At 43.5% G+C, this 144,179-nt stretch overlaps 2 protein-coding genes across 8 annotated transcripts; one reads left to right on the top strand and one right to left on the bottom strand.

Annotated features, from left to right (window-relative positions):
* Positions 1–11,489: 11,489 nt before the first annotated feature.
* LOC147606855 (putative receptor-like protein kinase At1g49730) lies at positions 11,490–14,967 on the bottom strand. Of its 2 annotated transcripts, XM_086791447.1 has the most exons (8): positions 14,793–14,967; positions 14,075–14,494; positions 13,699–13,957; positions 13,489–13,541; positions 13,303–13,370; positions 13,131–13,220; positions 12,556–12,640; positions 11,490–12,452 (listed from the first exon to the last, which is right to left on the bottom strand). In XM_086791447.1, exons 1-8 carry the CDS (start codon positions 14,842–14,844, stop codon positions 11,929–11,931), a joined length of 1,551 nt encoding a protein of 516 aa, XP_086647573.1. In that variant the 5' UTR covers positions 14,845–14,967; the 3' UTR covers positions 11,490–11,928. The 2 variants fall into 2 exon arrangements, with proteins under 2 accessions (XP_086647573.1, XP_086647572.1); XM_086791446.1 differs by lacking the exon at positions 14,793–14,967 and having other exon boundaries at positions 11,491–12,452; positions 14,075–14,621.
* An 18,880-nt stretch (positions 14,968–33,847) lies between these two features.
* LOC147606854 (uncharacterized) lies at positions 33,848–97,588 on the top strand. 6 transcript variants are annotated; one of them, XM_086791315.1, is made up of 17 exons: positions 33,848–34,000; positions 34,071–34,392; positions 60,964–61,405; positions 61,501–61,563; positions 61,741–61,953; positions 62,063–62,644; positions 69,667–70,413; positions 70,547–70,837; positions 70,919–71,071; positions 71,960–72,381; positions 72,472–73,372; positions 73,513–74,305; positions 74,836–74,903; positions 75,459–75,615; positions 75,724–75,863; positions 90,153–90,191; positions 97,248–97,588. In XM_086791315.1, the coding sequence occupies exons 1-17, from the start codon at positions 33,946–33,948 to the stop codon at positions 97,425–97,427; spliced, it is 5,568 nt and encodes a 1,855-aa protein (XP_086647441.1). In that variant the 5' UTR covers positions 33,848–33,945; the 3' UTR covers positions 97,428–97,588. The 6 variants fall into 6 exon arrangements, with proteins under 6 accessions (XP_086647441.1, XP_086647440.1, XP_086647442.1 ...); XM_086791314.1 differs by having other exon boundaries at positions 97,214–97,588; XM_086791316.1 differs by lacking the exon at positions 90,153–90,191 and having other exon boundaries at positions 97,214–97,588.
* The last annotated feature ends 46,591 nt before the right edge of the window (positions 97,589–144,179 follow it).

Genomic DNA, 144,179 nt, shown 5'->3' with positions numbered 1-144,179 from the left:
TATACAAAAACTCTATTAGATACTTGGTCCATATCAGAACTGCTAGACTGTTGCTGCTGAGTGTCAGCTAGATGCTGACTTCTATGAAGTTCGAAGAAGTTACTGTGGAGAGCCCTTGTTGAGGTCAACTTATGGAGGACTTGCCAATTTATTATTTATTTCCATGGCTAACCTCAACATTTTGGGTGTCAATCCTGTGTAGCCAAAGCTAGTGTGCAGGTGGAGTTTTGATAGGTGGGAAAGCGAAAATTGGAAGGTAATATCCCATTTGTGGATCATGCCTCAATGGTGGGCCAGTGTGCACTCCAAGGGATCCGTAAGGTATTCGGAATACACCCCTCAAACTTGACCTTTGAGTTAGTTGTTCCTTCTTTTTTCCCTTATTACTATGCTTTAAGTAACATCGTCTTTTGCTTTGTCAACCAAGTTAAGGGGTCTACATCATATTGATGAGCTTGACTTCTACCCAGGTTTAATAATGAGGTTTTGATGGTTTTAGGTCTTCTTATGTTGGGAAAATCTTGATAATGTGCTCATTAAAGGTTTCAACAGATAGGGATTCTAGGATTTCATGCAGAGCTGAAGAATAGGATAGTCCTTGGATTTGCTTCGAAGCTACTCCTGCTCTTCAAAAATCCATGTGTGCTCTATCTTAGCTTTCCCTCTATCTCACTTCTTAGGCATCCACACCTATTTTTGTGCAATTTGTCAATGAATGGTCCTTGAGCATGATGATGATTTTGTTAATCTATCTTTCCTTGCTCTAGGAGGGTTGCATCTTTGTGTGGATTTTATCTTTGGCACCCAAATGTGGCTTCTTCCTTGGTAGTATCCTTGGTCTATTAGTGTCCTTTATGTGGTGATCTATCCTTATGTTACTAGAGATCACTGTTTAGCTTTTAGCTTCTTGTTGGCTTATGGATCCACACCAGCTTGTTGTCAACTTTCGTTCTCCTTTAGAATCCACACATGTTTAGGCTCTTTATTTTTGGGCTTTGTCTATTTTGCTAGGCTCACGAGTAGGCTTACTTAATGTCTTTGGCCTCATTTGTTTCTTTTGGGTTTTCTAAAAATTGAGGTAGCAGGATTGGAAGTATTGGTTGCTAGCCTTTAGTTTCTCTTTGCAGTGCCTCCTCCTTGCAACGCTATGTTTCCTCCTTTGATTGGGCTTTTGAATCCTTGATTAGTTTTACGGTATGTGGTGGGGTTGATTAGATGAGGCCACAGCTTTCTTAGCCATTTCAAGAAGCTCAACCTTTCGGTCCATTATGATTAATCCAACTTCACTTTCCTTGCTTCATTCTTTGACACTGATTTGAACTAGCATTTTAGGGATAGTTTCTATTTTTACATAGCTCAGATCAACAATTAGGTTTAACCTCGGAGTGGTTCATTATTCTCTATGAGCTTGTGAGACTCTACTTGCTTTCTCTTAGAGTTCTGGGGGTTTCTCTTTGTTAAGGCTAGTCCATTGGGTAATCCCTTCTCTTCGTCCAAGGTTATTTGGCTTACTAAATCCAAAATATCCTCAATCTCAACATAACCTAGATGGCCTTTTGGTCCCTCTCTCCCTTGTCTCATCAACACTAGGACTTTTTGAGGTCCTTGGGGTCAGGAGGAGCCAGATTTCCTCCAAAGGTCTTCAGCATCTTCCTCCAAGCAGCTTCAAACCTGTCTACAAAAATTTGACACTTCCTCATCCTGTCCTTGGCTCAACCTAGTCATCTTTCTCCACAAGTCCTCTGGGGTATCCACCTTTCCATATCTTCTCTTCAGGGCTTCTCTCAACCCATCCTAACTTTCTCTCAGCCTTTGTGGCTTCATATTCAAACCATTCCCTAGTTGCATCTTCTAATAACAAATCTGCCATCATCCTTAGCTTATAGTTTAGGCATCATCATTCCTGTTATTGCCTAAAGCCGACAACTCAATCTTCCTTAGAAACTGGGTGACATCCTCACCCTTCTCACCTCTGAACACATCATATCAAAAATCAGCCACCATTGGTCCTGAGTTGTTAAAAAAATGGACTCCAACTTGCTGACCACATCCCTTAACAAGAACCTTCTAATTCTCCTTAGTGGGGGCACCAGAACAATGTGTGTGGTACTTCCCTTGAAACCAAAATGATTAAATCAACCCTTTTACCTCTCTAGTTGATCCCATAGACGCACAGCTGACTATAGCCAACACCCTTCTAACCCTATCTAAATGTATCCTCTCAACTGAAGATGATTGATTCAGCTATTGGTCAGATCTGACCCTCATAACATTAGACATACATTCATAGATATTTTATCTCAAAAAAATCAATAAAAATAACTCAAACCAAGCTCCATATCACAAATTCTCATCAATCACTACACAAATTCAAGCTTTGAACTCAACTCTCTTCACAAAAACAAAGACAGACTTTGTCTCGACACCTCTGACAGGTTCAAACATGGCAGAAGAAAACACACTAAAAAAACTTGAGGATCCTCCACAGGCAAACCCAACAACTACTCTCCCAAAGCATCAACTTCACCCACAAATTCTCACTGCAATGAATTAACACCAACAAACTATAGGTCTTCCCAAATAGACGCAAATCAGTGCTCACCTGACTAACAGTAACTACAATCAAACAAAATTGAATTAAGTCATGTCTCTAATAGAATCGCCACACAAAAATCATAAGGAAGCCACCTCCTATCTGATTCTCTGGTCCACATCACAACCTGTGCTCTGGCTTATCCAATTTCACCTATGTTGCACTGAATTTCACTTTTGCAACCCTTGAAAACTATAAGACCTTCTGTCTACAGGTAGTCTCTTCACTGTAGTCACTTTAGACACTCTTCACTCACTTTTAACTTTGTTTCTTCTCTCTTCTGTGCACTCTCTATTGTCCCCCAAAAATCTTCTTAATTCCCCTCAATAGGCCCATCACTGCCTTGCCTCTTCTAGAATGTAGTGTTACCCGGTTCCCTTGTACTCCCATACACTTTCTATTTTCATTTTTTTTGCATATGCACTTATCCACTTTGGTCACCATGTTATCTCTGCCACCTAGGATTCACTACTCACCTTCATATATACCTTATATGCTCCCATACATCATGTTTGATTTTAGTTCTAGACTTCTCTAACATATTTTCCCAACCTCTTAGTGAAACACTTTCAAATGGTGTGTTTCCTACTTCACATGATTCGGATATGATACGGTCCAACCTCTGGCCATTAACTCTGCTAGCATGCATCTGACCTCCCAGGTCTTGTAAAACTGATAAGTTCCATTAGGAAAAACTTCATGTACAATAAAACGTCCTTCCCATCTGACTCTGAATTTGGTCTGAAATGTAGTATCAAGAGCATTATTGTACCTCAGAACCAACATTCCCCTCTTCATATCCTTGTTTCCTAACTTATCATTAAATGTCTCAATCCTCTTTTGACTAATCTTTTCATACCATCTGCTGATGTCTTCCTCTCTGTCCAATAGTAAAGAAAATAAACTGGTCAATCTCTCTCTTTCTTGTTCCTCTTGGGTCATATGATGCTACAACAAAAAATCAAGTGAAGGAATCATCACATTCATTGCCAAATTACATTCCTCGCCATACACCAAATGATATGGGGTAACCTTGTTGCATTCTTCTTAGACACTATAAAAGCCCATACAGCTCTATCCAAGTACATGTCCCAATCATTGGGGTGGTCTTCTACTAGTTTGAACAACAATTTTTGTAAAATCCCATTAAAGCTTTTAACCAACCCATTGCATTGGGGATGATATGGTGTGGTAAACCTATGTTTAATACCCAATTTCTTGGTCAAATTCTTGACCAAATCAACTCTGAACTCCAAAAATAGGTCTCATATATGATTGCTTTGTTCCTTTCTGCATTAGCACTACTCCCACTGCATGTTTCCCAACACTGAGGCTCTAATAGAAGGGTTGACTCCAATCTAGGGGAATCATTGTTGGCAAGGTAGATAGCTTATCTTTAAGACTCTCAAAAGTATCCTCCTCTACTTGACTTCACTTAAATGGATCTTGATGACTAGCTTTTTGTAAAGGGTAAACATACTCAGCCAGCATACAGAAAGATCTAGATAGATACTTGAGCTTTTGAAAAAAGCTCATTAACTCTTTGGTTGTCCTTGAACTTTCCATTTGCAGACAGACTCTATACCTTTGAGAAGGGTCTTGGACTATGCCATTCTAGCTCACCTCATTTCCCAAGAGCACTACCCTAGCCCTTGCTATCTTACACTTTGTTGGGTTGAGCTAAGCGCCATTATCATCAAGATGTTTAAAGATAATGTCAAGTCTCTCTACATGTAACAACATGTCATTGTATACACAGAAATCATCCATGAATATTAAGACAGGTTCCCAGGTATGGGGCAAGGATCTTATCCACCCAACTCTAAAAACTGGCATAGGCATTAGGCAATCCAAATAACATCACTTTCTAGCAAAACACTCCCCATGGAGTAATAAAACTTGTCTTCTTCTGATCCTCAAAAGTTATTCTAATCTGATAATATCCACTAAAATCATCACAAACTGAACACCTCTCATGTCCTACCACCCACCTGATCCAAAATTTCATCTTGAAAGGGAAGAGAGTCGTGATGTCTCTTTGTAGTAGCATTCAATGGTTTATAATCCACACAAACTCTCCACTTGTTCCCTTTCTTAGGTATAATAACTATAGGAGACACCCACTCAGCATCATCAACTGGATATATGAATCCAGCTTATAGCAACTTAGTGACCTTTGTCTCCAAAATCTACCTCTGTATTATCCCTAATCTCCTTAATTTCTAGGCTATTGGCTTAGCCCCCTCCTTCAACTTGATCTCATGAACAACACTAGATGTACCCCTCATTTGAGTATAGTCCTTAGTAAATAGCTTGGGATACCTGTCAAGCAATTCTCCATATTATTATTTTTCCTTATTGGTCAAATCATCTGCTAGCATGTGCATTGTTGAAATTAGAGCAATGTGATGAGCTATGGTGGATCAAATACTAGAATCAACATCATTAACAAAGTGATTAGTAAATAATTAAGACGTAATTAGTAAATAATTAAGATGTAATTAGCAAATAATTAAGACGTAATTAGTGAGTAATTAGCAAATAGCTTAATGTAGGCATGGATAATCAAAAACCAGCAAATTCTCATTAGACCAATGCCTCAATTTATAGAGTTTACATCCAAGTATCTAATCCCACTGATTTCTCCTTGATTCACTCCACCTCTCCCAGAATATCTCCACCTCTTTTGCTTGATTCTCTCCACCTCTTCACTTTTCCCATAATATCTCCACACTTCCTAAATCTCCTCATGCTATCCTTTATTCTCTCCCAGTAGATTCTTCTCATCTTTTCACAGGTTCTCTCACATTTACACATTCTCTTTTATAGCCTCTAACCAAGGGCTTGTTCCCGCACACACCCTATTCACTTGTATATTTCAACACCTCCCCTCAAGTGAATACTCTCTAGCACACCTGGACCTTATACCAAGTTTCCCTCTTACTTGTTGATAGTCTGCGACCAGTGTCTAGCACTCCTCCCCTCAAGTTAACTTAGCACACCTGGACCCTGTACCAAGTTTCTCTCTTACTTGATAGTCTGCGACCAGTGCCTCAAAACTCATAGTCCTTGACACTCTCTCTATGTGTCCAAGGCTTACTATAGTTACCCGCGACCTTGACTAAAGTGCTCACACATACATCTATCTACCATGTGGCCTACATCATCGGTGGCTCATGGGTGGTTTTACTTTATTGGGACAGGTTACATTGGGTTGTGGGGTCTCTCTCTCAGAGATTTTCACATAGCTCCTCTCTTTGGAGCCTCACATATTCTCTTGTCTTCAGTCTTCTTGTCGTGGGTGGCAGCTTCTCTCCACATGTCCGTCTCTTCTTTCAGTCTTCTTGGGGCATCTTCTCTTCTCATGTCCATGTCTTCCTTCAGCTTTTCTTCTTGGTGTGGATCTTCCTCTTGGAAGGAGATGTTTGTCTTCTTTCATGGCTGGGGCCATGAGCTTGTCCGTCAGGTCTTTTTGCTCCATGTGACCAACATGTTTAAACATTTTGCTGACAATTCTTTTAGACTTTTGATGTTTATCTTGTATCATTATGCAATGCAAACCCAAATTTATGCGGGAGGTCTTACCTCTTGCCTTATTCTGGACAAGGGCAATGTCTGATCTCATTTTTTACACTGATGTAATGTGCCCAATACATAATGCGTATAGCATTCATTCTTATACACATTCCTAAATGCAACTCTGGCTGTGAATAATCTTGAATTTGAGTGAGATTTATAGGCATTAACCAAGGATTAAATGCAAAATGATGATTATCACAAATTTATTAGCACAATTTTACCAAAAATTACATTAAATCAAGGGTAACCAATTTGTACGGAATGATTAGAGTATCAAACTAACTCTAAATTGCAATCTAAAGTTATAGAAATTTGTATTAGATACCTAATTGTTAATTTGAACCCTCAATGATACCAAAATACAATGATTAACATTGATTAATCACTTATTAGCAAATTAATCCACTATTTTGTGTGTAAAAAACAAAGTATGCAGGGAGTCCAGATCTGATGCCTTAGACTTCAAATGCTTTCAAAGCCATCAATAACAATGAGTCTAGTAGAGAATTAAGCCAAGAAACACAAGATTTGACCAAATATTGAAAGCTTAATCTCTATTTTACCAAAGTCACCTATAGATTTGATGAAGAGCTTGGATCTCACTATAAACTTGATCAAATTGAATTCTGTTTTCACCAGCTTGTAGAGCATGCTTGAAAACCCTCGAGATTAAGAGAAATTAGAGCAATTTGATTGGATGAAGTAGCAATGTCAAAATCTCCTCAAAAAAATGACACCCATAATCAACATGTACATCAATTACTACCTTTTTTTCAAGTTATTCATCTGCATACCCTCAATCACACCCAAACATTTAACTTTTAAACTGTTGGCCATCTTAACACTGAATATGGATTAACCTGTCACTTCTAAACCCAAATCAACTCCACCATCTATATACATCTTGCTTACTTTCCTGCCCTAAATCCAAACATCAACTATAAGTAAAATGTCAGACACTTTACACAGTTGAACCACATTAGCCTCGGGTGTTTTAACCTTGACTTGTCTAACACTTACTTTCTTGCCCTAAATCCAAACATCAATTATAACTAAAATGTCACACTTTACTCAGTTAAACCACATTAGCCTCGAGTGTTTTAACCTTGGTTTGTCTGACACTTGCAAGCTTATGCCATTGTCTTCTTATGCTAGAGTTCAGCTACAAAAGTTGGCCATATGTAATATCTCCCTTCTTATGCTTCATATCTTACAGGAGGCTATAATGGGATTCCCCCTCACACCCAGTATATTCCATACCAGTTTTCCTCCTTATGGCTCTAGCTCTCCCTTACTTACTAGACTCTAACTTCTCCATGGTTGTCTTTCCTTTCTCTCTTTTCTTCTTAGCCCTTGTTCACCCTCTGACTCCCAACCTCTACAGCTTAGTTCTTTTATTAGCTAACATGTCAACCTCCTCTTCCTCCTCTTCTTCAATGGTCTCAAGCATGTGTACATTCCTCAAAGGACCTTGAGGTGGTATCCGCCCTTATACCAACCCTTGGTTTCCATTATTCACTTCCCTGTTGTTTGCCGACTCCCAAGACCTCTGATCTTCAGCCTAAATGCCTCAGCTGACTTCCTCTGACAAACAAGCAGATGACCTGAAACCCTCCCAACCAACTCACAACTGATCAAATTTTAACTATAGTCTAGAATAGATGCCTATAGCTAATCCCAATCAGAAACATGTCCGTCTAACTCCCAAAATATCTTCTAGCATCAATAAGCTTCAAATACTTGTCTCGAAACTTCACATAGCCTATCAACTCTCCTTAGATGACTTCCTACTAACACTAGTTTGACCTAACTATCTATAAACTAACCCGAAAGACTGACACAAAATTCAATCCGATATGAGTCTTCCTAGCTCTCTTATTGTCCTCCAAGTTTAGCTAACCTCAATCCTTCAACCCTAGAACCTCAATGATCACTTTTCTTATACTCCACACACCTTCTACTGACACCAATCCGAGGGATCTTGACAAATATTGATTCAACTGATTGAGACAGACCCAGACGAATCTGTTATCTTAACTGAATCAAGAACTCTCTCACTTGTTTGTCGACTCTCTCTAACCATCAGGCTACACAAATTTCATAGAGATATAACACCAAAGACTCCTTGTTGTCTACAACTTGACTCACAACAAACAAGTCTGATTGAACTGATTTCTGATAGTTGATGACAACTAACTCAATCGGATCAAACTTCCGTAGTTGACTTTATGTAACACCTCTAGACCCTCTAAACACTCAAACCACACAAGATTTCAACCCTAAAAGCTTTCAACTGATTACAATTAACTTGTAGTTCACTCAAAATGATCAATCAACCCACAAACCCGACTGCCTGGTTGCTGACAACTGATCGCTGACTGCTAACAACTGTCAATCTTTTGACTATCAGACTCAACTCAAAAATACTTCCCTTGAACCCAAAATGATTAAATCAACTCTCCTACCTCTCTAGCTGATCCCCTAGATGCACAATTGACTATAACTAACACCTTTTAACCCTATCTGATTGTATCCTCTCAATTGAAGATGGCTAATTTAGGTATTGGTCAACTCTAACCCTCCTAACATTAAACAAACATTCATAGATATTTTATCACAACAAAATCAATCAAAATAACTCAAACCAACCTCCATATCAAAAATTCTCGTCAATCACTACACAGATTCAAGCTTTGAACTCAACTCTCTTCACAAAAACAAAGACAAACTTTGTCTCAACATCCCTGAGACGAGTTCAAACACGACAAAAGAAAACACACTAAAAAAACTTGAAGATCCTCCACAAGCAGACCCAACAACTACTCTCCCAAAGCATCAACTTCACCCACAAATTCTCACTGTAATGAATTAACACCAACAAACCATAGGCCTTCCCAAAATATACTCAAATCAACATTGAGCTAACTAACAGTAGCTACAATTGAACAAAATTAAACTAAGTCACATCTCTAATAGAGTTGCCACACAGAGATCATAAGAAAACCACCTCCTAATTGCTCGTCCATGACACAACCTCTGCTCTGGCTTATCCAGTTTCAGCTATGCTGCACTAAATTTCACTTCTGCAATCCTCAAAAACTGTAAGACCTTTTTGCAAGTAGTCTCTTCACTGTAGCCACTTCACACACTCTTCACTCACTCTTAACTTTCTTGCTTCTCTTTTCTGTGCACTCTCTATTGTCCCCCAAAAATCTTCTCAATTCTCCTCAATAGACTCGTCTCACCGCCTTGCCCCTTTTGGAATATAATGTTGCTCAATTCCCTTGTTCTTCCATACACCTTCTATTTTTCATTTTTTTGCACTTACGCTTATCCACTTTGCTCGCCACACTATCTTTGTCAGCTAGGATTAACCACTCTTCATATATACATTGTATGCTCCCATATGTCATGTTTCATTTTAGTTGTAGACTTCTCTCACATCTATATTCATCCCCCTCAAGAGATGATTACGAACTCTTCGAAGCCTCTAATTATGTGATGTATATCATTGAGTCTAACAATCTGGCCAATGAGAGTGGTGGACAAGGAAGCACATCTACATTGATCCTCCTCAACCTAGTGAAAAAGTGTCCACAACACAAGTGCATACCTGACAATGTAGTACTACCAAATATCTAATAAACCCTCGTTAGTATAAATGTGACATTTACAAATATTGCACATTAATCTTTGAAAGAGAAGACCCAAAACTTCACAAAAGGTCTCAAACTTTTCAAGAAATAAGACTTTAATAAAAAGATCTATCACATTATCATGTGTACTTCAATGGATCATATTAATCTCTCTAACATGAAATCTCTTCAATATAGTGAGAATGCACTTTAATGTACTCTATCCTAGCATAAAAAATAAGATTCTTTACAATCACCATTGCACTCTATGAATGAGAATAAGAGTAGGGATGTCTAAAGAGACACAAAGATCCTTTATCAATCTTCTCAATCATACATCTTCAACTATCACAATGAATGTTGCTCGATATTTAGCTTCACAAGGCAATATTACCATGGTTGGTTATTTCTTGTTTAGCCAAGATATACACAAATTTCTTTAGTTGTGGATGTGTGATAATCACCTATCTAATCAAAATCCTAGAAGACTTGTAATTCTTAATCTCCTCTTATTATAAACCAATCCAAAATCTTGAGTACATCAAGGAATTCCTCCAGCTTCCTAGCAATGCTTAATGTTTGGACAATGTATGGACTTTAAAAGTTGTCACAATATATTAGATGTATGGTTATGAGTTGCACATATAATTTAAACATCCACAATAGCTTGATCATAAGTGGTTATGTCGATGATTATGTTAAATAATTTATCGATATCTTGCAAACTAAGTTTTACACAGTATTCCATTGATATTCAATAAATAGTTTACAATTTTCCATGTTAAACCTCTTGAGCAATGCTTTGATAGAGCTAACTAAGTGAGATTAGCCATTCTAAAAAACAATTGACTTTTTTGCTACAAAAAGCATGGAAGATAAACCAAAGTGATGAACCTAATCTCTAAAAACAACCCTACTTTCTTCATTGCTACATGTTGGTGATCAAGTCAAAGGTGTTTCCTATAAGTTAAGTCATTTCTAAGTTCTTCACAACTTACCAAAGATCTTTAGCTAGAACCCTACCTAGAATACATAAGTAATTACAACTTATGCCATAATACTAATAGCAAGTCCTACATTGAGAACAATATCCAACAAGATAGACATTTTAAAATCTTTCATTACAATTAATAGCAATTTCCTTGCACCCATACCCTCTTGTGAGAAAGCTTGGTCTAAAGTGACATTGAGATGAAGACTATATATACTATGAAATAACACATTGTCAGCAATGAAGATAATCTCAAAATTGATTATCCAAATATGATGAAAGCTATCAAACACATCTATATATGTTACCACTATACAGTAAGTCTAGTTAAACCCAAACTATATAACCCACCTAGAGTAAAGTGTTATACTACTTTAACGACTGCTAAGGAAACCGTAGAACGTAGAGCTAAACATACCCACAAAGATGAAAGTCGTCCGCCGCCCATGTGTGTGTACCCACTTTAAGGTAATGTGTTTCTCAAACTTTAGGACCTCGTTTTCGTTTTTAAATGCAATCAAAGTAAGGCAAACGAAAAAAAAAAAGCGTGGAACCAAACAAGAAAACACGTTAATTTTGAATTTTCTAGACGTGTGAAGAAAGCCAGACTTTTGAAACTTGTGAAATAATTACCAATCGCAGACCTTCAAGCAAAGATTAGCATCAACCAAATGCTTTAGCTTACTGGTAAAGGGATGAGCGTGCAATCTGCCCTTCTCATCTTGTTGAGTACGTGAAATCAATAACCTTAGCAGCCAATCTCTAAGATAATCAAACCTCATACATAGGTATAATCTAATGTGGGTGGTGGCAACGTTGACGATTACAAAATCAAGCACTGGACTCTGTACACTAGGCCTACTCATGCAGAAAGATGCAAGAAGGCTACAATTTGCCAAGCTTGGACTTTGTGGGCTGGAATTCCAAGTAAATCCTGGTTTTTTTTTTTGAGTTCGCGTGTCTTGGTCCCTCGTTCAAAGCTCACCTAGTGTGTGTGTGTGTGTGTGTGTGTGTGTGTGAGAGAGAGAGAGAGAGAGAGAGAGAGAGAGAGAGAGAACCGTGTAGTATGTACATATGACACTCCTGTGGCAACGTTGCGGTGATCAAAACCCAAGTTGCTCAACGCAAGACTAATTAAGATTCAGTAGATTTTGAGCAGAAGAGTTGGAATTGAATCTGTACGACTTAGATGATAACCCTGTGCCAGACCTGGAGGCATCACTGATTAGTTGGGCGTTTTCGGTGGCGCTGCCTGTGTGGTGGCGGAGGGGGGCAGCAGACGCGGACGCGGCGGCGCCCCCGCCGCTGCTTCTTTTAGCGGTAGCTGATGCAGCCGTGTCAAGGCGGTCGTAGAGGAAGGCGAGGACCTGGCGGATGGTGGGGCGGGACTTGGCTTCCTTGTGGGTGCACATTCGGACGAGGCGCGCCAGGCTGCGCAGCTCTTCGGGTTCGTAGTTCTCCTCGAGGGCGGGGTCAACCATGAGCGCCACCTTGGCGTCGGAGGCCAGGTAGGGCTGGGACCACGCCACTAGGTTGCGGTTATCCTGCACAGCGCCTCTCGCCGTCAGCAGCTCCAACAGCAGCACGCCGTAGCTGTAGATGTCGCTCTTCACCGTCAGCTGCCTCGTGACCACGTACTCGGGGTCCAGGTAGCCTTTATTTATTTTAAAAAAATATTATTTTAATATCTCCCCCAAGAAAAACATGCATTTTCAATTTTATCCCATTTTCAATTCATGTGCATATGGGCTTTTTACCTGGCGTTCCTCGCACGTCCGTGCTCACTTGATCATAATTACAAGGTGCAGTTGGTGTAGCGTGGGCAAGACCAAAATCCGCTACCTGATTTTCTAAAAGGGAAAAATAATTATTATTTGACATTAAAATTCATAAACTTGATCTAATTTTTAGGTAGTTTGATCAAATTCTGAAAGTAACTCAACTTTTTCACCTCTTTTTTTTTTGGAATGATTAACGCACACCTAGCTAATTAATTGATGGCCTTGGATGCGTAATCTAATTATAGAGATTAATTAATTATATATAGGAGCTAGGGTTGGACTCTAGGCCTAGGCCTAGGCCAAGACCAAGACGTGGTCATATATTTCAATGAATATGGGAAGTATAATCTAATTCATATAATTAAATGAATATGGGAAGTATAATCTAATTTTAAGGCTTAATTACATGTGGCTTACCTGGAATCTCTAATTAAGGTTAATGAAGAGGAATGATTAACGTTCCTTGGAGTAATTTTAAAGCTTAATTACATGCGGATTACTTGGAATCTCTAATTAAGAGAAAATGATTAACGTTCCTTCAAAGTTCTCACCTTGGCTGCAAAGTGCTGGTCTAGCAAGATGTTGCTTGACTTTATATCTCGATGGCAAAGCGGTGGGTCACAAAAGAAGTGCAAATACTCCTTTTTAAAAAAACAGAAAAAAATAAGAGCGCGCGCGCACACAGTTTGATATTAACAAAATTTATCAAAAGCCATCGCTCACCAAGGCAGCAGCTACGTCTATGGCGATTTGAATCCTTGTCCGCCAATCCAAAGGGGTTTTATTGTGACCTGCAAGCGATGACATAACCGCTTTAACAAACACATAATTGTATTAAAACCTGCACCAAAGGTACATAAAAATGCACTCAAACCAAAGTTACCAAACCACTAAAAATACAACGCAGACCTTGTAAATGCTCGTTAAGGCTACCGTTCTCCATAAATTCATAGACCAAGAACCTGCAACACGATTGTAAATGCCTTTGATAGCGGCGCCACAACGTGACATAAAGCTTGAAGAGAGTATATAAAGAGAGCACTCAGAGCAGTGCAGCAGCTGTGTGTGTGTGTGTGTGTGTGAGAGAGAGAGAGAGAGAGAGAGAGAGAGAGAGAGCACCTCTCGGCTTTGGTGATGCAGAAGCCCCTGAGAGTAACTAGGTGGCGGTGGTGCAGCCGCCCCAGGAACTCCATCTCTTTGCAAAACTCCTTCTCGCGCTGCCTCGACACCCTGCTCATCCTCTTCACCGCCGCCACCAGCCCATCATCAAACCTCGCCTTGTACACCGTGCCGAAACCCCCCTTCCCTATCACGCTGCTGAAATCATCCGTCGCCTTCTGAATCTCCGAGTATGTGAACCTCCTGAACGTGGTCGAGTCTGCAGATGGACCAAGCATACCAGCTTACTCACATGATTAACTAACGATTAATCACTCTAATCAACATGATTAGAACGAATGCTAGTTTTAACACTCTTTGTCTGTATTGCCCCTACCTTTCAACCACCTTCTTAGAGGATTCTTGGGGCTCTGTAGAATGTCCTTGCTCCACACAGGCAATCCAGAAGCGTCGGTTGGGGGTTTCCCCAGCTGATCAATCTGCTGCTTCTGTCTTTTAATGAGGTAAACAAGGAGCCAAAGAAGGCTCAATGCGGTCACTGTGACAAAAACAGCAAGGACTGCGATGAGGGTCAAGTGGGATGCTGGGCCAACCGTTGAAGTACTGTAACTGGATGCAGTGGTGGCGGTGGTGTTGGTGTTCTTGGGCTGTAATCCAGATGAAGTGCTTGGGGGAAGAACTGGGAGCGTGACAGAGGGGTTTGGTGGAAGGGCCGGCAGAGTAATGGAGGGATTGCTACTGTTGTTGGAGGACGGCAGAGAAGGCAATGGAGCAGGGGCTCTACCCATGGCAGCAGCTGCAAAAGAAAGAGACAGAGAAGGCGATTGCACATTAGAAATCAAGCAAAATACAACAAAAGATCTCCCTAATCCCTCATTGGAGAAGTAATAGCTCATTGGCGCCTTCTCCCCCCCGCCCCCACCAAAATATAGCAATACTGCGAGCATGTGGATAGAAGGGTAGAGATAGACAGTATCTGTGAGACTCTGAGAGAGTCTTGACAGAATCTGTAACGTAAAGGCAGACGAGCTCCCACTAAAACCTGCCGCACTGTGCCGACATATCAGCAGCACATGATAAAAGAAGGCCGTTACCTGCAGCGACCAGCTTCGCCTTTAAACAGCAAGCATGCTGCTCACTGTCCATATCCTACGAGCACGTTCACGCGCTCGAGCCTTGCAGAGCTCAAGAACACCATAGCTCTAAGCTGAGCAGGAGGAGGAGCGTCTTGGGGGGGACAAGGAGAAGGCAAACGTTTGGAAGGATGTGTGTGTGTGTGTGCTGCAGCAGCAATAAAAAATATTGTACCTCGAGGCAGGGTGTGCAAATCGATTTTATTTTTTTTTAAGAATGTGGCATTAATGCAAGGAAAAATACAACACATGACCTAGCCGCCAGAAGCCCTCATTTGAATCTCAATCTCAGAGGGGGGCAATTGGGAGATGTGCAGATCTCTCTCTCTCTCTCTCACACACACACACACACACACAGGCTGACTTGTCCCCTCTCAACGCCCCGCTCCCCTTCTCGAACAGATCTCACACACACACACACTGGCTGACTTGTCCCCTCTCAACGCCCCGCTCCCCTTCTCGAACACCCCCCACATGCCTGCTGCATACGGTCAATGCATTGTTTTTCATGCTCCCTTTGAATTCTCGGGGTCTCCCCCAAAGATTTCCCTCCACTTTCCTACCCCTCCTTGGCTCCACTCTAAGGTCTAGACTCTACATGAGTGGAAAACAACTCTTATTTCCACCCCCAAGGTCTATCCTCTAGATGGGTGGAACACAACTCTTATTCTAAGCCAAATCACTAACTCTTATTCTAAGCCAAATCACTATAATCTGCACATCCATAGATGTCACCCAAGGGTAGAGAGGCCTATTTCCAAGGACCTTAAATTCCTTTTACCATTGCCCAATTTTTAGGCAACAAAAAGTAATCACTTATATGTGTACTAACACGCTGACCCATGCTTTGCATGCATATATAACTCCCGAGCTTGATATTTTTCAAATTCCTAGAGTAATAGGAGCCTACCTCTCCTTGAACCTCCAAATTGCCTCTCGAACCTCGAAATTCTTCCACATGGCAGTCTCATGAAACTCTTCCTTTCCATAATATATATATATATATATATATATATATATAGAGAGAGAGAGAGAGAGAGAGAGAGATAGAAATAGTTTCATCATACTAAACACAACCTTAGCTTGGCTTACAATCAGGCTTAATTTTTGCACTCAATTTTATTTTTTGGCATTTTGGCCATCAAAAAACATGGAAAAATCACATGCAAAATTGTAATAGCGTGTGGATTTTCCTCAAGTCCCCTTGCTTCAGGCCATCGAACCCCATGCCATATGCCATGTTCATAACACCATCTAAACGCGAGCATCTCCGTCAAAAGGCAACCCTGCATTCACCAATCATCAATTTGTAGTTCAAATATCGTAGTTTTCTTTCTTAGGTGCAATTCATTGCCCGTTCATCAAGCAAATATTCATGAGTGCAGCAACCTACCCCCCTCTACTAGAGTAAATCATTTCATTGCACATTCCTAATGGAAAGTTGATACTCAATGCATTAAAACAAAAGTTAGTCTTACTTGCCTAGGTAAAAACCAACTACCTACTCCTACCACTTACAAATGCATTTTTAGAGCTAAGTCAATAAGAGCTTGAGAAAGAAAGTGTGATACACTTATAGAAACAATGTCATACTACACTTACCTCAATGGTTCAAAAAATAAAACTTTACTAAACGGCTCAATATAACTTATTAAGTTAATGGCATGAATGCTTACACATTTACTCATGCACATGCATTGGGTTGTATTACAATACACATGCTCATGCAAATGGCTCAATATAACTTGTTAAGTTGATGACATGAATGCTTACACATATACTCGTGCACATGAATGGGTTGTATTACAATACAGATGCTCATACAAATGGCTCAATATAACTTGTTAAGTTGATGGCATGAATTCTTACAAGTATACGCATGCACATGTAATGGGTTGTATTACAATACACGTGCTCATTGGCTCAATATAACTTGTTAAATTGATGACATGAATGCTTACACATATACTCAAGCACATGCATTAGGTTGTATTACAATACACATGCTCGTGCACATGGCTCAATATAACTTGTTACTTTGATGACATGAATGCTTACACATATACGCATGCACATGCATTGGATTGTATTACAATACACATACTTATGCACATGGGAAGAAACAAAGCATAATTTATGTGCCTTTCGAGGAAAGGAATCTGGTAATTGTGAAACACGAACTCACACCTTCTGATGAGTTAAGAAGTAGGAAGAGTATAAATAAAGCAAAGTTTTGTGGCCAAAAGAATAAAAAATTGAGTTATATGCAGTTATTAGTTCTAACACCTATAGATTTTTCCTTGCTAATAGGGAAAATGTCATTTAAAACCTCACTGCTGTAAACTGATTTTATCATTAGATCGTTCAAGGGTCCTACCTTTATTTTGCAACTATTTCACTTTGAATAAATAAACAAGACATCGACATATATGGAAATCTTGCTTTTATATGAGGGATGCATCGGGATTTTCTTGATATTGTACAAAAGCATTATTCATTATATTGGTTGAATATTTATATGTTTGTCTCATGATGATAAAAGAAGTCTTGTATGAAAACAAGTTTATCTCATATATTCACACAAACTTATGTAGTTTTGCAAGTTGTTTATAGCAAACAGATAGACATTTAAATTCAAACTTTATATCTTTTGATAATATCATTTTTGGCATAAATTTATATAAATGTAGTAAGCTCAAGATTTTATTAATTAAACTACTTTACTTTAAATTATTGACCAACTTAGAAATGAGATTATAATTAATGTAAACACGAAGTAACTCAACTTCGTTTTGCAAAATTGTCAACTAATTCAAAAATACAAAACTAGATATTAGTTAGCCTAGTTATGTAACACTAATGTAGTAATGTGCACACAATGGTAGTTTCAATGTATGCTACATCTCCTTCTACACATTTGTGTCTTGTGTTTCCTAAGGCCTATACTTTTCTCTCCACTTGTAACAACCTTCCTAGCTCACACAAGCACATTATAAATTGGAGGAAGGGGTCCAAAAATGTACCTGCAATCCTCTCAATACTCTCCATATTTTTGCACCCACCTCTTAGTCTGTATCATGTAGTGTCATCACAACATCAAGATTAAAAGGCATATGCAATTGTATTATAGGGTCACTAGAGAATAAATCAAAGACCTAATTTTTTTCCATAGAGAATTTTTTGATACAGATGCATAACTCGTTTGATTGGATCTATAAATCATAACTTTCTAATATTTGTTGAAAAGTGTATAAGATTTGAATTCCCAAATCCATTAACATGTACACTCACTTTCCTTACTTATATTTAATCAAAATAGCTAGCTATCATCATCTTAAAACTATTATTCAAGCACATGCTCTATAGGTATCATGTTAACTATATGTGAATAAAATTACACAAAATAGTAACCAAATAAAGGTTTCATGACCATGAGTTTTCAAATAAAATCCCCCACCATAGAGCTCAAAACTTTTTAATCATCCTAAGAACTCTCTACATATGTCTAGGGTTTCTTATTATTAATTGATCCACTCATTAGCATTATATACAATAGTAAATGTGATATGAATTTTTATATCACGTCAAGCATATTATTTATGTTTGTATTGTGTATGAATGTATCTTCATTGTGTCGTTGTATGTGAACAAAATTTCAATAAATTATCTCCTTACCTTAAACGTCATGCCACTTGACTCCCTAAAGATGTGCTTTGAAATAATGAGACAAAACGTGTACCTAAAGTGAAATATTTTTCTTTTTTGGTTACTACATAACATAAATTTTAAATAACATATGAAAACACATCTACTCTAACAAAAGGAAGATAATGATATGGATTATGAAAAGTGGTTTGGAAAAAAGGATTTACATCATACTTATAAAAGCTTGAAAGAGTTTCATGTGCAATAATTGTCACTAAATGCTTCCCACAATAATCTAGTCATATCCCATGAATCCTTACAAATGCTTTACTTTAAATCGACATAAAATAGTGGAGAATTCTATAATGTCAATAAAGTACGTTAAGATTAATCCACGAAATATGTTTTTTGGATGGCTTAATAGATATATGTGTATTTATATTATTTAAGCCACATGAATTTAGTATATTTGCTACAATCAATGGGACCATGGGGTTGGCTATTTGTGGTAGATTAAGTAGCTTTTTGGAGGATCTTATTACCTATTTATTAGCAATGAGAGTAAGGAAACTTCATTCCTTCATGCCTGGTTAGAATCCTATGTTGTTTGGGCTCTAACTTTTATGTTTGTCCCTTTAAAAGATCTCCCAACAATGAGATTAAGGGCTCTTTATTCCTTCATGCCTAGTTGGAATCCTATGTTGTGATTGGGCCCTTATTTTATGTTAATCCCTTTGAAGGATGTTCTTTTTCCAAGTTTCCCTTTTGTAACACCTTGTGTGGAGTTGTAAGACCCCTACCCCCATCGTTCTCTACTAAATTTATAGAGCATACGGCTTATTCTAAAGGTTGATCAAATTACTCGGGGCATTTCCTATAATTATCCCTTGTTAGGCTATCTCAGTGTCTCCTCGAAGCTCAATTACAAAAATCCTTCCATATCGAGATATGCAAGCGATTCCTCCAAAGTTTCTCCAAGTTCTAACTTAAACGTAATTCTTTCTCAATGGGCCTTTTCCTTTCCTAATGTTCCTAGAGCCATTGGTGGTTAAGCATAGCCCCATCCAATCACCATGGGTCTAATGGATAGCCCAACCACTCAAGCTATGGAGCCGATGTCAAATTCTCACCCACCTATCACTTTTGCTTTGACACACACGTATCTCTAGAAAACAAGAACACCCACCCACACACACACACTTCTTTAAAATAATATATTTCTTTAAATTAATTTAATTTAATTTAAAATTCTATGACATAATCTTAATATTAAATTCATCATTATGATCATCATCACATTATTATCCTTGATTCCAACATCATATGCACGATGAATTTCTCAAGACTAGTTCCTTTTAGGTCCACACATTAGGTCAGATACTTTAGAACTCTCTTTTCACAGCCCAATACTCTAGGCCTCTCCACAATATTAGCCCTGTCCAGTTTTAAATTTATAACATATAGATCAATAAGGAATCATCTCATCGCACAACACTCCCTAGGAATGGGTCCTCGAACATAGTCACACGTGTTGTCTCTCCCTCTAAACACACAACTGGGCTCACGGGATTACATGGAGACTACCCACCTATCCACTTCTTCTAGCCATGCCTTAGCATAGGTATCACAGTTCACTCAAGAGGCTGCTTCAATGCTCCTTGTCTAGCCATGCCAAGGGCACACACTTATCGCTTTTCTCGAGGAGGGTCACAACCTCGGAAGACGGCCCCACGGTGGCACAACATATGGGTGACACATGGCATCATCATCAAGACACGAGTAACTTATCATGTAGCTCCCTAAGGCTCAACATGTATGATTCCACTAGGATCTCCCCTTCATCATTCTCACAAGAAAGCCTCATCGTGTAGCTCCCTAAGGCTCAATATGACATCTCGACTTCTCGATTATGAAGGTACTTCTCTATCATTTTTAAATCGTTTCCTTACCTAGCTTTTCTACCCCAAGTTTTTCTTTCTAGAATACAATTTGGTCTTGGCTTGGAAAGTACTTGCAACTTTGGTCCACCCCGCCACCCACTTTCCAGTTGTTTGATCCTTTTTAAACTTAGACCAGATCTATAGGCTTAGCCTAGCCCCATCCAATACCACGTATCTAGCCTTCCATCATCTTCCACTGGGCCTATGAACTCACACACCCATAATTGAAATTCCCTTTTTCATTACACTCACACACGTAATATAAAAGTAGGGTTCACATACATGCACTCCATGGTAAATAATCTATTTCAAAGTACAAACCATAATGGAACTATTGAAAAATCAATACATAATATGTCTCCATGTATCAACATATAATTACTGTAACACTGCATAATCTATCAATATCTCCACACACCACAATCATGATCCTCAGATCGAAAATGTGTTAAAATACACGGATCAATAACAAGATGACTGCCTGATCAAACATTAATCCTCCTCTAATGATAATGTACTAATCTAAATTAATTTAACGTCATTAATCTAAGGTGGGTAGAAATGAATGTATGTGTGTGTGTGTGTGTTATTTTGAAATAAACTCAAGTTATTTAGGTTACAAGATTGAGACTTGTACTCAAAAAGAAAACTTGAAATGTGCTTTATTGCTCATTGCTTGAAATAAACCCCTTGTATATGAGGTGAGTACAACTTGGCTTTGCTTACTCATGTGGTAGTATGCTAGGTGCTTGACTCTCACTCCCTTTCTACCAAGACTTGTGCTCCATGGCACCATATTTCTTACCACCCCCCCCCCCTTGGTGACGTATTCTTATGCTACTGTAAGGTGGTTGGATGTGAGGTATACACTCCAGTACCCCCCTAGGTGCTTGTGTTGGTGGCTAACCAGCCTGTCCAGCCTTCGCCCAAACTTCTTCCCATTTGTAACAAACTATTATGTGTTAAGCTTTCTTGTTGTAACAACTTTTGTAACGGCTTCTTGCAAACGGGTAGTGCCTGGATTGATGTAAGCAGCAGTGAAGGGAATTATTCCTAGATAGAGGAATAGACAAATGTATGGATAGTTAATCTCAGGAGTTCGTGAGTTGATTAATTGCTAGTGTATTGTACGCTTGAGAGATCAAGCTAATATTCAAGGATGTTTTGTGGGTTAGTCTCTGTCTTGTCCCTATTCTACACTGTATAGCTCTATCTATTCCACGTTTATTATGTGTTAATTGTATGCTTGTCTTCTAGACATTAACTCCTATTTGGAATCATGAAGGTTCTAGGTTCTACCGTGTGCATAGTCATCATGATTAACTTCCCAAGCTTAGGTTGACCAGCAGCTCAACACGCCAACATTGGCCTATTGCATTGGGTATAGCTATATTAGTCTCGCTGCTCTTCAAGAACCGACTAGGTGGTCCTGAACCACCACACAACTCTTGGGTCTTGACCAAAAACTGACACTTTTGGTGATCCTGCTGGGGAATGGTACACCATGAAGGGGAGAAGGAAGGTAGAGGTTAGTTCTACACAGGAAGCCTGAATTGAGTTGTACATGACATGCATATTCACCTGGAAACTTCCGACATAGAGAAGCTAGTTGGGGTAGATCACGAGAGGAAGTGAGCACTTCATGGTGTCGGGTTCATAGAAGTGCAATGGAAAGTACATGGAGAATGAAGAAAGTACAAGTAGGGCAATGTGGTACCGCTTTGCAGCAGCATGCAGTCGGAGGCCTCAGGAAGTGAAGGGTGGCCGCATCATCAAAGAAGATTTTTGGAAGGGATTTTGCATTAGCAAAATCAAGAATGTCAAAATTATGAACCTCTGATAAATCAAGTGGTAGAGAAAGAACACCAGGAGAACGGTGAAACAAGAGGTAGGAAAATCAAGAAGAAGAAGAACCAGTGGCCTTTGGCGGGCAAGATGTCTTTTAAATACCCAAAGTTCAAGGGCAAGAGTGAGGAGGATCTAGACGCTCATATCTTTGCCTCCTCTGAGACCACCTTCTTGGCCCACTAGACCCCCATTGCCACAGAAGATAAAGTACTTTATAATAGCCCTAGGTGGAAAGGCCACCATCTGGTATGCTCAGTATGGTCTGGAGCACTTCCAGATGTTTGAAGAACCTAAAAAAGCTTTCTTGAAAAGATTCTTGAAAGACAAGACCACCACTGAGATACTAGAAAAGCTTCAAAGATTGACTTAGAAGAAGAGATTAACAGACTATAAAGTAGAATTTAGAGCATCATTAATGCGTCTCCAAACAAACCTATAGTAGGCACACCGAGTCAATGGTTTGTGAGAGGATTGAGAGAGAAACTCTAGACAGTAGTAGCCTCTTATGATTTGGAGACCCTCACCTTTGAGCAAGAGGTATAGCAGGAGGAACCAGAGCTGAAGGTATCTTGAAGCAAAGACTCCAAGAAGAAAAAGAAAGGAGATGACAAAAGGAAAAAGAAAGAAGAAGAAAATTCCAATCAAGATTCGGATGCCGAAGAGTGAAAGCCTCGGAAGAAGAGAGTTAGGAAGCAGGTAGTGGATGTTCAGGAAGAATTGAAGACCACCCTATCCAAGCTTGTCGGAGGACACACAGGATCCGGATTGAGGCTGGATGTCTGGTGCGCACGAAGTGTAATAACCAGGGTCACAACACTAAAGAGGAGTGTGAGATGAAACCCACACAGTAGCCATGTGCTATCTACAACAAGATCAACCACACCACTCACATATGCTTTTACAACACTCAGAATAGGAATCTGAGAGCGGTGACACTAAATATCCCAAAACTTGTTGGAGGTGGCTGCATTGTGATGGTATATAGATTGGGAGTGGTGGGTTTGCATGAGCAACCAATCCACTGATTAAGTGATCTATGGCACACTTTTGACACACCATCCAATGAAGGCGGATTTGCCATGCCCGCCTCTGAATTTGCATTTTGCATTCATGGGGCATTCATCCACTCTATGGGGGCCTTGATATCTAAAAAAAGTAAGAGGGGTTCTCCTCAAGCCATTAATGTTCCATGGTCCGATGTTTGCATTAAGGTAGTTAACTATTATGTATCCCACATCATTGGTTCTTGGTATTCACTTCTGGGTGGGCACGAGATAAAGTCTGGATAGTCAATGTAGAATTTTGATGTACTAGAGTGTTCCTTTGAAATGTGTTCCATATCTACTAGCCTCATCTACATGGTTCCTAAAGTGGTATTGGTTGTGGTGTGGTAATATTGGATGTGGAACATCCAATGTTCTATATAGATTTCTTGCCAATGTAGGGTTCATTGCTACACGAGTAGCATTTGATCCAATTATAGGTGGTTCTGGTAAAGCTAATGGTGGTGGCTACTGAGGAGCTTCCGATAATGTAGGCACTCCTATCATTCTAGCCATTCATTGTGCATGGTAGTAGTTAGGTGTATCATGATTTCCATACCTCTTGTAATACCTACACCATTGATTTCCACTTGCTCTTAAGACTGGGCACTCATGCACCGTAAACTGCACACAAAGTCATTTCCCATCTTGGAGATAAATGTGGATGGCATCTCCCTACGAGAGGCTTTCCATAGTTCTTCTAGGCCTTTGATCACATAGCCTTAGCAATGTCTGTGCTCTTGGGCTTTTCATTTTCATAGTGTCCTAGCTTTTGACACTAGGTTCCATTTTGACCAATGAGTCTGGTCTTCTACTTCCCATGAAAAGGATGCCTAAGTTATCATCAAAAGCGATCGTATCTAAGCAACATTCCACTAGCTTTTTGTGCTTGGCATGAAATGCATCGTGCAATGTTTACTTCTGAAACCCTCTAAGAACAATGAGATTAGCCTAGTCTAGCCTTGTTTTCCTCATTAAGGCATCTATTATTCAGGTTCTTAAGGTGGTTGATATAATCCCTCATCGATTCAGGTTCAAGAAGTTGCTTGAATTAACACAATTGTGTAATGGAGCTACTATGAAGCCTATGGTAAATGCTAGCTTGAGATTCTCCATGGTCCCTTTTTGTGAGTCTTATAGCATTTGAAACAATAATAGAGCATTACCTTATAAAGTTAATCCAAAAGCATCGAGCCTAGTTCTGGGATCGGTTACTCTCTCAATCCGTGTAGATTTGTCTAAATATAACGAGGTGGCCATAGGGATCCCCTGATCCTTTAAAACTTGACATTAGCTGGGATATATGTGAGGCTCTAATGCTACTCAAATGGTCATGGTCATATTCATCTCTAGGTGGTCTAACCACTATAAGAAGAACATCTAGCACTCTCCTTGTTTCATTAGGAACATGAGCTCATGCTCTTGGTTCTATAGGCTCAACCATTAGTTCTAGAGCCATTGGGGCTATATATCTAGGTTTAGTTTTGGAATGTACTGGTGTGTAGGATGGTCCTGTGCGTACCTATAGGCTAGTACTCCAATAGATGTTTTAATAATGGTTCTAGAAGTGCATGCCATATTAATATGCATCATTTGGTATCCCTCTATCGATATCCCACTAGCTTACAGCTTTGCATTTGTGACTATATAGTCTTTTAGTTTCCCATGCTTCTAAAGCTAGTATTCTTGGTTCTAAGGGAGTGGCTACCCTTGCTCTTTCAAGAGGTATTGCCTCTCTTCGGACGGTATTGTTTTCCATCATCCTTTCTTCCGTGATTAGATCCAGTGAGGAAGGAATCCGAAAGATAAGTTCTTGCTTCTTTGCTGGACTGCCTTCTCTTGAAGTGACTTCCCGCTGAGAGGTCCTCCCTTCTCTTCCTCCTACTGTCCTTTCACCTTGGTAGGCTACAGGAGTTGTGACACCCCCTGCCTAGACCTCTCTATATTCCTTCCTCCTCGGAAAGTCTTGGGGTATAGCTTGCACCCACCATGGTCCCCCCATCTAGATATATACCTAGAGGTTTGGTATTGACGAGGGTAGTTGTGGGGGTACATGACTTTGTGTTTGCCCTGAGATGTGAGAAGTGAAAAAATTGTGATGCCAAAAGTGAAATATGTAGGTGATGTATATGAGCAATGGGGACGGAAGGTGTGCCATGTGTGAATACTTCTCCAAACAAGGACTTCTCTAACTCAGCTGCTTTCTTTGACTCTCTTTGTTACTTTCTTTGACATTTACTTGACATCCCCTTTTGTGGGGATTCAAGATCATTAGAGTGCTTGAGGCATGGCAGTGGATTTACACATGGCTGTGTGCCCACAACTGTAAGGGAGCTAGTTGGCTTATGTGGCTAGATAGATTTGGCATTTCACATGAGATAGAGGTAGTGGTGGGATCACTAGGTAGGTGGGGTGGTCGAAGACGAGGTGGTAGAAAGTTAAGGTGACAAAAGGTTCCTACTAATTTGGGAAAGTCCAAAGGATAGGTCAAATTTGTGCTTGACCTAATAACCCCCCCACTCATAAATGTACCTAGACGATTATCGATGATGAGACTCCATGCAGGTCTATGAAGGAATAATGTATGTGTGTCTATTACATGTAGAGCCAGTGTATATAGTAGTGTGGGTTGCATGTATGGGAATTGGGCAAAAGGTGGGCTCATGTAGAAGCTTCTTCTGGTGGAAACTTCGACACTTTGCTTGCTTCCACACTTCTCATTCTACCTTTTGCCTCTTGTTACACATGGTTTGAGATAGGGAACTAGTTATTAATGTGCAACAAGGTGGGTTGATAAGGTAAGTGTGACTGAGGTTGGGGTGACCATGAGAATGTAAGTATTGAGACCGCCCTCTTTAGCTTGGACATTGGGAAGTCACGAACTATGCATGGCTTATTAGACATGGCCACGTGGATTTAGATGCTTCTTGAGCTGTTTTTCAAATGTTGGTAGGCTAATCAGCTTGCTTTCTTAAAGCATGGCAATGTCGATGGGAAGAATGGAAGCATTACAAGAGCGATTTTGCAACTCAAGGGTGAAATGTCGGGCAATGTTGACTTGGAGTATGTGGTGTTGATTTAACCTTTTGGGCATCTTGACCTTGCTTGATTAGCACAAATGTAGGATAATTTTATGCCTTAGAGGGAGATGCAGAGCGTGGTGGAATGAATCACTATTGAGTGTGTGAAGATTATTGTTTGGGTGCATGGATTCAACGACTCCATAGACTGCGATAGAGATGCCCATGTGATTGGACAAAATGGAGGATTCTTTAGTGGCATCTTCATGAGGTCCTAGCATGCCATGCATAGACAGAAGGCAAGTAGTCCTTGAAAGTGTGCATATGTTAGAATTGTGCTACATGCATGGATGAAAAGTGGATTGGACCAAGTAAGAACGAGACTCAATAAAGAAGATGAAACAAGACAATTGGACTGAAAGCAAGCATACAAGTGTGGACATGGGACATGGATGCTGTATCATCAATAATAAGATCCGATGTCAGAGTGCCTTGATAAGGTGTGTTTGAGACCATTGGGAGCAACTAATGGAAAGTGAAAGTGTGTGGATCGGTGTCGGGTAGACCAAAAGGTAGGTAGGATTGTCTGAGCTTATGTGCTTAAGTGTGGTGATGGAAAAATCATGTGGCATCATTTGTTATGAGGTGTACACAAAGATTCCTTGTACACAATGGATTAAGGCCTTAGGTTTTGGGTAAGTGCACAATCATGATGTGGTGAGTGTGTGTTCAGAAGATGTTTTGGACTATCTGGGTAATGCGTTTAGACTTTCTAGGAGAGTACGTACAAACAACCAGTTGTATCAACTTTGTCCCCCATGGGAAATACTCTACCCACTCAATGGGGAGACAAAATAAGTAGTAAAAGGAGGGTGAATAGTTTACCTACACTTACCCATTTGTCAAGAAGAATGTGAACATTGGTGATGTATTGATCATCGCTGCTTAGATTATCGGTAGTAGCTAGATTAGTCTTTTTCTCACCCTAGTGGCTTTGATGAAGCCGGTTGTTGGTGTTGAAGTTGTCAATGGGGTTGTTGCCATGTGTAACTTATAGACAAAAAAGGGGTTTGTAGTAGGGCGTGTCCACTAAAGACAAGCTTCCCTGAGCACTTGCATGTTTCCTTGTCATTAGTATGCTTCTAATAGCATCATGTTTCATTATTTGCTAGCTATATGCATGAAGTAAGTGTAGCAATCTTCTAGCACAAGAGACCAAATCCTCTGAAGATATCTAACTATTTGGAAGATTGAATTAATATCCAGTTATAAGACCTTAAATGCAACTAAGATGATCTTGTGAGGTTATGATGGTTTGTTCCCAACAAGGCTTGAATTAATATCCAGTTATAAGACCTTAAATGCAACTAAGATGATCTTGTGAGGTTATGATGGTTTGTTCCCAACAAGGCTTGAAAGTATATTAATCTATAACTTCTCAATGTCACCCTTACTTCTCTAGATCGCATGTCCAAAAGGATGAAGAACAGAGGCATAAAAACAGTGGTGCATGGGCTTCCCAACCATATGGAAAAAGTTCCATGTGTAGTCCATCATGATCTCTAGCTTTCCCATTGTGAAAAACTTTTTGATGGCATCCCTTACATTAGCTACCATAAACAAAGAGGGGTTCAAAGGCATTTAGAAGTTTGAAGGATCAGATGACAGCTGATTGGGAACATCAAGCAATGCTTGTGCATATATACTCTAAATCTTTGGGTCTATGATAGTTGTTTGAGAGACAATCTATAACATGAAATTTTCCAACACTCAGAGTCCTGAGTCATATCATGCATTCTGTCTCCATCTTGACTCTTTAAGAAAGTCTTCTTCCACAAATGAATGCTCTTTTGTATGCTAATCTTTGTTTCACAAGGGAAAATTTGCAAGGCTAATTTTTACTGAATAAAAGGTATTAGATGCCAGACTCTACTCTCTAGAGTAGGTTGATAATAGATGGTATAAAGGGCATCAGTCAAAGTGTGTGAAAGAAGTAGCCTGAAGCACCACTATGATTTGTTTTGGGGCTGTATATGAAGGCATAGAAATATCTCCATGCACTAGTGCATCTCTCAAATGCAACACTAGTTGGTAATGCTTACGTCTGTCAAGCCAAAAGCAACTGCTAAGGGTGGATTTGCTAGGTGGAAGGTGGAAAACCGTGGGTAGAAAATAGGAGTGGTAAGTTGTCTTTCAAAAGTGGGATATCGTGTATATCTTTTTTAGTTAACTTTACTACATGGAGGCTCATGCAATTGTTCACAATCAAACTAATACAGCCACCATTTTAACTAGTTGAAAACCACCCAAAATTAACCCCGTGAGAGGATCTAGCCTAGCTAATATTAACCAGCCACTTGGTAGAAAGCTAGTTGGGCATATATATGGGCTAGCTAGCCTATAAAAAGCCTCCCTCCTCTCGAGTGAAATTTGTGTTTTCTTAAATAGGAGATGAGAATTATCATTAAACACCTTTAATCTAGGATTTACACATGCTTAGTTCATATCTTATCTTGGGGGAAGCAATTAGTTATCACTTTTAATAAGATTAAGGTGTCATTTAGTGCACTTAGGTGCTAGATCCCATCATTGTTAGGGTATTTGATTGGGACAAGGCTACAATCACAATTTACTAGGTGGAGCAATGGACGAGTGGTCTATAGCAAGTGCACAGTGGCCTTCATTAATTCAAGCTTGACCTTGTGGAAAATATGAGTGGAGAAGAGTCAAAGAAGGACATCAACCCCTACACAGAAACTCACCTACTCTTGGAGCTCCCAACCATCAAAAAATCATTTAATTTGCATATCTTGAACTTATATTTCATATATTTATGCGTTGAATTATTTAAAAAATGCATAGTTTAGCTCATAAATTGTCATTATCAATTCTATTCTTAGATTTGAATAATTTTTATAGAGACTAATCATTTCCCTTGAGTATTTAGTTCTCGGTATAAAAGATAAATTGCAAAGAATCAAATAAATGAGGCCCTTGTACATGTGAACCTTAGGATTTATATTCTAATGGGAAATTAATAGGTATGAGAATGGAAATTTATTCTTTATGCTAGTAAAAATGACTTTAGGGTAGAATTTTAAAACTTATCCTAAGCTAAAACCTTAATCCAAAATTAATTTATCAATGGGGTGTACATATTGTGTAAATTGTGTACCCCCTTGACACTCCAGTCTGAATGTTATTAACCTTAGAGTGGCCCTAGCTAGATGGTAATCTAGACCTTGAATTATAGACGATACCAGTGAATCATCTCATTGTTTGCATAGGTAGCTAACCTAGTGAAGCTAGAGAAAGAAGATGGGAGATTAGTAATTTAAGTTACTCATATGGTCAATCAATGCACAAATAGAAAGAGAATTAACCAAAAGGAGTGGGAGTTATATGTAAAATCAAAATCAATGCAAGTAAAGCCTAGATTAATATCTCATGAAAGAAGATAACATGTTCATTTATGTGCACAAATGTGCATAAGTGTGCACACTAAATTCATATAATTAAGCCTAAGGGTAGATATTTTAGTGAACCAAGATGATGAATTGAGCCTTGAAATTAGAAGAGAATTACCCTCTAAATTTTCAATAAGTCTATAAGTAATTGAATGGGCTAAAATCTAGTGAGAGAAAAGCTTGATCTAGAGAGATAGAGGATATTAAATATGTACAAGGCAATGTCTAGCCTTAACAAATTCAAGGCTAAATTGATAGCATAGAGATGGATGACACCTATTTGGGAAGTGCTTAGATAGAGAGCCCTTTGAATTATCGAGATAAATGGTTAATTAATTCTAGAAAAAGAACGACTTAGATTCGGTCCATAAAGTAAGATTTCTAGGAGGGATATGGGATTTTATGTTTTTAAGTCAAATAACAAGACCCTTAGACCAAATTCGTAAGTGGAATTTTCTCTCCTTAGTGTGGAGATTAGACCTTGAAGATAAATACTTACTATAGATAAATACTTACTATAGATAAGTTTTATAGGAGAGCAAGAGAGATAATTAGACCCAAGCATCTAGTTAATCTAGCTAGGTATTAAGGTCTAAAGTTTTTGGCCATTAGAATGATAAGTTTTATAGGAGAGCAAGAGAGATAATTAGACCCAAGCATCTAGCTAGGTATTAAGTTCTAAAGTTTTTGGCCATTAGAATGATAAGTTTTATAGGAGAGCAAGAGAGATAATTAGACCCAAGCATCTAGTTAATCTAGCTAGGTATTAAGGTCTAAAGTTTTTGGCCATTAGAATGAACCTATGAATTGAGTTGAGACTTTTATAAGTTCTTAAAAGACCTATAAGTATTTTAAACTATGTATATTGATAGAAGTAGAAATTAATTGTTCTCTAAATAAGACTTTTGAACGAAGGTCTTAAAGGCCTAATGAACTAAGTCATAGGATATGTTGAAAATTTTACAATCCTCTATGGAGATCTAAGAATGGTTGTGACTTTATAAATAAGGGACATAAAGCCACTATAAGGTTTAATCCAGTCTTGTTCTTAATCTTAACCTTTAGTAACTCTAGAAAAAGCTATAAGGACTCTCTATAAATTCAAGTAATCTTGAAGAACTAGATATTGTCTGTGGAATGGCGAAGAGCTAACCTGGACTTTATGTGGCTAAAGGATTTGCAATCGGAGTTGTGACTTAAGGATTGTGGAAGTCTCGTCGGACTTGCAACGATGGTTTACAAGTTTGTGGATGCATGAGTGATGCATTACCAGTATCAAGGTCCCCATCTTTAGTTGGTAGAATCTTTAACAAAATTAAGCTAGAACCATTCCCTTCATAATCAAGGAATAAGATGGTGTGTTGAGCTCAGGGGAGCCATCGATGCCTCTTATTTGTGAGAATTATGAAGTGGACATTTTACTTAGAGGAATAATACTCTCAATTCCTACTGTAAGGTCTATAGAGGCCCAAAGTGAGTTCCCTCTACCCTTAGACTAGTCTTCTGCTATGGTTTCTCTTTTAGTAGGGGGTAGAAATCTCACAAGGTTATCTTTAAATGAATTCCTTATAAGAGAATTCATGCAAAATAAATATAGGGGTATAAATCTCACAAGGTTATCTTTGAATGAATTCCTTGTAAGAGAATTCATTCACAAGGTTGTCTTTGAATGAATTCCTTACAAGAGAGTGATTTGAATGAATTCCTTATAAGAGAATTCATGCAAAATAAATATTATGAAGAAAGGGGCTGTGCACTTGGGACAACCTTACCCCCGCATTAAAAAATGGCCATAACTCTTGACTCACTTATCCATTTTTAAAACGGTTTATATGGATGCATAGCTCTTTTCAAGCTTTATGCAATTGTATGTTTTAAATTTTTGTGCAACCATAAGGGTGGAAAGTTATAGTGCTTTGTGTTTCTTTGTTTTTATCACCAACCATGCTATATGTGATAGTTTTATCCTCGGACATTAAATTTACCATATTTTTTTTGCTCAGTGGTCCGATCTTTCTACATGAATTTTTTTTATTGGTATAAATTACTTCTCCTATCGTTGATTCAATAAAAAGCTATCATTCTTTGTGTTTTGTTGTTTTCTTGGCCCTTTTGTAGTGAATCTAATTTTTAGCTAAATCGACTTATTCGGTTTGATGAACCTTAGAGATTTTCATGTCATCTTAGATAGGAAAATATTATTTATGCAAAGTATAGAATGTCTTCATTTTTATTCTTAATTAACTCGCCTTGGGAAAGATTGTGAGCTTTACCATATATGGTTATCCATTTGTTGCGTATTGGAAACACAAAGTCGATAATGCCAATTTCGATAGTGGATATTAGCCATAGGTGGTAGATGGTTAGGAGATAGCTAATGGAGTGCCCAACAATGCCCAATTTAATATTAGGCATAAATGGTCGAATGGTTAGGTAGGTGGTCGAATGGTTACGAGATAGCTTGTATAGACTTGGCACAATGCCGACTAGGATTCATGCAAGTGCGGTTTGGTAGACCACACTTTAGGGTAGAAGGAGGTCTTTGGGGTGGAGTGTTGGATAAAAATAGAAGATTTCTAATTGAGAGCTTTTTAACCTTAGGCAAGGCCAACCTTAACTACCATGTGAGCCTAGCTAACATTATATTAATTAATTGTTTGATTAATTAAATAATGTAATATGATAGTTTCATAATTATAAATTTTTGAAGGTGTTTTTCAATATATTCAGGCTACTCCCATATTCACGTTACGCCCATATTTAGGATACTCCCATATTCATTAATTCATGCCCGCAAATGACAAGTGGGTGCTAATTAATGAATACATTAAGGTTTAAACCTTATACACTAAAAATTTAATTTATCCAAAAATTAATATATTTTCTCTCCTACGTTGTTTTTAGTCTCGTGACCATCTCTCTCTCTCTCTCTCTCTCTCTCTCTCTCTCTCTCTCTCTCTCTCTCTCTCTCTCTCTCGGAAACACAGAGCTATAATACTGAGTATGAAATCCCCAAAGTGCTAGTGGTGGCCTACGGAGGGGGCATACAAACTGTGCAGTGAGAGGCGTGAAGCCTGTGAGCGGTCAGTGCTACATCACAGTGGATGATGTGATGTGTGCAATATGAACCACTGTGGGGGAGTGTACTCCCATCTAGCATGTCCTCCAACAATCCTGAAGAAGAGACCCGTGCGCCCCCAACGACGAATGAAGGCCTGGAGTCTGTCCTGAGCTGTCTGTGAAGGCCGACAGGAATCATCATACATGGAACGCAGTGCACGGATAAGATCGAGCCAAATCAGGACTCTCTCTCTCTCTCTCTCTCTCGTGAGGGTTTGTGTGGATTGCAACAAAAAAAAACAACACAAGGCGGAGGTGACATCGTTCAGCTCCTCTCTCTCTCTCTCTCTCTCTCTCTCTCTCTCTGTTCCATAGTTCATTTCCATCAACAGCAGACATCGACCTCTCTCTCTCTCTCTCTCTCTCTCTCTCTCTCTCTCTCTCTCTCTCTCTCTTTCGTGCGCATGGGGCTATTGCCAAGCCTGAAAATAGGTTTTTATAGCTTGTATCCGAAGTCTCTAGAATACAATCAGTACATGCTTCTAGACAAATTTCCTTCTAGACAGATCCATCCCTTCTCTATATTATCTTAAGGAAGAGTTTCACAAAGCTGTCACGTGGCAAGAATTTTCAGGCTATTGCCAAGCCTGAAAATAGGTTTTTATAGCTTGTATCGGAAGTCTCTAGAATACAATCAGTACATGCTTCTAGACAAATCGCCTTCTAGACAGATCCATCCCTTCTCTATATTATCTTAAGGAAGAGTTTCACAAAGCTGTTACGTGGCAAGAATTTGGAGGTTCGGGAAGGGGGGAGGAGGTTTGAGTAGAATTTGATTTTGGAAGCCTCAAAAGACTTGCGAAACGCGGGTTCATAACTAATTTTTTTAATAAAAAATAACCTCGCCTCACCGCCTTTAGCTTTCACTTAGACATTAGAGGAAAAAACCTTAGCTTCTAATGCTACCCTTCCTTTGACATTAATTAATTAATGGCCCAAAAACGTTTGGCACCCATATGTATTATTATTATTATTGAGATGAAATCAACAAAGTAACTCTGATTGGCGATGCGTTTTTCGAGCTCGACGCCATGGACGCTCTAGTCTCCGTGGCCTTGCAAGAAGTGGCAGCAGAAGGCGCACAAGGTAAGCTCTCTCTGGCCACCTGCTCAGTTCATCGAAACAAAAATATAAAACAAAAACCCTAATGCTGCAGGATGCTCCTTGCCCGCCCTATGGGGCTGGCTCCAAAGCCCTTCCTCAGCCGCTGGATTGCGTTTGGATCCAACAGTGAAGCAAGCTATCTGGAAACTTCTCCTGTCAACCAGTTGCCTGACCTTTGAAGGGGCAGGCTGTGGCCCTTTGGCATGTACGGCGCCGTCCATACAGGGCTTCGAGGATGCAGAGAGGCTGGATATCCATGTCATAGCATCAGAGGATTTAAGGGTGAGCTTTCTTGGTGCTTATGACATACGGCATTGCGATGCCAAGCTATCCGGTGAGCAAAGGATGATCCTTGAACACCTCGGAAAAGCCAGGTATTAAAAAAAACTTGCAACCTTAATCACAGAAATATATGGCTACTTCAGATTACCTTCCTGCATGCTTTTTTTTGACAAGGAATCACTGTCTGGGAGGAAGGTGGCAGTTCCATGTTGACCAATAGCATGGTGGGTCCGGACAGGACTTTCCGTCGCGATGTGGCCTGGGTGAGGGCAGTAGGCTAAACTTGCAAACTTTAATTGACTCAGGAAAGACAGGGATGCTTATCCTTGAGGTTCAACAAAATTTAAGGTGCTATTTAAGAGCAGAATTGAAGGGAGTGAAGGATAGAGCAGCAAAGGGAGCAGAGCTTAGGTCTTGCTTCAGTTAGGCTTCCGTCCAAAAATTCATTTGCTTTCCTCAGCGTTTTACTTCACAGAGCATTTCTCTATAGGCGAAGTGCTAGGGCTGTGATTTGATGTCTTTATTCTCAGCCACATCTTGTACTTGTATTACTTCTTTCTTGTACATAATACAAAGCAGTAGTTTAGGACTTGTGTGTGTTGTATATGTGATTCCGCCTGCGGCCGCACTCTTCCTTCCATCTCTGGAAAACCCTAGCACATAGGTGCAAGTGTTCTACAGTTGGTATCAGAACTTAGGGAACCTGCAAATTTCTTTTCTTTTCTTGCACCTGTGTGCGTTAGGAGGTACATCACAAGAAATGGCCCACGCTTCACCATGCTTTCTGTAGCACATGCCAGAGTGACACGGGGATATGCAACTGTGAACTTACTTGAGTGGCAGTGCTTCCAGGCACATTTCCAGGAGCCTAGGACGAAGGGTTGGCTTTTTGACAACCTCGTCACACTAGCCTTGATGTATGGAGCAGCCTTTCGGGGCCAAATTTATCCGATGAGGATTGGCGGCGAGTTGAGAGGCCCCAGGTCATGATGTTCTCCCGTATGATCCACACAGCAAACCATCAGTCCCACACTAGATTATCCAGGCAGAGACTGCTGCAGCTCCAATGGTATTGGATGCACTCTTCAAGACAGTCAAATACCTCCATCGCATTAGTCACATGGATCCCCACAAGTACCCGAGGCTTGCCGTGGAGTCCTCGAGACAGCTAGCACTTGAGGGCCACTTTGTAGCATGGTATGCCTTAGTTTCCACTTGGTTCTTAGTATATGGGCCCGGCACCGCCTACAACCCCATTCAGTATGGTTTGGACTCCCCTTTTCTCCAGCTCTCTCGTGAGAATACCAACCGGGTTATCCGGTTAGATCTTCTCAGCCTCTACACCTATTGCACATGGATCGCACCTTCGGAGCTCTCGATGAAGATGCACTTCTACAGAGATCACTTCGTCACGCTCACTAAGGATGGATTCATCCAGTAGCTTGGCTACGTGAGTGTCCACATGTCCCATGCCATGCGGATTGTGATTGGCCAGATATCGGTTTCATCCCACCGCCTTAGACAGGAGAGCCGGGGAGCTCATACGGAGACCCAAAGAGGAGAGGATGTGTTGATTATGCCACACAGAGGTTGAGACAAAGGAGCATTACATATGCCGCTACCCAGTATACTATGAGATCCGTGGGAGGTTTCATTGTGAGGGATTTGGTCCACTCTCCAGGATCATTGACTTCCTGGACCAGCGTTGCGTAGGGCTCTTCTTGCTTGAGCTCTGCAGATACAGGGAAACATTCTTGAGAGAGCTTCGGCCCCAACCATCCCGATCTCTGCCTTGCCAGCCAACCATCACCAGTTTTTTCCGGACCCAGGAGGTGGAGGACATGCATACAATGCCCACCCTAGGCTGCATTGGATCTACCTCGCCCCAGAGGAGCTACCTCGGATTGGCCCTCCGGATTCTAGCGTGCCCGATGCCCTGGCCCCTTGGACACTACACTGGCCACGATCTCCTCATCAGCTCTAGATCCAGGACATGCTCCACCACTATCGAGCTACCTTTCCACGTGACGTAGCTGAGGGAGACCTCTTGGCCATACTCATTAGCCCCATGCTTGATATTTTGGAGAGTGGTATACCATCTACTGGGGGCTGATGCTCCTCTCATGTTTCTATGTTCTTGGTATTCCATGATGAGTTTCCATGGACAATTTTGTATCACCCTAGTGAGATAGCTATGTTTTTGTTTCTATTTTATTTTCCATTTCATGATGAGGTATGCCATGGACATTATCGTAGCATATGCCAAGCTAGCGCCGTGTGAAACAATGAGGCCTTCTGTAAAACTAAGTTAAGTGAGTCTTTAGCAATCCTTTAAACAACATACATGAATCTGAAAGATGTAGTCGAGATGACACCAGATGGGGTCCCAAATTACCCACTGAAAGCGCCCCCCTCCCCGGGCGCAAGCAGGAGTATTTGCTTTATTTCTTCTGGAGAACTGAATACAAGCTAAATTGTGTCCGTAGGACTGAGCGGGCGGGTTGACTGGCTGACTGCCAAACGCAAGGACAAAGTGACCAAACGCCGGGCAGAATTGTGCATAAGTTGTAGGCGACCATGAAGATATTTTCGAGAGAATACACCGGCCCGAGACTGAGGGTTGGTGTGCTGAAAACTCTTGAAGAGGCTGAGCTTCGTTTGCCTTGGGCTGAAAGCACAAGATTGTTATAAGTATGCAAGGGCTGAGGCCTAAGCACACATGCTTGAAGAGGCTGAGCTTCGTTTGCCTTGGGCTGAAAGCACAAGATTGCTATAAGTATGCAAAGGCTGAGGCCTAAGCACATATGCTTGACTGTTTTGCTTGATAACTTGATTTGATTTCTGAAGACTTATGGATTGAGGCTAGCTTGCCTTTTTATATGTCCATGTGCTGGTGGTCGGCTGTGTCGGAAGGGGCTGCCGGCCTGTAGATTATTTGCCACGACTTGTTTAATTAGCATTAATGTGGGTTTATTCATGGGCTTGGCGCAGCATACGACAAAATATCCTAAAAAAGGTACTACTTCTTTACATGATTCTTGCACTGTTGATGAGCCAGTTTGTCACTGTGTACCACAGTGCATGGGTGCACATGACATTCCCTCCTGCGTAGCTCGGCGGCAAGTTCATGGCTTCGAGGTAGTCCACCAATAGCTTGACAAAGTGCCAAACAATGAAAGAGAACTGAAGCTCACAAATTCAAGATCCACAGGAAGTGAAGGAAGACCATATACACAAAAAGGTGGTCACAAAGCTGGCGCAGGCAGCATGAGGCACATTGTAGGTGCATCCAATATGCCAAAATATGCGAAAAAATGACATAATACAATTGAGACAATGCTAGAAAAATCCAAAAAAATCTAGAAAAATATGTAGATGTCCAGTAAAGGTGCAGATGGTCCAAGAGAGGTCTAGAAGGTGGAGATGACCCCTCCAACACCTCCTTTTCAGCTCCACTGAAGAGGACCGATACCGGCGCATGAAAGTAAGTGATCCAAAGTTGGTTTGGAAAGCATCTTGGTGAAGATGTCCGCTACATTGTCCCTATTAGGACAATACTCTGGTGTTAAGGTACCGAGCGCCAAGTAGTCATGAACCATATGATAATGAATGGCAATGTGCTTGGACTTCGAATGGAAGATTAGGTTCTGTGCAAGAGCCATGGCACTTTGATTGTCGGAGTAGACAATGGTAGGCATCGAAGGAGGGACATGACGATGATCAAGCAGTTGATGAAGCCATAAAAGCTCTTTGATTGCTTCAAAGTAAGTACGATACTTTGCTTCTCCTGTTGAAGAACCGCCAACTGTAGGCTGCTTCTTCGTTTGCCAAGAAATAAGTCCGGTACCAAGTAAGTAACAATAGCCCATAGTAGACCTCCGGGTATTTGGATCACGTGCCTAGTCCGGATCACTTGCCTAGTCCGAATGTGAATATCCAACCAAATCAAGACTAGAGCCATATGAAATCCCATGTGTCAAGGTGTCCTGTATATATCTGAGAACAGGAACAACAGCCTGCCAATGAGAAGTATGTGGTGCTGAAAGAAACTGACTTAGGATACTAATGCTGCGAGCAAGATCAGGCCTAGTAATGGTGAGATGAATAAGCGAGCCGACAAGCTCTCTATACTGAGTAGGATCATGATAGGGTGGAGAGTCATCGTTTTTACTCAACTTCTGATTCGGGTCCATAGGGCAAGATAATGAGTGACAGTCCTTTATACCAAACCTCTCGTAAATCTGAGAAGTGTACTTTTGTTGAGAGAAATGTCCCCTGTGGTGGCACTGCCAGACCTCCATGCCAAGAAAACATTGAAGTAGACCAAGATTGGTCATCTCAAAGGTGTGACTCAGAATATTACCCATAATCGTTGTATCAACAGGTTGATTGTTACAAAGTTGGACCTGCATAGGGACAGAGTGAGAGTCCTCTAAGATATCCTTGTTGTGAGCCTCTCTGTAGATTTGCCCTTTTCTTTTCCCTTATCTTTATCCTTGGAGCTTGTAGTAGACTACTCCTTGCATTTGCCGCCGTTTTTATTACCTCCTTTGGGTTGCCACTTGGGCTTTGCTTTGGCTGAAAAAGCTAACTTAGTAGGAGAAGAGTCATAGATCTTCATGAGATCTAGCCTGTCCTGAAGCATGCCAATCACAATCCACTGGGGGAAGAATAGGGCGAAAGGCAATGGTATCCTTAAAGGATTGATAAGATGGAGGAAGTTTGCCTCTAGTAACTCAATGACAAAGTCATCATCGGGCATTTGGACTCCCAAGGTGGCTTGTTGTTGATGGATCTTCTTGAGTTCTTACACTTTGGCCATGACATCATCCGTCTCGGCAATCTTCAGCTCATTGACTTGGGCTTTCAAATGAAGTTTGCGGCTGTAGGTGTTCCTTTGAAAACGGGCTGCAAGTGTGTCCCATAGTTCCTGAGAGGTTTGGGCAGCTTTATCCATATTGGAAAATTCTGAGAGATATGGCTGGTTCAAGTTGTAGGAGATGACTGTGTGAGCTCGAAGATCCATGTTGGTCTCCAGGAATTCACAGTCTGTGGTGAGTTAGCTGTGGGGTCGGGCTTTGGAGTAGAAGCATCGACGAACCGCCAAAGATCAAGACCCACCAGAAGGTTAAAGATGACATCCTTCCACTAGGGATAATTGGAGCCATTAAATTTGGAATCTTTCCCCAACTCGGGAATGGTGAAAGTATTTGAAGCAAACCTCGGCGTGAAAACTCCTCCTCTAAAGCGTAAGAAAACGTAGCATGCAGATTTTAGATAGGAGGAAAGAGAGAGGGAGGGTTCAGAAGCAAGAGGTAGGGAATGGGTGGGAAAAAGGTAGAAGAGGCTGTTAATTCAGCAAAAATATGCCTGTAGATGAGAACACAGCCAAAAACCGACCACCACTAGTGTCATGTGCATGAAAGATGCCATGGACATACTCAGGTGCTAGGTGCTGATCCAGAAGAGGCAGCCAGATAAAGAGTATGAACCAGATAGAATCAGAAATTGGAGCACAGAGTGCTATGGGCAGTATGGACTGGAGCAAGGCTTGGAGAGCAAGAGGAAAAACCTGTCGGCTGCACTCAGATGACATAGGCTGAAGACCAAAGCCTGTCGGCTGTACTAGAAGAGGTCGGTTGCAAGAAGGCGGTCCAGTACATGGTGTGGCGCAGCCCGACCAGCAAAAGAGGAGTCCAAGCATCAGTCGGCTGGTCCGACAGCAGTCGGCCAGTTCCTGCAATGTTCCAGAAGAACTATAAATAGCAAGCGTAGCTCCTCATTCTTTTCATTCACTCTTTTAGGGATTGAGTCCCTTAGGGTCCAAATTGGGACCATAATTTTGGTGTTTATCACCCTTTTTATGAAGACAGCCTAGGGCTGTAGCAGAGTACCCTTTTTGTACTATATGAATATATTGAATTTCCAGCATCTCTCTCTCTCTCTCTCTCTCTCTCTCTCTCTCCATATCTGTGTTTTGCATTAGCATGTTTCCCGGAGTGTTTAGGGCTGAAAGAAGACTCCCAGAGCTTCCGCGTGTTACATTGGTATCAGAGCATCAGGCTCAGCAAAGCTAAACGCTGATTCAGCCCCATATGATGGTGTGCAGGTCCAAGGTACAGGAAAGTACACGGATACGAAGCCGAGGCCAGGAGCACAGGATCAGGAAGAGTTCCCAGGAGGTTTGTTGGTGGTGTTCCACAAAGCCAGAAGGGATGGCAGTCCTGTGAGCCAGATAGGTTCTCGGGCAACGTTCCCAAGGGAGGATTATCCTCCAAGGGGTGATGTGAGAGTGCTAAGACTCATTTCTCAGGAATGAAGACCAGGACAGTGTTTAGAGTCAGGGAAGGAATGGATTGTGGACTAGATGGAAACAGATGCATGAAAGAATGGCTGTAAATCAGAAAAACAGCAAATAGGTCTTACAAAGAAACACACGTGCAAAAGAACCGAAGTAGAAAACTTGTTATCTGCTGAAGTGGAGCACGAGGGCTGCCCGTAGGTGCATACAACCAACAGCAATAGCTGAATAATGATGTGCTAATGATGCAAATCCAAGCCACCTATTTATAGGTTGGACAAGAGCTAGTCGGCCAGTATAAAAACAGTGGGCTTGCCGACTATGCAAAAAATACTAGAATAATGTCAAAAAAATAGACAAAAATAGCAGAAAAAATATCTAAAATAAGATGAATGCATGGCCTCATAAATCTGGCCAGATAGAGCATGAAATATGCACATATATGCCCAATCTGGAGATGATAATGCCAACGCCTCCTCTTCAGCGCCAGATGGGTGGACCAACTCCAGTATGCTGAGGAAAGACCTCCAAAGAGTCTGAAGGAACAACCTCCTCATAAAAGGCACAAAGCTCGCGAAGATATGGTACATCTGAATACCGAGGTCGTCTTCAGAAGAAGCCACGAGAAGATCGAGAAGATATCGAAGACGAAACAATAGGGTCAATTTGAAGAGAGAAGCCCTCAGGAGATGGAACCATAGATGGTACCTCCTCTGCATTTGCAACAAGTATCGGGACCGAAGTAGACTACTCCTTTGAAGAAGAAGGAAATGAAACAACCACTAGAACAAACCGATCATCAGTGATAGTAGAAGTTGCCAGGGACAGGCTCCAAGATAGTGGAAGATGCCTCCTCTGAAACATAGGAAGGAGAAGCAATTGCCAAAGTAGGAAGCTCGAGAATATGTGAGGATATCTCGGAAAATCATCCACCTGCCTAGTAGAAGAACCACTATCCTCCTTTAAAAGAGACGAGAGAAAATCTGCAATAATAGCATCAGCATGAAACAACACAAGGGAAGGGAGATACTCATCCAAAGGAATTAGAGGAATTGATAAGGTCTCTATCAAAAACTCCTGTAAATAATCCTTTGTTGCGGATAGGGCACTGACTTCTGAATTAGAAGTCTCCTCTGTGACCACCAGGATGAACTCATCTTGCTCCTGTGAAGATGAAAGAATAGGGGGATCATAAACAGCAAGAAAAGCCATCTTAGCATGAGACTTTGTACTCTCCTTTGTCGTTGGCGAAGTATCTGAACCATCTGTCGTGGGTGAAGTGTCTGAGCCATCGGAGGAGGACTCCTGTTTTGCTTTAGCTTTGCGGGAAGCAGCCTGTCTGGCAAAACATTTGGCCTCAGAATGACCAAGTCGGCCACAAAACTCACAAGATTCCTTCATCCTGGAACCCTTGTTGCTGTCAGAATCGTCGTCGTTAGAAGATGACTTTGTGGTGACAGAGGGCCACACACCTGCTCCTTCAAGAAGCAATTGCGTATAAAACGACCAAGTATGGTAGTTGGTAGCAGTTAGCTTCATGGAATCACTCACTTGAGGGGGTGAATAGGATGGCACATGGGAAGGGGTTGGGATGAGGGTTTGTGGGAGGGGAGAAACAAGAGAAGTGGTGGTGGTGGGGAATATGGAAGGAAAAGAAGCAGGAATTTGGGAATAAGAAACCTGTGAAGTTGGGGCTTGGGATCGGGGATAAGAAAAGAGAATCCCCGAGTGAGAAGAATGACTATGACCAGAAGCCATATCTCCGATAACGCAGCAGAATCCTCCTCTTCAACAAAGCTGATCAGAAAATCAGCAAACTACTCCTCGAAAGCTGAGTGCAGCCAAGAGAAAGGAAGGAGAAGAGAGGATGGGAGGGTGGGAAACCAAAAGGAGAGGTAAGAAATGACTCCCCTGGGTTAAAACCCTGTTGTAGCACCAAAGTACGGGGCTGAGATCTGAAAACGCAGATCTCAGGCTGAAAATGCAGCACCTCTGTGGAAAACGCAGCTCCTCAACAGAAAACGCAGCTCCTCAATGGAAAACGTAGGTCCACAGCAGAAAACGCAGCTCCTTTGTATATGTAGATGTGGTGGATCTTTGCCTACAACAGTAGATGTAGAAAACGCAGGTCCCTTTGTAACACTGGGCTTAGATACCATGAAAGAATGGCTGTAAATCAGAAAAACAGCAAATAGATCTTACAAAGAAACACACTTGCAAAAGAACTGAAGTAGAAAACTTGTTATCTGCTGAAGTAGAGCACGAGGGCCGCCTGTAGGTTCATACAACCAACAGCAATAGCTGAATAATGATGTGCTAATGATGCAAACCCAAGCCACCTATTTATAGGTTGGACAAGAGCTGGTCGGCCAGTATGAAAACAGTGGGCTGGCCGACTATGCAAAAAATACTAGAATAATGTCAAAAAAATAGACAAAAATAGCAGAAAAAATATCTAAAATAAGATGAATGCATGGCCTCATAAATCTGGCAAGATACAGCATGAAATATGCACATATATGCCCAATTTGGAGATGATAATGCCAACAATGTATAGATCTTAGTCTGTGACAGAGTAGTTTGGAGACCGGGCCGGGCTTTCAGAGAAAAGGGTTGCCAGGGATGGATGGATGACAGAGGGACTTTGGGAAAAGATTGGGATGATGACAGTCATCCACGAACAGGTTGGAATCCCGTCATCAAGTTTAGTAGAGGGGGATGTCATGTGCATGAAAGATGCCATGGACATACTCAGGTGTGCTGATCCAGAAGAGGCAGCCAGATAAAGAGTATGAACCAGATAGAATCAGAAATTGGAGCATAGAGTGCTATGGGCAGTATGGACTTGAGCAAGGCTTGGAGTGTCATGTGCATCCCGCACTTGGATGCCATGTAGACATATCTGTACAGAAGGTGCAGGACCTGGGATGGTGAACTGGTCCCATGTGAGCCTAGTCCGGGACGAGTCAGCCAGGGATCCATCTCAGTTGTCTGAGGTCAGGTGTGCATTGTCTTGCACAAGAGTCTAAGGTCAGGTGTGCACTGTCCTACACATGAAACAGTGCCAGTCCGCGCTGTGAGTCTCCCTCTGGAATGATGTCAGTGATTCTGTGTATCTGGTATGGTACCGGATGCCAGATCACTGAGTATTTAGTTAGGGTTTGCGTTTAGAACAAGGGGCTACCCCGGGTCTTTGTGTGGGCATGGGGATAGTGTGGAACCACCCCCATGAGGGCTAGGAAGGCCCTGGCTGAACCCACCAGCCATGGAGGGGCTGTAGGACAGCCCTAGGGGCAAGCTAAAGGCAGATTTCAGGAGATACAGCCTTTGTGTGGCTGTAGGGCAGGTATGGGGCAGCCCATACAGGCTGCCCAGCCCTCAAGAGGTTTGCAAAAGCACTGTCCAGCCATCCAGAAGCAGGCGCATGATGCCCAGCCAGTTAGGAAAAAAACGCAGCATTTTATGTGATTTATTTCAGCATTAAATGCTGAAAACCCAGTCGTGGGAGTATTTTATGCTGGCCGCCTGAGTTAGAACTGGCCGACTACTCTAGATGGAGTAGTATAAATAGGAGAGTCCATAATCCCAATTGTTCATCTCATTTCTCACCAAGAGCTCAAGCATAAAGAGGCTAGACAAGCCAAGAAGGTGCTAAGCAAAGGGGTGAAGGACTGCTGGTCAAGGGCAGGGAATTTCTAGCCAAGAAAGGTCAAGGATTTCTGTATTTTCTTTCAGATTTACATCATTCTAATAAAGCAAATACACCATCCGTGGTGGGGGCCCTACAGAGGGTATTTGGGACCCAATATTGTGTCCTCTCCATCTCTCTCTCTCTCTCTCTGTCTCTCTCTGTCTCTGTCTCTCTCTCTCTCTCTATTTTCTGCACATCTTCATTTAGTTTGTGCGTTAATTCCGTCGCGAAAAGAGTGCTGATTTCTGAGCATTGAAGTTACCGATTCTTCTTCGAAGCTTCCGCATGTTACATGGAGAGCAAGAGGAAAAACCTGTCAGCTGCACAGATGACATAGGCTGAAGACCAGAGCTTGTCGGCTGTACCAGAAGAGGTCGGCTGCAAGAAGGCGGTCCAGTACATGGTGTGGCGCAGCCCAACCAGCAAAAGAGGAGTCCAGCATCAGTCGGCTGGTCCGGCAGCAGTCGGCCAGTTCCTGCAATGTTCCAGAAGGACTATAAATAGCAAGCGTAGCTCCTCATTCTTTTCATTCAGTCTTTTAGGGATTGAGTCCCTTAGGGTCCAAGTAGGGACCATAATTTTGTTGTTTATCACCCTTTTTATGAAGACAACCTAGGGCTGTAGCAGAGTACCCTTTTTGCACTATATGAATATACTGAATTTCCAGCATATCTCTCTCTCTCTCTACTCTCTCTCCATATCTGCATTTTGCATCAGCATGTTTCCAGGAGTGTTTAGGGCTGAAAGAAGACTCCCAGAGCTTCCGCGTGTTACAACTAGCCAAAGCATAAGCTGAGGTGAAAGGAGAGGGGTGAAGACAAGAGTCCCTCCCGATGCGCGATGAAGGTTGGGTGGGTGTGGCAACTAGAACTTGAAGTTCTAGTTAGTCCGGGGTAAAGACTTTCTGCAACTAGAGGGGTATCCAGAAGAAAACGCAGCTCTTTGTAGGTTGCCCAGGCTGAAAACGCAGCAATCTGTACAAAAACGCAGCCTGTAGATGAGTCCACAGTCCACCTCCTTTGAGAAGTAAAAAAGTATAGGTGCTGTCCAGCAAATCCTCAGTCCTTAACCCACACTGATACCATGACAAAGTGCCAAACAATGAAAGAGAACTAAAGTTCACAAATATAAGATGCACAGGAACTGAAGGAAGATCATATACACCAAAAGGTGGGTACAAAGCTGGAGTAGGTAGCACAAGGCACACTGTCCGAATGACAACTTTGGACAGCGCTTGCCTACTTGCGTGAGTCTTTGCTTCATGATTCTTAAGTATACCCATTCACCTTCTTTGAAGTTGACGTCTTTCCTTGACTTATTTTCTTGTCTAGTGTAAGCCTCCTAAGCTTTGGTAAGATGCTCTTTGACTGACTCAATGATAGCATAAAAAGTTTCTGTCGTCTTGTTGGCTTCCAAGGAAGGAGATATCATCCACGTGAAGGGATGAAAATCTTCGACCAAAGGCTGCCTGGGAACCGGGATGGGGGACGGCATGGGACGACATACAAAATATGCAATTTTAAGTAAGCAATCATTTAAGAAACTTAACAATACTAAAACAAAGTCACTTTACACTTCCAAAGCATCAATATTAAGTCATACTAGCAAAAAAATGGGTGTTACAAAAAAGGAGATCGGGCATCCAGGACCCAGTTGCCAAAGGCTAAAGCAAAAGACAAGGGCAAAGGCCTAGGCCCTAACCACGTAAGTGGCATACAAAAAAGAGACTATCAGTAGAGTAGTACATATGTCAAAAAGCCTCAAGGGGCATGTGAAGTGCAGGCCTCACGATCATGGGTCCCTGCAATGCCTGCAGGCTCCATAGAGATGTCCTCCACTTGCTCCTCCAACTCCTCATCCACTCGGTAAATGCATCAGCCTTTGCAGTTGCACTCTTGCAAAGCATTCGCAAGTTTGCACTCACAAAGACTAGATCATTTGCCCGTTCCACCCCAAGACGGTTGGTTCCTCTTCTTCGATGCAATGTGACTGTATGAGCTCCAAAGTTGCTCTAGGCAAGAGGAACTCACTGCCTGGTTGAGAATGCGGATGGCTAGATGCTGAAGCTCAGGTCCATCCGAGCCAAAATCTTCCCACCACAAAGCAGCCCCAACTTTGAAGCGATCATCCTGTGCATCCATGTCTCCATAAGAGCCCTAAAAGCTCCTGTTCCGCCTAACATTTGGGTCAGGCACAAGTCGAGTCAAGACAAGTCTCCATAGCTTGCTCACCTCTGCGTCACTTTCTTGCCCTTTACCCTGAAACTCAGGGTCCACCACATAGGTTGCTGCATGCAAAGGAGAGGAGTAGGAGTTCCACCTACGCACACATAGTGCACGGATCTCCTCGTACCTGTCCTCATCTGGCTCCAAATCCCTCAGCTTCTCTATCATGCTGTCCATAGCCTCATATACCTTGCCGATGCATGGCTTCATACCATCCACAAGCCTCATCAAGTGGACAATAGGTTGAACCATAGCATTAATGCACTTCACTTTTTCCCAAAAAATCAGGGCTCTTTGCTTTTTCCTTGCATAGAGCTCCTATCTCAGTGGAAGCCAATGGTGAAGAAGTGAACTCGTCACTAATGAACAACTGTCTCAATGCACCACTACACTCTTTCAATCGGTGGAGCATCAAGAAGTTGTAGGCAAACCTCGTATCTGAGTATTTGAGGAGCTGACGGCTAGATTTTTTGGAGAATTCATGGCGTAGGAACAAATAGTTTGTGTCAAATGTCACTATTTGGTTGCCCACTTGGATGATAGGTCGGATCCATGGCAAGTCCCCAATATCCTTCAAGAGATTATTTAAGCAATGTGCCATGCAAAATGACACGGTGATGTTGGGGTACATGCTCTCAATGATCGCTCCAGCTGCCCTGTTTGAAGCCTCCCCATCAGCAACAAAGCCCACAACTAGGTCTGGCCCAATGATCTCTATGCCACTAGCCCACTCTGCTGCTAGCACATCAGCGCTCTTCCCGGTCCCAGAAGCATCATGTGAGGCGATGAAGTACATCTCACCGCGGGAATATGCGACGAGGCCATGGATGGACCTCTTCAGCGTATCACTCCATCCATCGGCTATCAGGGACACTCCATTCCTTGCCCATTGTCGCTTCGTGTTTTTTGTTGCTTGCTCCACAAGCCTCTTCTCCTTCTCTAGCAATGTGGTGCGCAAGGACTCTGATGATGGGGGCGTATAGTTTGGACCATACTCCCCTATCTTCTTCACCATGATCTTGAAGTAGTCCGATCTATCCACAAAAAATGAATAATTTAATAACCGATTAACTTCAAAGTTCAAAGTTCAAGTAACTTGTAAGAGGAACATTGTAAAATGATAGATCTTAAGCTAGACATCTTAATTCTTGATTACCTGGCAGCATAGAAAGCAATGTGGTCATGAAAGAAGAAGCGGGCTATGGCCGTATCCACCTCGTCCTTCTTCTTGGGGTCCCAACTACCCTCAAGGGTCTTTAGTTTGCCGGCATGAGTGTGTGGATGCGGTTGGCATGGAGAAGGATGGTGTTGGGGCCCGTTCTTGTGGGGCGGGTGATGCGCCCGTGGGTGTCGATGAAGTGGATGCACATGGGGATGCCGAACCTTGGGATGGCCTCACTAGTGTTGCGGGATCCACGGCCACATGCGGCACTCTCCTCCTTGAAAGCAAGGCCTCATGTGCGGCAACACATTCAAGAAGCCTCCTTCTCGTCTCCGGTGTGACCTGATCACAAAATCGGACTTCATGACCAGGCTCATGCAAGAGGTGAGCTCTCACTTTATCCGCCCCACCCGTTCGCCTATATGGACATAGCTTGCAGGACCATGGGTGAGAGCCTCCTCCACTTCCGGGATGATAGGAGTTGACCTCTTCCCACCAAGACCAACCTTCGGTCCTCCTTCCTCTATTCGTATTGGCGCTGCCGGAACGAGGTGCGGGGGATGGTCGCGATGAAGATGCCATGGAGGCTTGAGCAATGGAGGTGAGTGTAGGAGAGAGATGTAGGAGAGGCTAAAGCAAGAGGAGGTGACACCGTGAGTGTAGGAGAGAGATGTAGGAGAGGCTTGAGCCTTGAGCTGTCTGGTTCCGTTTCCGCCCGTTATGGGACGGCGTTCCCCCGTCTCAGGGGTCCGTCCCCCACGTCCCTTGTGACTATGGTCTGCTCACTTTTTCTATTGTATCCCATGGTAGACTAAAGAGATCTGAGCTCCCCTTAGAGGATTTCAGTGGCTGCACCTTGCAGAGGGTGAGGGTGATTGGTTTTCGGGCACGAGAGTGGCACAGACCTAGCGCCGGCCAAGGTGGCCAGGGAGAGATTCTGGCAGCTATGGATATGGGAGTGTCGACCTCTCACGTGCCTACAGTGGGACCTGGGAGAGTGAACCTGGCATGACCTTGCGGATCGGACCCTCCATAGGGCGGAGGTTCCGAGGCCTTGACTGGCCAACGATCGAAAGGCTGTAACAACAACAAGGGCAAAGGGAAGTCTTCATTGGAGAAGTCTTCTGAGAAGAAGCCCGATTCAGACCGTGAGAAACTGAAGGCCGAGTGGACCTGTAACGATTGTGGCGATAAAGGCCACTATTGGAGGAAGTGTCCCAAGCGGAATACCGCGAAGAGTGCTGATTCTTCAGCTTCAGCTTCAAAGACTCCAACTTTTGTGCACTTGGAGATCTTGGACACAGATGCTTCATCTTCTTTGAGCGGCTTCACTGCCAGGTGAAGGGAGATTAGAGTTAGGGTTTCATGTGGGAGACATACACAGAGAAGAAGAAGGGAGAGAGAGAGAGAGAGAGAGAGAGAGAGAGAGAGAGATGTGGGGATAAGTCAACTCATGATATGAGTGTGTGACTCCCCTATCACAATGTATATTTGCTCTAGTACACATAGTGCACTTAGTACATTAAAAGTACTAAGTGTACTATGTACTATAACTTATGGGCTTGTACACACTACAAGGGTGGGCATAATGCCTTTACCCCAACAACCTCCCACTTAAAGGCAAGGTGCCCTTAAATGAAGGAAAAGAAAAAAAACAGCATGTACATGATAATATACAAGGCCATATCAAGGCTGAAACTGGCCTCATCCCCCAATGCCCATCAAGTGTTTGCAATGAGCAAACCGCTCTGGAGGCAAACTCTTTGTCAACAGATCAGCCGGGTTGTCATCCGTATGAATCTTAACAAGCTGAATTTGCTTGTTCTCTATCACCTCTCTGATGAAGTGATACTTCACATCCACATGCTTCGTCTTTGCATGAAAGACAGGGTTCTTTGCCAACTGGATGGCACTCTGACTGTCACAATGCAACAATGGAATATCCCCTGTATAACCCAAATCAACCACTAACTGAGATAGCCATAATGCCTCCTTGCAAGCCTCTGTGGCTGCAATATACTCGGCCTCTGTAGTAGATAAGGCAGTGCACTTCTGCATCCTGGATATCCATGACACAGCACCTCCTGTGAATGTAAACACATAACTGGTAGTAGACTTCCGGTTATCTGGATGACCGGCATAATCCGAATCCGTGTAACCATGCACTAATGCATCCTGTTTGCCAAAGCATATGCACATATCGTGTGTGCCTTTCAGGTATCTCATGACACCTTTCACTGCTTCCCAATGCTTCTTGCTAGGGTTGGCCATGTATCTAGAAACCACTCCCACTGCAAATGCAATGTCTGGCCTAGTAGCAACCATGGCATACATGAGACTGCCACAAGCTGAAGCATACGGAATCTTGGCCATATCAGCCTTGTCACTATCCGACTGTGGGCTGTCCATAGCACTGAGTTTCACATATGGAGGCAAAGGAGTACTAGTCTTCTTCCCCCCATCCATATTGAACCTCTGCAAAACTTTGCCAATGTATTCCTTCTGAGACAAATACAACACATGCTGATTTCTGTCCCGAAGTATCCGCATACCCAAAATGTGATTTGCATCACCCAAATCCTTCATATCAAAGGTCTGATGCAGCCTCTTCTTCAAGGCGTCCATCTCCTTACGAGATTTCCTGGCAATCAACATATCGTCAACATTCCCGGAAATCAACATATCGTCAACATACAAGATGAGGATCAATAGACTGCCATCCAAAGCTTTCTTGGTGTATAAGTAGTGATCTATGTCACTTCTCCTGAAATCCTGGGATTTCATGAATGTATCAAATTTATGATACCATTCCCTTGGTGCCTGTTTGAGCCCATAAAGACTCTTTTTCAGCTTGTATACAAGCTTCTCCTTTCCATTCACTGCATAACCCTCTGGCTGTTGCATATATATCTCCTCATGGAGATCACCGTGAAGAAAAGCAGTCTTCACATCCATCTGAATCAAATCCAGATCATCATGAGCAACCAAAGCTAATACAGCTCTAAGTGTGGTCATTTTGACCACTGGAGAGAAGATCTCATCAAAGTCCACACCATATTCTTGCTTGAAGCCTTTAGCCACTAACCTGGCTTTGTATCTTGGCTTTGCATCAGGTGCAACTTTGAGCTTGTAAACCCACTTGCAAGGCAAAACCTTCTTGCCTGTAGGCAAATGCACCAACTTCCATGTTTCATTTTTGTGCAGAGAATCCATCTCTGACTTCATAGCACACTCCCAAAGAGCCTTGTCTGCCCTCTGTAAAGCCTCCTTATAACATGAGGGCTCCCCACAGTCCGTGAGCATCAAGTAGTCAACCCGTGGAACAAACCTGTCAGGGGCTCTGGAGGGTCTTGTGGACCTCCGTACCCAATGACCATCATTTGCAGGTTGCTGTCCAGCCTGCATATCACCTATTGGTGGCTCCTGTTCCATGCCATAAGGTTGAAAAATCATGCCCGGTATCTCCTCTAACTGTGGGATATCCATAGGGATATCTTCTGCCATCTCTGGCTGTCCATTTGGACCATTTTCAGCACCATTTAAGGGCTGGTTTTGTTGCTCTAAAGTCTGATTTACAGCCCTTGGTTGTTGTCCATGATGTTCTTCATCATCAAAGATGACTCTGCCAGGCTCCTGTTGCCTTGCAGGCTCCTTATACATGCATGTTTCATAAAAAATGACATCATTGCTGCGTATAATCTTTCTATTCACTGGATCCCAAAGTCTATACCCCATTTCACCTCTGTCACCATATCCTAGGAATATGCATTTGTGAGACTTAGGATCAAGTTTGGTGCGTATTTCCCTGCGTATGTGCACGTACGCAACACAACCAAACACTCTCAAGTGCTTGTAGGATGGAGGCTTCCCTGTCCATACTTCCTTTGGCACTTTCCCACCAAGCCTCGTGTTAGGTGACCTGTTTATAAGATGAACGGCTGTCATAACAGCTTCAGCCCAAAAACCATGAGGTAACGCAGCATGTGACAACATAGAACGGACCTTCTCCTGAATGGTCCTGTTCATCCTCTCTGCTGTCCCGTTTTGTGGAGGATCATAAGGAGTAGAGAGCTCCCTCTTGATGCCTTTAGCATCACAAAAGTCCTGAAACTGTTTGGACATATACTCTCCACCATTGTCGGAACGCAAAGCCTTCAGTGTTTTGCCAGTTTGATTCTCAACATGAGCAACAAACTTCTCAAACACTGAGAATGTATCACTCTTCAAACGAAGAGGATAAACCCACACCTTGCATGTGGCATCATCAATAAAGGACACAAAATATTTTGCCCCTCCCAAAGAAAGCTGAGGCATCTCACATACATCTGTATGCACAAGCTCTAACTGAGTATCTTTCTGTCTAAGAGCTTTCTTGTGGGGGCACTGGAGTTGCCTGTCATATATACAATGCTCACAAAACTGAAAACTTGAGAACTTTAGAGAAGGCAAGTAACCAAAACGAGACAATTGCTCCATTCCTTTGACACTCATGTGTCCCAACCGGCTATGCCACATAGAGATTTCCGGCAGCTCGGTTGCATTTACATTAGCGTGGTGACAAACACCAACATGCATTTAGTAAAGAGTGTCCACCTTAGAGCCTCTGGCAACAACCAGTGAGTCCTTACTAATCTTCCACTTTCCACGACCAAATGTGGTAACATAATCAGCATCATCAAGCTGTCCAGTAGAAAGCAGGTTCTTCTTGATCTCAGGCACATGCCTGACATCATGGAGCATAAGCTGTGAGCCATCTGAAAACACAAGCCTCACATCACCTCTGCCAAGAATCTTGCATGCATGGTTGTCACCCAAATAAACTACTCCTTCATTGCCAGCAGTATACCTGACAAACAAGTCTCTGCAACCTGTGACATGAAAGGAGGCACCTGAATCAATGATCCATGAGTGCATACCATGACCTTCTCCTGCAAGAAGTGAATGGGCATCAAGTGAAGACGTGAATAGGACTTCATCCTCACTGTCACCTGCATGTGACACATTGAGTTCTTCAATCTTGACTCCACTTTTGCCCTTTGGCTTTGCATCTTTGGCTTCATCTTTGTCTTTGTCAATGAGAATATGGAAAATAAATGAGACTTAAAAGTTGAAACTTGAGTAAAAGGCAAAGGCTAAAGCTTCAAACTCACCTCGATTATGGCTTGTTGAATGTGGTGATAGATGAAATCGCCCGAGGTTTTCTTCCTTGCCTTTCTGGCATCCACAGCCCGCAAGAAGTGCGTGCCAAGAGGGCAAGATACTAGAATGTTGAGGATGCCTCTCTTCTTTCTATCAGACCATCCGTCGGAGAGGATGGAACACCCATACTTCACCCATCCCGCTTGGATGGGCTCGAGGGTATTGTCGATTCTCTCCTTTTCTTCATCAAGTGTCTTGTGCGCATATCGTTGTAGGTGATACCATGCCAAGGGCCATGGTCCTACTTCGGCAATGGCCCTCACCATCCTTTGCCATTGAGGAGTTTTAAGGACACAAAATGCAAGATTGCACTCAATGATCGTGCATGCAATCTCCACATTTGCCTCTTGTTGGTTTGCTTGGACCCAAGAGAGAGAGGTCACATTCGCTTCTATGGTGCCCCCAAGAGTGGCTTGCCTCATGTGTGGAACCTCAAACTCACTTGGTCTCTTTGATGAGGGGTTGGAGTTGGTCTAGGGGGTGAAGGATGCGGAGAAGGATGATGAGGATGTATCTTTTGCCGGTGGGACGACTTCGTCTTAAGCGGTGGCTAGGGAGACTCTTCCACTATCACTTGCTTTGCCAAGCAAGGAGTACTTCTTCACAATGCCATAGGAAATATCTTGAGGGATCATCTTCCAAGGTGCAATTTGCCCTCCCCCCCCATCTTGGAGAGATGTGCAAGAAGTCTAGTGGCACTATTAGTGTAGACCTTGCCACAATACTTGCAAGTCCACTTCATGCCCCCGACTTCCCCTCGTTCTTCTCATGGGTAATGGCATGCAATGTAAAGGCTTCATGCTTTTCTCTCATGGGGGAAAGAGGAGAGAGGGGTCCTGGGAGAAGGAAAGGGAGAGGGAGGGGGAGGCTTGAGGAAGAGGGAGAGGCTTGAGCCTTGTGTGGGATGCTTGAGCCTTGAGGAAGAGGGAGATGATTGAGAGAGCCTAGAGGGGAGAGAGTCTTGAGCCTTGAAGGAGAGCTCAAGGGAGAGGATAGACTTGAGCAATGAGCACTTGTTAGGGGAGGGTTGAACAATGAGCACTTGTGAGGATGGGGTTGGGGGAGGGGATATTATATAGATAATAGAATGAGGCTCAAGCAAAGGCAAAGAAAGGCTAAAGCCTAAAACAGTTCCAAAAAACGCCCAAGAAACGATTCTCTAAACGGTCCAAAAACGGTCAAGAAAAAAAAAAACGGGCAAAAAAACATTCAAATCCCACTCGATTGTACCGCCACCATATGGAATCGCACCGTACGTATGTACCTCCTGGGCGGTGCACGAACCGGGTGCCACTATGCTCACTGAGAACGGTTTCATTGTGCTCACCTAGTCAAACAAAGTGATCCCATTAGCTCAACAGTTGGGGAAATCTGAGGAGGAGAAGCTCAAGCAGTTCATTCGGGGATTGGATTCAAACATTCGGTTTCCCGTTCGATATTTTGAACCCCAGACTTATGACAGGGCTTTGACTCTTGCGCAGAATCATAAGATGATGCTCAATAGAGGCAAGCCCAAGACCACTCCAGTCACCTCCAAACCTCTGCGGCACCAAATGGAGACTACCCAACAGAACTAGGCGTCTAACTAGCAGAAGTAGGTGTCTAACCAGCAGGCAGGTAAGGGGACTCCCAATAGCAAGGATCAAAAGAAGAAGGGCCGGAATAGCTCTTTTCCTGGGAAGGAGTGACAAGATGGACCTAAGAAGATCCTTGAAGAAAAGATCAAGGAGAGCCTTATCGGAGGATTCTTACAGTCAGATGAGAAGGTGCGGTACTTCAAAGAGAACCATTGTTTTTTTTGCCACCACATGGAACATGCCAAGAAGGATTGTACCAAATGGCAAGCGGAAAAAGGCAAACAACCAGCCTCTACATTGGCTACCGCCACAACTCTATCACCCTCTCCACCCCCGCCCTCAACCACCAATGCTGTTCAGCTTTTACCCGCTTTGAATGCAATACCTGTAGTGGTATTCAATGATAAGCAGGAGGGCGGAGTTGAGGAGTGTCAGAAAGGTTTTATTCGAGCTTATGGCACAGCAAAGGGGCAACGATTTGTTCTCTTCGACATGGGCAGTTCCGAAGATGCCATCTCCTCACAGTTGGCGACCAAGATGAAATGTGCCCTTGCGCCGTATCATTTGGATGTGGACGGGTTCACTCCCGGCCTACGTATCCAGATTTCCTAGAAAGCTCAACAATTTGACTTCACAGTCTAGAAGGATCTGTTTTAGAGAGATTTCATCGTCTTGCTCCTTCTCAGGTGCAACATGGTCCTTGGGATTCAATGGTTTCGCTAGTTACTGATTGGAGGTAGGTCACCTTCAAGGTTTGCCTGAGCCTACTATCATTTAGGGATCTGAGCATTCAAGGTATTCCGCTTATTTCCCACCTTCAAGCTAGTAGAGCTATTAGAAAGGCAGCTGAGTGTGTGATGATCTATGTTGGCCCATGGCAGATAGCGACGTCCACCGCGACTTGAACGACTCAACAGTGCTAAGTACTTCACCAAGATCAACCTCAAAGGTGGCTATCATCAAGTCATAATTTTCGAGGCCGATATCCTAATGACGGCCTTTCGAACAGAACGAGGTTGTTATGAGTTTGTGGTCATGCCTTTTGGTTAGACCAATGCATCGACGACATTCAACAAGATGTTGTCTCAAGTCTTTGCTGTACTCATCGGTATATGTCTATTCATTTTTTTGGATGATATTCTTATTTTTTCTTCCACTGTAGAACAACACGTGAAAGATGTGCAGAATGTCTTGCAGCTTTTGCGAGACAATGAACTCTACATTAATGCAAAGAAGAGCATATTTGGAGTTCAAGAAGTCCTATGTGATCAATTCTGATGGAATTCGCCTTGGCCTTAAGAAGATTAAGGCAATTCTCGATTGGGACGTTTTGAAGACAACCCAAGAGATACGTTCCTTCGTGGGCTTGTGCCAAGCATATAGCTCACATATGGATCGATTTTCTAACCTTGCAGTACCATTGACAGATTTGCGCAAGGGAGTGAAGACTAGAAGACATAAAGTTTTAGTCACACATGTAAGTAAGGTGAAGATGTGGTCCAGTGTTGGCTAGTTTCTCTTGAACTGGGCCTGACCCCTAGCTCTCTATCTTTGTTTGTTTGTCTAGAAGCTAAACTTTTCCTCCAAAACTGTCCCATAGATCTTGGCCAATTTATGGCCAATCATGACGGTTTGATAGTTATTACGGTCCATGGGGTCTCGCGTTTTATTGATGGCGATGTCAGAATATGCAGCGGAGATGAAGACAAAATCTGAGAACACAAGAGCAAGTGCACTACAGAAAAATACAGCAATAGAGAAGGAGAGAGAGAGGCGTGTAACTCTGCTGTATATACACAAGAAAATCCTGGTAACTGAATACATGGGGCCATTTTATATGGCCCCATCAGCCAGTCGGCCAGCACAAAAGGCAGCCGACAGCAGCCATAAAGACACCTGACTGCTACATCTCCAGTCGGCCATCATAAGTGTGAAGTCGGCCAGCAGCAGGAGAAGCAGGGAGTAGTCGGCCAGTGTCAGAGCACACAGTCCTGCAGAGTCGGGCAGCATACAGAGGTAGCCGACATGCACAGGACAGCCTCCCACAGCAGAAAAAATAGGGAAAATAATGGAGAGTAGGGAAAAATGAGAAAACACCTAAATCGGGCGGGCACACCCTCAGCAGAGGCCTTGGTGTAAATATACAGACAGGAGATAATTGCTAACATCCCCTCTCAGCTCCTGGATGTGGAACCAACCCCAATGAGCTGGAGTGCCGCCAGAGCATAGCATGAGGTAGAGACTTCGTGAAGAGGTCCGTTGCATTGTCCTCCGTCGAACAATAAAGAAGCAAGATGTCACCAGCCAAGATCTTCTCACGTACAAAGTGATATTGTATCTCTGTGTGCTTGGTCCGGGCATGGAAGACTGGGTTCCGAGCAATAGCTATACAGCTCTGGTTATCGCACCGGATGACTGTGGGCTCCTTCTGCGGAAACCCAATCTTGCCAAGCAACTTCCGTCGCAGCCACACAACCTTGCAAGCAGCACCATAAGCAGCCCGGTACTCTGCCTCTGCCACAATGATAAGGCAATAGTTGGCTGCCTCTTAGTGCTCCATGAAACGGCTCTTGAGCCGAGGGAAAAACTGTAGCCTGATGTGGATCGCCTCCCCAATTTGAGTCACTCCATCCTTGGAGTCCGACTCCATCCATCAATCCCCATCTGTGTAGAAGAGCCCAAGATCCTTCATACCCTGCAGATACCGCAAGATCCGCAATCCTGCGTCCCAATGAGACTTCAACGACGTCTGCATGAATGAGCTCAACAGCCCCACGGAATAGCTCAAGTCCAATCTGGTGTTCAGCACCCAGATCGATGAACCAACCAGCTTCCGATACAAAGAGGCATCAACTGGCTCACAAGGATCATTCACTGTCAGCTTTGTGTTTGGGTCCATCGGCGACGTAATAGACTTGCAGTTCTCCATCCCAAAGGCCTCAAGCAACTCATGAACATACTGCTGCTGAGAAACAAAAAACCCCCTCTGGGTCTGCCAGATTTCCAATCCCAAAAAGAAGTGGAGTAAGCCTAAGTCGGTCATCTCAAATTCCTTTGACAAGGCAGCCTTCGTCACTCCAATGTGCTCCACATGACCGTCAGTGAGAATGAGATTATCCACATGAAGGATGATTAACATAACCATGCCGCGTTCCCGAAAGAGATATAGGTTGGGATCGACAACCGCAATCCAGACTCTTTCTCCACCATCACATGCCATTCCTTGAACCGAGCAAAGGCTTGGTCCTTCTGAGAAAGGAAATAGACCCATGTGAATTTGGAACAATCATCAAGCAGCATGAAGTATAGAGATCCTCCCAAGGATGGTGTCAGCATAGGTTCACACAAGTCAGTGTGTACCAACTCCAATGGTTTCGAAGTCGGCGTGGAAGCCTGCTTCGGAAAGGATTCCTTGTGCTGCTTACCACGTATGCAGGAACTGCAACGTCCTTGCCTACCGGCAACATCTGGCAAGCCAACCACCATCTGGTCCCGGAAAGCTCGCCGCAACGCATCCACATTTAAGTGGCCAAACCGAAAGTGCCACAAGTCACCAACGTGAGAACTTGTCAATGAGGAGAGTGCGGAGAGTTTGTAGATACCATTCTCCACGCCACCTTCCCAAACAACCTGGCGAGTCTCGCGGTCCCGTACAGCAATTGAATGCTTCTCAAACTCCACCAAGAAGCCAGTCTTGCATACCTCATGCACTGACAATAGATGAAAACCAAGTGCTGGGACATAAAGAACATGAGAGGAGTGCTTACCCCCCTTGCCGTCGGGAATGATCTCCATCCGGCCCTCACTGTGTATCGGAATTGTGGAATTGTCGCCAATGAAAATGCGACCTGACTGCCGTTTCAGATCCAAAAAGAAGTCACGGGAAGGAGTCATGCCACAATCATTGCAGGTCCTCTCGGCCTTCAGTTTCTCTCGGTCTACGTCAGGCTTCTTCTCAGAAGACTTCTCCGATGAAGCCTTCCCTTTGCCCTTGTTGTTATTATTCTGGCCTTTCGACCGTTGGCCAGTTAAGGCCTTCGAACCTCCGCCGTGTGGAGGGTTCGTGAATCGATTGTGCTGAGCTTGCCATTGGTAATCAAAGAAGAGCAGAATGCTGAGTACTGAGAGGGCAAATGCTTCAGCAACGTGATGGCCATATCCTCCGATGATATCTCTTTCCCAGCCTGAAGAACTTCCTGCTGAAGAGCTTGCAGCTTGTTGATGTGCTCCCGCACCGTCGATGACTTTGCAAGATTCATCACCTGCATCTATACTTCCAAGGAAATCCTCTTCATGGGCGATACCCTGTTATAGAGAGAAGCCAAATGCTGCCATATACCTCTGGCCAGCGTCATATGCTTGATATGATTGATTACCTGCGGTGTGCAGTTGAGGAAAATGAAAGAACAGACCCTGGCGTTGACATGATCCCACAATTGTGCCTGTGCCTTGCGTTCCTTTTGAATTGAGGGTAACTCCCCTTCCTCTAACTCCGGCCATGGAACCCCAACAACAATGAATCAGCAAGGTCGTAAGACTCCAAAACAAATTCCATCGTTACCTTCCATATTCCGTAGTTGTTCCCGTCCAACTGACGGTCCACTGGGAACGTGGGGAGTGTCGGGATCTTCACATGCTTCTCAGCCAACTCAAGTAGATATGCCATTGTGGGAGTGTAACTGAAAATGGTGGGTGCATGGGAAAAAAGAAGAACTTAAACCTGCAAGTGGCTGTCCAACAAATCAGCCCGCCTTCCTCTTGCTTCTCCTCTTCCTGAACGGTCCAGAACAGTCCACCAATCAGCAACAAAACAGCCCCCCTCTTGCTCACATAGTTCCCAAGATTTATCAAGAGCCTAGAGCTCTGATACCATGTCAGAATATGCAGCGGAGATGAAGACAAAATCTGAGAACACAAGAGCAAGTGCACTGCAGAAAAATACAGCAATAGAGAAGGAGAGAGAGAGGCATGTAACTCTGCTATATATACACAAGAAAATCCCGTTAACTGAATACATGGGGCCATTTTATATGGCCCCATCAGCCAGTCGGCCAGCACAAAAGGCAGCCGACAGCAGCCATAAAGACACCCGACTGCTACATCTCCAGTCGGCCAGCTTCAGACAGTCGGCCATCACACGTGTGAAGTCGGCCAGCAGCAGAGAGAAGTAGGGAGTAGTCGGCCAGTGTTAAGAGCACACAGTCCTGCAGTCGGCCAGCATACAGAGGTAGCCGACATGCACAGGACAGCCTCCCACACAGCAGAAAAAATAGGGAAAAATATAGAGAGTGGGGAAAAATGAGAAAACACCTAAATCGGGCGGGCACACCCACAACAGAGGCCCTGGTGTAGATATACAGACAGGAAATGACTGCTAACAGGTGATTGGTATTGCTGGTCCAAGAAGGGGGAAAGCCTTGTATCCATGGGTGGAACGATCCATTAGAGCCCAAGCCAAGTGGAAGCAGCACATTAATGGTATTCTCGTAAAACAAGTAGCCTGCCATCTCATTTGAACTTGTATCTTCACAGATGATTTGTCCACATGAAGCTTAGAAGTATTAGAGGAGAAGCCATAAAACGCTCCTAATTAGGCTCAAGCTGCATGATTGGTGTGCTGGTCAATAGGGAATGGTGGTACCATAGTTAGAACGCCCGTTTGGTACCAAGGCTTTGGGCCAAGTGGAAATGCTTCCTATTTGGAGCCGCCTCGTGGGCAAAGTGCGTGGCAGAGTATGGCGTGTCTGGGGCTATTTTGGAAGTCTAATAGGTGCCTGGGGCCTAGGACATGGACCAATAGTTGGGACACAAGTTGTGCACAATATGAACACAATAAATGATCTTTTCGATGGCCTTTTGGGGTCATAAAAGGGCTGGCCGACTTGAATCCAACCAGCAGCATAAAAGGGCAGTTTAGAGTTGCTTTTATTCATCTCATCTCATCTCATGCTTGCACACAGGTGTTGACACCACTGGCTAGAATGTAGTCCCCAACTCCCAAACGCAAGCATCTTCAGATCTCTACAAAGCTGTGAATCAGCAAGTCAACTATGCAGTAGTAGATAGGTATGCATAAGTAGCATTTAAGCCAAGATTGAAGTTTGTCATAGTAAATATTAATGTTTTGCAATATACAATAGATTAGGTCTCTCTCTCCTTCTCTATTATGTCTTGCTTAGTTTTGATTAGTGTTAATCTCTCATGTGCTTAGTGTTGATCTATGTTTAAGTCTTTCTGCTGCCTCACTCATGTGACAAAAAGGCCACATTTCGCAAGACATGATTATTCGCTCAAGTATTGAAGTTCAAGCTTACACTTCCATGCGTGCACAAACATGCATCTGCATAATAGGGGGTGTAGGCAACAAAGTTTTTTTTGCTTAATTTTGCAGATAATAATGTCACTTTGTTATCTGAAAAGATTGAACAGCACTTCCCTAAGTTGCAGACTTGCCTTTGTTCTAATCTTTGTTTCTTTTAGGATTTAAAGCATATTGACATGTGTGCAGAGCCAATGGAATTACTCAATATCAGATTGGCAAAGAATTTGGCATGACTGGGAAAAAGCTGTTCTACATAATCAAGAACTTGGAGTCACGAGGCTTGGTGGTCAGACAATCCTCTATATATAGGGGTGAACGCCCCGTAGCTACCAATCTCATTCATTTGAAACGCTTTGCCAAAGATGTGAAGCTCGGATTTCAACAAAGGTTTGAGATCCAAAAACCTGGAGTTGCCAGCTTGGAGCATGAAGGCAAAAGCACTAATACAGTTGCAGAAGGAGCAAGTCCAAAGAATGGCGTGAAAGATATCCTTGTCAATGATGACCTTCCTGCATTGAAAGCCATCTGCAAGAGGCTGGAAGAAGCAGATAATAAGGTGTTAGTGATTTCGGACCTAAAAGTGAGCTTGGGTTACCGGTTCACACGTGGGCATCGTGCATGGCGCAGGGTAGGGGGAATCTCCTTGCATTTTTATCATGTAATTCTTTGTTTGCAAGACACGAAAAGGCTTACATTAGTTTTAACAAGACCAGTAGTTTGCAGGTACTCAGCAGGCTGGTGGGAGCTGGTATAGTCGAGGCCTTTGAGGCAAAAGTTGAGAAAAAGGTGATGCAGGGGGTTTGTTTGTCTAATGGGGGTTGTTTGCTTTGTTGCATGCTTCACTATCTGCTTAGCTCGTGCATGGATAGTTTGGCGGTTTGCAGAGTCTAGTGCCCCATTACCATCACAATTACCCCTATTGTTCCACATTGTAATACAGGAGAGTCTGTGGACATCATGCAGGTGCTCCCGTGTATTCGTCTTCTAAAATCTTTTGACTTGAAAGCCTTTAGTGGCAAATCTAACAGTGTGAATACTGATGAAATGGGCTTTGAGCAAAACTTCAAAGCTGCAAAACGTGGGCAAATCACAGAGCAGGTGGCTGAGCTTTCTATAAACCGCCAAATCTATGACCATATCAAGCAAGGAGCCTCAGATGGGGTGGCAGTTACTGAGGTGAATTCAGGCTGTACTGAGCACAGACTTTCTAATAATTACACTGCGAAATACAAGGCATTGCTGGTGTCTAATGGATTGCATTTTCCTTGTGTTTTCCTCATTTCAGATCTTTACGTGCCTTGGCATCAACAACAGGAAAAACTATTTTCGGCTGACTGAGATGATTCCTAAACACGGCTTACGTTTGAAAGTGGAGAATCACAAACGGTCCACACAGTACCGAGTATGGGCGCCTGAAAACCTGCTTAGTGCTCAAGCAGATGGTGGTGATACTGAAGAAAGCAAGGCTGTTCATAAGGCAAGCAAACACAAGCAAGGGCCTCTAGTGCAATTTAGAGATACACCTGTGGTGGAGAAAGGAGGCTCTTGTGTATCAGACTCTCCACAGCAGTTAGCAGAAAACGTTTTGCCCAGTGAAGATGTCACTTGTGCAGAATCTGACAAACCAGCTGAAGATAGACTACCAATGGCTGGGTTGGAGTTGGTGCCTTATACAGAAGGGGAGAAGTCAGAAGCAAGTGAGCAGGGTATAATGCCCACCAACACTGTTGACATTGCAGCCCTTGCAGGCCAGCCATCTGTATCCAATGAATCCTTGCCTATTGCGTTTTCGATATCTAGCCAACGCACTGTGGCTTTATCTTCAGCACACACTCGGCGGGAAATATGGATTATGGAAAGATTGGAGGTGCGTAACGGTGGCGACTCTTTGCTTCATATTCAAGATTCCAATGTAATCACAGTTTGGATGTTTAATAGATGGTGTAAGTCAACTGGGCTTGCCTTAAAAAAAAACTTAATTGTAGGCACAAATTTTTGTCTTGGCATACAAATCAAATGGTGCTTCATTGGAAAGTGGGGTTGCAAAGAAGTAAGAATGAGCTGTTCTTCTTACGATAAAGGTGATAAGCTTAAGAAATGCTATAATTGGAGCAGCCAGATGTCCGAACTTCATATCCGAGTCTTTTGACTGCTCTTAAAGGCAAACCTGCTAATAACAGTTGGGCTTAGTTGCATAATCATGCTTAATCCATGTCAGGTGGACTATAGAGCATTCTCTCTTCAAATTCCTTGTGTACTAAGCACATGCCCTTGTCTCCCTTCAAATTATAAAATGTAGATGACCTTTGTTGTCGCAGAAAGTTTCAGTTGTAAGTGGTGGGCTGAAAGTGGAGGAAAGTTGAGAGCTGAGAACGAGACACCAGAACTTGCAGTAATATAACAAAGAGATAAAGAGAAAGAATGAAAGGTTTACATGTGGTTAAGGTCAAAGTGGCCCATGAGGCCAAAATAGTACAATATGTAACAACCTGTGATAGGAGATGTAACTGGTGCTCGGATCTCAGAGTCTTATTCGTGAACTTGATTAAACACAGTTAACCAGTAATGAAATGTGGCAAATTACCAAGAGCATCAACACCACATTGGGGCCCGAAGCTGGGGCAAATCCATTACCAAAAGGGATTGTACAATGAAATGTACAAGCTTGTGGGTGGTTTCCAAATCATGAGTGTTTCAATACAATAACGTGATGAAAACAAGATCAAACAAGAGAAATGATGCTGTGATTCACAAGCGTATCCATAAACTGAAGGAACCCTTGCATGGAGTGCCCTGGGTCTCCAAAGTTTTGAAAAACGGGTCCACTCACACAGCCCCGGCACTCATGAGTCGTCCAAATGTAAATGAGTCAGTCTTTAAGGGTCTTCACGACTCATCCATAAGCCCATATGGTTGTCCATCCAATGGTTACCCAATGTGCCGAATGGCTAATCTTGATGCTTAATGGCCGAGTTACATGTTCAATGGTTGATACATGTGTTTAATGGGTTTCTGCACCACCACCTTAGAAGAGGTGTGTGAAAAGCACCAAAAACTGAGAAGCCCTCCACTTGCCCCAACAAGAACCATGGAGAATTTTCTGCCTGTGTGCTGAAAATAATAGCTGCTATGTTGTAGAATAGCCTCTTGACAAGAGCCCCCTGCTGTGTCCAAATTTGTAGTTCACATGTGGTTGACTACCCACACTCACTTAAATTGTAACACCCAGTTGATAAATTGTCCGCCTTCATTTAAGTGTCATGTGAACCTGCCACTTACACACACAGTGGTTATAAAACCTCAAATAATAAAGTGGGCCTACGGGCAATACTTACCACCTACAAAACGTGTAAAATTCATGTGTTTGGCTTTGAACAAGTTCATGCACATGCGCCCATGGGGTTCCTAGGTGTCCCCACTACCATGGACATTCACATGCAATAAATCTAGGCAATGTTTACACTGTTAAAGGGTGTTGGATCACTGTAAGAAGTTCCCTATCATACACTAAGTAGTTTTTTTGCAGCCGAATTTAGCGCACGACATGCAGCTACTAGGTGTCCGTTCTGCTATGAAAGAGCTCTGATTGTGATGCTACTGGCGTTGGTGATAATGAATGACATAGACGGCTGGCCAACATTTGTGCTAGTGTTTTTTCTAGAGCCGCTAGCACCCTTGGAGGTACACACATCTACATGGGCCTGCGGAGGCTTTGGCATGCTAAGACAGGTCCGCACTTTGCATAACTAGTCCTCCAATCTTCTACAAAAGACAAGCTTGGGGGAGTTGAAGATAGGAGGGGTCCCTTTGGACTATATATACGGTTTCATCTTCCACATTGCCTTTCCTTGGGATTACTTGTCATCCCTTTTCCCATCTTGCAATCCTCACTACCCATGCGAGATTTGCACCTCCAACGGGGAGGATATGTGAATTGGTGTCTTCATAGGGCACATTTCTTGGAGATTGTATTGACAACAGGCATAGTTTTTGGTTCGGTGTTTGAGAGGAAGTGTTACTTGGAGCATATTCCATAGGGAGATGGTGGTCTAGACATATAGGTGCCAAACAACATTTATCAAAATATAGGTTGTTGATATGCATTACGAAGAGCTAGAGGAAGTTCTTCAACCAGAGCAGATTGTCTTTCATAAGGAAAGAAGGGGATCACATGGCAAGGTTACTAGAAAGTACCTTGTCAAGTTCAAGAATTATTCGGCTATGGATGCCAAGTGGGTGGATGAGAACTTCTTTGCGGAGTATCCACAGGTTTTACAGGTATATCGGGAAGCTTTTCAATTGAGGACAGCCACTGGCCTTTGTATTTTGACATCTAAGGAACTCGGAACAAAGGAGAATGCTCAAGGTTTATATTCCATAGTCCATTGTAGGGAATTGAGTATTCTAGAACTCGAGGGTTGTTGCCCAATGTCACATAGTAGGGGAAACCCGCACAATAATAGACCAACACTTCAAATACCAAACATTGAGCATGAAAATACAGCGGAAGAACCATAAATAATACAATAACACCGCACTGAGCCGGAACGGCCGGGCCCCCCTAGGAACTTCTTTATTTAGGTAGAAGCTTTTACAAGATACCAAGGTGTGGGTGCATACAACACCGGATTTTCCACAGCATCGGCACAAATCTTGCCTAGATAACTATCCAGTGGTGCCAAGATACAAACACAGCATCAAAAGCCAACGGAAAAATTGTCTCAAAACAGTCCCATAATCAGCCCATAAACTGTCCATAAAACAGCCCAAAACAGCCCCAACTTCCATGCCAAATCAGCCCCAAAACAGAGCCATAAACAGTCCAAGAAGAGCTCCCAATTCCGCCCAAAGACAGCTCCATAAACAGTCCATAAATCAGCCCCAAAAGAAGTTGACCAACCTTGTTAGGTTCTGGAGAAAGCGAGCAGCCATCTGGCTGCCCTAGAAGAAGTTGACCAGCTGAAAACGGCCCAGAAACTGCTGTACGACCAGTGTAAGAGAGAGGAGAGAGAACAAACTGCAGTCGCCCAACAGAGGAGAGAGAGAGAGAAGGCTCCAAGGGATGCGCATGCCAAAAAGAAGAAGCCCAACCTCTTTTTAATGAAGTCGACTAGCTATATTTGCAGCACTTTGCCCTTTTTGCCCAAAAATATCAACTTTATGCTTTTTCTTGGCTTGTACTCCAAGTTTGAGCCCAAAATATCAACTTTATGCTTTTCTTGGCTTGTACTCCAAGTTTTAGCCCAAAATATAAACTTTTGTGCTTTTCCCAAGCTTGTTGGCCAAGTTTCAAGTAGGTGCCTCCTTTTGTCCACCTGTAGATGCCGAAAATAATAATATGTCCAGCCCGTCTTTAATGATATGTGAACACACCAACTTATAAACATTATAAGTCACTTTGATGAATAAAATCCCATGCTACTCATGTTGTGTGGCCATATTTCAAGCCAAACTTTGTCAATAGATGCTTCAGCTTTCTTCTGTGGAAAATCCCCGTTCACACCTTGGTTCTGCTTAGTGTGTGAAACAATGGTCAAGACTGGTGAAGGGACCAAATGGTGACACCCACGTTGTATCCAAAATGAGCAACTCTGAGATTGAACAATACTAAATCTTTTGTATGAGAGTCATGGGACTAGCCATCTCATGCAAGCATTGTTTATTAGTGAAAGAAATCAGAACTGAATACATGGATATGAATACTATTATTCTACCATAGTTAGACATTGACATGGGTAGTTGGACTACAATAGGAACTGGTGTAAAAACCAAGAAATTGATGTCAAAACCAAGAAACTGTTTGTGCATTCATTTGTTCATTTGATTTATGCTTGTGAGCATATCTGTGTATGTGTGCCAAGGGGTCGGGGACGCCCGGTTAAAGCCAAGGACGAGAATGTGTGCACATGTTTGTGTCTTCTAACATATAACGGGGGTGTGTTGATCTTGACAAGAAGAGAATCATGTTGCCTAAGGGCAACTCTAGAGGTGCAAGGGGTGGGGTATTTGCCAGTGAGGTCAAACCCAAGCTCATTTTATATGAAGGTGAAAACTCTGAGGGCAAGATGGTCCCCAAAGCCAAGCACAAGAGAAGAGGAGGACATTCCACATAAAGAACCATGTCTCAAAAGCCCACAACAAGAAAAAAGTAGAGAAAAGCAAGACCTAAGTGTTGAGGACAACTATTTAATAAGTTTGGGGGATGCCATCGAAGCATCAAAATACAGGTTGTTGATATGCAAAATGCAATGCCAATACAAAAAGAAAAAAAAAAGTTAGTGATTTCTTGAGTGGATATACGGAAGTGTTGGATCAGGTAGGTTTTTGTGGAGGTCTTTGTGCTAGCGTGGCGAGGGCAGTATGTGAGCCTTCACATTGGATGCAAAGTGGTCTCGTAGTGTTCGGGATCTTGCGTACCTTGAATGATCTTTGCTTGGATCTTTTCCTTTTATAAATGGGCATGCTATGTGGACATTGTGCAACTCAGTGACAGTTGCAGTAGGTGCATACATATTGGGAAATCATAGGAGGGGTCTCTTTGGACTATATATACCCTCTCATCTTCCACATTGCCTTTGCATGTGGGACTACTTGGCATCCCTCTTCTTGGAGAAGAGGTACGTGTACCTCGGAGTGACCTTTACGGGTCTCCGCTTTTGCATGACCACAACCGCTACTGATCGACTAGCCACAGGCCATGCTCCCCTAGCTTGTCTAGAGAGGCATTGTTTTTTTTTCTTTAAGAAAAGAGGAGATTCAAACCAAACAAGGGAGAAATCTCAACCAATCAGGTGCCTTGTGCTGCCAACAAGGTCCCATAAGAGTGGCAGTGAAAAAGATTCCATGCTTCCACTCTCATAAATTGGCTGTGCTTTCTCTCCACAACCCTCGAAGATCCGTGGATTCTAGCTCAAGTGGCCATGAGGGTGTTGATGATATTAATCCTACAAATGTAGTGTGTATCATACACCAAAGTGCCCTCAATGGCCTTAGTGCATCTAGCCTTCCAAATGTGCTAGGCTGCAATGCTAGCTATAATCTCCCATGCACTACCCAACGTTTGTGTAGGTGGGACGTACCTTGACTCTGGCAAGTTGTGAAGACGGCACCACCAAGCAACTCCTTGATTGACTAGAATGACTAGATTCTTGTTGTTCTCATATCTGAGTTGTAGGCGCACCAAAAGAAATTTCGGCATCCCTCCTCACCCTTCCAAGGAGATGTGCCATCGTAGTCCAAATTCTTGGTTGTTTGAGCATTGCCATGTCACTCGAAGGGTGACAAGTTTTATGATTCATCACACTCTCTCATGATGACCAAATGATATCGATGGATGAGGCAGCCTCATAATTGTACATGAGAGAGATGAGAAGTTTGGAACTTCTTGGTCTTAGACTGAATGTCTAGACTAGTTCACGGTTGGACCGTTTGATACTCCAGGGTGGACGCAGTTCCACATGGTTATTTTGATTCCGAGTCATGTGGATTTTCCACCGGTGTAAGCCATGGACATGTTAGAGGTGGAATATGTTATAACCACTGTTCTTCAAGATCTCTGCTAATGGGATAGTGTCGACCTCTGGTTCATCCCAACTTGGTGGGGTTAAAGTGGCTATCAGGCAGCCGTATGTTGTCTTGAAGTTGTTTCGGGACCTGAGAGATACACATAAGTTGATGGGGAGTTTTATGCTTGCCCTAAAGTAGACGTGAGTATCACTCACTAGTTATGTGTGCAACCACAATCTTCATTTAGTCTTAGATGAGGATTAGACTTGGGACATCTTGTACTGGAAGTACATGACACTAGGACTTGGTTGTGCATTCAGTGGACTAGTGTTTGGCTAAGAAGGTTACTTGCAAAACTTCGTGAGTGTCCGCCGCAGATACCCACCACCATACTCACTGACAGTCAGAGTGCTATGGCTGTGGCATAGAATCCAGTTTTCCATGCTCGTACCAAGCACATAGAGATACATTATCACTATGTCAAGGAGAGGCTTCATGCATGGGAGATCACTTTGACCTATTGCTCTACACAGGACTGTTTACCAAGGCGTTGCCTCGAGAGAAGTTTGAAGCTTTCCACAAAGCTTTAGGCTTATTCTTCTACATGGAGTGATCTGCTACCTTGTACAGGTTCACAACATCACTAAAGGGGGGATTTGAAGGCGTCTTACAGATCTTACAGATTAGTAGTGCTATGTGTGAACATGGGCTTACCAAGGGGACTTTTTCCCATTGCGGTTTTCTCCCTGGACATTGAGTGTGAAAGGATACTACACTTTATATCTTGTACTTGTACTTCATTTTCTTATCACTTAATATACGTGCAAGTACTTCTCCCACACCTGCACCCAGTCGTGTTGCTTCTTGTGAGTGTGTTTGCTATCCATACCCTAACTCTAGCATCCAAGAGGGCCAACATCACTTTGGTCTCATAGGCCCATTGGGTCTTTAGTAGACGCTTAATATATCGTGCTTTCTTTCTTTCTCTAAACCCTAGCACATAGGCATGTGCCATGAGTGTTCTACAGGGGGCTCCCTCTTTTCCTTTCTTCTATGACCTTGCATGAGGGTTCTTCTTGTAGATTGTTCCTCTTTTGTGGGTTTTCTTTTATGACTAATAGGAGCTTTTCTTGGGAAAAAAAGATAACCCTGTAGACCAAACAGTTGTTTGAGCTACTCTTTCTACTATACTGCAAAGTCATACATTAGTCAATAGCAAAGGCATGTTCTTTTGTTAGTTTTTGGACTTACTAATGAATGAATGGTGCTGTGATGCATAGTTTTTTTTTTCTTTTTTTTTTTGTCGGGTTCCCGTTAGTATATGAGAGCTCCTAATGCTGTTCATTTGTTTGATCTGACTTCCTTATTTTGATGGTTTTACAGAGAGAGAAGTTTATCCTTCGAAGTGAGCTACATAAGTGGTTGGAAGACCTTGAAGGCAGAAAAGACACTATTCTAGACAGAAAGACAGTAGTTCGCAATTTACAAAAGTTGCAAAAGGAAGGCCGCTGCAAATGTATGTTACTGAGCCTTCCCGGTGTGTCGAACTATGGGCAGATTCGTACTGTGGACGTGGTTCTATTGCCATCTCTTGAGGTTTGTCCGGATCTCTTAACTGAAATCTATGAGCGTCAACGGGCTTTTGATATGCTGGTCCGCACCCAAAGCTCAAGCCGTTGGAGAAAATCAAAGAATCGTGCAACTATCCCTACTCTGAGTGGGCTAAAGAGGATGCCTAAAACAGAAATTGTGGATAAAGGAGGGACCTTGCAAGATAATGGCTTCATCTCTGCTAAGCTAGTCCGGTGCCGTATGCTTCACCAGTTTCTATGGCTTTATGTCTCCGGATTAACAGACGGTAATACTCATCTGGAGGATTGTAATACAGTTTATGAGCACCCAAATGCAAGGGGTGGTGGTATTTTTTCTTTACTTGTTGCAGTACAGTCAATGCCTTTGGAGCTGTTCCTGCAAGTGATTGGTTCAACCAAGCATATCAAGGGTCTTGCTGAACGCTGCAGGCGTGGGATGAGGCTGTCTGACCTGCCCACGAGAGAGTCTGAAGCATTGCTAGACATAAATGCTAGCGGTCGTCTCTCTTGGCTCGTAGATATACTGCGACGACTGAAGGTATATTAATGTAGGTGCCTGCTTGTTAGTAACTTGTCTGTCCATATTGTGTGTTCTGTAATGTATACCGTATCATGTGATTGGTTGTTTTACCTTTCTCTTGAGGCTAACATTTGTAGAATTGGGTTTCAAGTTACTCAGGATTGTCATGATACCTGCTGCTATTGAAGGTTCCTTGCATAAGCTTCCACAAGCTGGGGTGGCCTATGCCCTGGAGATAAAGCCATACATTGAAGAACCAGCTCTTGAGCCACCTTCTTCCATATCTGCACATGTTTTAAACCTTGGTCCTTCTCCAAGGCATTATTTTGAGCTCTCATCAAAGGAAAGCTTGGACGAATACTGGAAGAGTCTAGAGTATTTTTTCCGTGGATCATACTCTTATGTTGCGAGGCGTATTTTTCCGGGGTCAACTGTACCAGAGGTATGCCACTTTATTGGGAGTGGTGATGAGCCTGCACTTGGCTGCTTGAAATATGTAATGATTTTGTGGTTTGTTTGGAAGCTTTTCGGGCCTCGATCATGGTCATCTTTACGGGTCATGACCATGGACCAGCGAACAGAACTTCAGAAACGGATAGGTTTACAAGATAACAGGCGGCTTCCGTATGAAGAATGTGTACAAATCGCCCGAGAATTGAACCTCTCACTCGATCAGGTCTACTCTGCTGGCAGTTTCTATTGAGTGTTCTAAGTAAAATATATACATAAATGTTCCTTGATCTTTATGATAGGATTGTCTCTCATAGTGGGAGCCCATGTGAGGGACTAATTTGATAAAAACAGTAAGTCCAATATGGTCTGTGTGTGGAGTTTATTTGAGTCCAGTTTGAGTCCAGACACAAGATCTCTGTGCAGTGTGGGAGTATTTGTGGGAAGGATTTAACCTGAGTCTGTCTCCACCTGTGCCAGCTATCTTGTTCAAAATAGCTTAGTGTGTCATGATCTCTTTTGAGGTCTTCTTCCAGCCATATAAGTCAGGCTTTCGGGTGTTGCAACCGACGGGCTTCCTCAGCAACTGGTCTTTGATGTGTATTCCTGTTGATTGTTTCCTGTACTGTAGAGACGCTTATTGAAATTACTGTTGGACACATTACAAAGCAAAATGTAAAGTGAAAACAGGTGGTGGAGGGAGTGTTAGGAGGAGGTAGAAGTGCGCCACTCCTGCCATTAGAAGAGGGGAAGTGAAAGATAAATGTTGCCAATATAAGAGACTCAATATTGTAACAATTAGTGTTATATCCTTGCCATGTCCAACAATGTGGGCGCTAGGTGCAGTCCCCACCCAAGCAGTCACTCCATTTAAACTCAGGAATTGGGTTGCATTCACTAAAAGAACAAGGATAGGTGTCTATCTTGTCTAGGCTCATGTCTGGTGGCATAAGGCATCCTCATGGAAGTCTGGCAGCTTCATGTACACTCTGCTGTCTTGGCTCTGAAGAGGTACTGATAAGGGATAATGGGATTAGTGATGACTATTGTAATAGTTTCCAACGGTGAATTATTCACGCATGAAGTATTCACGGACTGTGGGTGTGTCTTGCAGGTTTTGGGAGCTTCATACGAGAAGAACCAGAAACTTCGACTACAAGAGATGTATACTTCTACGGAAGATCCTTCAAACTCCTCACAGATAAAGATAGCATTGGGACCTAGGAGCTCCAAAGGCTTATCAACAAAGAAGCGTGCAGCCTCATCTGATGGCGTCCTAGGATCTGCTAGTCTGGAGATCACAAAGAAACAACATCAATCTCATCATAATTGTACGGGTAACCAAGGCCTTACCCAGGATTCTATCAGAGAAAGGCGGGGATCCTCAGAGAAATCTAAGAAGAAGATGGAAAAACATGCAGAAATGGATGATCCTAAGGATGACGCAGATCCAAGCTTTGTGCCTCAGATTAGTGTGGTTAGAAAGTTTCGCCCTTTTAGGAAAAAGAAGTATCCTTGGAAAGATGCGGCAGACAGGTGAGCTGCAAAACATATATTCAACAACCAATCAGTTTTAAAATACATCATAATTCGCATGCTTATGGTGCTCTTGTTTGTTTGTTGCAGGGTCCTTATTGCATGTTATACAAGACAAAGAGCAATATTGGGTGCAAGATACAATCGTGTGGAATGGAACACAATACCAGGGCTTCCAGCACCCCCAGAAACATGCAGGAGAAGAATTGCTCTTCTGAAGATGATTCCTACAGTGCGTAAAGCTATGATGGCACTTTGCAATCTCCTTGGGACGCGCTACACCAAGTATCTTCGTTTGCAATCAAGTGTACACACCTTGGGTGATGATACAAACAACTCTTTGAATGGTGAGGGTTCGGGAGGAAATTGTTGTGGGGATAATCCTTCCCTTTCAACCAATAAAGGTTTTAGCTGGGACGATTTTGAGGATCCCTCACTTTCTGCTGCCATAAATGATATTGTCCGATGCAAGAATGCAGCACGACCAAGCTCGTTGAAGAAGGTGACAGAACCCTCTTGTGTAGCTCTAAGGAGCGTAAGAGCCAGTCGTCAAAGTCTTCCTGGTTTGCTGGACTCTAATAGGACTGATGAAGGAGAAACAAGGCTTGCTGTTGCAGCTCATAGTGATAATTGTCTCGATGAAGGCCTTGCTGAGAATGCACTACGAGCTGCTGATGAGTTAATACCAGGAAAATCCACCAATGAACAGCTATCTTTAAGCCTTAAAAATGTTATCAGTGCCAGGGCCCGGCCGAACCGTGCTCACGTGCGTAAAAAATTGCCGAGGCCAACGACATTGAAGGATGTTAGCAGTGCCGATATGGTACAGAAGTCTGTGGGAGCGGCAATGGCTGTGGAGCTCATAAAGTTAGTCTTTCTGAACTCAGCCATGGAGTCTGAAGTGTCAGAAATACTAGTAGATGCACTGCGTCAGTGCAAGGAGTCTGATATATTCACAGCTTTCAGGTTTCTGAAGGACCAGGGTATGGTGGTATGCTCTCTACTTTTGGTCCATGCTTTCCCGCATCTTAAGCAAGTCACGAGATACAGAAACTGATATCTCTGGTATCAGAGTCTGCATAGTGCATGTTCTGTTGCCTAATGTGCATTGTCGTGCTTTATGATCTGCAGGCTATTGGGGAGGATTGCCAGGCCTTTGTGCTCTCTCCAAAATTCTATAAAAATTCTACATCATCTCCTTTTTGCCCTTCGACCAGTGACGAGTCTATAAATTTCGAGACTTGGCTGCGAGAGATGAAGACATATCTAGAACAAGGTTGGGTGACTCTGAGGCCTGAGCAACAGTGGGGAGAACTGTTCCATCTTTTTGCAACTGTATTATCAGGGCAGCTTTCAATTGCACCCTTTTTACCTGAAAAGGGGATTGGTGAGAAAGATCAAGATGAGGTTACCCGAAAGCGCAAGAGGGTTGCATCCACCACTGAAGCGTCTCGTGTTGCAAGAGTGAAGACTGGAGCAGCAATTGAGGAGGGTGGTTTTGGTCAGCGCAGAGAGAGAGGGTTTCCAGGTATTAAAGTGAAGGCTCGTACTGCTACCATGGCTTTCGAGAGCATGCTTGCCTTGGAGTCTACCAAACATGCCTGTTTGGAGTATCGGTCTTGGGATGATCCTTCTCCTTCAGAAGGTTTCGAGGCAGCAGGTGCATCCAAGGGTTTGGAGCTGCTGCCATTTTTGCAGGAGAAGTCTCTGATTTTGGATTCTTCTGATACCATGAACAACAAAGGTATCTTGGAGTCGAAAAGTTGTCTCAGAACAGAAACTTTGGAGGAAAGAGATGGCTTTATCCAGGACCTGGATGATGCTATGCAGATGCCCATGTTAAAACAAGTGCATGCTGCTGTTTTAAGGGCAGGAGAAGAAGGGATAAAAATGGGGGATGCTATAGAACTGGTCGGAGCTGAAGGTGAGTTTTGGCTTCCTGTCAAGATGACTGTTTGTTTTTATGCTTTTTAGGTAGACCGTAGAGAGGAGTAAAGCATAAAACACAACCTTATTCAAGAGAAAACTTGTGAAACATCCCGTGCCAGGTGGGCCCACGCCCACGCCCACGCCCACGCCCACGCCCACGTCCACACCCACACCCACACCCACACCCATCTTCCACTTCCAAGTGCAATTATCTGCACAATAGGTACTAGGAAAAATTAAGCAGTACATGAGAATGGATTGTTGCTATTTTGTCAGCATTACAATAGGCCTCTTTGCTTTCCTTTTGACCACGTGAAAACCAGGAGTGTCTGGAAACCCTGGCTTTGCAAAAACAATAAGAAATGATCCGAATGCTCGAGTGTTTCCTAGAATTTCATTCTTATCGGTTTACCTGGCTAGAGGGTTGCTGCTACTACTGCTTAGTGATGCACTCAAGTCTGGAGGAGATGTTGAACTTTTTGATGGAATGTATGGAATGCATTTGTGAATGCCTTTTTAAAACAGGAAATGGAATGGTTGAAGTTGGAGAATCATATGCAAAGGCGCTGCATTCATTTGGACTGGCAAGAGAGGTAAGATCTGTCAGTTTTTCACGTGAAGCCTGCACGCATCTGGGTTTTTGTATTTGAAATACTCCAAGACATCTAATGCTTACCAGCATTTTTGTTCAGAATTGTTTCTTAGTTCATAAATGTATCTATGCGTATGTACATAATATGATATATAGTATGCACGTACATACATGCATGCATGCGCACATACATATGCTATTACATACATGCATACACAGATGTAATTCATGTATGCATACATACATCCATGCATATATACATAAATTATTACATACATAGATGCAAATTTCCTTGTCTTGTTCATTGAAGATAATTAGAAGTCAACAACTGATGTCGAAGGTACCCATCAGATTATTTTTCCATGCTGGGCCAGTTATTTAGTTTCATTATTCCTATGTGTGTTCTTATGTATCTGTTCTTTTTATTTGGAGGCCATCCCTTTCCATTTATATTGGTACATGTTTAAGTTGACTCATACAAGAGAGATTCTTTGCATCTCATACTTCTAGGTGGTCAAAAAGTAAATGGAATACTTAGCACGATATGTGTATGCAGGTAATGGCTTTTGACCATATTCGAATTGTATCCTTTCCTCACAATGAGCGCTTCTTCTTGCATCTACCAAGGCCAGGTTTGCCTTTTGATGATGATGGTATAGACTCTAACAAGGATGATTTGGCTATCGTCGAGGATTTGAATGTCAAGAATGCAAGTGAGAGTTCGAAATCTGCAGCAAATATTGAAAAAACCTCAACTGAAATTGAGCAAAAAGGTCGATTTTTACAACGAAGAGAGTTTAACAACCAATCCTCTGGTTTAGGGAGAAGGCAAAACTATGCAGTAGAGATGGTTCCTGTACTACCTTGGCTGGAAGCAGGTGGCAAAGAGAATGCTGTCATGAGAAAATCTCTGAACAGAAGGGTCATGGGGATTGTGATGCTCAACCCTGGTGTATTGGAGGTAAGTTATGTGGCTCACAGCATGTTTTGGTGGTGGCTAGCTTCAGGAGGCAGATGCATTTTGTTTGCAGTTTTCATGAAAGAAGATGTCTGCAGTTCCCTTGGGGCTTGTTAACTAGGTGAACTGCTTTGTTGGCCTAGCTGCAGAGTTCTTTATTTGCAATATTATTAGGAACATCTCATATAGATTTGTTGTCATACATAGGCTATATGATTCATTTTTTTTTCCCTTCAAAGTATCTTTGCTTGAATCGTGCAGAGATTGAGATATACTTTCAAAGTTCTGCTTAATGGCACAAGTTTTGCAGAACCCAATCACATGTACTCACCCTTTCTTCCCCTTGTTGCTGCAAAGCATTTTGAGTTTGGAACTACTTTCAATATCTCAAGCGCCACCAACTTCTTTGATGTAGGTAAACACCTGGGATGTCTTTATGAGAGACAACCTTTCAAAACAAGAGAAGCCATTGATCAATGTAAAAAGGAGGATGCATTGCCCATGGAAAGCAAGGCCCCTGCACGCACCCCCCCCCCCTTCCCTCTCTCGCGCTCTCTTGGAGGAAAGCTACATTCAGGGGGGAGGGCGGGAAGCCACATTTGGGGCCTGTAGTGCAAAGTGCTGCTGCCGTCCCCTTGGTGAGGAAGGGACTGGAGTTCCCAAGTGCTGGAAGAAGGCTTCCAGGTGCTGATCCATGCTCTCTGAATCACCCATCAGGTGCTCCAAATGCCCTCAGAGGATGTGGAGGATATCTGTAGAGATAAAGGGGATGGTCTTTGGCTTTTCCCTTGATGGCCTCACTGCACCATGCACACAAGGTATGCTAGGGTGCGATAGGCTCCCATTGATGTTTAGTGTGGGTCTGTGGGGTCTAGGGTGCCACTGTGGCCGCAGCAGTGGTGATAGCAGAGTTCCGAAAGTGGGTGAGTTAAAGTGTGCGACCCTTGCTGTGCTCCTCATAGAAGAGTGCCGGTCTCGCCTCGCCCATGCGATGGTCTCTTAAGCTACGGAACTCACCATCAGACTTGCTATGCCTTGAGGCATTCCCAAAATAGTGATGCTGAGACTCCTTGAGAGCGCCACATGGGCGGCCAACAATCGCAAGCCAAGTGCTCATTGGTCAGAGGAACAGTGTGATCTTCCTTGGATGAAAGCTGTCCCAAAGCCTCTCCCAGTCGTCGGTGAGGAAGAGGGGAGATGCCAGCCACTGTTGGAGTGCTGTCAACCCTGTGTAGCTGGATCAGCCGTCCCAATTGGGCAGAGGAGTATGTGAAAAAGGGGAAGCTGGGGTGTTCCTGTGGGGCTGTGGGGTCCAGCCAATGCCACTCCTGGGGTTCCACTAAAGTGGGGCCAAGGTCGCACGATTCTCCCATATACAATGAGGAGTCATCTGCAACCTTGCACAAGGATGGCCAGCAAACTGCCAGGATCTCTGACTCCTTGATTTGGGACCCCTTGATTTGCAATTGTGCTAAGTAGACCTTGGACGACACCTTCCATCCTGTTGCAGTCGCTGTAGTCCTGGATGGTGCACTCCAAAGAGATCTCTCTCTTTCTTCAATCGGCGGCCCATGATAGACGAGAGGCCTTGCAAGAGCTAGAGAGAAGTCTCTGTTGCAGCCTCGGTTTCCTACAGCGCCAACAGGAGCAGACTACTGGTAGCGCAGGGGTAGGCGCTCAGATAGAGGCTGCCCGCACTCTCTCAAGGCCATTGAGACCCAACGGATGAGGTACCGCTACCATGCATGTGCGTCTTTCTAGATCCAAGAATAAGACTGAGTAGCTAGAGACTTCTTCACCTCCACCAGCTGCAGAGATGGAGTTCAGTATGGCCATGAGAAGTTTTCTATACTTGTAGGACGCAGGAATTTAGGCCCCCTTTCTACCTATTTGTACCTTGGAGGAGCTTTTGGATGCAGAGTTTACGGATGACATTGCAATTTACCTTTCTGGTTCAAAGTGGAATCTTGGAGGGCCCCTGTCTACCTTGGAGGAGCTTTTGGATGCAAGTTTGCGGATGAAATTGCAATTCACCTTTCCGGTTCGAAATGGAATCTTTATCCCCTTGCCACGGCGATTGAGGAGTTTTGCCTTGCCTCAGTCGTGCGTATCACTTGGCACATGTTGTATGTTCCGTGGGTGGGGCCCTCCCCCGACCTGGCTACAAGAGGAGTCTCATAATGGCTAGGTAAAGCCAGGACTTGAGTAGAGCTATCTGTGATCCGGAGATTTGATTACAAAAGTTTGTCTCCTTAAGAATTCATGAGGATGTGAATTGAACAAAAGGGGGGAAGTATGCTATGCCCCAATCGGCCTAGGGTTAGGTTAACCCAAGGTGAGGCGCGTGTGCTAATCCAAGATTAGGGTTAGGGTTAACCTAGGATTAAGGTTAAGGCTTAGCAGGGCATGGGGACCTGGAGGGTTCACACGTAGGCTAAGGGTGCTACCAGGATGAGGTCTGGATTGGCCGTGGGTCAATAAATAATAGCAAGGATCCAGTTATAGCTAAAAGCTTATAAATCAAGCAAGAAAGCTTATAAATAAAGCAAGAAAGCTCATAAATAAAGCAAGGGCCAATAATAGCGGGGTTATTGCTTTATAAGTGACCTTGGGGCACTTATGAGTTATTAGAGGTATCCACCGCAAACAAGAGATTTGCTAGGGGCATGCAGGACTTTAGGGTCATGAAACTGCAAGCAGGTGGTATTAGACACCAAGTTGGGGTCATCTGGGCTTGGTAGGCTCATGGCAATTAGACCTCATGTGGGAGGTGGTTCGAGGAGGTTGGGTGATGAGTTGCTAGCAAGAATTCTTCTTGGTCACGCAATGCATACGACATTAGGTCTACGAAACCCGTGTTAGGGTTTCTCACGTATGTGGGTCTTACCATTATTGTCTCTTGTTCTAAGTCAGATAATCCTTGGTTAGGTCTATGGAGACCTTACAATGGACAATCGCCTGAAGCTCCTTTTGCTGGGTAGGATACTGTATTTGTGCATCTGAAATCTTCTTGGAACAAAGCTGCATATACGGCAAACTTGATCCCATCCTGGAACAAAGATGACCTTATGGGAACTTGGTTGTGTCCGTCTCAAGCAACAGAGGCGTTGAGGTAACTAGCTCCTTCAGTGCTCAAGAACACCGTTTGTGCTTATCACTCCAAACCATCGGAGGACTTATCTTGACTATGTTGCTTCTCACCCCCTTAAAAGTTGACTCAGCATTGATTTCACTTTCCTAGTGGCAATTCCAAGACCTTCCAAATTGTGTTTCGGTTGATTTGCACACCATGTGATTCAGATACAAAAGGTCCTGTTGAAGAACTTAGACTCCTTCGCAAAGAGCTTATGTCACCTCAGAATGTCCAAGATGATTTTTAGATGCCGAACATACTCTTCCAGTGATCTAGTGTAAATCAATATATCATCCAGGAAGACAAAATCTAGTTTCCTAGATGTGGACTAAATAAATTGTTCATCATCTGCTAGAAAGTAGCAAGAGCATAGGTTAACCCAAACAGTAGGAGCAAAAATTCATATTGGCCATAGTGCATCCGAAACACAGTCATAGGCACATCTTCAAGGCTTATATCCTTATTTGATGATAGCATGACATAGATTGATCTTGTAAAATATTCTGCACCTTGAAGATGATCCACCGGGTCATCCATCCTTGGTAAAGGATACTTGTTCTTGATGGTGAGTTTGTTCAACCCTCTGTAATCTACACAGAAATACATATGACCGCCTTTCTTCTTTAACAAAAGAATAGGTGTGCCCCATGGAGACTTACTTTATTAAATAAAGCCCTTAGTGAGGTACTCTTATAATTGTTGAGCAATGTGGTCCTCTTTCCTCTAGCTGAACTGATTCGGTTGCTGGGAGACGGGTCACGGGATGGCTAGTAACTCAATCCCGCAGTCTACTCCTTTGCAGGAGGAACACCATCGAGCAACTCACTAGGAAAATCTAAGAGTTCTTGTTCCTTTGTTATTTCATTACAAGCAACACAATTGCATTCACATATATATGATCAAGATTTTTGAAACAACATAATAATTCACTTTTTGGATCAAAAAGAGTTTCATGCATTTCCTCGGCTGGAGCCTGAGAGTTGCATATACATCTGATAATCTACGAGGAATATAACCTCAGATCACAAAAACTTTACCATCATGAACAAAAGAGAGCCTATGAGACTGATAATCTAACATCATCGTCTCTCTCTTCTCAAAAAACATGACATTTCTAAGATAATATTAACCTTGTCAAGGTTCAAGGTGTGGAAGTCTAAAACCTCTCAATAATCCTGTATCTTGATCTCCAACCTAGGCACTACTTGGTCCCACACTTTTGCATCTGCACCTCTGGCAAGTCTGATCACATAATGATGGTCCACTTGCCACCATGGATAGCCGGAGTGTTTGCACCAAATGCGAAGAAATGAAATTGTGAGTAGAGCCGTTGCTAAGGAAAACATACCCGGTATTTGCCAATAGATCCGTCAGCTCGAAGGAGATCATTTGGACCAAAGACAGATTTACTAATTGACAACCTTGGCAACTTCTACTATCCAGATGATGAATTTCAACAGATGAGATCAAAGAGTTAGCTCTTAGCTCCGTGATATAGACCAAAGACTTACCACCCTAAGACTTCTTCTTCGGACAATCCCTTTGATGATGACTAGGCTAGTTGCACTCGAAGTACAGATTATCCTTTTGCGGCTTCACCACCGCCTTCTTGGTTAGTGCGAGAGATCTTCTTTTGACCCTGGAGGCTGGAGTGAATTGCGTTGTGACTGACTATCTTGTGATGCTCTAGTATGATCCCACTTTTTGTCCTTTGAGGGTTCTAGTTCTTGCAAGAATTTCTTCTGGGCTCACCACCCTTTCTAAAAGCAAGGGTATCATAAAGTTTTTGGTGTAGCGGTAGATCTCATCCAGCGAATGAATGTAGTTCTGGAGAACCTCATTTTGGTGTGGAAGACCAAATAAATATATCATATAAATCAACACATTTGGCTCCTCAAGAGCTTTGCAGCGGTTCAACAATTCTTTGATCTCCTTTAAATAGATATCACGGCTCTTCTTCCCCATCTCCAACTTAAAAAACTTCGGAAAGTTGTCTATCTTGTTAATAGAAACAAAAGCCGTCTTGAAGACAAGCTGAAAATCAGCCCATGTCATCGTCTTTACACAGAGATAGTGTAACATGTAGCGGAATTATGCCTAGATGTAGAATCCTGTCACACAGAAAGTCTCACACTGCCTTCTTTATCCTGTGTTTCGTGAGTTTTTAGCAATCCACTTGATCACTTCACACTTTAAGAGATGAGAGAGAGAGCGAGAGAGTTTTGTACACCTTATTGGGTCCCAAATTACCCACTGAAGGGCGCCCTCCTATTGCTAGGAGTATTTGCTTTATTACTTTGAAGAGAATGACTGACTTGGGACTGTAGATAAGACAAACGCAAGATCTTCAGAAGACGAAGATTCAGGCTGACTGTACACTGCTGTAGAAGCACCAATGATGTCCAATCTCAAGGCCAACGCACTCTTCCAAGGGGCTGTAGGAAGGCTGCAAACTGTGGCTGAGAGATGGGCTGAATTGGGACTGTTCTAGGCTGTGAATATGCAAGATGAATGAATGAGTATGCTACGTTTACCTTCACCCGGGAGGATGGAGCAAATGATGAAGTATGTGAATGCTGAAATCTGTTGTAGGGCTGAGAAACGCAAGAGGCTGAAGCGCTTCTTCCTTGGGCTGATGATGGTGATGCGTTTTCTGCTGCTGAATGCCTTTATGCTTCAAGCGACGATGACCCAATGGCTGAATGCTGAATCGATGATGGCTGAATGCTGAGATGATGCAAAACGATTGCTATTTATATGAAGTGGGTGGTTGGTCGGCTGGTTATAGAGCTGGCCGACTGCATTAAATGCTACACGACTTGGTAAAGTATTATATGCTGAATAATATCCTAATAATACTGAATAATGGTGATAATAATGCTAATAATATGCTAATAATGCCGAATAATGGTGGAATAAAGTTCTAAGGCTTCTGCAATGGTTCACATGCACATGAAATGAATGCTATGCGAATGCAGACCATGAACTGTTGCAAACCCTAAGACTTCTACTGACTCTACATGCATGAATGATTCTGTTCAAGTGGGTTAAGGGACTTGACTGACTTGACTGACACTCTAAGGCTGAGGAATGACCTACGTAGCTCATGCCTGACACGTATTCCGGACTAGGGATTACAATGGTGCCACGGCATACAACAATATCATATCCTAAAGGGTCCTACTGCTGTACAATGATGCACTAATGATGAGCCATCTTGTCACCATGCACTAAAGTGCAGAGTGCATGTGACATCTTTGTCTAGCCAAACTGATTCGTGGGTACCTCGATCTCAAAACTTCATGTAGAACTGACGGAGTCTTCAATCGGAACCATACCTCCAACGATGAAGAAGGAGCTGCTCAGGCTTAATGACTTCTGCTTTGTCAACCACGTCTGGCTGTTGTTCAAACTTCATCTGAAACATGAAAAACTTCTGGTCCAACATATGGTTTTAGCCAAGAAACATGGAAAACATCATGCATCGTCCAGCTGTTAGGCAACTTCAACTTCATGGAGACATCACTTAGCTTCTTAACTATAGGAAAAGGTCCAAAACTACGGAAAGAAAGCTTGGGACAACGCTTGTCCACTTGTTTCAATCTCTGTTTCATTATACACAAATAGACCCAATCTCCTTCCTTGAAGTGGACATCTCATCTAGACTTGTTTGTCTCTCTGTGAATTGAATAATGGCGAGGCTCAGACTTGAGGGCCAAACTGTATTGAGTACCAAACTTTGCGGAATTGACAGATTGACCTTTCATGCTAGCAAAGTCTTTTCTAGAGATTTTGAGAATCGTAGACCCCTGAATGCTTTGGATGCTGGTCTATCTACTAAGAATATCTGCAAGTGGGTTATGCTGACTAGGGATGTACTTGATCATTACTCCAAACTGGTGGTAGGGCTGACCCTGTTTGGTGTGCCGATCACTCCACTGGGAACTTGGCATCGTCTGGAGCCTTTGAAGTGTTTCGTGCTCTATTTTGCCTGTGAAAACTCGTCCATAAAGAACATGCTTCCAATACGAGTGTTGTGATCACTGATTGCTTTTCTAGCTTGTCCTTGAAAGTCTTGGAAAGATGATAGGGAAACTTGTTAGGAGGTTTTGTCCCAGGAACCAAATTGATATGATGATCCTCAGGACGAGAAGGTGGGAGACTGGGCGGGAGATTGTCCCAAAGCAGAATATCTTGATGTTGAGAAAGGGGATATGCGAACTGAGGGATTGAAGAAGAAGATGAGACAGATGTTATCGATGAGATACAAGCTGTCTGAGTGTACGAATATAAATCAATGCTCCTTCCACTTCCTTGTGGATAGCTCATCGGGCGTGGAGATGAGAAATCATAGGAATGCCAAGAATGCTCCTATCCCCACGAATCGTTAGAGGCTCAGGAAAACCTTTACAGAGAATAAAAGTGTCTTGCCCCCAATTGCGAATGGGTTTGTACTGGCAAAACCACTGGATTCCTAAGATCATGTCACACCGCAAAAGAGGAGAGACAATGAAATCTCGTTGGAATGAGGCCTTTTGAATTTGAAAAGGAAATTGTTGTGTCTTCTGAGAAATGTGGGTGCAGAGACCAGGTGTAAACCTGTCCACGTCTAAATGATAGGGCACTAAGGTACAGTTCATGTTGGTAGCCAATTGGGGAGAGATGGTGTCCTCAAAACTGCCCATGTCAAAAAGGACTACAAATTGGCTGTCCTTGGCCTTGGATGAGGCTTTTCTGTGTGGCTGCAACCTCACCCTCCTACTTAGCATCAAGCCCTTGAGAGGGCATGGGATGCATAGAAGGTAAGAGCTGAACCACTTTGGTGGTAGCAGGCGGTGATAGAGGAGCGGGAGACATTGTGACAACTATGGCCGAAGGCTCTTTGGAGGCTTGCTCCGCTTGTCATTTATGACAATACTTCTTACCATGCCCAATGGTATGATAGTAGAAACATCGGTTTTCTGACTGGCACTTTCTTTGGTCCTGTGGAGGAAGATATCCTCCAGTGATGCCTGCTTTAGCCTCTTCCTCAGGGGTTTTCTTAGGCTTGGGTTCTTTATGCGCTGAACTAGAGCTAGAACAGTTGTCAGTCTTAGTGTCTTTAAAAGACGAAGCATCCTTTCCTAGCTGGGGTTTGATACTAGATTGTTTTTGTTTTGGCTTAGCTCAGTTCATCTTCATTTCTTCATTTTGAGCGAGAGTCAAAGCCTGGTCATATGTGCTAGGTTCAAAGTTGCGAACTGTGAAACGAATATTAGGATCCAATCCATGAATGAATTGATTAATCTTGGTCCTCTTAGATAATCCTAACTGCTGTGCTAAAGTGATAATCCTAACTGCTGTGCTAAAGTGATAACCTTACCGGAAAACTAAAGCACGGGTGATTTGTTTTGTTTGAGTCCTCATATGCCAGGTTGCTCAAATACTGGGGAAGAAAGTCTTTAGGTCATGGACGAAGGTATCCCAGTGAAAAGTTATGACACCTGTGGTCTTTAGGTCATGGACGAACGTATCCCAGTGAAAAGTTATGACACCTGTGGTCTGGTCCGTATGTAAACTAGACCAATGCTGCCGCCAAGTGACTGCCTCACCTGTGAGGTGGGGAGCCGCTATGTGGACTTTATCTTGAGGATTTGTTAGCTTTGCTAAAGGAAAATATGCATTAAACTAATGAATAAATTGATTGACAGCTAAATGATCACACTAACCATCATACTTACTAAAATTTGGCTGAGTCTAGATGACGGTCGTTGATGTCGCGGGAGTTTGGCCGGTAGCATCTATGGGCGGAGAAACTGAAGAGAGAGTGTGTTGAAGTTGTAGATGCATGGCCTCCCTTTCTTGCTTGTGTTAGAGTATCATTGGCTCTTGATCGAGCTCTTGTTGGTGCTCCCGAGCTGCGAGGTCAGTCTGACGCCGGTCTTCTTCAAGCGTGCGTTGAGCTTCCTCATAGTCCCGTCTGTCTGCTTTTTCTTGTTGCTTTCTTGCTTTTGCTTTAGCTTTTTCTTCCCGTCGTCCGGCCTCATCCTCTCGTCTTTGTTGTTCCATCTGAAAAAAAAGGGAGATGAAGTCGGGCGTAGTTGGTGGAGTGGGTTTTGTTGCCGTAGCCTCCAAGAATTGGAGATGCTACATGAGAAGTTGATTTTGTGCTCTGAGTGGAGCTCTGGTATCTGTTGTTGGTGGAAGAGCATGGTCTCCTTCGAGGGAGACATCTTCCTGTTGATGTGTACTCTCCTCTGTAGACATTTTATTGAAGTTGGCGGTCGTGCCGGAGCGAAGTTTGACCATCCAAGGATGCTCTTACGCTAGGATGTGGTGTGTGTGGACAAGTTGAATCTGATACCAATGTAACATGCAACGGAATTATGCGTAGATGTAGAATTCTGTCTCACAAAGTCTCACATCGCCTTCTTTATCCTGAGTTTCGTGAGTCTTTAGCAATCCACTTTATCACTTCACACTCTAAGAGATGAGGGAGGGAGAGAGAGAGAGAGCTTTATACACCTTATTGGGTCCCAAATTACCCACTGAAGTGCCCCCTCCTATTGCTAGAAGTATTTGCTTTATTACTTTGTAGAGAATGACTGACTTGGGACTGTAGATAAGCCAAACGCAAGACCTTCGGAAGACAAAGAGTCGGGCTGACTGTACACTGCTGTAGAAGCACCAATGATGTCCAATCTCAAGGCCAATGCACTCTTCCAAGGGGCTGTAGGAAGGCTGCAAACTGTGGCTGAGAGATGGGCCGAATTGGGACTGTTCTAGGCTGTGAATATGCAAGATGAATGAATGAATATGCTGCATTTACCTTCACCCGGGAGGATGGAGCAAACGATGAAGTATGTGAATGCTGAAATCTGCTGCAGGGCTGAGAAAGGCAAGAGGCTGAAGCGCTTCTTCCTTGGGCTGATGACGATGATGCGTTTTTTGCTACTGAATGCCTTTATACTTCAAGGGACGATGATCCAATGGCTGAATGCTGAGATGATGCAAAACGATTGCTATTTATATGAAGTGGGTGGTTGGTCGGCTGGTTATAGAGCTGGCCGACTGTGCATTAAATGCCACACGACTTGGTAAAGTGTTATATGCTGAATAATCTGCTAATAATGGTGCATATGAAATGAATGCTATGCAAATGCAGACCATGAACTGATACAAACCGTAAGGTCTCTACTAACTCTACATGCAGGAATGATTCTCTTCAAGTGGGTTAAGGGACTTGATTGCCTTGACTGACACTCAAGGCTGAGGAATGACCTACGTAGCTCGTGCTTGACATATCCCGGACAGGGGATAACAATGGGGCCACGGCATATGACAATATCATATCCTAAAGGGTCCTACCGCTGTACAATGATGCACTAATGATGAGGCATCTTGTCACCATGTACTACAGTTCAGAGTGCATATTACAGATAGGGAAATGCTTTATGCTGAAACATAATTTGTATCTCATTGACATGCTGATATGTTTATCCATACAGTTTAAGAAAAGGATTCCACTTCCCTAACCGGCTATCTATGTGAAGCTGCTCACACTCTTTCCACCCTAACGAGAAGGGATCTAGGTGGAAAGAAACTTGTGTGGGAGTTTACTTGTGCAGCTTGGGAGTGTAACTCCTGTAATTGTATCTATACATCAAGAATTGTGTAGTACAAAGAACTCACAAGAAGTGAAGGTGATGCAGGGGGATAAGGATTAGGCGATGGCTGTCTGAGAGGTAGAGGAGGTTGCATCTAGCCCACATACTGAGAGTATGGTTGTGAATATTGAGACAAAGCAGGGAAAAAGCTAGGATCAATGCCAATGGGTAGCATAGAGGCCGGCTGTCTCACATACTGAGGTAATACCTGTGTGTGTTGGGGCTGATTCAACAGGTTGCCAGCATGTTACTGATGCGCAACAAGATGAGTTGAAGATTCGGCCATAGCTTGGTGTTGTTGAGGTTGAACAAATGGCACTTCATGCGTATGCATAGGCAGAGAGGAAGAATTTATTTTTTCCGCCATGAGTGTAGTCCAAAAAGCACGTGTAAACGATTTATGAAAAGCTGTAAACGATGAAGTTTTTTTTGGAGCAAAAGCGTGTTGAGTATGCATGGGTATTGATCGTCTGTTGCTTAAGGTGATTAAGTCCAGCTGGAAGGAGAAAAAGCGCCATCTAGGATGGTCAACCACAGCCCATCCCTCACATGTGAGAAAGCGCTCTGAATCAGCTAGAAATTGTTCAAAAAAGCATGCGACCAAATTCAGTCCATACAGATGCTATTTATGAACCCCCCCCCTACCCCCCCCCCCCCCCCCCCCAGGCCCAAAAAAAAAAAGAAAACCAACAACAACAACAAAATAAAGCTTTACTGATTATCACACACGACGTGCTTTTTTAAATTAGAAAAAGTGGGCTCTCCTGTGGTGTACCCGTCTACAGCCCCACATGTGGGCACCTAGCATGGCCATGGGCGTGACCCAAGCATGCATGCTACACACAATTCCCAAGGCTGTCTGCGACCAGAACCAGGGCATGCTACAGTGAGCTTCTTCCCTACAAACACTTCAATATACAGGCGTGATATGGGTACATAACCCCCATGGTTGACCTTAGGCACTACGAAACCTGGCTGCTGTCCCCCTCCATCTGATGATCAAACAGTTGACCTTTAGCATAGTAACCATCCCTTCATCACCTGTCATGTGCCCTCCATGAGGTCGCATAGCAGACACACTGACAGACATACCAAATCGACTCTCTATGACCACCCATAGGGCGACTACAGCACAGTTTGATGGCACAAAATCTGATCCTACAGGAGTCGCACATTGTGCAAATCTCCGTACTAAGAGACCTCAATGAAACTGAGCAAACACACGGAAAAAGCACCAACCTTACATGCACTTTCCTCTGCTTTTACATGGATATGCAGCGGAACAAAGACTGCTCTAAGCACATCCAACCATGCCATCTTGCCCACTCATATCTGGCTCCTCTCTGTCTTCCGCACTCGGTGTACCATACTACAGGACCTTGAAAGATCAGAAAAGCAGCCACTAGACAGAAGATCTTGGTGATGGATTTTTCTGCTCTGCTCCTTTCGGAGTGTTCCCAGCTCAATATCAACAAGGTCTGGCTCTGATACCAATGTAAGACCCCTCTCTGGTAAACACGTGCGATTAAGCATAACATGGGTACATAAAGACATTGGCATCTAGCTCACCGCCCAACCATAGCGCCATTCAGGCTCACTCCCGAGCATGGAGATTAGTAGCATGAGAGACATGGCTCCACGTGCAAAGCCGTGGCATCCCATACCACCAGGTTAGTAGCATTAGAGACATGGCTCCACGTGCAAAGCTATGGCGTCCGATACCATTAGAACACACCCCTTGGATGTAAGCATAGAGTAGTCTCACGGGCCTTGCGTCGAGGTTTGAGGAGCGCTCCCACAAACTGACTCCAAAAGTCACCTATATAGGCCTGCTAGAAAGCAGGAGCCATAAATAGCCCATGCCTCATAAATATCTCTTAACCTCCCCATAAGATGCCCACACCAAATGGTGCTCTCATGAACGCAAAGAGACATTGGCTAGCATAGAATCTCTTGCGTTTAAAGGTGGAGCACGGAAGAAAAGGATTCGTACAACAAAGTAAGTAACAAAACTTTCATTATGCACTCAGTGATTTAAACAAAATAGTCATGATTTGTGTTCTGCCACAGGAATTTTTTGCAAGAGGTGTGTGGTTCTAATGAAGAGGGATGGAAGGATTTGGTCAAAGCCATTTTGAATACCAAGGATATTCTCTGAATTATTATTGACCCTCATCATCCTAAAATACGCCAAGCTGTTGTCAGCAATGTAGTGAGCGAGAATACCACCTCCATCGATTCTTCATTAATTCAACATGCTTGTGATGCAGCTGGAATCAGCATGAAAGGGTACCAAGCAATCCGTCAGGTTGTAAAAGATGCATTTCTAAGACAAGGAATCACTAGCACTTTATTTCCTACACTCAAGGTGATTCACAATGTCAAGCGTATCAATAATGATGATGTGCAGCGAGCTATAGGACAGTTTTATCATGTTAAGGGCAACTAACATTAGACACAGGGTCGAGCAGAAAGACCCAGTCTTTGGTTAACCTAACTATAAACCTAACTATAGTTAGTAATGTTAATCGTGCTAGAGCCTTGGGTTGTAACATGGAGTAGTTGGCAAGGTTGGGCCGCTGCATTTTGTTGCAGGAGATAGATGACACTCGTGTTGTTGCGTTTTTCTAGTTGGCCCAAGGCCTTTCTTTTGGATTTTTGGCATTGGCTTTTGGAGAGCTTTCGGCCTTGGAAGCTTACTCTCCCTTTGGCTACTTGCTTAGTGGAGCCTTGCGTGGGCAAGTGTTTATCCATTGCAGGCCACCCACCTTTAAAAGGAGAATAATATATTATATTACGTGTCAGGGTTCAAACATTTCGACAATGACTCGCAGAATAGTTGAAAACGGCCTTTTCTATTCCTTGTCTATTTGATTTCACTCACTTTAAAAGGAGAAAATATATTATATTACACGTCAGGGTTCAAACACTTCGACAACGGCTTGCAGAATAGTTGAAAATGGCCTTTTCTATTCCTTGTCTATTTGGTTTCACTAACTTTATAAGCTTGGATATGTTTTCAATCTTATAAAAATGTATATTGTTATATTATAATACTAAATGGAAGCACTTTGGATATCAAAATCTCCAAAATTGGCTAGGTAAAACTACTTAAGTTAGGCCATATGTCAAAACAAGATTGACTATACATGTGGAAGGGTCAGATGAAATTTTTGTTCTGAATGACTCTCAATCAAGCCCCATAACCTGAACTTAAGAAATGGATGAGCTGTCAAACCGAATGTAATTTCTTCAAGGTTCTTATACCTCAGGTCCATTCAAATCAATGTGCTTGATGGTTTTTATTCCACAAGTATATAATGTAACTTTTTCTAGTATGTAGCAAATTTTAGCTATTCATTTGCGTGCCATACCTTTTCTTTTCATTACAAAAAGAAGATGCTAGGGCCCGCCTAGGGGGAGGAGCACAAAACTGTACGTGATAGATTAAAAAAAGCGTTTTATTTACTAGCACGTAAAGTCATTTGCTAACATAAGTTTCACTTTTGCCAGGAATCTATTATTGAACAAGTAGATGTGCTGAATCCAACGGTAAGTGTTGACTGCTCTTTTTCTTCCTTGACAGCAAGAGAGAGAGAGAGAGAGAGAGAGAGAGAGAAACAAGTTCTATTAACGTCTACAGAAGTCCAAAGGATCTATGAGACCAAAAGTGTTACAATGTGTCCATGAAGTGACAGAACCATTGGAAAAACATAATGAAAAATCCAACTAGAGCGGAAAGAAAAAAAACATATTGAAAAATCCAACTAGCGCTGAAAGAAAACAACAGCCATGAAAGTGCCATGATAACAATACTACAATGATACAAATTTACAATGTGAGGGGATCAAAGTGGTCCTCGACATCTATGATTGTTAGAGAGAATGACAAGAAAACTTATTTGTCTAACATAAGACCACAAGGGCTATGAGACAATGGTAGTTCATCAATCAACATTCAACATACATCTTCTGGATGTGCAAAAAAAAAAAGGACGAAATGAACATGAAATAAACTATGAAAGTACTGAGCTAGTGGGGGGGGGTGATGGATGGAGCACTACCACTAGAGGCTCAATATGCAACCTATATGCCCAGGGTATACAAGAATTCAATGCAGATCTGTCTAGCTCCAACCAGTACCATTATGGGGGTGTAATATGTGATACATAGGTGATGGCGAGGCAAAATACCTCGGAACATGATCTCCGGGTGAGTGTAAGTGAGCTAGCCGCTCCTGGATATGGTGCTGATGTTGAGTCCGTAGCTATGTGATCTCCCTCTGATGTAGTCTGGGAGTCTGGTAGCCGGGTGCTCTCGATCTCCGTTTGGCTCGGAGGTCCGCAACGCGCTGAAGTGTAACCCCTCCTGTGTCACGATAGGCACTGAGATAGATCTCTGGAAGAAATCAGTGAGTTGGAGCTGTTGCCCACCTCTCCCTGTGGTATGAGTCCGTAGCAGTGTCTCTCTGTGGCGCACTATCTCTAGCAAGAACTGGCCAAATCTGCGGCGCTGGTCTCCGGACTCCATGATCTGGCGGAGTGAGGGATGTCATCTTAAAATGGTGGTGTATCTCTCTCTAATGACACTATATGCTGTGCATCTGCATACATAATGTTCCTTACTCTTAACCTCCTCCTGGCATAGTTTGCAGATCCTCTCTGCTCTGGGGATCCGTGCTGCCCTACCTGCCTCAATCTCAAGCTGGTGTGATGACACTTTGAGGTGGCCAATCACCACTCGGGCACTGTGAGGCATGTACACATCCATGTATCCAGGTCTCTGTATGAATCCATCCATTGAGATACGCATAAACTGATCTCTGTAGTATAGCATCTTCGGCTGTAGAGGTTGACTGGGTGTAATCCAAGTCTCTTGAGTGTATCGCTGCCATAAATCCTGCTGAAGGACTCTGTTCCTCTCACTGTGAGAGAGCTGGATGTGTGGTGCATGTATTATCATACTGGAAAGGTGGGAGGTGATCTATGTCAAGACCATGCTGAGTGAGCCGCTGTATCATCTGTGAATACCATGTTCTCCTATCTCCACTCTGTGCGAGCTACCTGGACGCCTTAAAAGCTCTATGTGAGAGTCGATCTGATGGCATATCTCTGATCCTCTGGATGAAGCAGATTGTCTGGAAGAGGGCCTCTACTAGCATAGGAGGTGCAACAAACTCCGTCCGGACAATGTCATGTGGGACGGAGGGTTTGCTGCGGATCATCCGTGAGAGCATGAGAATCTGAGGCCTCTCTATCTGAGACCATGTGGAGGTGGCGAGCCGAGGTGCCCATACTGCTGCAGCATACACAAAGCAAGGGTGACTAGTGTGTCAAACAACCACCCCTTCGTGCGGGGCTCCTGGAATTGTTCCTGGTGACACTGTCTCTCTAGCATGGCCAGAGCTGCATACCCTCGTGTGAGTCTATCCCTGGCTGCCTGTGCCATAGTAAATCTTCTTGGCGGAGTCGTAAATGTAATCCCCAGGTACACATATGCTAGTGTGAAGATGGCCTGTCGTCGAACCGGCCCTGAGGTGTGGAAAATCATGGCCGTGGTTTTCCCAAGGTTCACTGTAAGCCCCCTCTGTGTGCAGAAGTCATCGAGTGCATGGAGATGGTGCTGTAGTCCCATCTGCGACTCAGAGACCAGAATAATATCATCTGCATATAGCATAATGTGGACTGTGGTACCTGAGATGTCTACCTCGTCCCCACCACTGTGACCAATGAAGTTAGCCACCTCATCGATGAAAAGCCCAAATAGTGTAGGAGAGAGTGGGCATCCTTAATTCACACCTATGGTGCTAGCAATAACATCAGATAGCCCCCCGGGGCATCGTATGCGCCCGAAGACCTGCTCATATAAAGCATAGATGCCCCAAACCATCTCTGATGGGATCCCCAATGACTTTAGGCGTTGGAAGAGTCTCTCTCGTGGCACCGTGTCAAATGCTTTGCGGAAATCCACAAAGCAGCAATATAATCTCTTCTCCCGTGCCCTAGCCTGGTCAGTCAGACATCTCAGAGTGAATATATGGTCAATAGTGGAGAAAGCTTCTTGGAATCCAGCCTGCCTTGGTGCTCGTAGTCCCTCCTTCTCTGCATATGAGCTCACATCTGCCTCGAGCATTGCGCCATAAAGTTTGGCCAATGTATGACCAATCATGATAGTCTTGTAGTTGCTGGGGTCTAGCATGTCTCGATGGTGTGCATAGTCCACTCAGCTGGTAGGCCCTCCACTAGTGCCCCCACCTATTAAAGAGGTGAGCAACAAAGGGTCCCAGTGTGTCAGCTGCACAAATAAGATGCTCACTTTGTATACCTGTGTGGTCAGCCGATCTCCCATGCTGTAACCGGGGATAGCTCTCTCTACCATCGAGGCAGTAAAGAAAGTAGAGGTGGTAGGGCGGGATTCTTGTGGCTGTGGTATGGGCGGCTGCTGAGGGATATGGTAGAGGCTCTTTGCATGTGTGCCATGTGTGATCCTCAATTGGGATACGAGGGTGAGGCTCTCATCCTGCACCATGCAGTGGCCGCATCTCTGCTCATGAGTAGGTGGTATATATCCCAGTACTGTGCCTCCTCATATGCACGCCTCTTACGGCGTGTGAGGATCCCTCATCTATCGGCTCGCCTGTCTCTGTGTAATGGTCCCCAGTGCTCTCTGGGCACGGAGGTGTCTATATAGCTCTTTGCACTCATCATTATACCACCGATTCCGGGGCATGCTCCCAAATCTATTTGTGTGTGCAATGTGTATGATGGGGGAAGCTGCGGGTGGCGGCCGTATGTAGTAGAGATGACAGCTGGGTGGTGAGTGTGTCTAGAGGTGACAGGGATCCATCTAGAATAGCCCGTCATAGACATGATGCTCATATATGTCTGCCAAGTCATGGGTGAAGTAGAAAGTTGTATGCGATGCCTGTGTGGGCTGTGTGGGTGCTGGTGTGGAGCTCGCCAGTGACAGTAAGAGGTACGTGTGATCTGTACCAATAGGATAGGGGGGGATGGTGAAAGATGTCACTGCCTGTGTGGCCTCCATGGACCCCATGATGTAGTCCACTGTGCTCCCCCCCCCCCCCCCCCCCCGCGATCGTGGAAAGCATGTCAGTGCTCCTGAATCCTGCCACTGTCTCATCCCGTTATAAATAACGAGATGGTGTCGCGCTCCCAGCTCAAGTAAGTGATGACCATATCTGGTGTTATCCGGCCCATGTCCTCTGACACCCTGCAAGCTCCCGTGTCCTCCACCTCTAGTGTGTGCATCACCTCGGGGTGCTCGAAATCATAAATGTCGCACTGTCGGCTCTGTGTCCATGCATTGAAGTGCCCCATAAGGAGGACTTCCCCCAGGTTGGAGTAGTGTATGATCTGATCTGAAAGGGCTGCATATGGTGACTCTCCCAATGGCCCTGTGTCCTCCTCCTCGCCTCTACTCTCGTCCTCTGCTGTCATGGCATATCTCGATCCTCTAGGAGAGAAGTAGCATAGAGCAATGTATAACACCCTGTCTGCTGAAAGCTGCAGTCTAATCCACATGTATCTAGCCTCCTGGTCACGTGCTACCACCTGTAGGCGCTCCTGTAGCTCTCGCTTGAAGAGTACCGCTATACCTCTAGATCCTCTCAATGTGCTCTGCTGTGTGGTCCCCCTGTATGTAAACTCCCACTGATAGCCCTCTACTTTGGGTAGCCCCCTCTCTGGGCTCTGGTGCGTCTCTGTAAGTAGTATGATGTCCCGTCCCTCCATGACCTCCTCCAGTGTCCAAAGTGCTCCATTGCAGTTCCAAACTGCTATGTGTATCTGTGAATCTGGATCCTCCATAGCCGATGTCCCATAGGCCGCTTGGCGCTAATCGGTGGGCAGAGCGGCGAACAGAGGGGGGGGGGTGGTGGGCAAAGAAAGCGAGAGAGGGGGGGCAGGCACAAGCATCGTGAGAGGAGGAGGGGAGGGGGGCCTGAATCGAAAGAAAAAAAGGAAGAGGGGGGTGGGGGGGTGGGGCTAGAAACGTAGGGAGGGAAGGGCAGCTGTGCGACTGAGGGAAGAGGGGGGCGGGCTGAGGCGTGCACAAGGAGGGGGGGGGGATCAGAGCTCTTCACAACCGTGGATCTTAAATCTTCTTCGGCTTTCTGCTCCCTCTCCTTGTTTGGAACTTCAACTGATCGTTTTTCCCTATCATCTTTGTTACTCCTCTGTAATCCAAATCAATCTCTGACAAACTGATGGCATCATCATGGAAAGCATACATTTGCACTTGCCTGCCTGCTGTTTGAGCATTAAAGTTCCCTAGTAAGAGTATGTTCCCTTGAGAACTCTGCAATGTCAACAAAGAGAGGTGCATATGAGGACTCTCCACTTTTGTCTCCTCACTGCATGCAAACCTCAAATTTTTTGGTGGGAAGTAGCATATTGCAATATGTATAACTCTCATGCTAGGCCCTGCGAGTCGCATCGAGATAAATCGTGCTTCCCGATTCTATCTTAACACTTTGAGCATCTGTCGCATATTGTGCTTTAAAAGGCATGCCACCCCCCTGAACCGTGCACGCCTCTAGTGGTGCGTGGTTGTTTCCTGAAGGTTGCTTCCCATACATATCCTGTGACATTAGGTAGCCCTCTTTTAGGGCTTTGGTCAGTTTCTATATAAAAGACTACATCTCTATCTGTGTATGTCTTTTAATCCCCCCTATGTCTGACCAAAGAGTTCCATTATACTTCCAAACTGCCATTTCCAAGGCATCTTTGGTCTCATAGGCCCTGCACCATCATGTGGGCGTCTCAGTCTGTTTGTGATGATCACCCAGCCATTACGGTATATTGCCCACTTGCTTGGTTTCCTAGCTTCCATGACATAGGCCATGTCATTTTGTCTGTGGTCCACCTATAATGGTGTGAGGTGGTTTCCTAGATATATTTTGGTGCCCCAAAGGGAAACCCTCTTTTTAGGATTCCAGTCTTGGCTCCCTGGTCTCCAAAACGTAAGATGAGGGGTTGTTCGATTTCATGGCTGGGCTGTGGCTCCCTCTTTCTAACTACCCGCTAGGCTGGTCTCCCTGGTCTTCACAAAATGTAAGATGAGGGGTTGTTCGATTTCATGGCTGGGCCGTGGCTCCATCTTTCTAACCACCTGCTAGGCATCAACAAATAGAGTCCTATGATCCCCGCGATCCCATCAGCTTTGGGTGTAGGGCCTTTCGGAAATCCTGTCACCCTTTCTATTTCCAGTTTATCTTCCTCTAGTGTGGCATTCATCATTGCATTTTGAGACGCTACGGGGCTGATTTTTGCTACTTCACAACTTGTATCCATTTAGAGGTTGCTGCAATATCTTGCTGGAGATCCTTTTTGGTCTCCTCCATTGCCACTTTCAGCTGTTCAAGCTGAGAGAGAGAGAGAGAGAGAGAGGAGAGAGAGAGAGAGAGAGAGCAGGCTGTTGAAGGCTTTTGCTAATGTTGTATATCATCTTTTGGTCCAAGAGAAGAGATGGCTTGTAGAAAAAAGCTAATAAAGTATGGAATGTTAAGAAAATGGCCTCTTGGTGGAAGCGCATCCTATTTTGTGGTTGGCATTCCTAGCTTCCTTTTCAAGGCAAAGTGTTTATTTGGCGAGTCATGGTTGGGGCTTGCCTTTGGTCACTGCCCTTCGGCGTCGGAGACTTTCGAATCTTCTGCCAGACTTGTCCAGAATCTAGACAGCACAGGTTTATTTCTTGCCCGGTGGCTTGCTAGTTATGGGAGTTCATCTCTTCAGTGTGGCAAATGGTGGCTGGACACACTTTGTCAACTAGGCAATGGGTATTTGGTCATGATCAGCCTGGGGGGAACAATCAGCAACATGAGGTCTTCTTTGTTTTCTTCGATGGTTGGGTCTTTGGCATAATTGGCTCATGCGAAATGCTTTCATCTTTGATTCAGAATCAGGGGTGAAAGGTCATGCCAGCATGTTCGTGGTCTATTGCTTTGGCAAGTTTCTTCTTTGATCAATGCACATGTTATCACCAGGGCACAAGCTGACCCCTAGTTTTCATGCTCTTCGTATGGTGGGCATGCCTCATGTGGCCTTTTTAGTGTGTGCGGTCTGACGGCCTCTATGTACATGTTTGTATAGCTGGTCATGCGACCTTTGCTTTGTATTACATTTTCGTAATCTGATCAACCAACCATTACAAAAAAATAAGAAGAGAGTTGTATTAATGTTTGCAAAAGGCCAAAATGACCTATGAGACCAAAATGTCACATCATATCCATGGAATACATCATCATGGAACTGAAAGTAAAAATATCCATAAAAAAACAAAGAGCCTCAAGCTCTTGCATCAGCCAAGAATATATATCTCACATAGGGCTCTGCAACATGCTACAAATGTAGTAAGGCTGAGCCGGCGGGACAAAGTCTTGCAGTGGTGGGAAATGATGGCTCTGATCCTCCTGAGGTGACATGAGTGTGGGCATTATGTCGGGGGTGTTGGGCTCTGTATAGCTTGGTGTCTCTATCTAAGAGAGAGAGAGAGAGAGAGAGAGAGAGAGAGAGAGAGAGAGAGAGAGAGAGAGAGAGCACGTGTATTTTGTTACAGAGCTGTCAAAAACTACTTCAATTGCTGGTGTTAGATGGTCATTTATTGGTTCGAACACAAACGGTGCATGATTCTGAATCAACTCCTGCGCTGCTTCAAGACATCATTTCACAGAAGTCCAAGCAAAGGAAATATGTGTATAGACGACACTATTATGCCAACCCAACTAGGAGTGCACTGTTGTAGTGAGAGTTCGCATGTGAGTTTCTTGTAAATCAGAAATCAGCAATGGTCCTTCACTTGTTCTGTTTTGGTGGCAAATAAACTTTTTGGGTGAAGTTGTTATGTTATAGAACATGTATGCTTATCATGGCTAAGCTTGTAGAACAATATATTGGAGTATGTTATCGACATGAGTAAGCACCTATTTCATTAGTTTTGTGCAGTTGTATGATTTTAGAGTAATCTATCAATGGCATCAAATCTGTGTTGTGTAGGATCGTTTTTAGCGTGTGGACTGTGACTAGGTTGCAAGCACACAGTCATAGAGATGTGGGCATTTTGGCATTGTGTCACATGTTGTATTCCCTAGTTTGTGCTCATATGTAACATTGAAACTCTTGTGATTTTGAATGGGGTGGGTTCTCTCCATACCATGGTTTATTAAAATTGGATGTGGGCATTCTGGGAATTTTCTTTTGGATGCTTCTCTCCTCCCCCCTCCAGTGCCTCTTTCTGGTTTTTTCCTTTTTCCACCTTCCTGCTCCCGATTTCTCCTTCTTGTTTTTCAAGGCAGGTTTTTAGTTCTCAGGCAGCTCTTGCTTCCGGCAAGTTTCGGCCTCTTCTGGTCTTGAACCCCCAGGAGGATTCCACGGTAGGCGCTCCTTCATCCCCGACCAAGGTCGCCATCCCTTGCCTCTCTCTGCGCATGCAACATATATGGTTTAGTCAGAGAACCGTTTTGAGCATTTATCTCAGCAGCCACCTGACGGTGATGCCCTCCCCCCCCCCCACCAAAAGAGTTACCTCGAGGAACCCACCTCCCGCCCCTCCTGTTTGGAGGTCACTGAGATTCCTCTCCAGGTTCCTAGATTCCAGTGAGGCCCTCTGGCCGTACTGAGTCTTCGGTGGACCCTTCCTCACCACAGCAGCCAGCTACCATGTCCCTCTCTCTCTCTCCGGCGTGGGTCTCTGGCCATCTGGCAAAGACCCATGCTAGAGCTCCTAGGATGATTACGACTCTAGCCATATACTGTTGTACTCACTGTCACTTTTGTACTCCCCCATATTCATGTATTCATGTATCCAGGTACTCATGTACCCCATTTTGACTAGTAGCATTAGCTTCCCACTCTCCCTAGTTGCTGCTTCGGATGCTCCCTACTGATGGTCTCATAGGTCACTTTTGCCTTTTGAAGACGTTAATATAACATTTCATTTCATTTCATTTCTCTCTCTCTCTCTCTCTCTCTCTCTCTCTCTCTCTCTCTCTCTCGCTCCCTAGTTGCTGCTTCGGATGCTCCCTACTGATGGTCTCATAGGTCACTTTTGCCTTTTGAAGACGTTAATATAACATTTCATTTCATTTCATTTCTCTCTCTCTCTCTCTCTCTCTCTCTTCCCTCCCGCCTGTTGCTCCCCCGGCTCGCCGCCGCCGCCCTGTTCGCTTCTGCCACCTGCTGTTCGCCCTGCTCGCTTCCGCCGCCCTGCTGCTCGCTTCCGCCGCCTTGCTGTTCGCCCTGCTCGCCGCCGCCCTGTTTGCTTCCGCCGCCTGCTGTTTGCCCTGCTCGCCACCCCCTCTCTGTTCGAACTTGCTGTCACCCCCTCCCGCCTGTTGCCCTGTTCGCTGTTCGCCGCACAGTTCTGCTGGCAATATGCTGGCCAGCCTATCTATCCGCTAGGCCGTGTGCCCCCCTTTCCCCACCCACCCTTGCTCAGGTCCCCAAGGCAGCAACATAACTCTCTCTCTCTCTCTCTCGCTTCTTCCATGGCTTCCCCCTTGCGCAACCCGACGAAGGCGACCTTTATGGTCACAAACAAGAGGATAACAAATGTGGAAAAGGAGATGAAGGAATGGAAGGCAGAGATGGAGGGATGGTGGAAGGAGAAAGCCAACTTTCTCCAAATGGTATTCAATGAGGGTAAGCGGTGGAAAGAGGAGAAGGAGGACCTCATAGCAGAAGTCAAAGACCTTCACGGGGAAATCAACACGCTCAAAGGCGTAATTTCAGCTCTTCAGAGGGAGCTTGCAGAGGCCAAGGCAAATGCTGGACTTGAAGAAGGTGAAATTTAGCCATCCATGATAGAAGAGCTCAAGGTTATCAAGGAACAAGTACGGGCAATTAAGGAAGAAGAGAAGCAACACGAAGCAAAGACTTCCTCATTGGTGGAAGTCATCACCAAAACTCAAAAGAAGATGGATGAAGCGGAGAAGTGGATAGAGGTCGCCAAGAAGGGTAAAGGTAAGGAGATAACAACCCCTACACCCACAATCATTAACATGACTTTGGAAGAGGAACAACGAAGACGTACACGTGCTTTGCATGTGAGGATTACCTGCCTTAAAGACGGGGATAAAAGTTGAAGAGGAGGTGAAAGAGCTTATGGTGTTGATGGGGATTGACAGTCTGGCACACGCAAAAGCCTGGAGAGTGGGCAAAAAAAGCGGAGGCAACGGGGAAACATCAAAGGAAAGAGCTCTCATACTTTGCTTCCCCTCTATTGAGGCGAAGGAGTAGTTCTTGAAGAGACGACCCACTTTAAAGAATATAGGCATTTTTCTTGGTGATGATCTTACTCTTTCACAGCTTGCACATATGAAAGAAGTCATGCCAGAGATTAGGGCGGCAAGAGAAAAGGGAAAGATAGCATTTTATAGAGAAGGGAGGGTGGTCATCGTGGAGCGACGCTCTACATGACGGTGCGAGACCTATGGGACCAAATTAAAGCTGGTAGCCTGGAAGTGCAATGGATCCCTCAGACTTGATGTAGGTGCCTTTGAGGACAGCTTTAGAGATAGAGATATAGTCTTCTACTCGGAGACTCACCAGGCCCCTGGTCAGATGATGCCACAGGTGACAGGATACAGATGGGAGACAGCTTGCAGAGTAGGGACGAGATCGGTACACAGTAGTAGAGGATCAGGGGGGGTGGCAGTTCTTTTCAGCAGGGAGGAACTGCAACCGCTTCTACACATCGTTCGGAGAGACGATCAGGCCAGATATATGTGGGTAAGACTGAGGGCCGACACAGGCAGATTCTTGTATATTGCCATATGCTATTTTGCTCCTAGTACATCGACATATGCAGCACCTAGAGGGCAGTCTCCTTTCTCTGTGCTAGATGATGACATATGGGAGTTCTCTAGGGATGGAGACATCATCCTGTTAGGGGACTTTAATGCCCAGACGGGCAACCGCCAGACAGCCTTTTATGATACCTCGGAGGAGATGCTGAGAGAGCTGGACACTCTGGATATGGGATTAGACAGACACTCACAGGATGTGGAGTGCACAGAGTATGGGAGATATTTGGTAGATATGGGGACTGCACATGGGTTGGCCATACTTAATGGCTTGCAGAGGTTTCCGTCAGCAGCTGGATTTACTTGCTTTCCACATAGACATGGTGCTAGCACAGTGGATTATGTTATGGCTATGCCGAGCTTTGTTTCATGCATTGAGGACTTCACAGTTGGATCTCGGCCCATTGGGGTAGTAGTGGATCATGCATTGTTGACATTGACTATCTCTTTTCACTTTACCACAGCTCAGAGGACACGAGTGGCAGATCACACTCGATATACTTTTACCTCAGAGACTGATGCTGTCTACACAGATGGGATTTATAGACTTCTGTACACAGAGGAGCCAGGGAGACCTTTGGAGGAGTTGACCCATATACTGACAGAGACTTTACAGGATGCAGCGAGAGAGGCATATCCACATACTCAGCCTGGACAGAGATAACGTTCTGGATGTATGCCCCAGAACAGCTGGTATGATGAGGAGTGCAGAGAGCCGACTGCAGCGGGAGGTTGCTTTGGGAGTCACTACTCACCGACAGTCACGTATTGCCTTCCGACGCCTTGTGCGAAGGAAGAAGCGGGCCTTCCTTGCTCAGCTAGAGCAGGAATTATACCAGCTGTTCTTGAGCCAGGATTCGAGGGAGGCTTGGCGTCTGTTTCATGAGTCCTTCCCTGCTTTGGCCATCACTTCTACAAAGGTCTGGGGTAGTTATGCAGCATCTCTATATACAGTTCCTGGACAGACACCTTTTCCTGACCCGCCAGCACCATGCCCACAGACATGTACTTTCTTTACCGCAGAGATGGTAAGGAAGGCCATTGATAGGATGAAGACTGGGAGAGCATATGATCATGATGGATTGGTCACTGAGCACTTTATTCATGCGAGAGACATGCTGGCAGAGCTTCTAGCAGTGATGTTCAATCGTGCTATGTGCGAAGGCTTACCCGAGACTTGGAGTAGGTCCACCATCGTGCCTATCTTCAAGTCAGGGGACCCTATGGAGCCAGGGAATTATCGCACTATTATGATTGGTCACACACTAGCACGATTGTATGCATCCATTCTTGAGCAGCAGTTGAGTAGATGGGCAGAGAGAGAGGGCATTCGAGCAGAGGGACAGGCAGGGTTCAGGAGAGGTTTCTCTACTCTTGACCACATCTTGACTCTGCGGGCCATTATTGAGGAGGGCAGGTCGCATGGGCGACGGATTTATTGTAGCTTTGTGGACTTCCGCAAAGCATTTGATACAATGCCCAGAGCCACATTGATGAGGCGATTACAAGAGATGGGGGTACCCACAGAGCTCATATGGGGGATTATGGCTTTATATAGATCAGTTTGCAGGACAGGTACGCACCCCAGAGGGGGTCTCTACTTTGGTTCACTCCACTATAGGAGTGAAGCAAGGTTGCCCGTTATCTCCTTCATTGTTTGGTATGTATGTGGATGAGGCTTCTGACTACATTGAGAGATTGGGGGACAGAGGAGCCCAGCTAGCAGGTACATGGATCCCACTATTGTTATATGCTGATGATATTGTGTTGATCTCTGACTCCCCTGAGGGTATGCAGCGTCATCTGGATGCTTTACATGAGTTTGCACATGATAGTGGATTGTCTGTCAACCTTGGCAAAACCAAGGTTATGGTGTTTAACACCACGCCACAGTGGGTTAGGCGATCAGCTTCCACATTTACATATGGGCAGGAGATTGTGGAGTATACAGATGCATATACATATCTTGGGGTAGTATTCAGTGGGCCAGTGTTTTCGATGAGGAGAGCAGCAGAGACTTGATTGACTAGAGCACATGCAGCCCTGGGTGGTTTGGAGAGGATGTGTTCGTAGGTTCAGTTTCAAGAACCTCGAACGAAACTTTGGCTTTTTGACACTCTAGTGACATCAGCTATGCTTTATGGAGTGCAGATATGGGGACCTTTAGTGGGCCATCACAGCGCAGACGGGTGGAGAGGTATGGAGAGGCCTTTGGTATCTATGATTGCTAGGATTATTAGAGCCAAGGCCGTGGTACCTCATGAGATTATTCGAGCAGAGCTGGCGGCTGCCCCTCTGGTGATTGAGGCTCTTACGAGATCAGTCTCCTACATACATGGCTTGTGGCATCTCCCCCGAGACAGATATGCACGCCTCGCCCTGGAGTCCTCCTGACAGTTAGCTTTACAGGGAGACACGGCTTGTTGGTATGGACAGATGACATCTTGGTTCCAGGCACATGGTTTTAGCATGGACAGATTGCCTCCTTTCCAGTATTCTCTGGAGGCACCCTCTCTCACTCTCACACGGACAGAGATTACGAGACTCATCCGTCAGGATTTAGTTTAGCTGGACATTAGGAGGACATGGATACAGCCGACTGAGGAGCTGGGCATGAAGATGGCTTTCTACAGAGAGCATTTTCTTTAGCTCACAGCAGATGGTTTTGTGATCAGACCCAGTTACATGGATGTACACTTGTCTCATGCAGTACGATGCGCTATTGGTAAGATTCGCACATCCTCACACCAGCTTGAGATTGAGATTGGCCGATATAGAGGTATACCAGCTGAGGCCAGGATATGCCGAGTATGCCATGGGGAGCCAGAGACAGAGCTGCATTATATATGCTATTGTACTGCATACTATGAGATACGTGGTCGTTTCCACTGTTTATTCAGAGAGGGTTTTGGACCACTTTCCAGAGTCATGGGGTACCAGGACCAGAGGTGTTTGGGATTGTTCTTGCTTGAGCTGTGGAGACATAGAGATAGACTGCTTAGGCGCACAGAGAGCCAGACTCAGAGGCACATTACAGACTTCTTTAGTCCAGCCATCACTGTGCCAGATGGACCACAGCAGCAGCTGGACATGGATACCGCCCACACCAGCGGTACACTGATTGATCGTGCGATTGAGCTTGGGTGGTCCAGACGCCCACGACTACGGAGGAGGGCATCCCAACATAGACGGAGGTTGCAGCGGCGGATTCGGATTATTCTTGCGAGGCATGCAAGACACCCAGTCAGGGTGCTGACCACAGAGGATATTGAGGAGATCCACCAGCGTCCGATGCGGCACATATTATGAGATGGAGGCACCTCCATAGTGTACCCCTCCGTCCCACATGATATTGTATCCCCTTACTATATTCCACTCACCTCCATAGCGTACCCCCCCCCCCCCCCCCCCCCCTTCACTATATTCACACCCTATAAGGGTTTTTGTTTACCTTCCATTTCCAGTTTCATTTTCTAGGTGCCAGTAGTATCATCTTTATTTTTCATTTTTTGGGTTTTTTTATCGAGACATTGTATCAGATCCACCATGATGTAACTTTTGGTCTCATAGGTCATTATGGCCTTTTGAAGACGTTAATATAACATTTCATTTCATTTTCATTTCATCTCTCTCTCTCTCTCTCTCTCTCTCTCTCTCTCTCTCTCTCTCTCTCTCTAGGTGCCAGTAGTATCATCTTTATTTTTCATTTTTTGGGTTTTTTTATCCAGACATTGTATCAGAGCCACCATGATGTAACTTTTGGTCTCATAGGTCATTATGGTCTTTTGAAGACGTTAATATTTCATTTCATTTCATTTCATTTCATTTCATTTCATTTCATTTCATTTCATTTCTCTCTCTCTCTCTCTCTCTCTCTCTCTCTCTCTCTCTCTCTCTCTCTCTCTCTCTCTCTCTCTCTCTGAGACCCAGTTACATGGATGCACACTTGTCTCATGCAGTACGATGTGCTATTGGTCAGATTCGCACATCCTCACACCAGCTTGAGATTGAGATTGGCCGATATAGAGGTATACCAGCTGAGGCCAGGATATGTCGAGTATGCCATGGGGAGCCAGAGACAGAGCTGCATTATATATGCCATTGTACTGCATACTATGAGATACGTGGTCGTTTCCACTGTTTATTCAGAGAGGGTTTTGGACCACTTTCCAGAGTCATGGGGTACCAGGACCAGAGGTGTTTGGGAATGTTCTTGCTTGAGCTGCGGAGATATAGAGATAGTCTGCTTAGGCGCACAGAGAGCCAGACTCAGAGGCACATTACAGACTTCTTTAGTCCAGCCATCACTGTGCTAGATGGACCATAGCAGCAGCAAGACATGGATACCGCCCACACCAGCGGTACACTGATTGATCGTGCGATGAGCTTGGGTGGTCCAGACGCCCACGACTACGGAGGAGGGCATCCCAGCATAGACGGAGGTTGCAGTGGCGGATTCGGATTATTCTTGCGAGACATGCGTCATTTTCTAGGTGCTAGTAGTATCATCTTTATTTTTCATTTTCTGATTTTTTATCCAGACATTGTATCAGATCCACCATGATGTAACTTTTTGGTCTCATAGGTCATTATGGCCTTTTGAAGACGTTAATATAACATTTCATTTCATTTCATTTCTCTCTCTCTCCATGGCTGCCAAGAATTCAGGGTTTTTGATATGGCCACTGCGCGCTTTTAGCGTCTTGCCATCTACTGTTGGGAGACATTAGAATTCGCACTATCTCTATCCTCTGTTCATGCTGCGCACTGGTATCTCTTCGCACTACGCAGTGCACCCCCCCAGGGTTGCCTTCTCTCTCTCTCTCTCTCTCTCTCTCTGTACGAGTGTCCGGTCTAAAAGACCGTGATAATGCGGAAGGGGAAACCAAGGAGCTCTTCTCTATGATGGGCATTGAAGCCACGCACACAAAGGCATGGAGAGTGGGAAAGAAGAGGGAAGGTAGTGGCGAATCTTCTTCTAAGGAGAGAGCACTTATCATTCGTTTCCCCTCCATGGAAGCCAAGAAGGACTTCTTGAAGAGACGTCCTACACTCAAGCAAACGGGAATATTTCTTGGAGATGACCTCACACTCTCGCAACTTGCCCACATGAAAGAAGTTATGCCCGAGATAAGGGCAGCCCGAGAGAAAGGGAAAGTGGCCTTCTATAGAGATGGTAGAGTGGTGATTATGGAGAGGCGCTCTTCATGACGGTGCGAGACCTATGGGACTACACTCAAAGTTGCTACTTGGAATTGTAATGGATCTCTACGCCTTGATGTAGGGGCTTTTGAGGATAGTTTCACTGGGAGGGACATCATCTTCTACTGTGAGACGCATCAGGCTCCTGGACAGTCCATGCCACATGTTAGTGGATACCGATGGGAGACAGCTTGTAGACAGGAGACTCGTTCAGAGCATAGAGGACGGGGCTCAGGAGGAGTGGCAGTATTGTTTAGAGAGGAGCTACAGCCACTGATACATATAGTCCGCAGAGATGAGGAGGCTAGGTACATGTGGGTTAGACTGAGGGCAGAGACCGGCAGATATCTCTACATTGCTATATGCTATTTTGCTCCTAGTACATCAGTGTATGCATCACCTAGCGGGCAGTCTCCCTTTTCTATTTTGGATGATGACATTTGGGAGTTCTCCAGGGATGGTGACATCATTCTCTTGGGAGACTTCAATGCCAGGACCGCCCATAGCCAGACAGTATTTTATGATACCTCAGAGGAGATGTTGAGGGAGCTTGATGTTAGGGATATGGGCCTATCTAGACTCTCACAGGATGAGGAACATACAGTGTATGGGCGGTATTTGATAGACATGGGGACTGCACATGGATTGGCCATCCTGAATGGCCTACAGAGATTCCCAACATCGGGCGGTTTCACTAGCTTTCCACATCGGCATGGTGCTAGTACAGTGGACTATGTTATGGCTCAGCCCAGTCTCATTCCCTCTTTTCAGGATTTTATGGTAGGCACTAGGCCGGTTGGAATAGCAGTGGATCATGCTATCTTGTCCTTCACTCTCACATTTCAGTTCAGCACCGCTCCATTGGGACAGGTCTCCACACACACTCGTTATACCTTTACGAGGGAGACTGACACCGTATACACGGATGAGATATACAGACGCCTATGTGCCGAGGAGCCGGGACGGCCATTAGATGAGCTCACTCAGATATTGATAGAGACGCTTCATGCTGCAGCATCAGAGGCATATCCCCATAGTCAGCCTACACGGAGACGATATGGGAACATGCCCCAGAACAGTTGGTATGATGAGGAGTGCAGAGAGATGAGGATCAGATTACAGAGAGAGGTGCTCATGGGTGTTACCACTCACAGACAGTCACGGATTACCTTCCGGCACCTAGTGCGACGGAAGAAGAGGGCTTATCTTGCTCAGTTAGAGAGGGATTTGTACCAGTTGTTTATGAGTCAGGACTCAGGCGAGGCATGGAGACTATTCCATGAGCATTCACCATCACCAGCCATTACCTCCACAGAGATTTGGGGTGAGTATGCAGCATCCCTGTACACAGCACCAGGACAGCCGCCCCTGCCAGACCCATCGGAGCCATGCCCAGAGACGTGTGCTTTCTTTACTGCTGAGATGGTAAGGAAAGCTATTGACAGGATGAGGACTGGGAGAGCATATGATCATGATGGTTTGGTAGCAGAGCACTTTATTCATGCCAGAGATATGCTTGCAGAGCTTATTGCTATGATGTTTAACCGAGCCATGTGTGAGGGTTTTCCTGAGACTTGGAATATGTCCACGATTGTGCCTATCTTCAAGTCAGGGGATCCCATGCTTCCTGGGAATTATCGTACCATCATGATTGGTCACACATTGGCTAGATTATATGCATCTATTCTTGAGCAGGAGTTGAGTAGATGGGCAGAGAGAGAGGGCATACGTGCATCAGGGCAGGCAGGGTTCAGGAGAGGTTTCTCCACTCTTGACCATATCTTGACACTCAGAGCTATTATTGAGGAGGGCAGATTATATGGCAGGAGGATTTATTGTTGCTTTGTGGATTTCCGCAAAGCTTTTGACACAGTACCGAGAGCCAGACTGATGCGCAGACTACAGGAGATGGGAGTGCCCACAGAGCTGATTTGGGGAATCATGGCTTTATACAGGACAGTTGTGGGGCAGGTACGTACTACCCAGGGTATATCTGAGATGGTTCACTCCACTATTGGGGTGAAACAGGGCTGCCCCCTTTCCCCCACCTTATTTGGGATGTATGTGGATGAGGTTTCGGACTATGTAGAGCGGGAGGGTGACAGAGGAGCACAGCTAGCAGGGACATGGATTCCGCTGTTATTGTATGCTGATGATATTGTGCTGATCTCAGATTCTCCAGAGGGGATGCAGCGTCATTTGGATGCATTGCACATGTTTGCAGAGGACAGTGGATTGTCTGTTAACCTTGGTAAAACCAAGGTGATGGTGTTTAACACCACAGCACAGTGGGTTAGGAGGTCAATGCCCACCTTTACATATGGTCAGGAGACAGTGGAGTATACAGATGCATATACTTACCTTGGTGTGGTTTTTAGTGGCCCACTATTTTCCTTGAGGAGAGCAGCGGAAACCAGATTGACCAGAGCTTATGCAGCATTGGGGAGACTAGAGAGGATGTGTTCGCAGGTTCAGTTTCAGGAACCTCGAACAAAGCTGTGGCTCTTTGACACTTTGGTCACTTCAGCCATGCTGTATGGAGTGGAGATATGGGGACCCTCAGTGGATCACCACAGCCGAGCTGGTAGCACTGATGGATGGAGACGTATGGAGAGGTCCTTGGTTTCTATGATTTCCCGGATGATTAGGGCCAAGGCCTCCGTACCACATGATATTATCCGTGCAGAGATAGCTGCCCCCCCATTGGTAGTAGAGGCACTCACTCGATCAGTCTCCTTTATACATAGCACTTGGGCTCTCCCTAGAGACAGATATGCTCGCTTAGCCCTGGAGTCTTCACGACAGTTGGCATCACAGGGAGACGGATCATGTTGGTATGCACAGATGACAGCTTGGTTCCAACTGCATGGCTTTAGTATGGACAGGCTACCTCCATTTCAGTACTCCCTGGATGCACCCTCCCTCTCTCTCACACGGGCAGAGATTACCAGACTTATCAGGCAAGACTTGACTCAGCTGGACACTAGGAGGACATGGATACAGCCGACACACGAGCTTGGTACGAAGATGGCTTTCTATAGAGATCATCTTCTCCAGCTCACGGAGGATGGGTTTGTGATTAGACCCAGCTACATGGATACTCATCTTTCTCATGGGGTACGGTGTGCTATTGGTCGGATGCGCACATCCTCACACCAGCTAGAGATTGAGACTGGCAGATTCAGAGGAGTACCAGCTGAGGCCAGGATTTGTCAGCTATGCCAGATGGAGCCAGAGACAGAGTTACATTACATATGTCACTGTCCAGTATATTATGAGATACGAGGCCGTTTTCACTGCCTGTTCAGAGAGGGCTTTGGACCACTTTCTAGAGTCATGAGATACCAGGATCAGAGATGCCTCGGATTGTACTTGCTGGAGCTGCGTAGACATAGAGAGGGTCTCCTGAGAGGGAGGGGATCAGAGAGGGAGAGACACCTACAGAGGCAGATTACAGACTTCTTTCGACCAGAGATTGAGCAATCAGGTCAGCAGGCATTGCAGCTAGCCCCAGAGTACAGCCGCACCAGAGGTACACTGATTGATCGGGCTATAGAGCTGGGGCGGTCCAGGCGCCCCAAGATGAGAGGCCCATCTCGACACCGGCGGAGACTACAACAGAGGATCAGGATCATACTAGCACGGCATGGGAGACGTCCAGTCAGAGTACTCACCATGGAGGACATTGAGGATATCCGCCATCGACCGATGAGAGACATCTTTGGATAGTGATGTGTATGATGCTTACCTTTGTTGCTGGAGTTTTCCTCCTAGATGTTATCCATTAGGCGTTCCTGGTACCGTACTTTTCCTCAGTTGTTTCAGTTTCAGTTAGTTGTTTAGTTGTTTTTAGCTTTCCTTACACAGACATTGTATCAGATCCACCAATTGTTGTAACCTTTTTGGTCTCATAGGTCATTTTGGCCTTTTGAAGACGTTAATATATCATTTCATTTCATTTCATTTCTCTCTCTCTCTCTCTCTCTCTCTCATGACGATCTCCTTTATATACAGGATGAGGGAGATGCCCATGGAGAGATTATCCCGCCGAGCTTTTGAGGCATCCAGACAGTTGGCCGAGGCTGGACACACTGGATCTTGGTATGCACAGATGCTACAGTGGTTCTCACATCATGGTATAGACATTGAGCGGTTGCCACCTTTTCAGTATGATGAGTCTGCTCCACGGGGTTACCTCTCTCTCAATGAGAGGAACAGAGTGATGAGACAGGACATATGGCAGCACTACATACAGGAGACATGGACAGCACCAGAGAGCCCACTACCACCGAAGATGCTGTATTTATGAGCATCTCAGGGGATGGGTTTATGCATCGACCGCGGTACATGGATGTATACATGCCACACAGCTCTCGTGTTGCTATTGGACAGCTACGAGTCTCATCACATCAGCTAGAGATAGAGGCTGGGAGAGCGGCACGGGTTCCTAGAGCTGAGCGGATATGCAGATTGTGCTGCGAGGAGGTGGAGACTGAGGATCACTTTGTATGTAGATGTAGAGCCCACCAGGGGGTCAGAGATAGATATGCAGGATTGTTTGAGGAGCACTCTTCACTACATCTGTTGATGGAGGCCTCGGACCAGCGACAGCTTGGCAGACTACTACTAGAGCTTCATAGTTCTCGAGAGAGACTCCTCCAGACACCCGCTCCCACTAGGGGTGGGAGACAGTCCCAGCTCACAGATTTCTTCCAGCTATGCCAGTGCCAGCTGATGTACCACGTGGGGTGACCGCACAGAGAGCAGAGGAATTGAGAGCCAGGAGGAGACCTAGACAGACTGGACATAGAGCACCCCGACTCCGTCACCGAGAGATAGCAGCTATCCGAATGAGACACCAGATGGAGACACAGGAGAGGCCAGCTCGCTTTCATTCAGACTCAGGGTACATGTTCATGCCATTCACAGCCTCAGCATCGGCGATGTATGATATCTTATATCCCTCTTATGGCACTGGATCGAGTTAGACATAGATCTGCATAGCATGCTTGTACTACCCCTTCAGCATATAGAGATGCATCTTGCCTTAGCACTCCATCCACATCCCCACCCCCCTTATATTGTTTGTATATGGGCTCCACCGATCCATGATGATTCACAGTTGTATCCAGACACATGCACACTTTTTCTTTTGTTTCTTTTCTTCCGATGACCGGAAGAACACAGTTGTATTATTTTTTGTCTCATAGGCCGACTTTGGCCTCTCGTAGACGTTAATATATCTTTCTTTCTTTCTTTCTCTCTCTCTCTCTCTTCGCTACCTTGGAACTGCAATGGCACCTTGAGGACAGATGCAGGTCTGCTCAAGGAGACATTTGGAAGGAGAGATTTGGTCTTATACACAGGGACACATCAGTGCCAGGGGAGTCGGCTTCCAGAGGTGAGAGGATACAGATGGGAGTTTGTTCACCACCCACACCCACGCACAGCAGGGGGTACCCGGGGGTTGGGAGAGGTGGCTTTACTATATAGGGAGGAGGTTCAACATGTGATACAGGTGGTCTGGCGGGATGAGATTGCACGGTTTTTGTGGGTTAGGATCCAGACAGAGAGGACCTAGGACATCTACCTTGCAGTGTGCTACGTTGCACCCTCCACTTCTAAATATGCCACCCATGGAGAGTCCCCCTACTTGCCCCTTTATGATGACATTATGAAGTTTTCCAGTCTAGGGAACATCCTCCTGGCTGGAGACTTCAATGCCCGCACCGCATGTGCAGAGGTACCACACCTCTCAGCCACCCTCCATATGTCTGCTGCAGCCACCTTCCCGCACTCCAGAGCCACCCCTACATCACCAGGAGGGATTGTCCCACATAATAGCTGGTACGATGAGGAATGTCATGATACTCGAGCCTGTTTACATTGGGAGGTGGCGCTAGGATCCACCACTCACTAGCAAGCGCGAGTGATCTTTCGACATCTCACACGAAGAAAGAAGAGAGCCTACCTAGCTAGGCTTGAGCAGGAGCTATACCAGCTATTTCTTGGAAGGGACTGTAAGGAGGCTTGGAGGATTTTCCAGGATCATCGCCTGCCAACTCCGATTACTTCACCCGGCACCTGGCACACCTATGCCACCTCTCTCTACCATGCCCCCAAGCAACCACCTCTCCCCCATCCAGCCGAACCTTGTCTCCTACACGCTTCCTTCTCTCACCTGAGCATGGTGAGAGATGCTATTGACAGGATGCAGACTGGGAGAGCGCAAGATCATGATGGACTCCTCATCGAGCATTTCTCTCATGCTAGGGACACGCTAGCCCCTTTATTGGTTCACATGTTTAACAGGGCTCTATGTGAGGGCTTCCCCGCCAATTGGTCATCGAATACTATTGTACCTATCTTGAAAGCAGGTGACCCCATGGACCCGAGCAACTACCTGATTATCATGATTGGTCACACCTTGGCCAAGATTTATGGTTCAATTTTGGAGCATGAGCTTAGTAGATGGTTCAAGGAGCAGAGACTCAGAGCACCAGGGCAGGTACGCTTCAGGAGAGGGCACTCCACACTAGATCATATCTTTACACTACGGGGAATCATTGGAGACTACAGGATATGGGAGTGCATGCAGAGATTCTTTGGGGCATCATTACACTCTATGAGTTAGTCACATGCAGAGTATGGGTTCCAGGAGGTGACTCAGAGATCATACACAACACTATCAGGGTGAAACAGGGCTGCCCCTTGTCTCCTACTCTATTTGGTCTATACATCGATGAGATCTCGGATTACATAGACAGACAAGACTCGGATTACATAGACAGACAGGAAGGACCAAGAGCACATTTAGCAGGAGTCTTGATCCCGATCCTCTTGTATGTAGATGATATTGTTCTTATTTCTGATTCACTAGAGGGGTTGCAAAGGCATTTGGATGTATTACGGGCCTTTTACAAGGACTGGGACCTCACTGTGAACCTTGGAAAGACCAAGGTCATGATCGTTAACACCTCCTCACAGTGGATAAGTAGATTTGCAGCACAGTTTACATACAGTGGAGAGCCTGTGGAGTATGTTACCTCATATGTATACCTTGGGATCACTTTTGCTGGACCTTAGTTCTCGATGCGGAAGGCGGCCGAAGCTAGATTGATGAGGGGATATGCAGCCCTTGGCTCGCTAGAGAGGCAATGCACACGGATACAATTTTAGGAGCCGAGGACGAAGTTTTGGCTATTTGATACTCTAGTTACACCTCCACTACTGTATGGTGTCCCCATCTGGGGTGCCAGCTTATACCACAGGAGGAGACAGAGGAGAGAGTCGGCCGAGACAGATACAGAGGATGTATATGATGGGTCGAAGCCGATGGAGAGGCCCCTAGTGGCGATGATCTCGTGCATATGATTAGGAGTAAGCCCTTAGTGCCACATGAGATTGTGCGTTCATAGATGGGGGCTGCACCGATAGTGACAGAGGCTCTATTCTAGATAGTGACATACTGGCACAGGCTATGGGAGCTTCCACTAGATAGATTCCCCCAGCCAGCCTTGGAGTCCTCGAGACAACTGACACTCCAAGGAGATACAGAGTGCTGGTATGCACAGGTAGGCACCTTGTTTGGCATGCACAATATGCAAATGGAGGCACTCCCTCCGTTCCAGTGCAGCATAGAGGCCCCGCCATTTGCTCTCAGCCGCAGAGAGCGGAACAGGGTTATCAGGAAGGACATTGTCAGACTGGATACTCAGAGGACATGGAGTTCACCTAGTCATCCACTGGGGATGAAGATGGCCTTCTATAGAGATCACCTCCTATGCCTGACAGAGGATGGTTTCATCATGCGCCCATGCTACATGGACACAGACCTATCTTTTGGGGTGAGATGTGCGATCGGCCAGACTCGTCCCACCAGCTAAGAGTGGAGATTGCCAGATATGGGCCCAAGGCAGCCGCACCGGAAGACAGGATATGTCAGCTCTATTACACAGAGCCCCGGACAGAGGATCATTACATATGCCAATGCCTTGTATACTATGAGATTCGGGGGAGGTTCCACTCGCTCTTTCGAGCTAGGTTCGGACCACTTTCCAGGATCATGGACTTCCCGGATTAGAGATGCTCAAGACTTTTTCTTCTAGAGCTCCGTAGACACAGGGAGTCCTTAGTGAGATCCAGATTAGCTGTACTTGCTCGAGGACGAGCACAGAGAGCTCTCACCGACTTCTTCCATACCAGCAGTTCGAGGGCTGATGCACCCATCATACCCGGACCACAGGCTAGTTTAGGAGCTCGGCCGAGAGGTGCGACACTCAACAGAGCCACTAAGTCATGCAGAGCTCGACGCCCCAGACCCCATGGCCCTCGCCCACGGCCATGCCACTACAGGAGGATCCAGGCCATCATCTCCCATCATCACATGCTCAGTATTACCACCTTAGCACCATGTCACAACGGCCCATGAGGGATGTATTAGGGTGATATGAGAGCTCTCTACTCATGTACCTTGATCAGATTTATAGTTCTAGAATTTTGTTATCTTTCTTTATTACTATTTTGTACACAGGATGATGTACCTCATGGATATGATGTAACCTTTTGTTTCTGTTAACTAATAGAAGGATCTTGTTCCCGAAAAAAAAAGAGCTCGTGCAAGAAGCTTTGGCCTCTACAGCTGTTACTGAGCCATCGAAGCAATGACTAGAGCTCCTCCCTGTGCATCTGCGCCTGTCCTGCCGTTGCCCTGCTTTTGGCTTTGTGCCTGTGTGCAGCCCCTAGCCTCCCGCCAGTGCTCCTCCCCGTCGCTCGCCTGTCCCTTGGCCCTTCTCACCTTCGCCTCCTGCCTAGGTCCTTGGCCCTCCTCACCCTTGCCTCCTTGGCCTTGCCTTTGCCCTCTGCCCTTGCCTCCCGCCACACCAGTGCCCCTTGCCCTCCTTGCCTTCGCTCTCCTCACCTTCTTCCCTTGCCCTCTTCGCCTTTGCCTCCCGGCCCTTGGGCCTGCTTGCGCCTCCTTCCCCTCCTTCCTCTTGCCCTCTTTGTCTTCCACCGCCCGCTGTCCCTACCTCACCCCAGACTCCCCCTCGACTCGTCCCCGTCTTTGGCCCCCTAACCCCCCTCCCGCCCCTTTTTTTTCGCCGCGCATTGCTGTAGCCGCCCTCACCTTGGCTTGCCGAGCTATCTGGGCTCCCCTAGCTTCTCCCCTGCCTCTCTCTTCCCCGTCAGGTGATATTTGCTTTGGGGGTTTCTTTCCTTTTGGCAAGTCTCGGCGTCTTTTGGTCTCAAACCCCCAAGTGGACTCCATGGCAGCCACTCCGGCTGCACCATATCCGGAGTGGCGATAGCCGGCCAGCTCTGTCCGCCGGTTGATTATCATTTTTCAGAGCCGGTAGATAGAGCCATTGCTGTCCGTTTCAGGTTCTCCCCCTCCTGAGTCGCCAGGTGGCCCCCCCAGGGTGTTGGGATAGCCAGTCGACTACAAGTGCCTCCCCGTTGATGAAGCTGGCATGTTGGAGGAGACGATGGCTCCCATTCGCATTTGTGTCGTGTTATACCACTCCAGGCTGTTCACCCCAAAGAGTGAAGCGATGATCCCTGAGTACAGCAGGGACGGACTTGAGCACGGAGTCAGTATCCACCGCTAAACAGGGGCAGGCCGTAAAGCTTTCGCATCATTTGCACGACCTGTGGATCACAGATGTGTGCTTACCCATCTCTGGCCTTTGGCTGACGGAGTTGGGCGGCTCCGACCTTAGGGGAGATGGTGTCCTTCAGCCTGGAGGTGCTGCTTTTTGTTTTCCTACATGTGTCTGGCATTACCACTTCCCCCATCCTGCAGATACCTGCACTCTGACAGTTGGAGTCCAGAGTATGCGTACTCTAGGGCTCAAACAGAGCGGGTCCACATGGAGGTGATGATACATGCCCATCTGGTGTAGCTTCACCCCTGGACAATGATTACTCCATTGAAACCCATGCCCAAGACTCTTCGAGTGGAGGGAAATTCCAACAATTCCGCTTCTCACCACTCTTAGCTATGCGGATTGTCTCATGGAACATCCAAGGGTTGGGGGGCCCACACTATTTCCAGAGGCGTGGTGTCCTTAGAGAGGAGCTCCAAAGAGCAGCAGTTGGTAGACCCATTGACATTGTCTTCTTACAGAAGCACCATCTTTGAGAGGGATGGACCCACCGCTGCGGGAAGATCTTGCAAGGCAGGAGTCACACCTTCTGGTGCCATTCTTTTGGCCCATCCGGGACACAAGGTGGAGTATGCATTTCCGTCAGTGAGTAGCTTTTGTACAGTGGTAGACTCATGCACTGTTGTCACTGGGTTACCCCACCAGGATAGGGGAGGACTGTGTTGGCTTCTTGAACGTCTATGCGCCGAACGCGGTAGCAGGGAGAGCCACCTTTTGGAGTACAGTCCATCAGTCCCTGCCAACAACAGACAAATTTCTGGTGTATGGGTGGGGACTTTAACATGCTGGAGTCGACCGGTGATAGACTCGGAGGTGGCATGGCCACTGTAGCAGGTGTAGAGTACTTGGCATGGGAGGAGTTGATCTTGGCCCTTAGGGGACAGGAGCCTTGGCATCTTCCAGAGTCTAGACGTACTCCTGGGGGTCTGTGTTGGACAGGAGGAACACCAGACCTAACCTATCTAGACTCAATCGGTTCTATGTTGATGAGTGGGCTTGTGGGCATGGTGGCATGATTGGTATTTTGGTTGGCACTACGCTTTGGTTATTCTCTCCCTGGATGACCCCTGGAGACAAGACAGACAGATGACTACCCAGATTCCAGATAGCCTCATAAAGATCTGCAACAGGATAGAGGGGATTTGGGAGAGGTTGGATTTTCACTCAGGAGCAGTTGCAGGAGCCCTGGATGCAGGCCTTGGCAAGATTAGCAGTCTTTTACAGGAGGCAGTGCAGAGCAGATTGACTGGCAGTCTGGCTTGCAAGATCAGGAGAGGAGTATTCGCAGGGGTGTTGTCTCTCTACAACGGCTTCAAGTGAGTGCATTAGATAGCCCGTGGATTGAGAGTCAGCTGGATGGCACCCCTACGGAGCTCAGATCCATGGAGGAGAGGCGGATACCACGCCAGAGCCTCTTTTTGGAGGCAGGCGGGAGACAGGATCACTAGAGATTTCTTTGAGATTGCAGGCCCACATAGACGGAGAGTGTATCTGTCGGTTGGGAGGCCCCCGCATGTGAGAACCATTGCCACAGATTTCTTCAGCACTCTTCTCACTGGTGCCCCCATTTTCGCACAGGTGATGGATGCGTGTGAGCGTGTGTGGTGACACACGAGAGAGGTGGTCCAACACAAATGTTGAAGGTGATTTATTTGTTTGTAGATATTATCTGGTTCATTGGTGCAGTTAGAAAATTCAACTATCCCAAAGCACTAATGCTCATCTTCTATCTGTTTCTTGGTATGGATGGTTAGAAATGCGGCACTATGGAGGTATGTTTACCTTTTTTTCCATCTATGACCATAGACACTATTAGGCAGTAATCACGTTGGTCAGTTACAAAGCTTATAGCTAATTCAATTGTTTTGGTATGTACTACTTTGTACCAGTAGTAATCTCCATGTTGGTGGATGGATAAGACTATTGAAGTGTGCCCTCCTCCATTGACACACCATTGGAGAAGACCTCAATTTGTGGAGAGGAACAAGAAAGTAGAGGTACGGAGAGCGCTCCTTAACCGTGCTACTGTGCTCACTCTCTTGAGATAGAGATGGGAACGGAAAGACAGAAAAGAGAAGGGAGAAGAAGACAAGCTCGCTCTCAAGAATGTAGTGAATCCTATCATCCCACTGAAATGGGATTACATCATTGATAAGCACTTAGGGTGGAAAAGAGATTACAGAAGTACTACTAACCATTACCATTAACATTTACAGAGCACACAGATCGCCTTGTGTTTGTGAGCTGATCTTATGACACGTAGGACAAAAGCCTTCTCGATCTTTTTTAAAATATTTAACCTTTTTTTTAAAGTTTAAAAAAATAAAATAAATAAAAATAAAATTTGGGGGTTTTTTTTTGGCATATCTGCTAGCTTTGGAGCATTGTTATAAAAGGCTTACAAATTGTGGTTTTGTAAAAAAAATATATTTGAGAAGAGTAAAGAAACCCACTCTTGCATGATTATAGCTAGTAAACTTGATCTTTTTTTAGAGCCAGAGTTAACGGATTTCTACCTTATATGAAGTGAATCTGTTGAAGCTATTTACCTTGAAAATCAAGGTTTTCTAAAACCTCATTCCTCTTCAAACAAAAAAAAAAAGATTTTAAAAATCTTCGTACTCAAATTGTGAGTGAAATCGGTGCTTTTGCTTAGAAAAAGCCCTAAATTTTCTTCAATTCAAAGATTCTAAGTAATCCTTTTAAGTTTTCATTAAATTTTTTTAAAAAGTTGCATTTTTTTGTGAGAAATATAGATTTTGCTCTCGTGGAGAGGAAATTTAATTTATTGCATCACATGTTAGGTGATGTGACGATTATCTTTAGTATAGGTGAATGGACATGTGTTTTATATAGCCATGGTAATTTTGTTTTCGATTTACAAGGTTTTAATGGAGTAAAATTGGTATATTGTGAAAGGGATTTTATTGGTTGAATTTTCCTTTGGTCTTTTAGTGGAGTTGAAATTGAATGGAAAATATTTTGAAACCAATACTAAAACAACAAACCAATATTTTTAGGGTTTGTTCTCTAGTAAGTTGGTTGTACTTGCCAATTTTATTGATGCTTCACCACCTCTCACAAAGCTTAACCTAGTGCTAGTAAAGGAAGGTTCCTTGCCTCACTTTAAGGAATCAAGATTGTGAAAAACTATCTTTTTCTTTTTTTCACCTTGACAAAGAAGAAACAATGGCGCGCGCACGCACACACACACACACACACACATATATGTATATATGTATGTATGTTTGAGTATGAACCACAACTCTGCATGAGTGGGTGTTTGGCTACTAGGGTCACGGATTTAACTTGTTGGGAGAAGAAACAATGGGTGTTTGGTGAATGAGGATCTTCAAAATGGTTTGAGTTTCCATGTCATGGATTTGGCGGGATTTAAATGTGTTGACCTTTGAAGTGTGGATTCACTCGAAGATTGATTTTTTTTTGTGAGATTATATTTTAGACGTTTCTTTGAAGAAACTATTATATGGCTTATCTTCAAAGAGGCTTGTAGTTCATAGGTTTGAGATTATATTTGGGCCACAAATAGTGTTTCGATAGCTTATAGGTTAAGCCAGTCTTAAGAGGATAAATTACTAGACAACTTCAGGAGTACCTTCGGATGGGGTATCCTAGGCTTAAAAAGTCACCTTGGGAAGCACTTCTTGGTGGCTGAGAAAGATATGAATAAAAGAACATGTAGGTCTCAATAGGTATAATTAAGAAGAAACTTATTAACATTAAATTTCATTACGGAGGAAGGATATCATTTATTGACTTTGTGGAGCCAGATACTTCTGATATAAGAACATGATACTATGAGATTAGGATATTTAAGGAAGATACCTAACGATTATATTTAAAAATATATACGGGCATTGTGAGTTTCTTGGTATCACCTATGTGGACTCACCTATGTGTTTTCAACTTTCTAGAAGATGATGAATGATGCATTGTCCTCTATATTTGGAAAAACTCGTGAAAGTCTCTCTTTAGACAAAATCTTGGTTTATAGAAAGATAGACCCTAGAGCAACATGATTGAGATTTGAGAATTGTTTTGGAGTCTTCAACAATGATGGATGCTTTGATCGATTGACTTTGTGGAGTCAAATACTTCTTAAAGATTGATCTAAGGACATGATATTATGACATTGAGATATTTAGGATAACATATGTAATCTTTCTTTTAAAAATTGATATAGGCATATGAGTGCTTGGTATCACCTGGTGGACTCACTAATGTGCTAGTAACTTGATGATAAACAATACTTTTTGTGAAAGTTTGTGAGAGCTTTAGAGACATCTTTGGATTATAGCAAGATCTTGTAGGAGCATGGTTGAATCTAAGAATTATTTTCGAAATCCTCAAGAGTGAATTCAAAATTTCTAAAGAAAGTAAATGTGATTTCTTTAGACAGAAACTCTTATATGAACATTACTTCGGATGATTTTATATGAGTGTAAAAAAAGTGTGGGGCCAAATCTTAAATACCAAAATTCTTTCTTGGATTTGTTAACGGTCTCTTTTGAATCTCTCAAAGCAAGTGTAGAAAGGTAACCATGATAAGTATAAGCTTGTATAATGGCTCGAGGAGTTGGACAAATGTTCTAAAGAATTAAAACATGAGGTTAACACAAATTTTATGTTGAAAATCATGAATTAAATAAGTCATTTATGGTTGAAATGGATGCAAGTGATTATTATGTAATCAAAGTAGCCCTATTCTCCATGATGGTAGGCCAAAAGCTTTCGAAAGTTAAAAGCTAGTTGATTCATATTTTAAATGGCCTATGCATGAGAGTAATGTTGTGATTTATGCATTAAAAGGTGAAAATGTTATTTGTGTGGATCTACTTCTATGGTTTAGGTGGATAAATCATCTTTAAAGTACTTTTGCAATTTCTCTAGATTGAGGGGAATAAAATATCATTTGTCAAAGCTTATGCAAGAGTTTGACATTGGGCATTTACCAATAAGGTGGCAGATGCCTTAAGCAAAATTGGATATGTGAATGAACTTTCACTTAATTATAAGATTCGATCCAACCTTTATAACTCTCTTAAGGTCTTGTATCTAAGAGATGAATTCTTTAGTATAATTTAGGCTAGAATGACTCTTATTAGCATTGCTTTGAGAGAGCAATTTATTTCAAATAGATTCGTCATTCAAAAAGGTAAGGTTTGTGTATTGATGTGGATGGTACAAGGAGTTGCATCTTGTCTAAGTATTATAACATCCAATGGTATTAAGAGCTAGGCTTTTTATCAAAAGGGATGAAAAAACTGATGTCAAACAAATGTTCAAAACTTTGAGCAAATTTCAAGTTAATAAGGTGAACAATACTTGAAAAGAAATAGAAGCGTACTTCTATGGATTTTGTGGTTGGATTACCAAAAGCATTGAGAGGATATAACACCATTTGTTATACTGATTCACTAAGCTACTGAGATATATTTCTACTAACAAGAAAATCTTAATTATATAACTTGCTCATTTATTTGTTGAGAAGTTTAGCCTTCATGGCTTGTTCGTTGAAATTGTAAGTGATAGGGATCCCAAGTTTAATAAATATTTTTGGCATGAGGTTTTTAAGAAATGGAACACTAAGTTGACTATGAGCTTATATGATCCTCATTAGTTGATGGTGGATATATGAGAATGTAAATCTACTATGAGAATATGTCTCCACAAGATATTTTGATTGAAAAGAGTATGCTTTGTTGGTGATGTTTACTTACAATAGAGCTAAGATGATAAGCATTTGGATATTAAGATGAACCTTTTAAGCTAATGTATGGATTTTACTCTAGATCCCCATGAATGATTAACTTAGAGAATGTTAAAGTTTTGCATACAATTGACTTCTTAAAATAGTAGTAAGAGGTGTTTTTACAAAGCATGTGGAGTGTGCAAGATAGAGCACAATTCTATGCTAACCAAAAAGAGTCACCTAAATCCTGGAAAAAGGCAAATGGATTTACTTAAGAATTCCTAAACATCTTAGTTAGCAAGAACTAAAATACTCTATAAGTTATCTTTGAGGTATTCTAGGCTTAATTTTGATCTAGAAAAAGATCAATGAGGTGGCTTGCAGTTTGCATCTCTTGGATAGAGTTTGCATGCATGTTATCTTTCACGTTAGTAGATTTTAAAAGAGGCGCTTGCTATAGGTAGTTATGGTGGATTAAAATACACAAGTTAACTCATGGCTTAGTCATAATTATTATTAATAAAGAGAGATTAACTTAGTCACTCAAAGGAATATGGGAGCATAATGACACAAGCTTAGAGAGAAAATAAGAGTGTTGGATTTGCATTAGAGAATAGGCAAGTACATGCTTACGAGAATACACAAAGATTAGAGAGAAAATAAGAGTTTTGGATTTGCATTAGAGAATGCCTCTTATATAGGCAAGTACATGCTTATGAAAATACACAAGTTAACTCTTGGCTTAGTCATAATTATTATTAATAAAGAGAGATTAACTTAGTCACACAAAGGATTATGGGAGCGTAATGACACCAAGATTAGAGAGAAAATAAGAGTGTTGGATTTGCATTTGATAATGCCTCTTATATAGGCAAGTAAATGCTTATGAGAAGCTAAATGTTGACCCACAATGATCTCCTAAATCAGCTTCCAGATTCTCTCCCCTTAATGCTAGCTCCCTTGATTCATGATGGGTTGATTGGAATCTACCACCAAGTTTCCTTTTGAGAGCTCCTTGGTAAGTACATGCTTACAAGAAGCCCAATCTTGACCCACAATTATCTCCTAAATCAGTTTCTAGATTCTCTTCCCTTGATTCTAGCTTCCCTTGATTCATGGTCGGTTGATTGGAATCCACCACCAAGTTTCCTTTTGAGAGACTCCCTGGTAAACTTCCTTTTTCTGTAGTAGTACAAGCTTTTACATCAGTGTTTAACCCTAGACAAATGGCACATAGGTCATTTTCTCAATATCCCTCATTCCCAATTACATGAATTTGTCCAAAAATCCCACCCTCAAATTGATGCCCTCAACCCTAGATCTAATCTAGCTGCATTGCAACAGACTCATTTGGGCACTCTAGCTCCAACATGATCTCACTCCAAAACTAGTCTATTAGTTTATAAAATGAGAGGATTCAATTGACATTTATGAATATCATGAGTTAGGATGCACATGAGCAAGAACATAAAAAAGTCCATTCATAATAATAAGGTTGGCCTCAACAATAGCTTCTTGGTGTTCTTCTTCTTCTTCATTTCCTTCTACCAAGTTGGTAGATATCCTCTTCTTGGTGTAGTAGTCCTTGGAGTGACCTGGCTTGCCACAAAAGTGGCACTTGATGTTGTCTTTGGTGGCCTTGAAGGAAGTCTTTGATAAAGATCCTTTGAATGTCTTCTTTGTGAAGTAGGCTCCATCTATATAGTCACCTCGTCTTTGCTTGATCTTATTTTCCTCCTCCATTAAGGATGTCTCAATTTCCATGAGCTTAAGAGATGGAATATTGGTGAGAGTGGTAGCTAGATTAGCATAGTTCTGTTGTGGAAGACTCTTGAGTAACACTGCAATGTTAACATCTTCTTCTATAGCCACTTTGATTCTACAAGTTGTGCGGTTAGACTTTTCATGTAATCTTAAATGAGTAGGAAGAGAGTATCCTTAATTTACTTTACGTTCAAAGAACTTAAACTGATTTTAGAACTTTTGGCTTATGCACCAAAGAGTGTAGCTAATTGATCCCAAGCCACACAAGCTATATCCTTCCCATCTACATGATGAATGCATTGATCACTTCAACCGAATGCTACAATAGCTAAGGCCTTTTTATCTTTGGCTACCGAGAGTGCTTCACCCTCCCTTATACTGGGCTTCTTCTCCTTTCCATTGGGTGTGTTCCATAGACCCTTTTTCATCAAGGTGAATTTTGATTTTTGTTTGCCATTTGTGGAAGTTGTGCCCTTTAAACTTGTCAAGTTTCATGGAATGAAGAGGGTGTGTTGCTCTAAGTAGTAGGTTGCTCTAAGTTGATCACCTTTACATGTACATGATCAAGAAGGATTTTTGGAATCAATCCCTCTTAGAAGAGAGTGCCTCAAAGAATGAAAATTTGAGAACAACATCTCACGAGAAATCATTGCATGCTTCATAGTCCATGGGACCTCATAGGGGCCAAGAAAACCTACTAACAAAGTATGCAAGCGATAACAAAGACACTAGCTTGAGTGAGGCCTTTTATTGGGAGACTATCACTGTAGGGCCTTATATGGACCAAGAAGTCAGAGTACCTAAATCCCCTACAAACCACTTAAAGGAGTTTTGTAGAAATAATTAGAGATATTATCCTTGGAGATCCAACTAACGAGTGGGAGTCAGAGAATCACCAAAGCACCCATGTTCACCGATTTGAGAACAATTGAGCCTTGCATGATAGAGAAAAGAACAGGAAGAATGCAAGGGATTACCGGGTTGCCAATCTTAGTAGAGAAACCCTCTCTTATGGAGAGTTAGTATCTTCAACCTTACCTTCCTCTCGTCATTCAAGGGATTACCGGTTTGCTACTCTTAGTAGAGAAACCCTCTCTTATGGAGAGTTAGTATCTTCAACCTTACCTTCCTCTCGTCATTCTCACCAAGGAAGCTTTGCAAATGGGTGAGAAAGATCTATGGTCTACAAGAAGGAGAGAGGAGAGAGAAAGAAGAGAACTAGTATCAACACCCCATCACTCACCTACAACACAATCCTCAAGCAAGCGAAAAAGAGCATATAAGCAAGAATCAATTACAAGAGAAAGAGACTTAAACTCAATTGTGAGAATGGGATTATGTGTTTTCGCATTAGTCAAAATGTCTTATATACAAAACTCAAACTCAATTATGAGAATGTGATTATGTGTTTTCTCATTAGTCCAAATTTCTTATATACAAGACTTGTATTTACAATGCCCGCCGGTCGCTCGAGGGCCTAAAATGTCTCATTAGTGTGTTTTCTCATTAGTCAGAATGTCTTATATACAATACTCATTAGTCAGAATGTTTTCTCATTAGTCGGAATGTCTTACATACAATACTCATTAGTTAGAATGTCTTATATACAATACTTCTATTTACAAAAAGTGTGGCTTAAAAATGTTTACATGGCACATTTGGAGTAATGTTAGCCCCAATATGGTACAATATAGTAGTAGTAGATGACTTTGTGAGTATTACTCCAACACCAAATTTTGCATGTAGGGTTGGTGTAGATGATGTGTGCAATTCATGGTGAAAGTGGTTGGCCCAATTAACTAGCACCCCTTGCTTTAGAGAGATAGGAGAGGAGAGAGAGGTTGCACTTGTTATATATTTTTATCCACCCCATATATTTGTGAACATATTTAACACCCTAGAAAGGGTAACCATGTCCGAGCACAAGAGATGTCCTCCCACATTACCCCATCCTTGTTAGTAGGACCTTTGATAATATCCTTGACCATTCCTTGTGCACCATTGAGATTTTGATATGGTTATGTTGCCCCTGGTAGGAGCAGGGCTTCTGAGGACATTGTCCAAATTGAGGGGTAGGGTTAGGTATATACTTGTGGCATCATGGATAGTGCTTATCCATAGATGGGTGTCATGATGGTGGGTATTGTATAAGGATATGAACTTGAAGCAAGTACTAAGGTCACACCCCCATATGTGGGAAGAGCAACCAACCATCTGTGGAGACCTAGTCTCTCCATGTGTGCTATAAATTCTAGCCTCTTTGTACTTGGTAGCACTCTTGGGTGTGGTAGGTGAGCTTGTGCTCCGCCTTTTTCTCTGATTGGATTCAATTGTAATCATATGCCCACTAACTTCTTGAAGCAGATCCACTTCCAACAAGTGGGGAGAAATTGGTACTCTAAGAGCTTATAGACCTTGGTGGATTTCCTCTTCTTGGTGGATGTGAGTAGAATAGTGTTAGTAAATGATGTGTCTTCTAATGCACCAACTTTTTCTACCATGCTGGTGGTTGGTGAGAGGAAGTGACAGAGTACTGAAGGGTGGATTTCCTCCTTGGTGGATGTGAGTAGAATAGTGTTAGTAAATGATGTGTCTTCTAACGCACCTACTTTTTCTACCATGCTGGTGGTTGGTGAGAGGAAGTGACAGAGTACTGAAGGGGGGATGAGAGATGTGGGTGATTTCTAGCAAAAATTGACAAGAGTTTGGCTAGTAAGAGAGTGAATAGTGAAAAATGAGACGAGGGGCTAGCTTATATAGCTTTTGAGTGGGAATGTATGTTTATGGGCTGGGAGGGTTCACCTAAAAATATGTAAGTATACCACGTGAGTTCAAATGAAGGGGTTTTTTAATTCAAACTTTTAAGGTAAATTTATAGAAATACATTTATAGAAGGGTTTTTTTAAAATTAATTTTGAAAAGAAAACATATAAGTCCATAAAGAAAAAGGGATCATTTTATTCACAAAAAATTTACAGGTAAGGGGTTTTATAAATACCCCTTGAATGCACGTGATACATAGGGTTTCTTAGTAGTGCACCCCTTGAGCATATGGGTAGAATGTATCTACATGCGCTACTCTAAACATGTGTGTGTAGCTTGAAATAAACATGAGAACATGCATGCATATGTTAATCCCATTTTGGATTAACAAAGATGCTCCTCCATTTGAGGACATTAATAAGTGTTCTGTAAAGGCACTATAAAGGTTGTACATTATGAGATATTGGCTAGCCAAGGCTTTAGTTTAGGAAGTTTTGGGTGTCCAAGTCTGAATAAGGGGCCAGTTGTATATAAGGCAATTTCTCATAATGGAAAGACACAATCCCCCTTTGTGGTATTAGAGCTCTTGTCTTGTCTTGTGTATGAGAGAGAGAGAGAGAGAGAGAGAGAGAGAGAGAGAGAAAGATTTTATTAACGTCTTCCAAAAGACCGAACTCGGCCTATGAGACAAATTGGAGTACCTGTATGGGGTATCCTCTGTCATCCCAACAAAATGAAAAAGTACTGAACAAAAAAAGCTGAATCTGGGTGTGCAGGGGATGGAGCTCTACTACTAGGAGAATGCAAAGCTATATGCATGGAGTATACAATCATGATATGCAACCTAACTAGCTCCATCCTGTACCATACTGGGGGTATAAAATGGTATACATCAGTGAAGGGGGTGTCCACAGCTTCCTGAAGAACATGCCTGGGTGTGCTCTGAAGCCAGCCAGTCGCTCCGCACTCTCTCTGTGAAACTGAGCTCTGATCTCTGTCATCTCTCTCTAGTATAGGCGTGGTGTCCGAAAGCCATGTGTCCTCTGTCTCCTGCGGGCTCTAAGTGTCTCTGCTCTCTGGAGAGTAATTCCCTGCCGTGTAGGGGCTGAGAGGGGAATGGATCTCTGAAAAAATTTAGTAATCTGTGTCTGTCACCCCCCCTCTGGAGCTGTCTGAGCCTGTAATAATGTCTCTCTGTGGCGCTGTATGTCTAGAATGTATCTCCCTAGTATGCGCTGGCTTGTTGCCTCAAAGATCTGGCGTAGGGAATGTGGCTCTCTGAATAAAATGGGATATCTCTCTCTGATGGATGTATATGCTCTGCATCTGCATACATAATGCTCCTCACTCTCCACCTCCTCTCTGCACAATCTGCATACCCTCTCCTCTCGGGGGATCCGTGCTGCTCTGCCAGTCTCAATCTCCAATCGGTGTGATGAAACTTTGAGCTGACCAATAGCCACTCGGGAGCCGTGTGGTAAAAAGCCCTCCATGTATCTAGGCCTCTCTATAAATCCATCATCAGTGATACTCATGAAGTGATCTCTGTAGTATAGCATCTTCGGTGGAAGAGGCTGTGTAGGCGATATCCATGTCTCTCGTGTATAGAGCTGCCCCATAGATCCTGTCTCAATACTCTGTTCCTCTCACTATGAGAGAGACGGATATGTGGTGCATCCCTGTCATACTGGAATGGTGGTAGATGATCCATGTCTAGGCCATGCTATGAGAACCAATGTGTGACCTGTGCATACCATGATCCTCTGTCTCCTGTCTCAGCCAACTGTCTAGATGCCTCAAAACCTCTGTATGACAATCTGTCCTCCTGTGGCATCTCTCTGAATCTGTCTAGCAGGAATATAGTCTGAAATATGGCCTCTACCATCATAGGAGGCGCAACAAACTCTGCTCGGATAATGTCATGAGGCACTGATGGTTTGCTGCGTATCATGCGTGCCATCATGAGGGCCTGTGGTCTCTCTATCTGTGTCCACCAATGGGTAGCAAGGCCTGGCGCCCATACCGCTGCTCCATACATCAATGCCGGTGTGACTAATGTGTCAAATAGCCACCCCTTCGTCCGGGGCTCCTGAAAATGCACCTGGTGGCACTGTCTCTCTAGCATAGCCAATGCTGCATATCCCCGTGTCAATCTAGCTCTGGCTGCTGAACCCATGGTGAAGCGTGTGATTGCTGCAGAGAAGGTAACCCCTAGGTACACGTATGATGTCACCACCTCCACCTGGCATCCTGTGAGAGTGAATGTCAGCTGACTCCTGCCCTGTCTCGATGTATGAAAGACCATAACCTTGGTTTTCCCAAGGTTCACAGTAAGACCCCTCTGTGTGCAGCAGAAATCATCGAGTGCATGTAGATGCTGATGTAGACCACATGGAGACTCAGACACTAATACAATATCATCAGCATAGAGCATAATATGTACTAAGGTACTTGCTAAATCAACTCCATCTTCGCCTCCCCGTGTAATGAAGTCAGCCACCTCATCAATGTATAACCCAAATAGCGTGGGGGAAGTGGGCATCCTTGCTTCACACCAATGGTGCTAGCAATAATCTTGGACATACCTCTTGGACATCTGACTCGCCCAAAAACCTGCTCATATAATGCATAGATGCCCCATGTCATATCTGCTGGTATGCCAAGAGACTGTAGGCGTTGAAAGAGCCTCTCTCGTGGTACTGTGTCAAATGCCTTTGCGGAAATCCACAAAGCAGCAATAGAGCTTTCTCTTCCTCACTCTGGCCTGATCAATCATACATCTCAAAGTGAATACATGGTCAGTGGTAGAGAAAGCTCTCCTAAAGCCTGCCTGCCCTGATGAGCGTAAACCTGCTCGCTCAGCATATAAGCTAAGCTCTTGCTCCAGCACTGCACCATAGAGTTTGGCCAGCACGTGGCCATAGAGTTTGGCCAGCACGTGGCCAACCATAACCGTCCTGTAGTTGCTCGGATCGAGCATATCCCCTGTTTTGTGAATCGGCACAATGGTATGCATCGTCCACTCCGCAGGCAAACCCTCTGCTAGTGCCCTGTTAAATAGGTGTGCAAGAAAAGGAGCTAAAGAATCTACTGCATATATGAGATGCTCACTCTGCAGGCCCATATGGTCGGCGGCCCGTCCATGCTGTAGGCGGCGGATAGCTTCCTGTACCATCGAGTGGGTAAAGAAGCTAGCTGTGGTAGGTCGAGGCTCCTGTGGTGGCTGAGGTATAGGTGGCTGCTGTGGGGCATGGTATAGGCCCTCTACATATGTGTGCCATGTCTGTGGGTCTGCAATAGGTGTCGGGGTCCGGGGCTCTCTGAAGTGTCGCCATGAGACAGGGCTATCTCTACTCATGAAGAAATGAAAGATCTCTAGCTCCTGTATCTCTGCGAAGGCCCGCCTTTTGCGGCGAGTAAGTCTCCTCATCTCTCTCCTCGACTCCTGCTCTGTGATGGCTCCCAAGGCTCTTTGTATGCGGAGCCGTGAGTATAGGGCTCTGCACTCATCATCATACCATCTGTTCTGGGGCATAGTCCCAGGTCTCGCAGGCTCTCTTGAGTGTACACGATGTGGGAAGCTCTGTAATGCAGTCGTGTGTAGGAGTGATGCCAGCTGGGCTGTAATGGTATCCATAGGTGCCAAGGGATCCATGAGTAGGAGCCCATCCTCTACTCTGCCAGTGTATTTGTCTGCCATGTCATGTGTGAAGTAGATGGTAGTGTGTGGCGTCGGTATGTGGGGGGCTGGTGATACTGGTGATCCGGCTAGTGAAAATGCCAAGTATGTATGATCTGCCCCAATAGGACGAGGTGGAATGGAGAATGAGGTGACAAGCTATGATGCCTCTACCACCGTGCCTCCGGTCCGTGTATGACCCCCATGTGGGACGCATGTCAGCCCTCCTGATCCCGGCCACTGTAGCATCCCGTTATAAATAACGAGACGATGCCTGGCTCCCAACTCTAGTAAGTGGTCCCCATAATGTCCTCTGTCTGGTCCAGTATCCTCTGATGCCCGACTAGCCCCCCTATCTCCTCTGGATCCACAGGGTGGAGGATCTTCATGTCATCATAGTCATACACCTCACACTGTCTGCTCTATGTGTGGGCATTGAAGTCGCCCGTAATAAGAAATACTTCCCCTAGTGTAGAATAATGCATAATCTCCTGTGAGACAGACAAGTGTATGGCGAGGCTCCTGTCTCCTTCTCCTGTGTTGCATGTCCTCTATAATGACATAGGAGGATCCTGATGGAGAAAAGTAACATAAAGCTATGTATATAACCCTATCCTGTGAGAGCTGTAAGCTGATCCACATGTATCTGGCCTTTGGATCCTATGCTACCACTCTCAGTCTCCCCTGTAGCTCCCGTCTAAATAGGACTGCTACTCCCCCCGACCCTCTCGAGGTACCCTGGTGTGTGGTCCTCCTGTATGCTGACTCCCACTGGAATCCCTCTACTCGAAGTAGTCCTCTCTCTAGGCTCTGACGTGTCTCTCTCAGAAGTATGATGTCTCTTCCCACCATAACATGCTCCAGTCGTCCAGGCTGCACCCATAGTGAACCATTACAGTTCCATACTGCCATGTGTATCTTTGTCAGTGGCCTGGTCTATGTCCCATAGGCCCCAAACCGCTAATCCATGGGCCGGCCATCAATGATGACCCGACCATCTCGATAGAAGACCTTCTTGCCTTCTCTACTCGTGTGTAAGACTTTGGCATGCAAGTTCTCCTATGCTCAAGCTGCATCCTTGTGAGATCATCATCCAAGAAAATAGGAGCTCCCTCTAAACCCCGTAGTATGACCCTCTTCCTCATGAAGGTGACCCTCTCCGTCTCTCCTGCAAACTGTAGGATGAGGGCTCGCTTGCGAGTTGAGTCTTTCCTGCCTCTCCATGCTTTGGTGAAGGGGAGAGGGTGCTCTTCCTTGTAGCCGAGCTTCATGCATAGAAGCTGTCCATCTTTCTCGGGGGTGGAGTCGGGTGTCTCGGCTATACCTGTGACTCGAATGTTGAGGCGGCGGGCATGCCTCATCTTCTCCTCCTCAATGGTGGTGTGAATGATTTGGTGTTCTTCCCTTTGAGTCTCCTCCCTCACTTCTTTACGGATGTTCTTCTTCACCACCTCGACCCATCCTGACTACTTGGCTTCGAGCTTTCCCTCCATGTCCTTTGTGATCTCCTTGGAGATCTCTTCTTTGATGGCCGTGAGAGTGTTGTCATTGATCTCCCCTTCTTCCTTCTCAGCATTCCTGATGGCTACCGTTTCCACTTTCAATGCACTCACCTCCTCCTTGAGTGCCGTGTTCTCTTGTTCGAGGTTCGTGACCCGTGCTTCGAGAGCTATGATGTGCCGGTGTAGTTTGTTTTCCACCTCATTGAGGTTGGAGAGAGAGAGAGAGAGAGAGAGAGAGAGAGAGAGAGAGAGAGAGAGAGAGAGAGAGACAGAGACAGAGAGAGTACTCTAGTGCATGTACCTCTTCTATGTTTGTGTGTGGAAGAGTGAGAGGAAAATTGCCTTGCATTGTAGTGTGAGCGACTCCACGGGTGACAGAGTGGAGGTGGAGATTAGAGGATTGGAGCTACTACAAGCGAGCTTGGAGAGCCTCAAGGGACGTGAGCTCGAAGCATTGGTAAGTATCCTACGAGCCACGGTTGTTGTCTACTGTCGGGGAAACCACCATAACATTTTTATCGCCCGCTGCCAGGGAAACCACCATTGTTTCTTCCATCTTCTTAGAGGTCAGGTCCCACTATGCAAGATTCACTATTTCCTTGCATTATGGAAGTGTATTGTGAAAAACTATTATGATAAGGTTTGTGTGGAAGTGGAGGAATTAGATTAGTTGTGTGAAAATTTGTGTGTTGAAGTGTGTGTGAGTACTTGGTAATGCTTTGAGGAAAGCTACACTTGGGTTTTCGTTTTATTTTATTGTTTTTGTCATCAATTTTGCTATCTCATGAATTAGCAGTTAGTGATATTCCTTTTCTTATTTTTTAAAAAAATCACCATTGGTTGTGTTTGTGACTTGTATTACATTCCTTTTGCTAGGCACAACCATTCAGGATTCATTGGACAAGGAAATCACACTCCAAATCCCTCAAAAACTCATTATGTTGGCTTGACTAACAAACGCATGAAAGTGCAGGAAAGCATTTCAAGCATGAAACGCATTTGCATTTCACGACGACACAACGAAACGAAAAAATATTATCTCGTGAAAGTGTAAAGTTGCATTTCACGATGTGAAACACAATCTGCAAATATATCTTGAAATTGCAAGGTGTGAAACGCGAGTTATTCACAACGTGAAATACATTTTTGTGAAAAAGCAAGGATAGCATTTCCTGGCGCGAGATAGAATTGTCATTTCACAATGTGAGACACAGTTCACGGTGTGAAACATCAGTTCGACAAAAAACCAAGCATAACAATTGTAGTGAATTGGCTTGCTAAACTCTATTCTCATGCACTTAAGGTCAAGAAAACATATTGGAGACGAACCTACCCCTGATGACAGTCCATCCAATCACCCAGGATCTTCCTACCAGAAAAGTGTTGGTTCAGTCCATTCAGCCCGAGCACTCAATTAAGTGGCAACTTGGAGAATCTGACCACTGAAGAAACCAGTATAGCGAAGAATCCATGGAAGAAATTCTAAGGTTCTATGGATTTAGAGAGGAAGGGAATCCCGCTTCTCCTACGAAGTCCAGTGGAATCTTTGATATGGCCAAGGGATTCTTTGGTCTCCAACTCGGCATAGATGATGAAGCTCAATCTGCGAGACGGGCGCAAGGGTCCGTCAATGAGCACAGGACATGGTCCAAAACTAGACTTACCCAACACCTACAATCGTAACACCTGGTCCCAAGAATACTAACACCTTGAGACTTAGTGGAATGACCCCTAGGCTTAGGCGAGATAAAGAGAATGCTGTCAAATCAGGTCAAATCTTCTTCCCCACATCTCACGGAGTGGAGGTTGACATTAAGATGGCTAAAGAAAAGCGATATGCATAGAATGGCAGTGGAACGGAGGGAAATTGATAATTTACTTCTGTTACATGGTAAGGAAGCTAAAACATCTAGAGATGCCATGAATAATATGGGGATGGGATTGACAAAAGGAGGGATACCAACCTTGGAACCCATAAATAAGGAACCCAAGGTGGAGGAAGACCTCAAAATGCAAGAAGAAGTTGACCACCTACCTAGGGCATTTACAGGAGAAGCGGATCGGCTCTACATAAGGGAGGAGATACATGAAATGATCAATAATCCCACATTCTTGCAGAGCATGGAACTTTTAATTCAACAAAGATGGGATGAGGCTGCCAATGATGAGCCAGGTGATGAGTAATTTCCCAGATCCATCCGTAGACCTAGATTGGATAGAAGGACTTATGTAGGCAAAGGAAGAGGTCGAGCTAGGGGGGGATAGTTCCTCGGAGGCCAATAGTGGAAGAGGTCGAGCTAGGGGGGGATAGTTCCTCGGAGGCCAATAGTGGATCCCCACGTAGATCTAAATACGACTATAAGGCCAGATTTTTTGAACATGGCCATAGAAATGGGCAAAGGTATGGTTAGGGAACTAGGCACTACCCTTGAATCCAAACCATCTCAGATGAACCCACACATCATCTCGAAACTCATGCAAAAAATCTCAAGATATGGGGACCCAACCCCTAGAGATTTTTGAGTCAATATGTGAAACTTGTCGTGATAAATGATGTGACCACGATACATACCTTTTCTCTAATTCTAGAAGGGAAAGCCCACCAATGGTATCGAACCTTAAAGCGTGAGGATAAAGTAAATTTCACTCGGCTTAAGAATGTGTTTATACCAAGCTTCGCTAAAGTGGTGATAGATGGAGTTGTACGGCTGAGCTCCATAACATCAAGCAGAAGGAAAGATTATGTTTCTCAACTCAGGCACTTAAACTCAAGATGCAAATTGAAGGAAAGGCTAACTGATGAGATCAATTATTGTCCTATTTTGGAAGAGGAGTATGAGATCATAAGATGCATGATTATTTGGTGCTAGCCTGGCCGACTAATTTGGATACTTGGTAAGTTGGCTATTGAGTATGAAGATAACATGCTTGAGTTACCGTAACTAGAAGATGCCAAGACAGCTTCGCTAGTAGCAACATCACGAGTCTCTAGTCATCAAGATGTGGGACCCAAGAATAAGCAAGTTGGCAATATGATAGTTGAAGAACTCAATAATGCCATCTTGGAGAAGCTAAAAGGAAAGAGTTAATTTGGTGCTCAATCTGAAGACAGAATCATACTAGCATTGAATGTCCTTACCTCAGGCCCCAAGGCAGTTACTCTATTGTGCTCATTGCAAAAGACTAGGGAACCACGATACTACCATGTGTAGATACCCAAGGATCCAACCTTTAGCATGATTGCTAGCACACCTAGAGTGCCATTAGCTTTAGGAGCACCACCAATACAACCCATTATGGTTGCAGGGCAGTAGCCAAATGTATCTTATTTACCCATAGGAATGTTTAGGATGTAGGATTTGATGCCATTATCGCCTCCTATTCTACCACCATAGCCACCACAGGACAAGATCAACCAGGTGTTGATCAAAGAACCCTTGGAAGATGGAGAGGTTATGCACAAAGTAGAAGTGAATAATGACTACTATGAGGAACCAACTGAGATCACCCCAGAGTATTATGTCCTACAGAATAGCATGCCAGTACCTGTGTTTCATACCACGGTACAGTGGAAAGGAAAAGACATAAATTTAACTATGAGAAGAGGACCCATACAATGTTTCATTATAATGGACCTCATTGAGTAGCGGAGTGTCCCTTGAAAAATGTGATTAATGCTGGTCAACCACCTCAATTGGTAGTAGCGTAGACCAACACCATGCCAACTCTTTCCTACTTTAAGTGTGGTGTTGATCATCTGATCAAAGATTGCCCTAATTGTTGAAATGAGTGATGCTAGAGTGCCAAGTCACTTAGTCAACATTATCTCACATGAGCAAGCAAAGCCAACATGTACTCACCTCATATAAAAGGAGGTCATTTCAAGCAATGCAAATATATCACTTGCACTTATTTCAAGTCTCTTTATGTATCCAAGCTAATTCATCTTGGCGTCTAATTGTACTTGAGTGCATCTTAATTATCACACACTCATTATGAGTTTTCTTCATTTCTATCCACCTTAGTTAAATGTTATAGTGTAGGATTAGTTAAAGATTAGTCATGTTATCAAATTATTAGTGTGTGATTAGGATGTGTAGTTAGGAGAGCTCAATCCATGATTTTCAGTACATCATCAGAGCTTAGGTCTAGCTCTCCTAGCTTAGGCTCATACCATTAGCATTTGATTAGGGCTTATAAGATGATTAGAAATCATTTAAAATTTCTTTAGGTTCCATTTCTAGTTTACATACTCTTGATATTGAAATTAAGCATTGGGTAGTCGGCAAGGAAGGAAATCTCCATCATTTCTTGTAGCATGGGAGGCATCTTAGCCAGCTCCAAGCACAAGCGAGCATGACAAACAGCTCGAGTGGTGTAGGAAACATGCAGCAAAGCACAACATAACCGGCCTGGCGTAGGCAACCAGAGTGGGTAGATCTAGTGTACATCAGCATTCGAAGAAGAACAAATTGTCAGGCACCATCGAACAGCAAAATCGTGAGCAGAAAGAAGGAAAGCCATAGAATGATAAGGTCCATTTTTAAAAATAATAATTTAAAAAATCTCCACGGTTAATAAACCTCATCCTTCTAGGAGGTTGTTCACACGGCTCATGCAAGGGCTTGTTCACATGGTTGTATCCATGGACATAACTCCATGGAACTTTATTAAATTCTTTCACATACTTATCTTGGGCATTATGTGTTATATCACCATTGGCACAACCATCATCATTCTAGGTAAAAACTCTCACATATCTCTAACCTTTGTAAGTCGCCAATATGAGCAAGCATGTGTGATGCATGAGACCAAGGAAAAGTGTATTTTTCTAATTGAGTGGGTACCCTGCCTCGATTATACGAGTTAAAAATAAGCTATAAAAGCAACCAAATGAGCACACTATTGCATGTGCATGTGAAAAAGAAGCATATAACCTTTGAGTATGCGAGCGTATGTGTGTGAAGCAAAAACCAAATGAGTATGCAAGCGTATGTGTGCATAAACAAAGAAAGAGTGCATTTACAGCAAATGCAAACATGATCAAGCATCAACAAAGCAACAAAGAAGTTACCAACCTCACTACCCTTTCTTAAACAAAAATTTGTTGGTAAAAAAAAAAAATCCTACTTCCTACAAAAAGCACTTGTAACCAACCTCTAGGACTGATGATGTACCCAAGCTAGAAATTCATCCCTCACCTAGAGCCAAAGTAGCATTAAAGGGGAGAAGTGCCAAAGTAACACATAGGCCAAAGTTGCTCATAGCACATAGGGAATGTAGAAAGTAAAAAGTCAAAATCATTTTGTAACTGACATCCAACCACCTTAAGTAGCCCAAAGATTTGGCACCAAGGGGGGATGTTGAGAAAGTGGTGCCAAAGTGCACAAAAGGAAGTGAGTAAATAGAGGAAGAAGGAAAGCCTTAAAATTATACCCAACCTAGCATCAAGGGGGGGGTGTTGAAATGAGTGATGCTAGAGTGCCAAGTCACTTAGTCACAGTTATCCCATATGAGCAAGCAAAGCCAACATGAATTCACCTCATATAAAAGGCAGTTATTTTAAGCAATGCAAATATATCACTTGCACTTATCTCAAGTCTCTTTATGTATCCAAGCTAATTCATCTTGGTGTTTAATTGTACTTGAGTGCATCTTAACTAGCACACACTCATTATGAGTTTTCTTCCTTTCTATCCACCTTAGTTAAATGTTGTTATTAGTGTAAAATTAGTTAAAGATTGGTCATGTCATTAGATTAGATTAGTGTGTGATTATGATGTGTAGTTAGGAGAGCTCGATCCATGATTTTCAACACTTATCACACCAATGGCAATGCTTCTACATCTAACCATGCCACCATTAGGACTATAAGTGCATAGCCTAGAAACATCCTGCCAGTAAATATCATGACATGCGCACAAAAGCGAAATAGGTGGATAATGGGAAAAATCCAAGAGTTAATATAACTTCTAAGACTGGAAGAAGAAGAAGAGTGAAAAAGGTAACTCCTTGTTCCATTTTTTTCTTCGACGCACGTGTGGGTATCTTCGACGGCAACCTAGAGCCCGAGTACCGTATGGTCAATACCCTCTAGGCTCCTTTGCAGGTCACCTAATGCTTCACTCATAGGCCACTTCTATGGTCCCTCATCCACCATACTGGAAACTCACCATTTAAATCGAACCGAGGCTAGTCAAGACCTCGCTGGACCTTGCTATGCGAGACGTTCTCCTCTCTGTCAGCTGTTGCAACTTTATCACTTAGGTCCACGACCTCATTCACAAGATGGTCAAAATGCTTCCCCAACATTCTTGACATAAAACAATCATTTAAAAACAAGTCATAAATACAATTTCTAACAAACTCTCATCTTTCCACATCATTTCTCGTTATTCCACATTCTTCTACATCAATTCACATTGCTTAATCCACATCCAATCATATGTATTCCCATCGTCCTTCATCCATTCTCATCTAATCACATCATATTACATCCCATCACATACCCATATCCATATCACATCACATCACATCCATTCACATTGCATCTCATCCATTCACATTGCATCTCATCCATTCACATTTATCCCAATTCACATCACATCACATCCATTTCACATCACATCACATCACATCCATTCACATCACATCTCATCCATTCACATCTATTTATATTCATATCACATCACATCATATCCATTCACATCACATCACATCCATTCACATCACATCTCATCCATTCACATCTATTTATATCCATATCACATCACATCATATCCATTCACATTGCATCTCATCCATTCACATCTATCCAATTCACATCACATCCATTTCACATCACATCACATCACATCCATTCACATCTATTTACATCACATCACATCTCATCCATTCACATCTATTTACATCACATCACATTCATATCCATTCACATCTATTTACATCACATCACATGTCATCCATTCACATCTCATCGCATCCATTCACATCCATCTCATTCCTTACATCCACATCACATCACATACATCCCATCCACATTACATCACATCCACATCTCATTCTCATCCATTTACATCACATCACTTCCTTTCACATATCATCACATCTCAATCTCATCTTATCACATTCACATCCACATCCATTTACATCACATCACATCCCATCCACATCTCTTCACATCCACATCCACATCCATTTACATCACATCACATCCCATCCACATCTCATCACATCCACATCCACATCCATTTACACACATCACATCCCATCCACATCTCATCACATCCACATCCATTTACATCACATTCACATCTTATCACATCCACTCACATCCACTCACATCCACTCACATCCTATCGCATTGCATTCACATCCACTCACATCCTATCGCATTGCATTCACATCTTATCACATCGTATTCTCATCTTATTCACATCTATTCACATTTAGTAATATTTTCTACTTTCGATATCGATGGGACTTTTTCTAAATTTCTGCCAATTGCTTGGCCTAGTTAAAGGTACTTTTTCTCGATGGATATTTTCATATTCTTTCTCAAATTTCTCAAGTGAAATATATTCAATATTCTTCTTTTGAGTAAAAGATTCATGGGATTTACAAAAATCAATTCTACCCATATTTCCCAATAATGCTCAAAATTCCACTTTTGATAAATACTCATAATTTGAATTATGCTAAAAATTTCTCTCTTTTCATTTAATTTCTTGGATCTCAAATATAATGGGAATTCCTCTTTTTGCATTTGAATGATTGAATTCCAAATGTCATGGGAATTTCTCTTTTATCATAAAATAAATTTATCTAAAATTCCTCTTTTCTTTAATAAAAATATCCGTATTTCAAATATGCCAAGAATTTCACTTTTGCCATTTAAATGATTGAATTCCAATTGTCATGGGAATTCCTCTTTTATCATTTAAATTTTCTCATGCATAAAATAAATTTATCTGAAATTTCTCTTTAAATTAAATATTCATTATTTTAATATACCAAAATTTCTCTTTTTTCATTTAATTACATGGATCTCCATTATCATGGGAATTCCTATTTTTGCATAAAAAATAAAAATACCAAAAATTTATCTTTTCTTTAATTAATTATTTATGCATAAATACTAAAAATTAGTTTCCCATGAATTTGATGAAAATCATTCTTTTAGCATAGGATGTCCAATCCTAGAATATGGTAGGAAGTCCTCTTTTCACATTATGCATAAAAATGAGTTATGTATTAATTTCTGAATTTTTTTCCATAGCTTCGTTTGCTATTATTGATAATTTTCAATAATTCTAGAAAGAATAAGACTTTGTAATACAATTATGATAGAATACTATCCTTAGACTTTAATCCAATTTATGGAATTAAATTATAAGTTTAATTCCATAAAGAATAAGACTTTGTAATACAATTATGATAGAATACTATCCTTAGACTTTAATCCAATTTATGGAATTAAACTATAAAATTGCCATATTATTATTAGCATAAAAGCATAAGAAAGCCGTTTTCTTAACCTCTAGCTTAACAAGCTTAGAGATTTATTTTGAATTAAGAATTTATCAATGAGAAGCATTCATTTGCTAAATAATTAGTCATAGAAATGACTATTCTTTTGGGGAGAGAGAGAGATATACATAGAAAGCATCCTAATTAACTATTCTTTTGGGGAGAGAGAGAGATATACATAAAAAGCATTCTAATTAAGCAAAAAAACTAACTTTTTTGTGAATGATCATTATAATTCTTATAGAAAGCTTGATTTGCATTGAAAAAAATTAATTTGAAACTTCTCAATCTTGAGAGGGGTTGAGAAGTGAAATATTTTGAGAATATTAATGAAAACCATGAAATTACTTCTTACCTCTCTTGATTTGGCTTTCTTCTTTATCTTATAAAGGAAGCCCCCAACCAATCAATTGGTTTAGTATGTTGAGAAGAAAGCTCCACGGATTGTTGAAGAGAGAGAGAAGCTCCAATCTCTCCAAAAGTAGAGGATTTTAAAGGGATAATAGAAAATATTATTATTTTAATGTAATACTGGCATGGTATAGTTCACAGATTTTTTTAACAAAAGACTAAGAATCTATTTATAGGTGAGGGAGGCCACTGACCAAGTCCAACTGGGTTTTAGAATTTTCTAGGTTCAGCTTGACTCAATTTGGACAAGATTTGGACCAGTTTGGCTCCCTTTTTGATTTGGTTTGATCCAGGAGATATAACAATATCACAATTTTTTTGAATTAAAAATCATCCACATTTGTGAATTAGGCGCCTACCTCAAGAGTCCCCCTCTCCTTACCAAGGTATCAAAAATGTATCATTATTCCAAAATATCTCATAGTTTTTAACTAATAAACCTTGTACTCAGTCAACTCTTCATCTTATGTGAGCATTTACTCATTTTTGGGTATTTTCTTTTATTCTTTGGATTTATCTCATCCCAACACTTGGATTAATCCAATTGGCCCATTGGAACCTTAATTAGACCATAATCCAAAAATTTCTGAAAATGTAGACCCTTAGGCTAAGGTCCTTTATACACATTTTCAATTAATTCCAAATGCACATTGGAAAGTTCTTTTTGAATTTCTATTTCAGGGGAATCCATTTTAGACACTAGGAGGATTTTTATATCCAAAGATATATTAATTTAGGATTATCTCTCTCTAGGCCAAAACAGGGTAAAACAAGATCTTTCTTCTATTTCAGAGAGGGGAATAATTACAAGAATAGAAGGGGAGGTTCTTACACCTTGACACCTCAAAAGCTGGAGTGAGGAATCTTACATTCTACCCCACTTAAAAAACGCGAGATGTCCTCATCTCGCAGGTGGAGTATAATCTCTTTCGTCTTCTTCTTCTTCAATCACTTCCAGCACTACTGCCTTGGAAGTGGACGGCCAATTTGGGAACATCTCTCTTTGACTTCCCCTATTCTGAGGCGGAGGTCTTGCATTACTTTGGATTGAAACTGAGGGTTGGTTAGAGGGTCTACCTCTGGGATTTCTCTGATTTTGATGGAAAGGAACCTGATTACTCTGGAAGGAAGGAGATGGAGTCTGGAATCTTGGTCTCTGATTTCCCCACCCTGAAAACCTTGATCCAAAAAGAGTCCCAGCATTCTTGACATAAAACAGTCATTTAAAAACAGGTCATAATACGAACTCTTATCTTTCCACATCATTTCTCGTTATTCCACATTCTTCTACATGAATTCACATTGCTTTATCCACATCCAATCATATGTATTCCCATCATCCTTCATCCATTCTCATCTAGTCACATCATATCACATCATATCATCCTTCATCCATTCTCATCTAGTCACATCATATCACATCATATCACATCTAGTCACATCATATCACATCTAGTCCCATCATCTAGTCACATCATATCACATCTAGTCACATCATATCACATCTAGTCCCATCATCCTTCATCCATTCTCATCTAGTCACATCATATCACATCTAGTCACATCATATCACATCTAGTCACATCTATCCTCATCACATCTCATCTATTCACATCTACTTATATCCATATCACATCACATCACATCTATTCACATTGCATCTCATCCATTTACATCTATCCCGATTCACATCACATCACATCCATTTCACATCACATCACATTCATTCACATCACATCTCATCCATTCACATCTATTTACATCACATCACTTTCACATCCATTTACATCACATCTCATCCATTCACATCTATTTACATCACGTCACATTCACATCCATTTACATCACATCACATGTCATCCATTCACATCTCATCGCATCCATTCACATCCATCTCATTCATTACATCTACATCACATCTCATTCATTACATCCACATCACATCACATACATCCAATCCACATTACATCACGTCCACATCTCATTCTCATCCATTTACATCGCATCACTTCCTTTCACATATCATCACATCTCAATCTCATCTCATCACATTCACATCCACATCCATTGACATCACATCACATCCCATCCACATCTCTTCACATCCACATTCACATCCACATCCACATCCATTTACATCACATTACATCCCATCAACATCTCATCACATCCACATCCATTTACATCACATCACATCCCATCCACATCTCATCACATCCACATCCACATCCATTTACATCACATTCACATTCACATATTATCATATCCACTCATATCTTATCACATCCACTCATATCTTATCACATCCACTCACATCCTATCACATTGCATTCACATCTTATCACATCGTATTCTCATCAAGCAAGTTAGGGATTCCATACAATTGCGGTACTTCCATCTGAAGACCCAATTACCAATTTATGAATTTTTATTTGAATATCAATTTGTATGAATTTCATCACACAATTACAATCTTTTACTGGTACTTCATAAATTCTTGACATTTCTTGCTTCTCGATAGATCTACTTTAGCCAATTTGCTCTGATACCAGCTGAAAGATCTCGGTCCCCTCCCCACACAGCAACAAATTCAGGGGTGCTAGCAGTGGAAGTAGCACTTCTTGCAGAGGGCAGAGCCTCTCACTCCAGGCCTCACCCATGGATATCCGCACAAGAGACTAATCCCTTGGTTTATTCCAAAACCAAACCTGAAAAAACTTTCTCGCCCAGAAAGCACGGGCGATTCCTCCAGGATATTTTTATTCTAACGTAGTCAAGAGCCTTAACTAACCAAACTGATCTGACGGAACGAGTAAATCACATGGTCAGATAAAGGAAGCGACTTGCACGTGGATCATAGAGACCAACGCTTTTTTTCTGATCAAGAGGGAGAGCCGTTGATTCTTTTCCATAGAACAAGGACTATCCGAGATTTACTTCATTCATCATAACATAACAAAATTGAGTCTCATTTTAGGGATCCATCAGTCTAGCTAGTCCCATGGGTTAGCCAACCGCCCAACCACTTTAGTGATAGGATCCATTTAGGAATTTGGTTATGCTTTGTCCCAGGTACAAGGGAAAAGAAATCCCAGGCTCCCTAGTAGTCGGCGCTTCAAGCAAACTTCAAGATAGTCACACCACTTACACACCCAATATGAAATTGCCTATTTCACAGATTCAGCTATCTTTAAAACAATCTTTTAATGAAACCATAGTATCATTGATCAAAATCCTCCAAAATATCCAGGTTGAATTCTGATTTCCAATCATTCTTTCATCGGTGTACCTATGGCATCATTGGCAACTAGAACACTCACCACCTGTTCACTTAGGGGCCTTTTCAATAGTTCCTAGCTCATAGTACCCAGAAATATATTCACTTATAAAAATCCATATGGACTCTCCATTGAAGATCAACAAGATCAATCAACAGATCCATATAAAAGAGCCATGGACTCATCCATTGAGGACCAGTCAAGGACAATCAACCAGATCCATGTCCGAGTTCAGAAAAGAACTCTAACTCCTTGTTCTATTTTCTTCCTCGACGCACGTGTGAGTATCTTCAGCGACCCAGAGCCCGAGCACCGTATGGTCATCTGCACCCTCTAGGCTCCTTCGCAGGTCACCTAGCGCTTCACTCATAGGCCGCTTCCATGGTCCCTCATCCACCGTACCGGAAGCTCACCATCTTGCTACGCAAGACGTCCTCTGTTGACTCTCCATCAGCTGTTGCAACTTTATCACTTAGGTCTCCACGACCTCATTCACAAGATGGTCAAAATGCTTCCCCAGCATTCTTGACATAAAACAGTCATTTAAAAACAGGTCATAAATACAGTTTCTAATACGAACTCTCATCTTTCCACATCATTTCTCGTTATTCCACATTCTTCTACATGAATTCACATTGCTTAATCCACATCCAATCATACGTATTCCCATCATCCTTCATCCATTCTCATCTAGTCACATCATATCACATCGAGTCACATCTATCCTTATCACATCTCATCTATTCACATCTACCCATATCAATATCACATCACATCACATCCATTCACATTGCATCTCATCCATTTACATATATCCCGATTCACATCACATCACATCCATTTCACATCACATCACATCCGTTCACATCACATCTCATCCATTCACATCTATTTACATCACATCACTTTCACATCCATTTACATCACATTTCACATCCATTTACATCACATTACTTTCACATCCATTTACATCACATTTCATCCATTCACATATATTTACATCACATCACATTCACATCCATTTACATCACATCACATGTTATCTATTCACATCTCATCGCATCCATTCACATCCATCTCATTCATTACATCCACATCACATCACATCTCATTCATTACATCCACATCACATCACATACATCCCATCCACATTACATCACGTCCACATCTCATTCTCATCCATTTACATCGCATCACTTCCTTTCACATATCATCA

The sequence above is a fragment of the Cibotium barometz genome, chromosome 56, assembly GCF_041138505.1.
Source record: "Cibotium barometz isolate CiBa-2024 chromosome 56, ASM4113850v1, whole genome shotgun sequence".
NCBI classification, from domain to species: Eukaryota; Viridiplantae; Streptophyta; class Polypodiopsida; order Cyatheales; family Cibotiaceae; genus Cibotium; species Cibotium barometz.
The sequence above is the reverse complement of the archived record's forward strand: the minus strand, read 5'-3'. Positions and strand labels throughout refer to the sequence as shown.

Bases quoted from the DNA above. Each gene is read 5' to 3' on its own strand.
- LOC147606855 (XM_086791446.1), bottom strand. From the start codon at position 14,594: ATGAGCTATTACTTCTCCAATGAGGGATTAGGGAGATCTTTTGTTGTA. The intron at 13,371-13,488 runs GTCTGCGTTGTA...CATCGCTTGCAG, and splicing joins CCTTAACGAGCATTTACAAG to GTCACAATAAAACCCCTTTG. The intron at 12,453-12,555 runs GTAAAAAGCCCA...AAATAAATAAAG, and splicing joins GGACGTGCGAGGAACGCCAG to GCTACCTGGACCCCGAGTAC.
- LOC147606854 (XM_086791310.1), top strand. From the start codon at position 33,946: ATGGACGCTCTAGTCTCCGTGGCCTTGCAAGAAGTGGCAGCAGAAGGC. The intron at 71,072-71,959 runs GTCTACTCTGCT...TGTGTCTTGCAG, and splicing joins TGAACCTCTCACTCGATCAG to GTTTTGGGAGCTTCATACGA. The intron at 73,373-73,512 runs GTATGCTCTCTA...TATGATCTGCAG, and splicing joins TGAAGGACCAGGGTATGGTG to GCTATTGGGGAGGATTGCCA.